The sequence below is a fragment of the Pristiophorus japonicus genome, chromosome 16, assembly GCF_044704955.1.
Source record: "Pristiophorus japonicus isolate sPriJap1 chromosome 16, sPriJap1.hap1, whole genome shotgun sequence".
Lineage (NCBI taxonomy): Eukaryota > Metazoa > Chordata > Chondrichthyes > Pristiophoridae > Pristiophorus > Pristiophorus japonicus.
This window is the reverse complement of record NC_091992.1, coordinates 56,295,548-56,439,726: the sequence shown is the minus strand read 5'-3', so window position 1 is coordinate 56,439,726 and position 144,179 is coordinate 56,295,548. Positions and strand designations below refer to the sequence as shown.

At 46.5% G+C, this 144,179-nt stretch overlaps 1 protein-coding gene across 1 annotated transcript; it reads right to left on the bottom strand.

Moving 5' to 3' along the window:
• Nucleotides 1–55,013: 55,013 nt before the first annotated feature.
• Nucleotides 55,014–123,398, bottom strand: LOC139226517 (14-3-3 protein gamma-B). The gene is made up of 2 exons (XM_070857351.1): nucleotides 123,163–123,398; nucleotides 55,014–57,113 (listed from the first exon to the last, which is right to left on the bottom strand). The coding sequence occupies exons 1-2, from the start codon at nucleotides 123,247–123,249 to the stop codon at nucleotides 56,457–56,459; spliced, it is 744 nt and encodes a 247-aa protein (XP_070713452.1). The 5' UTR covers nucleotides 123,250–123,398; the 3' UTR covers nucleotides 55,014–56,456.
• Nucleotides 123,399–144,179: the final 20,781 nt, after the last annotated feature.

Here is a 144,179-nt window from a genome sequence, read left to right as displayed (position 1 = left end):
TTAAAAATCCTCATCCTTGTTTTCAAATCCCTCCATGGTCTCGCCCCTCCTCCAGCCCTACAAGTGTTTGAGAGCTCTGCACTCCTCCAATTCTGGCATCTTGTACATCTCCGATTTTGTGCAACTGGAAAGCCTTATTCCTACTTTTTCTACAAATTCTACATGGTGCAACCTCTGTGGCTTCAACATGGTTAGAGGCAGGCTGCTCAGATCCCTGCTCTGAGTGATATGGGCATCGCTGACAAGGCCAGCTGTAATGTATTTGCTTCATGGGTTCTTTGTTCAAGAATTCATATCAACACATTGCTATTATGAACTAGTTGGTTTATTAGCAATAGGTTTAACAATCACACTACACATTACCAGTTCATCCACCAGGCTCACAACCACCTGCCTCATCGTGGATCCCCCCGAACCCAACTGGCTGGGGTTTTATTGAGTCTTGTGAACATCACGTGACTGGCTAAGCCACTCACAACTCAACAGCTCAACAAACCTGTGAGTATACTCAGACCAGCATTTATTGGCCATCCTTAATTGCCCTTGAGAAGGTGGTGGTGAGCCACCTTCTGGAACCACTGCAGCCTGTGAGGTGAAGGTACTCCCACAATGCAGTTCAGGAGGGAGTTCCCGGATTTTGATACGGCGACGATGAAGGAACGGCAACATATTTCCAAGTCAGGTTAGTGTGTGCCTTCTGCCCTTCTCCTCCTAGGCGGTAGAGGTCACGGGTTTGGGAGGTGCTGCCAAAGAAGCCTTGGCAAGTTGCTGCAATGCATCTTATAGATAGTACACACTGCAGCCATGGTGCACTGGTGGTGGAGGGAATGAATGTTTAAGATGGTGGATGGGATGTCAATCAAGTAAGCTGCTTTGTCCTGGATGGTGTCTAGCTTTTTGAGTGTTGTTGGAGCTGCACTCATCCAGGCAAGTGGGGAGCATTCCATCACATTCCTGACTTGTGCTTTGTGGAATGTGGGGAGTCAGGTGTTGAGACACTCGCTGCAGAATACCCAGCCTCTGATCTGCTCTTGTAACCACAGTATTTATGTGGCTGGTCCAATTAAATTTTAGGTCAATGTTGATGTTGGGAGATTTGGCGATGGTAAGAACATAAGAACATAAGAAATAGGAGCAGGAGTCGGCCATTTGGCCCCTCGAGCCTGCTTCGCAATTCAATAAGATCATGGCTGATCTAATCTTGGCCTCAACTCCACTTCTCTGCATGCGGAACTTCAATGTCCATCACTAACTGTGGCCCGTTGCACCACTACTGACCGAGCTGGTCAAGTTCTCAAGGATATAGCTGCCAGACTGGGCCTGCAGCAGGTGGTGAGAGAATCAACATGAGGGGAAAACCTGCTTGACATTGTCCTCATCAATCTACCTGTCACAGATGCATCTGTCCATGACAGCATTGGTAGCAGAGTACAGTCTGTGCCCTTGCTACGCTCAGTGCTTCCAAGTTATGTTCAACAGCTGAGGGAGGATGGGAGGAGGTAATCAGCAGGAGATTTCATTGCCTATGTTTGACCTGATGTCATAAGACTTCATGGAGTCTGGAGTCAATGTTGAGGACTCCCAAGGCCACTCCCTCCTGACTCTATACCATTGCTGCCATCTCAGGTAAAGTGAAGAGTCTGGGACATTGGCTTAAAGGTATGAATCTGTGCATATGACTCTGTTGTTTGACTAGTCTGTGGGACAGCTCTCCCAATTTTGGCACAAGTGCCCAGATGTTAGTTCAGGGACTTTGCAGGGTTGACTGAGCTGGGTGTACCATTGTTGTGCCCAGGTGGTCTGTCCGGTTTTATTCTTACTGTTTTTCCTAGCGGTTTGATACAACCGAATGGCTTACTAGGCCATTTCAGAGTCAACCACGTTGAATTGGGTCTGGAGTCACATATAGGCCAGACCGGGTAAAGCCGGCAGATCTCTTTACCTAAAGGACATTAGTGAACTAGTTTGGTCTTTATGACAATCCAGAAGTTTCTTCTGATACTAGCTTTTTTTAAATTCCAGAATTGTTTATTTAAGTGAATTTAAACTCCACAGCTGCTGTGGTGGGATTTGAACATCACCAGATTATTAGTCCAGGCCCCTGGATTACTACTCCAGTACTATATCCTCTGGGCTTTGGAGCCCGTGAGGCCCCCACCAAAGCCCACTCTACCTGCACCTGTGCAGGGACAGACTCGGCCATCGGGAGACGAGGCAGCGTGTGGGCGACTGACTGAGGGCGGGCGAGGGGGGCAACGGATGAGAAGTGGAAGCGCTTTGACTGGAGTCTCCACTTTCGCCATCATCCCTCCCACGGCCTGACCACATTTCACTGCTACCACTCTACTGTAGAGCAGCTTGTTATAGATCAGTGTGGCACTGTAAGGCCCAGACTAAGGTATCTGGTATGCTGTTTAAGGCACCAGACATGATTGCAACCAGAATCTGCTCGATTGAGGTCAAGACCTCCGTCAACTCATTTACTTGGAGCATTTGATGCTCCACAGAGCTGGTCAGTCTATTCATGGAACAACACATCATCCCAATGCCCTGCGACATCAAACCCACTCATGCTTGAGGCGGACTCCTCCATTCTCTCAGCAATCATGGTCAGTGGGCTTGGGAGGCCTGTCAGTGTATCGCACATTCTCTGCTGTTGCTCAATGATTCTCCTCTTTATCACCGGCCCTGGGGTACAGCATCTGTGTACAGCTGAGCAGAGCCCCCGATGCGGATTCTCCATTGCCTGTCCTTGCAACCATCATTCTCTCTTGCTCACTTGTGAAGTGTGAGTCACCAGGTGAACTCCTAACTCTCTGTCTACGAGGTCCCAACGAAGAACGAGTATCTGAGCTGGAGCATGGTGTGCATGAGGCCTATAATGGTGCACCTTCAGAAGGAATCTGCTCCACTGAGAATAAATTGTCCTCGACCTCCAGCGTCTCCTGCTGCACACGCGAAGGCCCTGTAAGAGATAAAAGATGTGAATTAGTACTGGCAAGGTAAGAATTTTGTAAATTATCGTTATGATGATCATATTTCACTCACAGTTGAAATCACGTCAACTTGACTGAGTGTTGTATGACATGTGGGTGGCTGATATTTAATTGTGTCAGTAGGGAGCTGGGAGCTCACCATCTCTGAAGGCCAGGCACGGCAAGACTCACTGATTTCCAGTGACTCCTCCTCTGCACTTGTTAGCTGGGAGATGGCTGGAGGGCCACCTCCGGTTCTCTCCCTCTTCCTGGTGTTCTGTGCTCTCTTCTCCTGCAACGAGGGAAAGAAGAGACCTATGAGTGAGAGTAATGGGATATGTTCACCCCATAGATGGAGTGCCTTTGGTGAGGGTGACTTTGAGGGAGAGGAATGAAATTACACAAGGATGAGGGTGAGTGGAGGATGGATAGATGGGGATGTGAGGAAGTGCAAAGGATGAGAAGGATGGGTGGATGTGCAAGGTAAGTGGGTGTGAGGAATGATGTGATGAAATAGGCTTGAAAATGCAGAATGAGGGGTTGGGGTGATGCACACAGCAGGATGTAGGTGAATGTGCAACTGTTCGCACCTTTCCTGACCTAGTTAGGTCATTAAAGCACTTCCTGCACTGAGTCCTTGCGTGTAGCACTACGCTCCTGCTGTTGACCTCCTGGGCCACCTCCAACCATGCCTTCTTGGTGTCAGCAGCAGGCTTGTTCCTCCTGTTGCTGGGAATAGAACCTCCCTCCGTCTCCTCACTTTCCTCTGCAGCACATCAAGGGCCGTATCATTAAAGCGGGGCTCGGTCCATGATCGTCCCCATTCCATGCTGAGCTTTAGCTTCCAACGCCATGCTCCTCCAAATTGCATCTTTGGATTAACCTTTTAAATACCGGGGCTGAGATTGTGTCATGCGGGTCCGCAAAATGGATGCTGCCGCTGATTGGACGGGAAACTCAGAAGTAAAATGTTAATGAGGTGCCTGGGTTACAAAGGCACAATCAGTCGCGCTGAACTTAAATCCGGGTTTCTCACACGAGAGCCCGCTCCCAACGCATCTCAAAGTTAACATCGTGGCCATTGTGTGTGTGGGTGAGATTGTGTGTGTGGGTGGGATTGTGTGGGACAGATTGTGTGTGTGGGTGAGATTGTGTGTGTGGGTGGGATTGGGTGGGTGAGATTGTGTGTGTGGGTGAGATTGTGTGTGTGGGTGGGATTGTGTGGGTGAGATTGTGTGTGTGGGACAGATTGTGTGTGTGGGTGAGATTTTGTGTGTGTGTGGGATTGTGTGGGTGAGATTGTGTGTGTGGGTGAGATTTTGTGTGTGGGTGGGATTGTGTGTGTGGGACAGATTGTGTGGGGGGGGGTTGGGATTGTGTGTGTGGGACAGATTGTGTGTGTGGGTGAGATTGTGTGTGTGGGACAGATTGTGTGTGTGGGTGAGATTGTGTGTGTAGGACAGATTGTGTGTGTGGGACAGATTGTGTGTGTGGGTGAGATTGTGTGTGTGGGTGGGATTGTGTGTGTAGGACAGAATGTGTGTGTGGGACAGATTGTATGTGTGGGTGAGATTGTGTGTGTGGGATAGATTGTGTATGTGGGACAGATTGTGTGTGTGGGTGAGATTGTATGTGTGGGACAGATTGTGTGTGTGGGTGAGATTGTGTGTGTTGGACAGAATGTGTGTGTGGGACAGATTGTGTGTGTGGGTGAGATTGTGTGTGTGGGACAGATTGTGTGTGTGGGTGAGATTGTGTGTGTGGGACAGATTGTGTGTGTGGGTGAGATTGTGTGTGTGGGACAGATTGTGTGTGTGGGTGAGATTATGTGTGTGGGTGGGATTGTGTGTGTAGGACAGAATGTGTGTGTGGGTGAGATTGTGTGTGTGAGACAGATTGTGTGTGTGGGACAGATTGCGTGTATGGGACAGATTGCGTGTGTGGGACAGATTGTGTGTGTGGGTGAGATTGTGTGTGTGGGTGAGATTGTGTGTGTGGGTGAGATTGTGTGTGTGGGTGAGATTGTGTGTGTGGGACAGATTGTGTGTGTGGGACAGATTGTGTGTGTGGGTGAGATTATGCGAGTCTCTCGCTGAGAGCAAGCTGAAGCCAAGCGTTGACAGTGGAAGGAGCGTGTGGCAACCGAGGCTCCCACCTGCCCGTTCCTTCAACCACTGTCTGTCCCACCTGTGACACAGACGCTAGGTACCGTATCGGGCTCTTCAGTCACCTGAGAATTCATTTTTAGTGTGGAAGCAAGTCATCCCTCGACTCTGAGGGACTGACTATGATGATGGTGGGTGAGATTGTGTGTGTGGGACAGATTGTGTGTGTGGGTCATGTTACGTTTAGAATAACTCCACAAGACTGTATATCTTAAGCTCAAACTGTTGTGACCTTGGTCTCTTTATTGTAACTCCAGAGTGAGGAAGCAGCATGGTAGACTGCCTTTTATACTTGCTTCCCGGGATGTGCAGGTGACCCTTGGGTCTTCCACAGGTGCACCTCCGGTGGCAAGTCTTATGCATTGGTAATGTTTGCATACATAATATCATTCCCCCCCCCCCAAAGTCTTAGATACAAGTTATTTACAAGTTGAGGTGATCTGGGGCTCTGTGTTCCCGGGTTGATCGCCTGAGTTGAAGTCCTGGCATGGGTGAGTCGGTCGGATCATTGCTGCACTGCGGTGTGGCTGGTCTGATCGGACTGTCGGACATGGTGGGTTCATCCTCGTGGTTGACCGCGAGGTCGATTGCTGGTTGGGTCTGTGTGGGTGGATCAACGATGGTAATGTCCTCTTCAAACTGTTCTTGGTTGTCAGTGAACTGCAGTTTGGCCTGATCCAAGTGCTTTCTGCACGTTTGTCCATTCAGAAGTTTGACAACAGTCACTCTATTCCCCTCCTTGGCTAACACAGTGCCAGCAACCCATTTTGGACCATGACCATAATTAAGAACAAACACAGGGTCATTAACCTCAATGTCACGCGATACAGCCGAGCGATCGTGGTACATGTTATGCCAGTGACGCCGGGTTTCTACATGATCATTGAGATCTGGGTGGACAAAGGAGAGCCTGGTTTTGAGTGTTCTCTTCGTTAGCATTTCTGCAGGGTGAACCCCGGTAAGCGAGTGGGGTCACGTGTGGTAGCTGAGCAGAATCAGAGATAGCCGGGTCTGCAGGGAACCGTCCGTCACACATTTCAAGCTCTGCTTGATGGTTTGGACTGTCCGTTCCGCTTGACTATTGGATGCGGGCTTAAATGGCGCAGACCTGACATGCTTGATGCCTTGCGGGTCATGAACTCGTTGAATTCCGAGCTGGTGAAGCATGGTCCATTGTCACTAACAAGGATGTTGGGCAAACCATGGGTGGCGAACATGGCCAGGAGGCTTTCAATGGTGGCAGTGGATGTACATGATAACATTATTGTACATTCAATCCATTTCGAGTAAGTGTCCACGGCTAGGAACATCTTTCCTAGAAAGGGGCCAGCAAAATGTACGTGGACCCTTGACCACGGTTTGGAGGGCCATGACCACAGACTCAGTGGGGCCTCCTTTGGTGCATTGCTCAACTGTGAGCAAGTGCTGCATTGGTGTATGCATGATTCCAATTCCGAGTCAATGCTGGGTCACCAAATGTGCGAACTGGCGATAGCCTTAATCATGACTAGGCCTGGGTGGGTACTGTGAAGGTCATGTATAAACGATTCCCTGCCTTTTTTTGGCAAAATTATACGATTCCCTCATAGGAGGCAGTCCGAATGGATGGACATCCGAATGGCTAGTCCAGGTCCAGATCTGGCGAGCCATGATGGGTGACCCCTCGCTCTCAAAAGCATCCATTACAAGGAGCAAGTCTGCGGGTCGCGCTATTCCCACCCCGGTGGTGGGCAATGGTAGCCGACTGAGGTCATCGCACAGTTCTCAGTGTCTGGTCTGTGGCAGATTACATAATCATACGCAGATAATGTTAGTGCCCATCTTTGGATGCGGGACGAAGCATTGGTGTTAATACCTTTGCTTTCTGAGAACAACGAAATGAGCAGCTTGTGGTCGGTTTCGAGCTCGAACCGGAGCCCAAATAGGTATTGATGCATTTTCTTAACCCTGTATACCCATGCCAATGCTTCGTTTTCAACCATACTGTAGGCCCTTTCAGCCTTAGATAAGCTTCTGGACGCATATGCAACCGGTTGTTTGCCTGACCGATTGGCTTGCTGTAACACACAACCGACCCAGTACGAAGATGCATCACAAGCTAGTACTAAACGTTTACACGCGTCATACAATACAAGTAACTTGTTGGAACATAGCAGGTTTCTAGCCTTGTTAAAGGCTGTCTCTTGAGCTTTACCCCAAACCTTGCGTAACAATAAATGCAATGGTTCCCGGGTAGAACATTACCAAAATAGTTGAGGAGTCGCAGGAACGAACGCAGCTCCGTCACATTCTGTGGTCTGGGTGCATTCTTGATGGCCTCCGTCTTGGAGTGCGTGGGTCTGATGCTGTCCGCCGCAATCTTTCTCCCCAGAAATTCGACCTCTGGCACCAGGAAAACACACTTGGAGCGTTTCAACCTGAGTCCCACTCTGTGCAGTCGTTTGAGAACCTCTTCCAGGTTGTGCAAGTGTTCAGTGGTGTTGCGGCCAGTGATCAAGATGTCATCTTGGAACACCACGGTGCGCGGAACCGATTTCAGCAGACTCTCCATGTTCCTCAGGAAGATGGCCGCAGCCGAGCGAATCCCAAAGGGGCATCTGTGGTATATGAACGGTCCTCTGTGCGTGTTGATGCTCGTCAATTTTTTCGAAGGTTCAGCTAGCTCCTGTGTCATGTAAGCAGAGATTAGATCCAGCTTGGTGAACGACTTCCCCCCTGCTAACATTGCAAACAGGTCATCTGCTTTGGGTAGTGGGTACTGGTCCTGTAACGAGGCTCGGTTGATCGTTACCTTGTAGTCCCCGCAGATTCTGACCGTCCCGTCGCTCTTCAACACCGGAACAATTGGACTGGCCCATTCGCTGAACTCGACTGGCGATATGATCCCCTCTCGTTGAAGTCTGTCCAGCTTGATCTCGGCTTTCTCTCTCATGATGTATGGAATCGCTCGGACCTTGTGATGAATGGGTCATGCCTCAGGGACTAGATGGATCTGCATTTTGGCATCTGTGAAATTGCCGATGCCTGGCTCGAATAACAACGGGAATTTGTTTACACTTGGGCGCAAGAGGCGTCATCCTCCGAAGACAGTGCTTTGATGTCGTCCCAGTTTCATCGGATCTTTCCTAGCCAGCTTCTGCCGAACAGCGTTGGGCCATTGCCTGGTACAATCCATAGTGGTAAATCATGCACAGCTCCATCGTACAATACCTTCATGCTGCACTGCCAATGACTGGTATGAGCTCTTTGGTGTAGTGCGCAGCTTGGTTTGGATCGGACTTAGTTTTGGCCTTTGTACCTTGTTGCCCCACAGTTTCTCAAAAGCCTTCTGGCTCATAATTGATTGACTCGCCCCCATGTCCAATTCCATGGAAACTGGAATGCCGTTTAATTTGACTTTTAACATTATCGGAGGGCTTTTGGTGTTGAAGGTGTGTACCCCATGCACTGCCTCTTTAACCTCGGGTTGAGTTGCCTCTCTTACTCGTTCAGCGTGATCCGTGCCGGATCGGTCATCTTCTGCCGACTCTGCCACGTGGTGAGTCGCAGCACGTTTGCACATTCACTGGAGGTGCCCCATTGTTCTGCAGCCTTTGCACACGTAGTGCTTGAATCGACATTGATGGGCTTGATGAACAGCGCCAACACGGTGCTAATGGATTTGCATTCATGCCTCACGGCGGACTCTGAGTCAGCCTAGGTCTGGTCTCTGTGGGCGTGTAGGCCCTAATATGTACAGTTCTGCCTGCTGAAGGCGTTATTTTTGCACAGTACTTGCCGGTGAGTTCCAATGCTGCAATGAGATCTGTTTATCGTTATCGTTCATGGACATAAAAGCCTGGGCTATCGTGATGGCCTTGCTCAGATCTAGGGATTCGGCAGACAGCAGTTTGCGAAGAATGGCCTCGTGGCCGATTCCAAGCACGAAAAAGTCCCACAACACTTCCCCCAAAAATCCAGCAAATACGCACGGTCCTGCAAGGCGTTTTAGGTCAGCGACATAGCTCACCACGTCCTGGCCCTCGGAGCCGTGATGCGTATAAAAGCGATACCTGGTCATCAAGACGCTCTCCTTTGGCTTGAGGTGTTCCTGAACCAGCGTACACAACTCTTCATATGTCTTGTCCATTGGTTTTGTCGGTGCTGGCAGATTTTTGATGATGCCATATATCGTGGACCCACAAACGGTGAGGAGAATCGCCCTGCGCTTGATTGCGGTTTCTGCCTTTTCCAGCTTGTTGGCCACGAAGTACTGGTCAAGATGCTCAACGAAGGCTTCACAATCATCACCCTCAACAAATCTCTCAAGAATACCAATGGCAGCCATAACTGCGTGAAAGTTTGTGATCTGTTACTCGTCGCCAATTGTTACGTTTAGAATAACTCCACAAGACTGTATATCTTAAGCTCAAACTGTTGTGACCTTGATCTCTTTATTGAAACTCCAGAGTGAGGAGGCAGCATGGTAGACTGCCTTTTACACCTGCTTGCCCAGGGTGTGCAGGTGACCCTTGAGTCTCCCACAGGTGCGCCCCCTCGTGGCAAGTCTTACACATTGGTAATGGTTACATATATAACAGGTCAGATTGTTTGTGTGTGGGTGAGATTGTGTGTGTGGGTGAGATTGTGTGTGTGGGATAGGTCATGCGTATGTGGGATAGATTTTGCGAATTGGGCAGGTTGTGCACTAGATATAGGGAAACGGTAACCATGCTTTCTGAAGACATTAACAATGTTGCTGTTCCTCAGATACTATGCAATCGCTTGTGTTCATATCTATTAAAACATCTCTCTTTATGAATATTTTCTGTTCACTATGAAGAAAGCAAGGAACAATCAAATTCCTTTTTTAAAAAAAGTCAATGTCATGTGAGCATGCATCTTGGTTCCCCACACACAAAAGAATTAAAAATATAATAAACCCGTACAAAACCATTGAAATTGCCCATAGAAGTGCCCATTCCTCCAACCGTTTTCCATTGCCGGGCCTCCCACTTTAGGTGCTTCCAACATGCCTCTAGAAGTATTCCTGGAGCTTGGCTTCTTCAGTTGACCTTGAGGTTTTTTTTGGGCTGCTGCCTTGCGATTAAAATGAAGGGATTCTACTAGTCTGTGTGCTCCAGTTCCTAGAAAGCCCCACTGTCACTCTCTGGAATGCAGTGGATCTCCTGGTACGTTTTTTGTTTAGGATTGCGCCACCAATTCCCACAACCGACAAAGGTTCTTCTCCCGCAATTCTCATCCACTCCCTGTGCTACTTTAGCAGTTGTTCCTGCTCTCTCCCACTCCCCACAGGGTCTTCAGAGGCTCTGCTCACCCCCTCCACTTGCCCCACAGGTAAACTGCTCCCTGCCTGCTTCCCTCTCCCTCTACCGGCCCTGTCCATAACTTCCTTGCTAATTGTACAGAAAACAACAGGGGAAAACGCAAAATATAAAACCAGATAGCAAGAGTTTCTATAGGCGTTTTTCCCCAGTCTGTTTCAGAATGGTGTGGGTACCGGGGAGGGATGGAGGAGCGTAGAAAGAGAGCACTGGGGAGGTGATCGGTGGGAGAGAAACATGGGAAGGTGATCGGTGGGGGAGAAACATGGGAAGGGCTGGAGAAGCATGGGGAGGGATGGAGGAGCGAGGCAAGGGATGGGGGAGCGAGTCAAGGGATGGAGGAGCGTGGCAAGGCATGGAGGAGCGAGGTAAGGGATGGAGGTGTGTGGGTTGAAATGATTGAAGGGCCGGAGGAGAGAGCAGGGGTGCCTCCGTCCAGCCTTCCCACCACCCCCACGTTCAGCCCCCCACACCTCACCCCACGTTCCGCCCCACAGCCCCCCCCCGCGTTCAGCCACACCCCCCCGCCACACCGCCCCCCCCGCACACCGACCCCCCACACACCCACCCCACACACCCCCCAATCTCACACCATCCCCGCCACCAGAGCCCCACCCCCCCCCACACACACACACACTCCCCCCAACACACCCCCACCCCACCCACACACACCCCACCCCCCCCACACACACCCCCCCCCACACACACACAAACACACACCCCCCCCGCACACTCACCACCACCCCACCACCCCACACCACCCCCCCCACACGCACCCTCCCCCCCCCCCCAATGCCCCCACATACCCCCCACCCCTTACTGTCAGATACAGAGAGAGAGAGAGAGACACTGACAGAAACACCTTCCCTTCACATAAAGGTAGGACTTCTATTTTTTTATTTTTAATTGATTGGTTGCTTATTACTTTGGTCTTGGAGCTTTAGGTGCAGGGTTCCTTCTATTTTTTATTAAATAATTGCTTATTACTTTTTGTGCTTCGTAAATGTACTGTTTGTTTTGTGCTTACTGCTTTAAATGTATTTTGCGTCTTTAATGTTGTTACGAAGATGTTTATGGAAAATCCTCTAACTTCCCTCCCCCCCTTGATGTTGATGTGTCCTTTGTGTTTAATGCTTCCAACCCCCTGTCTCTGGCTATGCCTGCACTAAACTTAACTCTAGGTAAGGTTTTTCAGAACTTACAAAAGTGGATACTTATTCCATCCTAAGTTAGTTTGTAGTAAAATTTCACTGCCGAAACTTGCAAAACAGGCCTGAGTGGCTGGACACACCCTCTTTTGAAAAAAAAATACCTCACCTAAAGCCAACCTAAACTAACTCACTAGAACTGGAGCAAACTATTATCCGAGAATTGCAATTTCTAACATACTCCAAACTAAACTAGTTGCTCCAAAAAACTAGGAGCAACTCCACCCGAAACTTGGGCCCATAAAAAGGAAAAGAGTGGCTAGAGTAAATGTTAGTCCCTTAGAGGACGAGACTGGGGAATTCGTGATAGGGAACATGGAGATGGCAGAAACTCTGAACAAATATTTTGTATCAGTCTTTACGGTAGAGGACACTAACAATATTCCCAACAGTGGATAGTCTAGGGCCAATGGAACGGGGGGGGGGGGAAGGGGGGAGGAACTTAATACAATCACAATCACTAAGGTACTCAGTAAGATAATGGGACTAAAGGCAGTTAAATCCCCTGGACCTGATGGCTTGCATCCTAGGGTCTTAAAAGAAGTAGCAGCAGGGATTGTGGATGCATTGGTTGAAATTTACCAAAATTCCCTGGATTCTGGGGAGGTCCCAGCAGATTGGAAAACTGCAAATGTAATGCCCCTATCTAAAAAAGGAGGCAGACAAAAAGCAGGAAACTATAGACCAGTTAGCCTAACATCAGTGGTTGGGAAAATGTTGGAGTCCATTATTAAAGAAGCAGTAGTCGGATATTTGGTAAAGCAAAATTCGGTCAGGCAGAGTCAGCATGGATTTATGAAGGGGAAGTCATGTTTGACAAATTTGTTAGAATTCGTTGAGGATGTAACGAACAGGGTGGATAAAGGGGAACCAGTGGATGTGGTGTATTTGGACTTCCAGAAGGCATTTGACAAGGCGCCACATAAAAGGTTACTGCACAAAATAAAAGTTCACGGGGTTGGTGATAATATAGTAGCATGGATAGAGGATTGGCTAATGAACAGAAAACAGAGAGTCGGGATAAATGGTTCATTCTCGGGTTGGCAATCAGTAACCAGTGGGATGCCACAGGGATCAGTGCTGGGACCCCAACTATTTACAATCTATATTAACGACTTGGAGGATGGGACCGAGTGTAACGTAGCCAAGTTTGCTGACGATACAAAGATGGGAGGAAAAGCAATGTGTGAGACACAAAAAATCTGCAAAAGGACATAGACAGGCTAAGTGAAGTGGGCAAAAATTTGGCAGCTGGAGTATAATACCCTGGAATACAGGGTATTGGTGAGGCCACACCTGGAATACTGTGTGCAGTTTTGGTTTCCATATTTATGAAAGGATATACCGTATATACTCGCGTATCCTGCAATCTCGCGTATCATGCGACCCCTAAATTTTCGTCCCCAAAACATGATTTTACCATATATCTCATGTATCATGCGAGTCACTTTTTTGAGATCGAATACAGACCTTAACATGAAACATCGAGTGGATTCTGCTGTGAAAGCTGTTCGCGAATCGAACACCGATACAGCAATCGTTCCAGCTGGCTTGACTAGCGTCATTCAGCCACAGCCTCTACTGTGTTTGGGAGTTGTGGGTGGCGGAGGTCGGGTCGCCGGGGGGGTGGGGGGGGGGTGAAGAGGAGGTCAGGTTGGGTCACCGGGGGGAAGCGGAGGTCGGGTTGCCGGGTGGGGGGGGAGTTGGGGGCAGCGGAGGTTGGGTCGCCGGGGTAGGGAGAGCGGGGGTCAGGTCGGATCCGGTCCAGTCTCTTTCCTCCCCCCCCCCCCGACCTCCGCGACTCTCTCTCCCCCCCCGACCTCCGCGACTCTCTCATCCCCCCCGATACAGTACAAGCGACAATAGAGGCTGCAATCCAGCCCAGGAGATACCTGCCGAGATTCAGCGTGGATATGGTCTGCTTAACAGACTAACAGCCTAATCTTGGCCAGCACTTCACACCCGCAAATTTTGTATCTCGCGTATCATGCAACCCCCCAAATTTAGGTTACAATTTAGGTCTTCAAAAGTCGCATGATACGCGAGTATATACGGTACTTGCTTTGGAGGCAGTTCAGTGAAGGTTCACAAGGTTGAGTTCAGAGATGAGGGGGTTGACTTATGAGGAAAGGTTGAGTAGGTTGGGCCTCTACTCATTGGAATTCAGAAGAATGAGATGTGATCTTTATCGAAACGTATAAGATTATGAGGGGTCTTGACAAGGTGGATGCAGAGAAGATATTTCCACTGATAGGGGAGACTAGAACTAGGGGGCATAATCTTAGAATAAGGGGTCACCCATTTAAAACTGAGATGAGGAGAAATTTCTTCTCTCAGAGGGTTGTGCATCTGTGGAATTCGCTGCCTCAGAGAGCTGTGGAAGATGGGATATTGATTAAATTTAAGACAGAAATGGACAGTTTCTTAAACGATAAGGGGATAAGGGGTTATGGAGAGTGGGCAGGGAAGTGGAGTTGTGTCCATGATCGGATCAGCCATGATCGTATTAAATGGTGGAGCAGGCTCGAGGGGCCGTATGGCCTACACCTGCTCCGATTTCTTATGTTCTTATGTAAAACATAATATTGGTACATGAGCATGAATGAATTGCTCTGGACTGTCAAGTCTTACTGAACAGATTGAGTCAGCTACTAGATCTGAAATAACCAACTCCTTGCACAGGTTTGGGAGTGGTAAAGATCCCAGAAACAACACATTTAACCCTCACACAACTCTTTTGGGGGGGGGGAACAAAATAGACATTAGATCAAGTGCCCCCCGATCTGGGGGACACTCCAAAAATAGTAATTGCATTCAAATGTCCCATACAGGGATCGAACCAGCGACCTTAGTGTTAGTAACACCATGCTCTAACCAACTAAGCTAACTGACCATTAACCCTCACACACCTTTGAATATAATTCGCCAGCTGTGCTCTATTAAGAAGAATTTGGGCCTAACCTGCTTCACATTTAATTCTCATTGGATCAATGTTGCCACTTGCCATCCTCTTGGTAACGGTAACTGGTTAGCACCTCTGTGGCGATGAGGCTGCAGCTGAGACAATGGTAATGTTGTCAGGGTGGCTTGTTCTGAGGTAGAGTCACTGCTGCTGTCTCCTAAATGCTGTGTGTAAATGCGAGATTGGCTCCTGGAGTACAGATATCAGCATAGGCCCATCAAATCCAATGCACTTAACGGCTCTGTCAGTGATCATTGGGTGTAGTGCCAGGCTGCGATTAGAAACTGCCGTTAAAATAGCGCGCAAATCCTTTTTTTTATTTCTTCAGGCCTCACTAGCAAGGCCAGCATTTATTGCCCATCCCCTAGTTGCCCTTGAGAAAGTGATGGTGGGCCTTTGTCTTGAATCGCTGTAGTCCATGTGGTGAAGGTGCCCCTACAGTGCTGTGAGGGAGGGAGTTCCAGGATTTTGACCCAACAACGATGAAGGAACGGCGATTATATTTCCAAGTCAGGATGGTGTGTGACTTGGAGGGGTACTTGGAGGTGGTGGTGTTCCCATGTGCCCACTGCCCTTGTCCTTCTAGGTGGTAGAGGTTGCGGGGTTGGATTGATCCATTTTGATTCAATGATCTAATTATTGAAAATAAATTGTTGTGGGGTTGGATCAGCTTATTGACCTTTCAGCTCTGTCAATTGTGAAAGGATCAATACATTTTCTCTCCTGAAGACACAAGTCCCAGGCGCTCCGCAGTACCTCACCCAACTGGGCAACCTTCTTGTAAAAGGCTCGTCAGCACAGATTGGCCAATTCTACAACATCGTAGGCATCACAGCCAAGTTCAAACCCAAACCTCACCCAATGTTGGCACATGCCCATTTTTCAGCAGGGACTACTGATGAGCAATAAAAAGTTCTGGCTGATTGTCTCCGCTTTGGCCCAGAAGATAGGACAATGAAAAAAGAAAGAACTCCTATTTATATAGCACCTTTAACAAAGTCACAACAGCTCAACGCACTTTACAGCCAATTAAGTACTTTTGAAGTAGTCACTGTTGTAATGTGGGAAATGTGGCAGCCAATTTGTGCACAGCAAGGTCCCACAAACAGCAAAGTGATGATGACCAGATAATCTGCTTTAGTGATGTGAAAGATCCCACGGCACAACATCAAGCCAGGCGATCAACCCTGATTTAATAAGGAGTGTGGAAGAGCATGCCAGGAGCAGCACCAGGCATACTTAAAAATGAGGTGCCAACCTGGGGAAGCTGCAACACAGGACTACATGCATGCTAAACAATGGAATCAGCATGCTATAGACAGAGCTAAGTGGTCCCACACGAATTAATCAGATCAAAGCTCCACAGTCTTGCCACATCCAGTTATGAATGGTGGTGGGCAATTAAACAACTGACAGGAGGAGGAGGCTCCATGAACATCCCCATCCTCAATGATGGCGGAGCAAAAGACAAGGCTGAAGCATTTGCAACCATCTTCAGTCAGATTGCAGAGTTGATGATCCATCTCAGCCTCCTCCTGAGGTCCTCACCATCACAGAAGCCAGTCTTCAGGCAATTCGATTCACTCCACGTGTTAAGAAGAAACGGCTGAGCGCACTGGATACAGCAAAGGCTATGAGCCCTGACAATATCCCAGCTTTCATGCTGAAGACTTGTGCTCCAGAACTAGCTGTGCCTCTAGCCATATAGTTACAACACTGGCATCTACATAAAAATGTGGAAAAGTGTCCAGGTATGTCCTGTCCATAAAAGGCAGGACAAATAAAATCCAGCCAATTACCACCCCATCAGTCTACTCTCAATCATCAGCAAAGTGATGGAAGGTGTTGTCGACAGTGCTAGCAAGGGACACTTATTCACCAATAACCTGTTCACCGATGCTCAGTTTGGGTTCCGCCAGGACCACTCGGCTCCAGATCTCATTACTGCCTTGGTCCAAACATGGACAAAAGAGCTGAATTCCAGAGGTGAGGTGAAAGTGACTGCCCTTTACATCAAGGCAGCATTTGACCGTGTGTGGCATCAAGGAGCCCGAGTAAAATTGAAGTCAATTGAAATCAGGGGGAAAACTCCACTGGCTGGAGTCATACGTAGCACAAAGGAAGATGGTTGTGGTTGTTGGAGGACAATCATGTCAGCCCCAGGACATCGCTGCAGGAATTCCTCAGGGCAGTGTCCTCAGCCCAACCATCTTCAGCTACTTCATCAATGACCTTCTCGCCATCATAAGTTCAGAAGTGGGGATGTTCGTTGATGATTACACAGTGTTCAGTTCCATTTGCAACTCCTCAGATAATGAAGCAGTTCATGCCCGCATGCAGCAAGACCTGGATGACATTCAGGCTTGGGCTGATAAGTGGCAAGTAACATTTGTGCCACACAAGTGCCAGGCAATGACTATCTCCAACAAGAGAGTGCCTAACCATCGCCCCATGGCATTTAATGGCATTATCATCACTGAATCCTCCAACATCAACATCCTGGGGGTTACTATTGACCAGAAACTTAACTGGGTCAACCACATAAATACCATGGCTACAAGAGCAGGTCAGACGCTGGGTATTCTACGGCGAGTGTCTCACCTCCTGACTCCCCAAAGCCTTTGCACCATCTACAAGGTACATCAGGAGTGTGATGGAATACTCTCCACTTGCCTGGATGTATGCAGCTTCAACAACACTCAAGAAGCTCGACACCATTCAGGACTAAGCAGCCCACTTGATTGACACTCCATCCACCACCTTAAATGTTCACTCCCTCCACCACCGACGTATCGTGGGTGCAGTGTGTACCATCTATAAAATGCACTGCAGCAACTCACCAAGGCTTCTTCGACAGCACCTCCCAAACCCACGACCTCTACTACCTAGAAGGACAAGGGCAGCAGGTGCATGGGAACACCTTGCCTGCAAGTTCCCCTCCAAATCACACAGCATCCTTCATCGTCGCTAGGTCAAAATCCTGGAACTCCCTCCCTAACGGCACTGTGGGAGCACCTTCACCACACGGAGTGGCAGCGTTTCAAGAAGGCAGCTCGTCACCACCTTTCCCACATTACAACAGTGACTACACGCCAGAAGTACTTCAGTGTCAGCTGTGGCTCAGTGGCAGCACACTTACCTCTGAGTCAGAAGGCTGTGGGTTCAAGTCCCACTTGAGCACATAAATCTAAGCTCGTACTGCAGTGCCGAGGGAGTGTTGCACTGTTGGAGGTGTTGCCTTTTGGATGAAATGTTAAACTGAGACTCTGTGTGCTCTCTCAAGATCTCATGGCACTATTTCTGAAGAAGAGCAGAGGAGTTATCCCTGATGTCCTGGCCAATATTTATCCCTCAATCAAATTAACAAAAACAGATTATCTGGTCATTATCATATTGCTATTTGTGGGAGCTTGCTGTGTGCAAATTGGTGTGTTTCCCACATTACAATGGTGATTACACTTCTATGTGCTTTATTGGCTGTAAAGTGCCTTGAGATGTCCGGTGGATGTGAAAGGTGCTATATAAATGCAAGTCTTTCTCACCACCATCTTTTCAAGGGCAATAAATGCTCACATTGTAGGAATGAAGTTAAAAAAAGGGATGTTCTCCTGGTGCCTGGCCACAACTTATCCCTCAAACAAATGATCCAGTCATTTTAATGCATTGCTGTTTGTGGGACTCTGGTGTGCCCCAAAATGTCTGGTGCGTTTCCTGCATTGTGCCAGTGACTACACTTCAAAAAGTGCTTCAGTGGGTGTAAATTGCTTTGGCCGTCCTGACGCAGTGAATACAAGTATTTCTTTGTTCTATTTAGGGAGCTATCCTGCCTTGTGTGCTGTGCCTGTTTTGTATAAGTGCTGAGTGTCTGACCCCATTATGGGACCATGTATTGTTTCAGGGTCTGAATGTGAATGTGGCTACTGCGCAGACTGTCATCAGCACATTTCAAAAGGGCAAGTGTATGAAGTGTTATGGAACCAAGGCGGGTAAATGGAATTTAGATTCAGATCAGCCATCATCATCATCATAGGCAGTCCCTCGGAATCGAGGAAGACTTGCTTCCATTCTTAACATGAAATCAGTTTGTCGCCTGCGGGGACGCAGGTCAGGGATTTTTCGAGGTTGGAGTAAAACCTCTCTTTGGCCTCATCTGTTGCATCGAGTGTTGGGGCGTACACACTGATGACTGTAGTGCACTAGTTCCGGGATAGGGTGAGTCGGCGAGTCATGAGGCATTCGTTAACCCCGTAGGGGGAGTCTTTGAGGTGTCGACCGGCTCGTTTTTGATGGCGAAGCCGACTCTGTGGAGGCGGCGTTCTTCCTCTGGTTTCCCTTTCCAGAAGAAGCTGTAACCTCCACCTTGTTCCTTGAGCTAGCCTTCCCTTGCCTGCCGGGTCTTGCTTAGGGCGGCGATGTCGATATCAAAGCGTCTAAATTCCCGGGCAACTATGGCGGTGCGGCGTTCCGGCCTGATGCTGTTGGGGTTGTCCATGAGGGTCCTGATGTTCCAGGTCCCGAACTTCATGTTAGAGGAGTGGAAGATGCCTGTGCATGAATTCTTTTAACGTGGGCTGGGTCGTTGCACACCGGCAACCACACGGGCTTAGCTGAGCAAGGTCTTGGTCCAGTGGCAACGGGGTCCAAGATAACTGGAGACCAGGCACTGCAGTATGAGCCTAATTGCCTACGGTGAGATGTTGGCCGTAGGCTCGGCGCTGGGTAACGCCCTTGATGGTAGGTGGTCCGAGGCCTGGTTGGGGGCAGGCATTGGGAGGGTCAGTGGCCCACTGGGGTTCAGGGTGGGAGGGCAGGGGGGTCACAGCTGTCATGTATGTAACCTTTATGTAACAACACTGCAATACTGTATATACATAAGAAATGCATACCTTGACCACAGAGGGTGAACTTGTGGGAGACACTCCTCACCTGGTCATCCAGGTATATAAAGGGACGTCCCATGCAGGGTCAGCACTTCTTGGTCCTGTGAATAAAGGTTCAGGTCATGGAGTGACCTTGTCCATAGAATGTGCCTCGTGTGGATTTGTGGGATTGTGTAAGGACTTTGCAACTGCCACTGGTACTCACCATGTGCTGGAGGAGGAGAGGAGGCCAGATTAGATCAGCCATGATCTAATTGAATGGCGGAACAGACTCGAGGAGCTGATTTACCTACTCCTGCTCCTATGTTCCAGAGCTGCTTCGGGATTGCATTTTGAAGTGTGCTGTACAATGGACACTGAGTGGCCCTCAGTACCCGGTAATACAGAACACTGGTCAAGTGGCAGCATTACAGGTGTCCAAACACAGATTATCAGCCCCAGATATTTTGATGCAAATGTTGCATGTTCACTTCAGTTTACCAGCTCACAATTGTTTCCAAGTTGACATTGTGCTCATCACAGTCACGTGGGCAGTGGCCCATTCATCTCTCTGAACATTGCCACAGGAAGTTCGCCTGACCTGAGCAGGTCAAAGATCAGTGAATGTGATGATGCGACAAACAGGGTAGGACTCCGACACCATTACATCACTTCACCTCTGACCTTCAGAGGTCTTTCTACTTCCTGTCAAGATATCTGCCATAAACTCACTTCAATGATCACTTCAGGAAAACCAATGAAAAGAAAGTAGGTGGAGGGGAGAAAGAATGAAGTCACCGCTGACTTGCAATTTTGAGTGGCCACGCATTAAAGAAAGGAAGTTATTGTTTATCCCATGACTATTGAAAGGAGTCAGCCCTTCTCAAAGGTCTCTTGAAGTTAATGGTTTAACGTGACGACAAACTGACATTCTAGCTGCTTCTCGGGGCAACGAGGGTAAATCAGTGTTCTTACCCATCCAGTTCTCAAGTGGACTGTTTGAAAATTTCTGAAATGTAAATCGGACATCTAAGCCCAGATTTGTGGTGGGCTCGAAAAGTCCGCTCTGATCCCACTGAATTTTCTGGGTTAGCTTAATAATGACGGCAGGCAGCAGTATTCTTGCCTCCAACTGGGAACCTGGTATTGGGACAGGGGGAATATGACACGATGCTGCAGGATTTAAATGTCTGCAATAGGTTAATGAGCCAGGAATAGGGTTACCACCTCTTGTTACATATCTTACATAGGAACATAGGAACAGGAGGAGGCCATTCAGTCCCTCGGGCCTGTTCTGCCATTCAATGAGATCATGGCTGATCTGCGACCTAACTCCACATACCTGCCTTTGGCCCATACCCCTTAATACCTCTGGTTAACAGAAATCTCTCAATCTCAGATGTAGCATCAATTGTTGTTTGCAGAAGAGAGTTCCAAACTTCTACCACCCTTTGTGTGTAGCAGTGTTTCCTAATTTCACTCCTGAAAAGTCTGGCTCTAATGTTTAGACTCTGCCCCCCTAGTCCTAGAGCCCCAACCAGCGGGACTAGTTTCTCTCTATCTACCCTATCTGTTCCCCTCAATATCTTGAAAACTTCAATCAAATCACTCCTTAACTGTCTACATTCCAGGGAATATAGCTCTAGTTTGTGTAATCTCCACTCACAATTTAACCCTTGAAGTCCGCGTATCATTCTGGTAAACCTACGCTGCACTCCCTCCAAGGCCAATATAACCTTCCAAAGGTGTGGTGCCCAGAACTGCTCAGAGTGCTCCAGGTGGTGTTTAACCAGGGCTTGGTACAGTTGCAGCATAACTTCTACCCCTTTGTATTCTATTCCTTCTAGGTATAAAGGTCAGCATTCTATTAGCTTTACTGATTATTTTTCTGTATCTGTTCATGGCATTTTAATGATCTATGTACCTGGATCCCCCAAGTCTCTTCCCGGATGTTTCATCACATGACCTCTCACCTCTGCCCACCCTGCTCCCTCCATCATCATCATCATCATAGGTGGTCCCTCGAACGAGGATGGCTTGTTTCCACAAGAATTCACAGATGTTTCAATGAGCATCCGACATTCCAGTCTTGAACTCCAATTGAGGGGGTGGAAGATGCCTGTGCGTGGATTTTTTTAACGTGTGGTGACCGTTGCACATCAGCCACCACACGGGCTCAACAGAGCTAGGCCTTTATCCAGTGGCAAGGGTTAACCAGGATGACTGGAGACCTGTGTGAGAACAGGTTGCCTGCTCCCTCCATTGCTCCCGTCAATCAAACCGCCATTCCACACCAATTGGAAAGTGAAGATACATGGCATTACCCCTGTTATGTATGTATGTAGACCTTACCCAAATGTAAGACTTGCCACTAGGGGGCACACCTGTGGGAGACCGAAGGGTCACCTGTGCACCCTGGGGCAAGCAGGTATAAAAGGTGATTCACCATGCTGTTTCCCCACTCTGGAGTCTGAATAAAGAGACCAAGGTCACAACAGTTTGAGCTTGCGACATAGTCCTGTGAATTTATTCTGAACATAACAACCATCTTGGATAATTCTTGACTGTCAGTCAAACAGCTTTTCCCCCATCACAATACTTCTACAACTAATAACCGAAACTGTTCAAAGAAAATTAAAAAGACACCTTTGTATCATCCCATCATCTTTCTCCTGGCTTTCTCGCAGCAGTATCCAGGACATCAATCCTTAAATCCCGGAGACTCCAGGACAATCTGTGGGAGCGAAAGCCCGTGTTTTCCGAAGACATAATTTTATGGCGCAGTCTGAGATGACACAGACTGGGTTAAAAGTTGAAGCAGCTTTTCTGATGAGCATGGAGCGTATTGAAGTTTGGACCAAAGCAGAGGATGTCGCCACAGAAACAAGATGCTGGATGGTGTGAGAGTCATTCAGCCAGTCAAATGTGTCAATCTGGTCACCTGTGTGTTTACAGTAATTCAGGGCAAGAGTCGATTGTGGCAATAAGACCTGATTTCAGGACAATGGGTAACTGGTCGTTAAGTTTATAGTGTCTGTTAGTTAGTATTTGTATGTTAATGTACCATTGTGACTTACTGTGATTGAAAAGCTGCATTAGAGGGAGCAGCATGGGTGGCCCAGCCCGGAAATCGGCGCAGTCCCGGCCTGTAAGACCATCAGCAGGCCGGGGCCATCAGAGGGAGCAGCATGCGGTGGCATACCACTGCAGGAGGGCGACGGCTGCAAAGTCAGGTCACTCATTACAGTGCAGGCAGGCACAGCAGGAGGTGCGAAGGAGCAAAAGTTTGTAGAAGGAAGTGACCGGGGCCCAGGAGAAGCGTGAGTCTGAGGCCCAGAAGAGGCGAGGGCTCAGGGGCAGCATGGACCAGCCCACACTGCGATATGTGTGTGCACTAGGTCCGTGCAGCAGAGCTGGTCTCCAGTCGTCTTGGTTAACCCTTGCCACTGGACCAAGACCTAACTCTGTCAAGCTCGTGTGGTGTCTGATGTGCAACGGCCACCACATGTTAAAAAAATCCACGCACAGGCATCTTCCACCCTCCAAGATGTAGTTCGGAATCTGGAATATTAGGTCCTTCATTGGAACACCTGTGAACTCATTCCTTTTTGGCGTGGAAACAAGTCATCCTCGTTTCGAGGGACCGTCTATGATGATGATGATGTATGGAATGTGGAGTTCAAAGACCTGATTTTGTATAAGAGTTGTGAGTGAACACTGTTTTAGCAGAGACACTAGAATCGGAGTGTGTGTCTCACAAGCAGGGAGAAGAGCCACAGTTTAAGGCCCTTCGGCCACGGTAAACCCAGGGGATGGAATCAGACCCATCTCGGGCTGTACTTGTTAATCTGCTTGTATACATAGAGCACCGTGTACTGAAAAATACCTGTGTTGTGCCATGTATAATGAAAGTCTCTGCACTGTTTAGTAACTTGTAAAGAAATGTAAATGTATTCTCATCCGTACCGTGTACTGCTTTCATCTGCATAGTGCTACATGTAACGTGATTCATGATCGGTATTGAAATGTATCCTGGAATGTAATATAAACCTGTTCTTATCTGTTCCATGTAATATCCTTATTTGCACAGTACTACATGTAACGTGATTTGTGGATTGTACTAAACTGTACTTTGAAATGAAATGCACGCTCGTGTATTGTATGGAACTGCTGAAACCATCCAAACCAATTGTATGGAATTGCTGACCACAAGGTACTGAACTATTTTCCAATGTATTGTGAAAATTTTACATGAATAAAGTATATTTTTGAAAAAAAAAAGGAGCATGCACTGGTTTTGTGAAATGTATGTCTCAGTAACTTTCATACTAGTTTTTATGTAGTACAGGTGGAGTGTCCGAAATCCAGAAACCTCGGGACCGAGGCCGTTCCGGATTCCGGGTATTTTTGGATTTCGGAACATCTTTCCAACTCCGTTCGGGGTCATGGGGCGTTGCGATCCAATCGCAGCTCCTGATTTGCGCTGTTTCCTTTGGGGGCAGGCAGGGGCCGGCTGGTTTGGGGAGCTGCAGTGTGCATGTCCGGTTTTCGAATGGCCGTTTGGGAAGTGCTGTTTGCAGAGTTTCACCGGGGTCTTGTGCCAACAGTTTTAGGCGGACCGCCGGCGTGTAAGGCTGGGCCTGCCGCGGTCGCCATGCTTTGCAGTTTTGGTGTGCCCGTGTTCTGGCCGAGGGAAGATGCTCTGGGGGGACCTGTGTGGCGGACCCAGGAGCAGCGGTGCCTATGGGTGTGAAGACCTGGAAGAAGAGGTGGGTTGGAGTTTTCATTTTTTCATTCCTGTGAGTGTTCTGTGAGTTTCCGATTTTTGGATTTTCACTGGGCCCGGCTCGCGATGGTTAGCGATTTGGCAGGGTTTCCAGATCCAGAACATTTTCTGGATTCCGGACGACCCTGCCATGGATCATCCTGGTGTTCGGATTCTGGAACATTACGGACTCCGGAACTCCGGATTTTGGACGCTCGACATGTATGAAGGTTTAAATAAAGACCTGATGCTGCCATTACTACGACTGAATGTGTGTGTAATCTGATATTTAGAGCAACGGAACCAAAAAGAGCAAGAAAGTAGTCCAACACAATCCTGCAGGGTTGGCAAGCCTAGCGAAGCCTCGTCAGAAGATAATTGGATTATTGATTGGTAGCTGGCTTGCAGATCAATGGAGGACATGTCAGCGGCAAGTTCTCAGAGGCAGCCCACCTAATTGCCCCGAGCTAAATAAAGCCTTAGTACAGCGAGGAGTAAGCCCTCATGAACTGCTCGTGGTAGAACTCTCTCCTCTGAGTCAGAAGGTTGTGGGTTCCAGTCCCACTCCAGAGACTTGAGCACAAAAATCTAGGCCGACTCTCCAGTGCAGTGCTGGGGGAGTGCTGCACTGTCGGAGGTGCCGTCTTTCAGATGAGACATCAAACCGAGGCCACGCCTGCCCTCTCAGGTGGACGTAAAAGATGCCACAGCATTATTTGAAGAACAGTAGGGGAGTTCTCCTGGTGTCCTGATCAATATTTTTAACTCAGTGCTGTTTATGGAAGCTTGCTGTGCAATTGGCTGCTGCGTTTCCTAAATTGCAGCAGTAACAACACTTCAAAAGTACTTCATTGGCTGTAAAATGCTTTTGGGATGTCCTGAGGACGTGAGAGGCACTATATAAATGCAAGTCCTTTCTTTTCCTTTTGTTGTCCAGTCAATGGAATGAGATGCATCCTGAGAGATCAAGGTTACCCTCGGCATCTATGGCTTTCTCGGAAGACCACCCTAATGTCACTATAACGATGCCCATTCTGCCACCAGAATCGGCGTAGAGAATTTGGAACACAGGCTTGTCGGTCTGCGCTGTAGTCTGGCTGGACTCTCCAGGATTGTGCTGCATGCCTCACAACTTTGCCACCCCAGCGAGCTCCACATGGCAACTTAGTGCCGCAGGAAGTGTAACGACCGCGTCGGGTCAGGCAAGGAACACGGAGACAGCCGCACCTGCCACGAACGCACCAAACTAAGCTTGACTGCCACATACAACCACCTTCCCATCGCTGTGCTGAAGTGCTCCGAGAGTTTGCCCCGAGGTACCACAGGCTGCAGCATACTCTGGGTGCTGCTATTCCTCATCTGTCCGTTCCTCCTCCTGCCCTTTGGAGCCTTCCCCTTCCAGGGCCACCATGATGGATGTCCAACAACACTGAGGAGCTATTGGGCTGTACCAAGTTGCAATGTCACCACCGCCTCATTTAAATACACCCGCCCCTATTTGGGCGGAGCCAATAGAAGTGACGCCAGGAAATAGATGTTAAAATGGGATGGAATCTAGAAAAATGGGATTTACATCCCTGCCTGCCTCAGTACTGCCTGGAAACTGGCTGGTGCAAAGAGGAAATGGACCCTCCCAAATCCTTTTTTTGCATTTATTTCTGGGACCCGTGATATGAAGACATTCGTTATTAAAGCTTGCTAGGAATTTTCATTACAGGTTGAACCATCCTCATCCAGAATTCCCTTATCGAGAACTCCCTTATCCAGAACCATCCCTTGTCCAGAACCATTTGTGGCCACCAGGTGGCGCATGCGCAGAACTCCAACATGAACAAATTGAAGTCCTTCCTCACTACTGACTCCCGCAATCGCTGGCCTGGCCCCGCGATCCATGGCCCCCGCCCCCATGATCACCCTGTCGCACTTCCAGCCCTAAGCCAGCCAGCCCTGATATCCCCTTGCTAAGCATCTATACAATCCAATTTAACGTCACCCCCCCTTGTCCGAAGAAAATCCCTTAATCCAGAATAGGCCAGGTCCCAAGGGTTGCGGATAAGGGAGATTCAACCTGTATAAGCAAAGCAAACATCAGTCCATATAAGGAAGGGAAGATTAAAAGGTTACTCCTCTCCCTCTCATTCTCCTTAACTTATTATACTGGTTTTCCCCTGAATAAATCCCTTAGTCACCATGATTTCTTCTCTCAAAAGATATGGGGCACGATTTTCAAATAAAGAGGTGGCCAAGATGAAACCCCGGTTTAGCCTGCATTCAGTGAAAGACACCATCTTGGTAAAGGAGTTGAAGCCAGTGCTAGGAACAACTGCCCAGAGGCTCGTTAAACAGCTGACTGCCACTTAAAATGCCTGCAAACACTCATTAAAGAGGCTGTATGGCATTTTGGTGGTTAGCGCTTCTACTAACACCTTCTCCTAACAGTGACCAGCTGTTTGGGAGTAAACATGGTGTTGATATCGATTTCAAGCGCTACTTAAAGGGATACTCACCACTTAAAGGGATACACGCTATTTCACAATCATTGCTGCTGGAGCTGTGAAGAGGACCTCTGAAACACATCGGGCGACTTTCTAGGACACTTTGTCAAGACGTCACCAACACTCGGGCAACATTTATTCCAGAAATTCTCTTAGGACTTCGCCTAAAAAGCGTAAGTCCCTTACTGGACACCTTAAAGGAGTCATCAGGAGAAAGGGAGTGCTGGGTCATGGGCATCTTGCTCGGGGACCCCCTTGATCTGCGGGAGAATTGGGAGGAGGACACGAGGCCAGGCAGAGCAGCACCAGCTGCTGCAGGAGCGCGGGACAGGAGGGCGAGGTGGGCTCCTTCTCCCCCCCTGCGGGTACAGGACCTCCCTCCTCCTCTGGACCTCCTCCACCGGGACCTCCAGTGCTGTGCCCGAGAACCTGTGCGGCCTCTCCCTTGGTCCCTAAGCCATCCTGCAATGTCCTGTTGTGTGCCAACCAGTGCCTTCTCCACCTCCAGTGAAAGTAGGTGTGTGGGGCCCACATATACTGTTCCACGGAAATTGCGTCTCATCAGCGCTTGCGTGCTAAACCTGAAGGTGTCTGTTTAGTGCCTGTAGGCACGCTCAACTTATGATAATCAGCAAGTAGAACCAAAATTGTGTGTTAAATCCGGACAGACTAGTCTTATTAGCACTGCATCCATTTAGCGCCTGTTTTCACCCTTTGGCCAAAATAACCCCCTGCATTTTTTAATAAGTTTTCTGGAGAACAGTTAACACTGTAATTATATACTTATAGTTATATACTGTAGCTTATTACAAAGCAGGAACATGGAAAACCCCATAAGCTGTGCAGGCAAAGCACTTTATTAACCTCATGAAAACAGTGAGGTGTGTTACTGCCGTGATGCGTACTCCTGTGTGTATTATTCTGTATCTGTGTAGTGGTGGTTACTGAATCCCAGAATTCATGGGATGATTTTAACCCTACCCGTTCAGTAAAAACCGCTCTGGAGACACTGGGAGCTGACAGTTCCTTATTTTAACCGACTCAACTGAGCAAGCAGCAAGGATTCCCACCCAGTTGCCAGTGGGGTCCTTTTGTTACATATGCATGTCAGATTCCGATGATGCAATTGGGACCCGACTGCAACCTTAATATGGAAAATCCATATTCCAGCTTTTTTGCATTCTCCTTAGCTATCCAATCGATCAGTTCTTTAAAAGCCTTGACAGTTATTAAGGGAGTGCAGCGAAGGTTCACCAGACTGATTCCTGGGATGGCAGGACTGACATATGAAGAAAGACTGGATCGACTAGGCTTATATTCACTGGAATTTAGAAGAATAGAAACATATAAAATTCTGACGGGACTGGACAGGTTAGATGCAGGAAGAATGTTCCCGATGTTGGGGAAGTCCAGAACTAGGGGTCACAGTCTAAGGATAAGGGGTAAGCCATTTAGGACCGAGATGAAGAGGAACTACTTCACTCAGAGAATTTTGAACCTGTGGAATTCTCTACCACAGAAAGTTGTTGAGGCCAGTTCGTTGGATGTATTCAAAAGGAAGTTAGATGTGGCCCTTATGGCTAAAGGGATCAAGGGGTATGGAGAGAAAGCAGGAATGGGGTACTGAAGTTGCATGATCAGCCATGATCTTATTGAATGGTGGTGCAGGCTCAAAGGACCGAATGGCCTACTCCTGCACCTATTTTCTATGTTTCTATGTTTTTATGTCAAGCATGACTTGACTCTAATAAATCCATGCTGGCTGTCCTTGATTTCTAAATGCTAACAAGTTTTATCTGGTTTCAGGAGATTGCTCACAACTGACATTAAACTAACCAGCCGATAGTTTCCCAAATTATCCTTCTCTCCCTTCTGGAACAGAGGTGTCTCATTAGCTACCCTGCAATCTCCCAGCACAATTTACATATCTGAGGAGGATTTACTAAGTTGTGGCCAGAGCCTCTGCTATCTCCCGCCTGCCATTCTTCAGCAGCCTGGGGTGCCTGCCATCAGGCCCTGTGACTTATCCATCTTTAGCTGTGCTCATTTTTTCAGAACCAAATTCTTTTTTGCAGCTATCTCTCTCATTGTTGTTCCATGTGACTCCCGCCAACGCTTCGGTGGTAGCAATCGCATCCATGATAATAAGAACATAAGAAATAAGAACAGGAGTAGGCCATACGGCCCCTCGAATCTGCTCCACCATTTAATAGGTCATGGCTGATCTGATCATGGACTCAGGTCCACTTTCCTGCCCACTCCCCATAACCTCTTATTCCCTTATCATTTAAGAAACTGTCTATCTCTGTCTTAAATGTATTCAATGTCCCAGCTTCCACAGGCAGAGAATTCCACAGATCCACAACCCTCTGAGAGAAGAAATTTCTCCTCATCTCAATTTTAAATGGGCGACCCCTTATTCTAAGATTATGCCCCCTAGTTCTAGTCTCCCCTATCAGTGGAAACATCCTCTCTGCATCCACCTTGTCAAGCCATCTCATAATCTTATACGTTTCAATAAGATCACCTCTCATTCTTCTGAATTCCAAATAGTAGAGGCCCAACCTACTCAACCTTTCCTCATAAGTCAACCCCCTCATCTCTGGAATCAACCGAGTGAACCTTCTCTGAACTGCCTCCAAAGCAAGTATATCCTTTCATAAATATGGAAACCAAAACTGCACGCAGTATTCCAGGTGTGGCCTCGCCAATACCCTGTATAAATGTAGCAAGACTTCCCTCCTTTTATACTCCATCCCCTTTGCAATAAAGGCCAAGATTCCATTGGCCTTCCTGATCACTTGCTGTACCTGCATACTAACCTTTTGGGTTTCATGCACCAGGTCCCGCTGTACTGCAGCATTTTGCAATTTTTCTCCATTTAAATAATAATGTGCTCTTCAATTTTTTTCTGCCAAAGTGCATAACCTCACACTTTCCAACATTATACTCCATCTGCCAAATTTTTGTCCACTCACTTAGCCTGTCTATGTCCTTTTGCAGATTTTTGTGTCCTCCTCACACATTGCTTTTCCTCTCACCTTTGTATCGTCAGCAAACTTGGCTACGTTACATTCACTTTATGATAAAAGCCAGCACAGGCACAATGAGCTGAATGGCCGCATTCTGTGATGTATGATTCCATGATTCTCTATGATTCTACCAAGTGACTCCTGCCAACGAACCAGAAGCTACCGGAAGCTGCGCAGAAGCATTCTGCAAATAATTAATATTGATTGGGACAAATGTAGTGTGACAGGCATAGAGGGTGCGGAATTCTTAAAATGCATTCAAGAGAACTTTTTTTAGTCAGTATGTCGCAAGTCCAACACGAGAGCGGGTGGTTCTGGATTTAGTTTTGGGGAATGAAGCTAGGCAGGTTGAAGGGGTATTCGTGGGAGAACACTTGGGTGCCAGTGACCATAATTCAGTCAGATTCAAGTTAGTTATGGATAAGGACAAGGATAGACCAGGAATAAAAGTCCCAAATTGGGGAAAAGCTAACTTTGCTAAGTTGAGGAGTGATTTGGCCATAGTGGACTGGAAACAGCTACTTGTGGGTAAATCAGTGTCGGAACAGTGGGAGGCATTCAAGGAAGTGATCCGGAAGGCTCAGGCCAAATATGTGCCCTTAAAGAAAAAGGGTCGGAATAATAATTCTAGAGCCCCCTGGATGTCTAGGGACTTACAGGGGAGGATAAAGAAAAAAAGGAACGCTTATCGCTTATGTCCTATACCGACTGCTAAATAATGTAGAATCTCTGGAGGAATATAGAAAGTTCAGAGGTAAAATTAAAAAAGATATTCCAAATGCTAAGAGAGAGCGTGAAAAATTCTTGGCAAGGAAAATTAAGAAAAACCCAAAGATGTTCTATAAATATATTAAGAGTAAGAGGATAACTAAAGAAAGGTTATGACCTATTAGAGACCATGAGGGTAATCTCTGTGTGGAGGCGGAAAATGTTGGTATGGTTCTTAATGAATACTTTGCGTCTGTTTTCAGAAAGGAAAGGGGTAATGCAGATACTGCTATTGAGGAGGAGTGTGAAATTCTGGGTGAAATAAACATAGTGAGAGAGGAGGTATTAAGGGGTTTAGCAGCTTTGAAAGTGGTTAAGTCCCCAGGCCCGGATGAAATGCATCCCAGACTGTTGAGCAAAGCAAAAGAGGAAATAGCAGAGGCCTTGACCATCATTTTCCAGTCCTCTTTGGATTTGGGCATGGTGCCGGAGGACTGGAGGACTGCTAATGTGGTACCCTTGTTTAAGAAGGGAGAAAGGGATAGGTTGAGTAATTTCAGGCCTGTCAGCCTAATCTCAGTGGTGGGAAAATTATTGGAAAAAATCCTGAAGGTCAGGATAAATCTACATTTAGAAAGGCAAGAATTAATGAGGGACAGTCAGCACGGATTTGTTAAGGGAAGATCGTGTTTGACTAACCTGATTGAATTTTTCGAGGAGGTAACCAGGAGGGTTGATGAGGGTAGTGCATACGATGTAGTGTATATGGACTTTAGCAAAGTTTTTGATAAGGTCCCACATGATAGACTGGTCACAAAGGTTAAAGCCCATGGGATCCAGGGCAAAGTGGCAAGTTGGATACAAAATTGGCTTAGAGGTAGGAAGCAAAGGGTAATGGTTGATGGATGTTTTTATGACTGGAAGGATGTTTCCAGTGGGGTTCTGCAGGTCTCAATACTGGGTCCCTTGCTTTTTGTGGTATACATCAATGATCTAGATTTGAATATAGGGAGTATGATTAAGAAGTTTACAGATGACACTAAAATTGGCTGTGTGGTTGATAATGAAGAGGAAAGTCATGGACTGCAGGAGGATATCAATCTACTGGTTAGGTGGGCAGAACAGTGGCAAATGGAATTTACTGTGGAGAAGTGTGAGGTAATGCACTTGGGGAGGGCTAATAAAGAAAGGGTATACACATTAAATGGTAGGCCACTTAGAAGTGTAGATGAACAAAGGGGCCTTGGAGTGCTTGTCCACAGATCCCCAAAAGTAGTAGGCCAGGTGGTTAAGAAGGCATACGGATTGCTTGCCATTATTGGCCGGGGCATAGGATATAAGAGCAGGGAGGTTATGCTTAAATTGTATAATACTCTGGTTAGGCCACAGCTGGAATACTGTATGCAATTCTGGTCGCCATATTATAGGAAGGACGTGATTGCACTGGAGAGGGTGCAGAAGAGATTTGCTGCCTGGAATGGAGAATCTTAGCTATAAGGACAGATTAGATAGGCTGGGTTTGTTCTCATTGGAACAGAGGAGGCTGAGAGGAGACTCATTGAGGTGTATAACATTTTGAGGGACCTGGATATAGTGGATAGCAAGGGTCTATTTCTCTTGGTGGAGAGGTCAATTACGAGGGGGCATAGTTTTAAAGTGGTTGGTGGAAGGTTTTGAGGTGATTTGAGGGATGCTTCTTCACGCAGAGGGTGGTGCGGGTCTGGAACTCACTGCCTGGGAGGATGGTGGATGCAGAAACCCTCACCACATTTAAAAGGTGCTTGGATGGGCACTTGAAGTGCCGTAACCTGCAGGGTTACGTGTTAAGTACTTCAGGGAATCGAATACGGCCAGAGTGATCTCCTGGACTAGTTTTGATCGCCTGGATGGGTTGGAGAGGAATTTTCGTAGATTTTTTCCCCAATTGGCCTGGGTTTTTATCTGGTTTTTTTGCCTCTCCCAGGAGATCGCATGACTCTGGTTGGGGTGATGTGTAAAATGTTGCGATACATGGGGTATCGCAGTTATGTGGGGAGGACTGTTTGGGCCGGATGCTCTTTACCTGTCCGCTACTTTTCATAGGTTTATATGTAATCTTCAGGGCTGCTGACCAAGGGCCGTGCGGCTCTTTGTTGGCCGGCGCGGACACAATGGGCCTAAATGGTCTCCTTCTGCGCAGTAAATTTCTATGTTCTCTGTTTCTAACTGTCAGATCACAAATTTAAAAAAAATAAGTTTCACAACAGATGGAGGTCTGCGTAAAAGACAATTCTAGCTTTTTTTTCCCTTGTTGGAGATAATTTTATTATAAAGAAATGCAAACAAAATCACAAACGTGCATCATTTTCCCATTATCAATTAGATTGATAAACCCGTGATTAAAAACTGAACACTAAGTGATCGGGCGATTGTTTTTTCCCTCCGATTCACCTGGTTTTCTGAGTTCCGAAAGGAGATGCTTGAAACTGTTTCTCTTCCATTGAGTGATCAGCCCAGGTCAGCTGCTGACGGCAGCCTCAGATTTGATCCAGTTACAATGAGCTGTTGGCTCAATTCAGAGTGACATTGAGCGCTGCGCGCCAGCTCCTGGCAACCGGGAACACCTTTATAAGAAATTATGAGGGGGCTTGACAAGGTGGATGCAGAGAGGATGTTTCCACTGATAGGGAAGACTAGAACTAGAGGGTATAGTCTCAGAGTAAGGGGCCGCCCATTTAATACTGAGATGAGGAGGAACTTCTTCTCTCAGAGGGTTGCAAATCTGTGGAATTCGCTGCCTCAGAGAGCTGTGGAAGCTGGGACATTGAATAAATTTCAGACAGAGATAGACAGTTTCTTAACCAATAAGGGGATAAGGCGTTAAGGGGAGCGGGCAGGGAAGGGGACCAGATTCCATGATCAGATCAGCCATGATCGTATTGAATGGTGGAGCAGGCTCAAGGGGCCAAATGGCCTACTCCTGCTCCTATTGCTTATAAGAAATAGTAGTAGGCCATTTGGCCCCTCGAGACTGCTCCGCCATTCAATAAGCTCATGGCTGGTCTGATCTTGGCCTCAACTCCACTTCCCTGCCCGCTCCCCATCATCTTTTTTTATCAGGGCGCACAATGGCAGTCAGGCAATTTATAAAACGGAGTGGAAAAATATCTGTCGCTCATTCTTCTCAAAGATAGACAGTTCTCTAAATCCGTTCCTTTATTCCTCATTTTGGGAGTCTGGTGGCATCAAAGAGAAAAAACACTGGAACGTCGCTTGCGCAACTACTCCCAGTTCGTTGGCACCAGTCGCGTCCATCATCGTATCACAGGGAATCATAACATTGTACATCGCAGAATGTGGCCATTCGGCCCATCGTGCCTGTGCCGGATTTTTGAAAGAGCTCGCCAACTAGTCTCAGTACCCTGCTCTTTCCCCACGGCCTTGAACATTTTTCCTTTGCAAGTATTTATCCAATTCACTTTTGTAAGTTATTATTGAATCTGCTTCCACCACACTTTCCAGCAGTGCACTCCCGATCATAACACCTCGCTGTGTAAAAAAACTCTACTCATCTCCCCATTTGTTCTTTCACCAATGATCTTAAATCTGTGTCCTCTGGTTATTGACCCACACGCCAGTGGAAACAGAGTGTCCTTATTTATTCTGTCAAAACCGCTCATGATTTTGAACACCTCTATTAAATCCCCCCGTAATCTTCTCTGCTTTAAGGAGAACAATCGTTGCTTTTCTCGTCTCTCCATGTAACTGAAGTCCCTCATCGCTGGTATTATTCTGATATCCTGCTCTACTTTACCAACATCTTCACTTCCACCATGATTTGTAAAAACTGAGGCAAAATATCTATGTAATCGTCCTGCTATATGTTTATCCTCCACAGCTTGATTTCCCCTTTTACCCCCTGATCAGTCCTACCATCTTTCAGATGAGACATTAAACCGAGGCCCCGCCCGCCCTCTCAGGTGGATATAAAAGATCCCATGGCACTATTTCGAAGAAGAGCAGGGGCGTTATCCCCGGTGTCCTGGGACCAATATTTATCCCTCAATCAACATAACAAAAAATTACCTGGTCATTATCACATTGCTGTTTGTGGGAGTTTGCTGTGCGCAAGTTGGCTTCCGCATTTCCTACCACCATCATCATCATCATAGCAGTCCCTCGGAATTGAGGAAGACTTGCTTCCACTCCTGAAGTGAGTTCTTTGGTGGCTGAACAGTCCAATATGAGAGCCACAGACTGTGTCACAGGTGGGACAGATAGTCGTTGAGGGAAGGGGTGGATGGGACTGGTTTGCCGCACACTCTTTCCGCTGCCTGCATTTCTACATGCTCTCGGCATTGAGACTCGAGGTGCTCAGCGCCCTCCCGGATGCACTTCCTCCACTTAGGGCGGTCTTGGGCCAGGGACTCCCAGGTGTCGGTGGGGATGTCGCACTTTCAGGGAGGCTTTGAGGGTTTCCTTGTAGCGTTTCTGCTGCCCACCTTTGGCTCGTTTCCTACATTACAACAGTGACTACACTCCAAAAGTACTTCATTGGCTGTAAAGCGCTTTGAGGCATCCGGTGGTCGCAAAAGGCACTATATAAATGCAAGTCTTTCTTTCTCTCTTTTACTTTCTAGCTACTTAAGGCCCTTTCTGCAATTCTAATCCAGGGGCACAGCCAGAACCTTAACCTCTCCCTTTCAGATTCTAATCGACCAGCTACGCCCTAGCAAAATTTTCTGTTTTTATTTGAGATTCTTTTTCTTTGCACCTCTTGGTTTGCAGTCAGGGTTGAGGAAAACTGCAGCCAAAGTACGTCATGGAATGAGTTGAAACACCCAGCTAGTCTGTGGTTAGGCAGCGACTGCGGGCAGGAACCGAGTGCTTGACAATGGGGTGAATTATAATACTTTGGTCAACATTATGGGGGGAGGGGACGAGCAGCTGAGTGTTCAAATATCACGAGAATTTATAGCCTGTTGCAGTCTAACCTTTGACAAGAAGCCTGCCCCAACAAGGACTCATCCAATCGACATACGCCTCAAAATGGGACCTTCGCCAAGGTGAGACTGGAAACTTGTGAGCCATCTCACTTCCACAACACACATGGTTATCATTACAACATTTTGCTGTTGTGCTGTCTAACTATTGGCAAGCTAATAAATTGTGCTTTGTTTGAACAAAATAATAAATCCCGCAATGTCCGTTTTGAGTGGCTGCAATGCTCCCGTGTATTGATTTCGGTGAGTCAACACGTGAAAGCAGACTCCAGCTTCTGTGAACGATTCTGTAAATTGCGACACTGACATCGGTGCGGAGAAGGTGCGGGATATCCGCATAAAAACAGGAATTGCTGCAAATGTGCAGCGGCCCAGTCAGCATCTGCGAGGAAAAGGCAGGTTGCAGATGTGACCCGACATCAGATCTGATCAGAGAGGCAAGTGCAGATGAGGGAGGCTCCCCAGCCATGCAGCTCGGTAAAGTTTGGCTTCACTAACCAGGAAACCAACTGGGACCACAGCATAGATCACCAGGGAACCACACGTCGCACCAGAAACACTAACCTTTTCAATGCTGGTCGGCCTGCTGTGCATCTCCAGCACTTTATGCTTCTATTTCATATGATACAAACATCATCGTCATCATCATAGGCAGTCCCTGAAGCGAGGATGACTTGCTTCTACGCCAAAAAGGGATGAGTTCACAGGTGTTTCAATGTTCCAGATCCTGAACTAATATTCCAGGTCCAGAACTACATCTTGAAGGGTGGACGATGCCTGTGCGTGGATTTTTTTAACGTGTGGTGACCGTTGCACACCAGCCACCACACGGGCTTGACAGAGCTAGGTCTTGGTCCAGTGGCAAGGATTAACCAAGGCGACTGGAGACCAGCTCTGCTGCACGGACTGAGCGCGCACACATATCGCAGTGTGGGCTGGCCCGTGCTGCCCCTGGGCCCTCGGCTCTTCTGTGCCCCAGACTCACACCTCTCCTGGATCCCGGTCACTTCCATCTACAAACTCTTGCCGCTCCTTCGCCCCTCCTGCTGTGCCTGCCCGCACTGCAATCGGCGACCTGGCTTCGCAGCCATCGCCTTCCTGCAGCAGCACGCACTGCTCCCTGCAGATATGACACCGCACGCTGCTTCCTCCAATGGCCCTGGCCTGCTGATGGTCTTGCAGGCCGGGACCGGGCCAATTTCCGGGCCAGGCCGCCACACGCTGCTCCCTTCAATGGGCTCAGCTTGCTGATACACTGTTGGTACACACAGTCACTTAACGTGTCAGCTGTGGCTCAGTGGGTAGCACTCTTGCCTCTGAATCAGGAGGTTGTGGGTTTAAGTCCCACTTCAACACAAAATTCTGGGCTGATGCTCCAGTGCAGTGTTGAGGGAGCGCTGCACTGTCACAGGTGCCATTTTTCGGATGAGACACTAAACCCAGGCCCCATCTGCCCTTTCAGGTGGACATAAAAGATCCCATGGCATTATTTCAAAGTGTTATCCCAAGTGTCCTTGCCATTAATTATCCCTCAAATAACATAACATAAACAGATTATCTGGTCATTATCACACTGATGTTTTGTGGAAGCTTGCTGTATGTATTTGGCTGCCACGTTTCCTACATTACAACAGTGACTACACTTCAAAAGTACTTCATTGGCTGTAAAGCGGTTTGGAATGTTTGAGGTTGTGAAAGGCGCTATAGAAATGCAAGTCTTCCTTTTAACAAAATTCTGAATAATCTGCAAAACGACCACCAACAAATAAAATGCCGGCTTGTGGATCATTCAACTGACCAACTGATTTTGTGGCTACTAGTGAGAGGGAGGGAGGGAGGAAGAGAGAGAGGAAGGAAGGAAGGAAGCAAGAGTGAGAGAAAGAAAGAAAGAAAGAAAGAAAGAAAGAAAGACTTACATTTATATAGCGCCTTTAACGACCACCGGACATTTCAAAGCACTTTGCAGCAAATGAAGTAGTTTTGGAGTGTAGTCACTGTTGTAACGTGGGAAATGCAGCAGCCAATTTGCGCACAGCAAGCTCCCACAAACAGCAACGTGATAATGACCAGATAATCTGTGTTTGTGTTATGTTGATTGAGGGATAATTATTGGCCGGGACACTAGAGATAACTCCCATGCTCTTCTTCAAAATAGAGCCATGGGATCTTTTACATCCACCCGAGAAGGCAGACGGGGCCTCGGTTTAACGTCTCATCCGAAAGTCAAAGGACAGGACCAGCAGAGTAATTAGTTCAGATCCTGAGTTTCAGGAATAAGTTATGCTGTTCGGTTAGAAGGTGTCTAAGTGTTTGCACCAGGAAATTCAGCGCTTCTTGAGCTGGCCAGTTATACTGTCAGTAACAACACAATCTCCCCCTTTATTTGACAGCACTACCACTGAAATGGAACCATAGGCCACGGCATCAAACTGTGTAGACCTGTGTTCAAATATCATCTCTTCGGCAATAGAATACGTAGTCTCATTGGCCGCCTGTGATGCATAGTAACCCATAGATACTGTCTCAATACCTACCTGCCTGTTCAAAATACCTACTTCTATGGTTTCAGTCAAGGTGGTTGGAATGAATTGTATTTTTGTTAAAACCGGGAATAGGGAGAAAGAGATTGACTATCTACAGAATTAAAAGTTTTGCACCAATTACACATGCTTTGGGGCAACATTATGGTGAAGGCAGTAACTATCCACAGGACATGGGAGTGAAATATGCTGATTGATTTCCAAAACAGCCGCAACAAAAGAGAAATTTGTATTTATATAGCGTCTCTAATGTGGGAAGCATCCCAAAGTGCTTTCCAGAGGTGTAAAGAAAATAAATGGACACCAAGTCCCCTTAAAAAAAGGGTATTTGGAGGGGTGACCACCACAAACTTAGTAAAAGCGATGGATTTTAAGGAGTGTTTTAAAGGAGAGGTAGCTGGAGAGGTGGCGGGGTTTTGGAGAGGGAATTCCAGAGCATGGGGCCTAGGTGGCTGAAAGCATGGACATCACGGCCATCTTTATAAGGGGCGGAGCCTCTGACTGCCCATAAAAAGGTCAGTCAGGACAGAGGGAGTGGGGCTGGGGGTTGGAGGCAGGGATTCCCTACACTTGGGTTCCCACTTCTCTGGCCTTTTAGGGACCTGGCGTAAGTAGGTGCACCCAGTGAGATGAAGGATGGAGCTGAAGCTCACCGGGATTGGTGTGGGGTGGGGTGGGGTGGGGTGGGGGGGGAGGCAGGCTGAGGAAGCAACATGAAGATAGCAGAATTTTTAAAAAGTATCAATTTTCTTGTTGAGAGGCAGTTATTCTATTTGGTGTCAGCAGCAACTCTGATTCAGAAGTTTGTGGGTTCAACCTCTAGGGATCTGAGGTCATAATCTAGGCTGACACTCCAGTGCCATACTGAGGGATTGCTGCACTGTCACGAGGTGCCCTCTTTCAGATGAAGCTCCGTCTGCCCTCTCAGGTAGAGGTGAATGATCCCACGGCATTATTCGAAGAAGAGCAGGGGAGTTCTTCCAGTGTTCCAGTTCTTCTGACGACGGGTCACCGACCCGAAACGTTAACTCTGTTTTTCTCTCCACAGATGCTGCCTGATCCACAGAGATTTCATAGAAACATAGAAACATAGAAAATAGGTGCAGGAGTAGGCCATTCGGCCCTTTGAACCTGCACCACCATTCAATATGATCATGGCTGATCATGCAACTTTAGTACCCCATTCCTGCTTTCTCTCCATACCCCTTGATCCCTTTAGTCATAAGGGCCATATCTAACTCCCTTTTGAATATATCTAACGAACTGGCCTCAACAACTTTCTGCGGCAGAGAATTCCACAGGTTCACAATTCTCTGAGTGAAGAAGTTTTTCCTCATCTCGGCCCTAAATCGCTTACCCCTTATCCTTAGAGTGTGACCCCTGGTTCTGGACTAAGCAAAAGAGATGGGTTTTAAGGAGTGTTTTATCCACAGTATCCACAGTATTTTGCTTTTGTGTTGTTGAGTTCTTCCGGTGTCCTGGACAATATTTATCCCTCGACCAACATCACTGAAACAGATTGGGGGCTCAATTTTCCCCAGTTATTTGCACCGCTTTTTTTGGCGTGTGCCGCCTTTTTTGGCGTAAATTAAAATATCCAAGTTTCGCCAAAGTTTCTGCGCCAGCGTAACTCAGTTAGTTATGATTTCTTTTAGGTTAGTATTTTTTTGCGTCATAACTTGATGTCTGCGCCAGTTTTTCACATTTAAGCAAGTTTGGCCAACTTACATTTTTCTTGGACGGCGTATGTGACCACTCCCAAAAATCCTTCTGAGCACTTAAGAAAAACCAGCGCACATTAAAAAATTGGTGCAGAAAGAGACCATTGTTTTCAGGTATAGTTTTGGAGGGAGTCAAGAATATGCATCATGAAGCTTAATTTTTTCAAAGTCAAAAGGGAGAAAATGGAAGTCAAATGCAATTCTTTCATTTTTGATTTATTTCAAAGTACCACCCCACCATCAACCGAACGTCTCCTCACCGGGCTCAAGGGTCGGAGCGTCGGCCGACAGAATCGCTCCCTCGCCCAGACACAGGGGCTCGGGGCTTGGCTTCAGAAAAAGCCCGGGGGTGGGGGATGGACGCCGAGCCCCTGTGTCCAGGTGAGGGAGTGATTCTGCCGGCCGACCCTCGAGCCCGGTGAGGAGACGTTTGGTCGCTGGTGGGGTGGTACTTTGAAATAAATCAAAAATTAAAGAATTGTATCAGACTTCGTTGCCCCAAATGTTTTCATTAAATGCCTAGCTTCCTGTTCTAAGCAAGCCTATTGCGCATGCGCAGACCTAGGTGTGGTCCATACTAGGGCGTCGACATTGGGGAGAGAGAAAGGAAAAAAGGTTTAAGTGTTTTGTCCTGCTGCTTTGAGCTTCTTGAAAAACTACAATTTAATTATGGGGGTAATATTGACAATGCCATACCTCGTGCAAGACTTCTGCATCATGGTGCTGCGCCGGAGACAATTGATTCAACGTCATCTCATGAGGAACCTCAGAGCACGTAGGATGATGGGCAGGAGGCCCTACCCATCGGATATATTGAGACAGGCATTCATACCTGCACCTGAGTGATGCAGACTGTGTGAGAAGGCTGCGTTTCCACAAAGAAGTTGTAACCAAGATCTGTGAGTTAGTAAAAGCAGACCTGCAACCTAGAAGTGTCAGGAGGACTGCTTTGTCAGTTGAAGTGAAGGTTACAGCTGCACTTTCATTCTATGCATCTGGATCATTCCAGGCCACAACTGGGGATGCGTGCGCCATTTCTCAACATGCAACACATATCTGCATTCACCAGGTGATTGCTGCACTATATGCCCAGAGGAATGACTAAGTAAAGTTCCTCATCACTGCCTGGACAATGCGTGACAGGGCTGCTGGCTTCTCCAGGATTGCTGGCTTCCCAAAGGTACGGGCTTCATTGATTATACCCACATCGCCTTGTGAGCACCTTGGGAGGATTATGAGATGTACAGGAACAGAAAAGGCTTCCACTCCATTAATGTGCAGCTCATCAGTGATGACATGCATCACATCATGTCCGTTGATGCGAGATACCCTGGGAGCAGCCATGATGCGTTCATCCTACACGATAGCGTTATATCTGCCATGTTTCAGCAGCTGCCAGAAGGGCAGAGCTAGCTACTGGGAGACAAAGGGTACGACCTTGCCACCTGACTCATGACACCCCTACACGTAACCCGGACAGTAGCTGACCAGGAATACAACATGTCGCACATTGCGATGCGTAGAATAATAGAGAGGAACATTGGCATCTTGGAAGCAGTGTATCTGATGCCTGGACTATTCCGGAGGCTACTTGTAATACTCCCCTGAGATTGTTGGTCAGTTCACTGTTGTGTGCTGCATGCTGCATAACTTAGCCATCATGAGACAGCAGCAGCTGGTAGTAGAAGACCCACCTGAGGTGAGAGTGGCTGATGATGAGGAGGAAGATGCAAGTGACGAGGAGGAGGAGGACGAGGAAGCCATGCAACTACCTGAACCCGGAACACGATGGCAGAGGAGGGCGGGCCGTCATGCCCCTTTAACAATTGCTCGAGCCTTACGCCAGCAGCTCAGCTCATCCGTGAATGCTTTGCTGCCTGAACGCTCAGCGGCAACTATTCCAAATGGACCATATTTACTGGTTAGACCTGTTCCGTAATGTTGTGTTGTGTTAATGGAACAAATAATGTAAATGATTCAGTTATAATTTAAAATATATTTTACTCAAAAGTTTAACAAATATTTGTTTGTACTTAACTGTAATTAACATATTCTTGTATCAAACTTTAAAGTTTCCACAAGATCATTTACAAACTTTAAGATCACTTACAAACTCTAAGATCACTTAAAAACTTTAAGATCACTTACTAACTTTTAAACTTGTAAATTTACAGAACTTACAAAAAACTTTTACTTTGAGAACAGTTTTAACAATAACAACAACAACAGCAAAGAAAGGCTGTACCCATTTCTCCTCCACCTTATTCTAAGAACGCACGTTGCACTTGGTCTTGGTGACTTCACCCCTGCCTGCAGATGGTGGTGCAGCGTTTCTCGGGTTGGTACCAAGCTTATTCTTTCAAACATCTCAGGTAATGCGCACTTCTTGATGGGAGCGGTGGGCACGCAGTAATGTGGAAGGCCCGGCTTGGACCTCTTCAGAGGCTGGTCTGGGGATTGGAGTGGGAGTGGGAGTTGATTCTATCAATGGGTGAGTCTGGGCGTGTTCCCTTATTGCAACAGCTTACTCTGACATTCTGTCCCATCATGTACCTTGGCAGTGTCTCAACTACCTCCAACATGCCCTCCCTCAAGTTCACCAAAAATGTGTCAACTACCTGCAACATTCCCTCCCTCATTTTCACCAACAGTTTATCAACTACCTGCGACATTCCCTCCCTCGTGCCCGTAGTGATCCCATTTCTCGTGAGAGTGTTGTTACTTCTCCCGACAGTCCTGATACCTCATCACCCACCCCACTGATGGTGTCCAGGAGTGCTCGTGTAAGGTCAATGCTCTCCGCGCTCATTGCCATCATCTGAACCACATCTCTTCGATCCTGCACCTCGGGAGGGCGCTGTCGAGCTCTCTTTCCCCTCCTCACCCTGGGTGTGGCTTGCTGCATCGGGACTGTGAGAAATCTTGGAATGTCCCAACACTCGTACCACTCAGGAAAGGGGCTGGCAGGCACCTCAATGGGCGGCACCTGCACCTCTTCCAGAGTGAGTACAAGAGTGGGGGCTTCATCCATCACCACCCCCTGCCCCTCCCCCTCTCCCTCACCCCTATGCTCTTGGTCTGGAAGGTGGGATTGGAAGATGTTCTCCTCTTCAGGCTCGTCCGCATCTGAATCTTCTGCATTGGATTCAGCCTCGTCAGGGTTGGCCTCAAGTTCTGCAAAATATAACAGAACAGACAAATGATTAGCAGCAGTGGAGGGGGCAGGGTGGGTGGTATGAGTAGGCTCACACAGCGCAGGCAGCAGGCTCATTTGAAGGATCACGATGATAGCACGTTGCATCAACCGAAGCGTTGCTGATGGAGACATCCCCATGAACCATGGCTAGCCCGCGCAGTACTTAACATTTAGCAAAGCCAGACTGTGGAATTTGCAGGACTTACCCTCTCCCTCGAGTGTGGGCCCAGCTTGTGCAGTGGTGGTTGCTTTTCTCCAGGCAGGACCCATCAAAGCAGCGACCCTGTCTTCCAAGGGTGTCAGTGGCTGCAGATTTGCCAGGTCTCCTCCTGTTCGAGTTCTTTCCCTTTTGTTGTGTGCCACTTTCCTCTGCAAAGATGAAAATATAACTTTTTAGAGAGGGTGTCTTTCTGCTGGGTGGGACATATACAGATGGTCACATTTACAATTGCAATTCCAGTGGATAAATGAAAATATTACTTACACTAACTACTTGACCAAGGTTCTGCCACTTCCTTTTGCACTGGCCTCCAGACCTCAGGGTGGTCACCATTGCACAGTAAACTTCTGCAAGTTGGTTCCAGCGTTTCTTCATTTCTTTTGGTGAAACTTTTACGTGACCTCTGCTGGTGTCCAGCTCATGCCATCTGGCCTCAATTACAGTAACCAGTTCCTCCACTTCATCCTGTAAGAAATTCTTGGTCCTTGAGCCGCATTGCATATTGATTTGCAGCTCCCATTTTTCCACTGAGAATTAAAGTTCTCACATACAACTGGCTCTTTAAAAATGGCCGAATGCAGACCGGGAGGTGTACTGGGCATGCTCGCCCATAGCAGTCACAGAAAAAACTTTTTTTTTTCGTGCATGCGCAGAAGGGAGGGACATCATTTTGTCGTTGCTGACATTAGGCTCCACCCCCCGAAGCTAAAGGACAGGCTGCACGGCGCCAAATTCAAAAATTAGAACGGGGAAACTTGCAAGTTATTTTTTTGGCGTAGTCGGGGCCACAAAAAAATGGGTGTAACTCTTGTAATATGCCAAAAAACGGCATTGGGTAAAATTGAGCCTTAAGATCTGGTCATTTGTCACATTGCTGTTTGTGGGACCTTGCTGTGCACAAATTTGCTGCTGTGTTTCCTACATTACAACAGTGACTACACTTCAATAGTACTTCATTGTTTGTAAAGTGCTTTGGGGCGTCCTGATGTTGTGAAAGGTTCTATAAAAATGGAAGTCTCTCTTTTGCTGGTAAAACAGAGTTATTTACCTCTACTAAAGGTGGAATCATATCAAATAATTCCTACACAAGATACCACAGCAACGTAACTTCAAAAACGGACATAATTTCCCAGCCTGCATCCCTGTGATCAGCAGATTTCAGATTGTCACTGTTGTCACTGACTGGTACCGGCATTGGTGCATCACGTGACCAATGAGTGTACAGTTTGGTGCAAAGGTCTATCAGCTGCAGATAAGAACAAGTGCAAGTCCATTTCTTTCTAACTCCGATGGAGTGATTTGTGAGGGTTGGTAGACCAAAGGAGAATTTGCTAAATGTTCTGACTTTTAGTGTAATTGAAATGATACATAAAACAAAAGATGATAGGCTGGCTAAAGGCCAGAAACTGACTCGAGCTTCCAGTAAAATGTCACATTAAAAAAAACACCTCACTGTAACATTTACTGATCTATGGAAGGATAGTCCCACTTGCTGATCTTAAAAAATAACAGATTGTTGTTTAAGAAAGTAAAAACAGATGAGTGATGCTAATTGAAACAGCTAATATTTATTTTGTGGAATCTGCATCTGTGATGATAGAGGGATCTCCTGGGTTTGCAATCCATTTGTTCCCATTTATTACAAGATTAAGGAGACATCTGTAGAGCAAGTGGGTGATGAAGAAATGATCAGCAAATATATAAATAATAATGATACATTGGCAATCCCGGCCTCCCTGAGTCCATACGGAGTGTCTACGGAGCCAGGAAGGCATTGGAAAAGCCGGTTTTCAGTGCACAATGCGCATGCGCTGAAAAAGGGCTTTTCCGCTCTGTCGAGCTGGAGCTTGACAGATCCTCCGCATCTCGGGAGCGAGAACACTTGCCAGGGCAAGATTGCGGGATTTACCCATATCTTGCCCAGCAAATGTCCTCAAAAATTGTTGCGCCTGATAAAAGCAGGCGCATGGCCTACTTTTACAAACTTAAGAGTTTAAAAACATACAAAAATATAATTAAATTAAATTTAAAAAACAGATTTTTAAAAACCCTGCCCACTACGTTACATTTATTTTTAACCATAATTAAAAAAACTTTTAAAAAACTCAGAAAAAATATTTTTCTCTCAGATTAACTTTAATTTCAATTAATTTTAATTATGTAGGTGTGTTTTTTATTTTTTATTACATGTGTCTAGTGTCTTTGTTTTTTTTCATTAATAGCAATGAGAACTGGTAGATACGGAGTTTCCATTGCTATTAATGGGAAAGCTGTGGAATACTGCACCTGATTGGCTGAGCAGTCACACGTGACTGCACCTTCTGTGTGGGAACCTGGAGGACGGGAGCGCGCTTCGCAGTGCGGGAAGAGAAGACCTCCACACCGGAATCCCACGCTCCTCCCGGACCACCAGGTAAATTTGTAGACTTTTTTCAGATCGGAGGCATCTGCCCGTGGGAAGCCTCTGACTGCAATTTCTGGGCCACAATGTCCCATGATGAGTCATGGGAATTGCAGCACAGAGGGAGGACATTCGGTCCAGTTAAACTGTGCCAGCATCAATCCTTCAACTGGCACTACCTCCCACTGTCTGCCTAACCGTTTTACATTCTTCCTTCTCCAATACGTATCCACTTCTATTTTGAATGATGTTACAGGCTCTGCCTCAATAGTCCCTTGTAGTAAAGCATTACGGGCTAGAAGTTCGGTTGGTTATCACCTCCTGTTACGGGGCGTTAAAGCAACCCCCACCCGAGCGCCACGCTGTAAGCGCCTATCACCAACTCCAGCGAAGGTTTAGCGGCGGCGCTGACAGTTTGCGCTGTGCTCGCTAGCCCCGCCCACTCAGTGACGTCACCGAGTCTGCAACGCCCCTGTAGCGCCGTGTTTGCAAAATTCAGTCTTTCGCCTGCCATAGCGCCGATATCGTCTGGACTGCAAGCTAAGTGCTGAAATTTCACCTTTTCAACTTTAATGTGTTTGTTGCAGTGGTGGTGAAGTGTGGGTGAGGTTTATTGAATTTTCCAACAGGATTTTTAAAAAAAACTTTAGGCGCTATATTGCCGGCATCTTAACGCCAAGATACTGAGTTGGCCTCCTGCGCTTTTGCTCCGTTAGTGCCCAAAGAGGAGTCTGGAACGCTTCTCTTAGTGCTGCACTCTCCTCTTGGGGAGATACAACTGAATATCCCTCTCTGAGGCGGTAGACATCACCCGGCGCTAAAGGTAGCTCGGCCAGCGGCATCACCACCGCAAAGCGGTCAGCACCGAGTTTCTAACCCTCAATATCCTAATAATCCTCTGTGTCGGAAAGCTTTGTTGAGCACCTCCCTTTGTTTTTCTAGAGGTATTCCTCATGGAATCTTACAGCACAGAATGAGGCTATTCAGCCCATCATTCCTGTGCCAGCTCTTATCCCTGAATGTATCAAGGGATAGGGGGATAGGGCAGGCAAGTGGAGTTGAGATAGATCCTATTGAATGGCGGAGCAGGCTCGAGAGGCCGAATGACCCACTCCTGCTCCTAGTTCTTATGTTCTTATCCAAGTAGACCCACTCCTCTGCTATTTCCCCACAGTTCTGCCCATTTGCCGCAGGAATTTCCTCAGGGATTCAACTGACCAGACGCTGTAACTTCGACGTAAGATCAGCGGGGACCATGGAAATGCCACACAAACGGGATATCCACCAATCATCTTCTGCAGTCATCGCAGCCAATCGGGAGAATCCTCACGGAAATTCTTTGTTATTGATTCCTGAATCAACCCTTCACCATTACACCCTCTCAAAACCTTTCAGCATGTCCGGAACCTTCTCTGCCATGGTGAAAAAAGTCCCATTCCCCCCCCCCCCCCCGCCCCTTTTTGTTTTTTTCCCCTGTCCCTTGCCTTGGCTCTGTACTTGCTTAAAAGCTGATCATTTCTAACATCTTGCAGCTCTGACGCAGGGTCACCGACCTGAAACATTAACTCTCTTTCTCTCGCCACAGATGCTGACTGACCTGCCGAGTGTTTCCGGCATTTTCTGTTTAAGTTCCCAACTTATTGAGTCTGTTTTCAAAATTATAACCTCTCGAAATCGGGATGACTCTGGGTGAATCTTCACTGTAACCTTTTTTTTACATCTATTTTTAATTTAATCTGTGAGCACCAGCATGAAAGATGGTATTAAAATGTTAAAAGCTGAAAAAAATGTGAACGCTTCTCGAGCAAGTCCTCTTATCTTTTTGAGAGTGTTAACGGTTGTATAATTGCCTCCCTACATGCTGAACTCTTCAACCTCGTGTCAGGGACACTGACAATATCACACTGCTGAACAGCGGCAAATTCCCTCAAAGACTAATTAGCCGGTGCTGGTGACAGCCAGGTATCCCAGAACTTAAATGCTTTTGATGATCAAGAAGCAAAAATCAAACAGGGGTGAACTAATTTTCACAGAAGACTCCATCCAGTGCGGCGCAGGCAATGCAGGGCAGGCACTTCACAGCTGCCGAACTTCTTTGAAGTAGAGAATGTGTTTGACAAATTAGCCAACACCCAGGTCTCAAATTCCCATTTTCCCAATCCCTCCGGTGAATGGAGTTGAAGCTGGATGGAAATGCTGAACGTCGCTGGAAGTGGACCAGGATTTTTCCCCAGACAGATGACGCAAGACTTAAATTTATAATGCTGCTAAAAATATCGCAGCTTTGAAATATTCATTTATTTAGCTGCACCTTTCCAGCCGTGGCTCAGCGGGTAGCACTCCCACCACTGAGTCAGAAAGTCAAGTCCCACTCCAGAGACCAGGCACGAGGCTGGCATTAGACAGAAACCATTTTACAAATTGATTGAGATCGTGTCGTAGCATTCATTCAAATGCCTCTCTACTGGCACCGATTCCTCTCCTGTTCAGACTAGGACCACGAATCTTTAATATTGCCTGTGCACTCAGAGGCATGGCTCAGTTGGTAGTACCTGTGCTCTTGCCTGAGTCAAAAGGTCATAGGTTCAAGTCCCACTCCGAGACTTGAGGAAAAAATCTAGGCTGAGGGAGTGCTGCACTGTCGGAGATGCCGTCTATTGGATGAGTCGTTAAACCGAGGCCCCATCTGCTCTCTCGGGTGGACGTACAGGATGCCATGGGTTAATTCCAAAGTGCAGCACTCTGTCTTTCTTCTTAACTTCATTCCCAGAGATGCAATTCTTTAGCCGAGTCCCCCCTCCCGCCGAAGGACTAGAGTGAACCAATTGGATTTCTACAACAACCTGACAGGCATGGTCATTTCTTCATGCGCCAGTGCAGAATATCACCAGATTTGATTGAATTCATAATCTAATTTATTATAGAGGGGGAGTGGGGGGGGTTAGTTGGTCTTCAGCGAAAATGCAAAACGGTGATAGTGAATTGACGTTTGATCATTAGTTTATTGGATTGGCACTGCCTAGCATAAATCTGGAAAAACATATCTGATACAAGCCCAGAATGTCACAGGACCAAACCACAGCCCAGAAATTAATTTGTACTTATCCGTTTATTGGACGATAAATGGCCTCCTAAGCCTCCAATATGGCAAGCTGAAAGTGCGCAGCCTGCCATATTGGAAAAGGCCAAAAAATTGGCGTGCAGTGTCCACATCCTTTGCATATGCAAATAAGGGGACTAATGTCTGCTCGAGTCCCCCATTATAAGATTGGTTTCCCCAGAGGCAGCTGGCTGCAATCAGGAAAACCAGACCTATATACAGACTAAGAGGTGGCGCTTAAAGGGATTTTGGAAGGCCGCAACCAACAAGGCAAGTGTTTAAAATATACTTACTTGAATGTCGAGCCGGGAGGAGTAGGAATTCTTCTCCTGTCCCCCACATTCAGAGAACGTGGGCCTCTGCAGGCACCACCCCCACTCCCCCCGGCCCAAGCACCGGCACTACCCCCATCACTAGGCACCGCTACCTCACCCCTGCCCACTGCTATCTCCTGATTTGATCATTCCCTTTCCCGACCCGGTTGACCCCCAGTCCCCTTTAATCACTTATCCTACAGCTGACGCTGGTGTTGCAATGTCCGGATCTCGATGGTAATGAAGCCCGGGGCCCAATATCGAGGGCGCCTCTGGCCACCCCGTCAGGGGCAGGGATTGTTTCCCTGCACCACCGCCCCCCCCCCCTCCGGCCCAGCACCTGCATTCCCAGACCCATTTCCCAATGCCCAGAATTCCAAAGGACCAAGCTACTTCCCATTGGACAAAATGGCAATAAACTAAGCATTCCCCATTGGGAATGTTGTGTTCTTAGATGTTCTAACAATGACTCCACGAGGCAGTGTGTTGTACTTGAACTGTAGTGACCTTACTCCTTTATTAGTTAACTTCAGAGTGTGGATCATACCTGGTGGCCTGCCTTTTATACTAGGCCAGGCACACCTGTACAGTTAACCTACGAGTCTCCCACTGCTGTGCCCTCTGGTGGCACACCTTAAGATAGTACCAACAGTAGCCATGTAGGATACATGACGGGAGAACTCCAGTGGGTCAAAGCACGTCTTGTTCATTCCCGTGGTGTGGAATGCCACTGGTCCAGTCACTTCCCACACATTCATTCCCGTTATACAGAACCTGTGATCCAAGTACCCTTCTTAAACCTGAGTGCAGAATCCAATTACCCATTTGTGAGCACTCATTGTGCTAAATGCAGTGTATTCAATGTGCCACACTTTTTGGGGCTGTGTAACATTGTACGCAAAATGTAGCATTTTGTGGAGCGTTTTTAATTCAGGTCAATGTGCTCAAATTGTCTTCACATATCTAAAACTGGCAGAGATCTCCATTCAGGCACAGAATTTCTTTACAAGTGAGCTCAGCCAAGATTCCCTTGTACTCTCTGGTAGCTCAAAGGACTGGTTTGTTTAATTTCTTGCAGTGAACAACAGAACTCTTGAACAACAGGCTAAGTGAGGGAAAACACCCAGATAAGGCCCCACCACCACCCTTTTGGTGACTGCGCTAGTTGTAACCTTGGATTTAAAAAAATCGCAGATTTTCTTTTGGGTGGTCCCATTCATGGCCCACGGCTGGAGCTCAGAATACCTCCAGAACCCGAGTCGATTCAGGCACCTCCAGCTGCTTTCAGACAGTGCTGGAAAACCAACTCAAACTTTAACCCACACAGCTGGCAAGCAAAACCTCAGTTGCACAAAAAGAATCATTTGCAAATTGATTGAGATCATCTCGCAGCGTTTATTCGGACACCAATACTGGCACTGATTCCTCTCCGGTTCACACCGGGGGGCCCGAGCCATTAATATTGGCTGAGCACGATCAGCAATGGCTCAGTGAGTAGCACTCTTGCCTCAGTCAGAAGGTTGCGGGTGTCACTCCAGGGACTTGAGAACAACATCGAGGCTGAGGGAGCGCTGCACTGTCGGAGGTGCCGTCTTGCGGGTGAATCTTTAACCCGAGGCCCCGTCTGCCCTCTCGGGTGGATGGGAAAGATCTCATGGCATTATTCAAAAAAAGAGCAACGAAGCCCTCCCTAGTGTCCTGGCCAATATTTATCCCGCAACCAACAGATTATCTGGCCATTATCACATTGCTGTTTGTGGGAGCTTGCTGTGCACAAATTAGCTGCCGCGTTTCCCACATTACAACAGTGACCACACTTCAAAAGTGCTTCATTGTCTGTAAAGCACTTGATCATGAAAGGCACTATATAAATGCAAGTCTTTCCTTCGCTGATACGCCTTTTTTAGGTTGGGGTTACACTGGAATCGATGCTAAGTTGCACAAGTATAAAATCTCACGGGTAAACCAGAGATCGCTACAACTGGCTACTGCCATTAGGCACGGTGTGCTTGACTTTTAAGGAGCGGCAGACACCAGATGTGACTCGGAGCTGCAGAGTGATTGGGTTAGTGAACTCCCTTTGGCACCGTGACACAGGCCTGGTTCCCTCAGGTGCTCACCGCCTATGCTACTGCACCGAAGGGGTGTGTTGTGACAGCCGCCAAATGCACCACATTGCGCATCCTGCTAATTCCCCCTGCTAATTCCCCCTTTCGGCCCCGATGGATAGTTTTCCCCAAATAAATAGTCTGCAATGAAGGAAACGCATACGTTTTATGTTAAAATCCATAAAAGCCTCGCTTTTCGCAGGGGGCGGGGGGGTTGTGGAAGGGGCAAGCAGAGAGAAACAGCGCTCATCGCTCAGCGAGGCATTAGGACAATCTTCCGTATAGGCAGTCCCTCAGAATTGAGGAAGACTTGCTTCCACTCTTTAAAAAAAAAAAAAAAAAAAAAAGTCCAATACGAGAACCACAGTCCATGTCACAGGTGGGACAGATAGTCGCTGAGGGAAGGGGTGGGTGGGACAGGTTTGTCGCACGTGCCTTCTGCTGCCTGCGTTTGATTTTTGCACGTTCTCATCGATGAGACTCATTGGGACGATACAGCACGAGTGTGTGCGTGTTTTGGGTTGGGGATTATTGGGGGGTGGGGGGGGGGGAAAAGAAAAAGGGAAATACAACTTGCATTTATATAGCGCTTTTAACATTGTAAAACATCCCAAGGTGCTTAAAGACATCTCACTCACCATCAGCTCAGTCACGATTAAGAACTCCGTGTGGCCCCAAACCTATCTTGTTACTCTGTGGCAGAAATTGAAACGCCTTCTATATCAGTGGGTATTATGTGCCAGCATCGCTCTGGTGTTGAATGTCAACCCACTATCCGTATTCCTGGCCACATCCCACCGCTACGAGGTACAAAGCATTGAGAGGTCCTCAATGCAGTACAGTTTTCCCCAATTTCTGAGAATGATTACATGAGATTGCATGTGTGCAACACTCTCACACATACTCAATGATCAGAATGCCTCTGGCTGAATGGCACTGTACACAATACCACGATCACAGCTAGAGGTCAGAACTTGATTATAGAACTGCCTCACATTGAAAACTGCAGCGTGAAGCTGGACACGAGGTGGTCGAGTTTGCCTGGGCCTCCCTGCTGAATGGAGCTTGCTGGAACAATCTCAAGTAATAGGGAGCAGATTTTTTTAATAAAAATAAAAATGGAGCCACATAAGAAAGGAAGTTGCTTTGTGTAAATATTAACTAAAGCTGGACTGTAACTGAATGACCCAGAATGGCCGGATAGCCTCAGCAGCTGCCAGCAACTGGATTATGGGATGGAACGGTCCTTGTGCTACTGCTGGGAATAGTGGATTGTATATAAAGTGTTCAAACCCTATTCTATGGTTATCTAAATAAAGAGCTGAGTTCTTCATTGGAGGAATAACTACATCAAATCACCATTACTTGGAGACAAAGTTGGAGGATGTTAAAGTTCAGAACTCCATGTTGCTGGTTATAGCTGTGTCCAGTTTGGTCACAAACCCTCATCCTCATGTGACTCAACAAGAACAGTTACTGACAAAACCAAGCTGCTTGCTATATAGGACAAGCACTTGTATCTGCATACCAACTTTTTCTGTTTCATGCACAAGGACCCCCCAGGTTCCTCTGTACTGCAACATTTTGTAATCTCTCTCCATTTATAATTTGCTTTTTTTAAAATTTTTCCTGTCGAGGTGGATAACCTCTCACTTTCCCACATTTTACTCCATCTGCCAAATGTTTGCTCACTCAGCCGGTTTATGTCCCTTTGCAAATTCTGTATGTCCTCACAACTTGTTTTCCCACCCATCTTTGTATCAGCAAACTTGGCTACATTACACAGTCCCTTCATCCAAGTCAATATAGGATTGTAAATAGTTAAGGCCCCAGTACAGATCTCTGTGGCACCCCACTACTTAGTTTGCCAACTGGAAAATGACCCATTTATCCCAACTGTTTTGTTAGCCAATCCTCTATCTGTGCAAATATATTATCCCCAACCACATGAACTTATCTTGTGCAGTAACCTTTTATATGGCACCTTATCGATTGCCTTCTGGAAATCCAAATACACCACAACCACTGGTTCCCCTTTATCCACTCTGCTCATTACATCCTGAAAGAACTCCAGCAAATGTCAACAATTTCCCTTTCATAAACCATGCTGACTCAGCTTGACTATTATGCTTTTCCAAATGTCCTGCTTCCTTAATAATGGACTCCAGAATTTTCCCAGCAACAGATGTTAGGCTAACTCATCTATAGTTTCCTGCTTTCTGTCTGCCTCCTTTTTAAAATAGGGGAATTACATTTGCAGTTTTCAAATCTGCTGGGACCTCATCAGAATCCAGGGAATTTTGGTAGGTTATAACCAATGCATACACTATCTCTGCAGCCACTTTTAAGACCCTAGGATGCAGACCATCAGGTCCAGGGGACTTGTCCACCTTTAGTCCCATTATTTTACTGAGTACTTTTTCTTTAGTGATAGTTTTAAGCACCCCCCTCCCTACAGCCCCTTGATAATCTATCGGGGTGTTTAGTGTCTTCTACAGTGAAGACCGATTGAACAAATATTTGTTCAAAGTCTCTGCCATTTCTCTGTTCCCCATTATTAACTGCCCAGTCTCATCCTCTGAGGGACCAACGTTTACTTTAGCTACTCTTCCTTTTTATATAGCTGTAGAAAGTCTTACTGTTTTTATATTTCTTGCTAGTTTACTCAATCCATATTTGAGTCATCCTTTGCTGGTTTTAAAAAAAAAGCACAAAGGATGACCGAGTGAAAGAATGCACTACTTTTCCCATTGTCAGGGCATCCCGAAGTACTTTAACCACTGGATTACTTTTAAAGTGTTGTTTTGCAGGCAAATGTAGCAGTTATTTTGTGCACAGCATGGCCCTACAAACAGCAGTAAGAAACTCAGGTAATTTGTTTTGATGGTGTTGATTGAGATAAACATTGACCAGACCATGGGATCTTTTATGTCCACCAGAGCAGAGAGACTTGGTTTAAGGTCTCATCCAATAGAAGACATCTCTCGTCAATGCAATAGTCACGCAGTGTAGTCGTGCACAGAAGTATCAATTCCGTTAATGTGCCCAAGACCTGGAGTGGAGTTTGACCCACAACCATCGGAGTTAGAACTTCCAACAATCACTTCATCCGCCTGTGCACCCCCTACCCCACGGTCATTCTTGGGGCTCATATCCATTGGGATCTTCGGCTCCCCCAGACATCCCTCAAGTCATGCCGCTCAATACACCGTGACCTTCCCCCCACCACACGCTTGTAGGAAGCAAATGTTCATGCTGCATGGCACCTTCTGTGAGTCCCACAATGCCATTTACCCCCTATCTAGACTTATCTTGTGTTTCCTAACTCGTGCCATGTTCTGACGAAGGGTCATCGACCTGAAATGTTAACTCTTTCTCTCTCTCCACACATGCTGCCTGACCCACTGAGACTACCAGCATTTTCTATTTTTATTTCAAGATTCCAGCCCCTGCAGTATTTTGCTTTTATATTCAAAAAGCAATCCATCGCTAAGGAAGTGCTGCCACAACATTGTTGAGTCGCTCCAATCCCCAGACGGGGTCGTGACCCTCACAGGGTCAAGTGACACCCCAACGTCCCGCCAGGTCTGCAGGTTGAGTACCGCACACAAATATGCAACAATATGCAAATAGCCAATATGCAAATAGCCCTTAAACTTGGGTTGGGGTCATGGCTGTTTTCATTAGTTGGCGAGGTTACGACAGTAGATTGGGAGGGATATCCCACTAATTCCCCCCTCGTAGGTTTTCATTATAACTTCCAAGGTATTATCTGGCATCAGAGGTATACTCTGCAAAGCCTCCCCGACTGCAGTACAACACTTGCTACCCCTTTCCCTCCCCAGCATAATCTCCACAGTCCCGACCCCACCCTTGTGTCAGAGATCCTTAGCACACCTCGACGCAGACAAAGAATGAAAGTGACTGAAGAGGCACTCTGCGGAAGCAGTAGAACTGATTTGCAATTTTATTAGCCTGTGTGCAACTGCTACATAATGACTCACATTCAAGATATTCCATTACCGATAAAACTGCTAAGGAATGGTCCATTGTGAGAAAGAGTTTCCCCACAGATACAGAGCTGGAGATAAAATAATTAAGTCACTTGGCTCAAACTGAGAGTTCACCGCATAACATGACAAAGCACAAACTGAAGCCTCATACTAACTGGTCAAAGCTCGGACACGGTAATAATTTCACGATAACAAAACACCAGACATTAAGATTACAACACTGGTGCTTTCAACAAATCAATTACATAATCGCATGTCACTATAGTAATGTCCATAACAGACCAATTAACTGTTACGACCATTTGGGTAGAGCGTACTCCAGCAAATCAGTTACATTGAAGACTAGTATTTTTGCCATAAGAATACATCACACCTATAAGTTAATAAATCTGAGCTACGGTTTAAATACGTCACCAGCATGCACAATATTGGAGCATAATAATCATATTACACTTGATAAGACAGCATAATAGGCAAGTGCGTTTCTTTTTTTAAAAAAAAAACACAAATAAGCTGCTTGAAGATCAATCCCCATTACTTGTCTTATGAAATCTGCCTTCGATTCAGCCTGACCCAAAAAATATATGATCCCTGCATTTCAGTAACACATGGAGGAGGACTAAATGGTAACTAGACTAATCGGTGGTCAAAAACGTCACTGGTTAAAAATGACAGGTCCTCGACATATAATTGGCCTACAAGGGTTGTAAAAAAAAAAATGTCAATGCTTCCAAAAGCATTACATCTGCCAGCGGATTTAAACTAAACCTGGTCGCTGGTAGATCGGAAAATTCAGTTTTTAGATCCAGTTATCTTTTCTTTGAAATATCGAAACATTCAGTACTTCACAATTTATTTCAGGACCTGAGCTCCAATCAGTTTCTAATTAGGGGGTTTGGGAGTACATTTATGGCTTTATAAATTAGCTTTTTTGTTTTGTTTTTAAATAAAGCGGAAATAAATAAAAATATTTAATACTGTATTTTACTAATACTTTGATTTTTCAACAAAACAAACAATGGAGGTTACTGAAACCACAAGAGTATTATTTTTTTGTTTACGTGCAGACCTCATCATTCAAGTTTAACTTCAGTCTAGCTTTACGTTAAATGAAACAACTCCACTTATTTAACTACAGAACAGTCCAAATGCCAGTGTGTGTGGCTCCCATTCCGTACCAGCACAGCCAAGTCTGACTTTCCGCTAGTGGTGTTTTGGCAAATGTCGAAGAGGCGTCAACAGGGCGGAGAGTGAGGGGAGGGGGTCACCGGAAGCTCTCCCCCTGCGCCCCCCCTCCCCAACCCAAGTGGAAAATAAAAGACTGCGGTCGCAGCTGCAGCAGCCAGTTTCCCCCTCCCTCCCCGGGACTTAATTGTTCCCTTCCCCGCCTTCGTCATCCTGCTGGTCGCTTGTCCAGAGCGTCAGGTTGTCGCGGAGGAGCTGCATGATCAGGGTCGAGTCCTTGTAGGAGTCCTCGTTGAGGGTGTCCAGCTCGGCGATGGCGTCATCGAAGGCGGTCTTGGCCAGGTGGCAGGCCTGCTCGGGGGCGTTCTGGATCTCGTAGTAGAAGACCGAGTAGTTAAGGGCCAGGCCCAGCCTGATGGGGTGCGTCGGCTGCATGTGCTCCTTGCTGATCTCGTGGGCCTCACCGTAGGCCTTCTCCGAGGACTCCACCACCGTGGCACGCTTCTCGCCGGACGCCACCTCGGCGAGATAGCGGTAATAGTCCCCCTTCATCTTCAGATAGAAGACCTTGCTCTCGTACTGTGTGTCGCTGCAGTTCTTGATCAGGTAATTGTCCAGGAGGTTGAGCACGTCTTGGCACACAGACTCCAGTTCCTTCTCGATCTTCTCCCTGTAGGCCCGCACCATCTCGATCTTCTTCTCGTTGCCATCTGCAGAGGTCTTCTGCTCGATGCTGCTGATCACTCTCCAAGATGAGCGTCTGGCCCCGACCACGTTTTTGTAAGCGACAGAGAGAAGATTCCTTTCCTCATTGGAAAGGGCCTCGTTCAGTTCCGTTACCTGTTGGGAAGATGCAAAGAAACTTACTTTTGGAGGAAGAAAAAGCACGCACAATACATAATATCTAACCATAACAAGACGACATAAGATAATTGAAAAATAACCAGAGGGAGTGGAGGACAATTGTTTTTAAAAAGCAGGGAGTTGTGATCTGGAATGCACTGTCTAAAAGGGCGGTGGAAACAGGTTCAACAATAATTTTCAAAAGGGAACTGGATGCTTGAAAAGGAAAAATTTGCAGGACTGTGGGACTAACTGGATAGCTCTTTCAAAGAGTGGTCACAGGCAAAATGGGCCTATTTGGCCACCTTCTGTACTGTGCGATTCTCACAAATCGAGCCTTTTCCGATCCATTGAGCTGTTCACATGCACACAGTTAGAAAACACACCAACAGAAGAGGACGGAGGGGAAGGGTCCCCCACATCTCCCTGGAGCAACCAATTGTAACTGCGGAGTACAAGTTATACATGATTTGAGTTCCTGTTAAATTGCATCACTGTTGTATCGGGTTGGAAACAAAAATGTAAACTTTGTTTCACAGAACAATAAATGAACAAAAATTATGTGGGATTTTTTTTTTTTTTTTTTTTTAAGGCGGCCATTCCTCATTGAATCTCAGACCTTCAACATAAATTACATAGAAACAGGCTGTGCGGCCCAACCAGTCTTTGCTAGTGTCTTTCCTCCATGTGAGCAGTAGTCCCAATCCCATATTCATATATTCCTTTATCCCCTTTTCTTTTCAACCCCCATCTAAACTTATTCTCAAATGCTGACATGGGTCTCTACTTGTGCATTCCATGGTGTCTCAGGCCTCTGCACAAGGTGGTTTCGCCTGCTCGTCCTTAATCTTTTACATTTAATCTTATATTGATATCCCTTGGAAGAGTTCATCTTCCTGGGCATATTTTGAAAGGAGTCTCAAATTGCTACTTCATTCTAAGTGTTAACATTTTATTTTCACCCCTTCCCATGACCTAAAGAGTGGTGAGGATCATCTGATCTCCCTCAGCCACCCCTTCCTCCTGAAATCTACAGGTTTTTAAATCTAATCTTGTCACCTAGAGAATGGACATGAATCGGAGTTTCCCAATTAAAATGGAGACATGTGCTTACTGGCCCCCCAGTCAGCATGCTCCAGTTGGTCGGACGTATACCGATATTTGATGGAAGGCGTCCCCTTCAGTGACAGAATTATACAGCCATTACGTCCATTATGCCCCTGCCAGCTCTTTGAAAAAGCTGCCCAATTACTCCCACTCCTGTTCTTTCCACATATCCCTGAAAACATTCTCTTTTCAAACATATATCCAAATCCCTTTTGAAATTCTCATCTCCCTTCTAGTTCTTTTGCCAATCTTAAAAAATCGCTGTCCTTCGGTTACTAACCCTCTTGCCAGTGGAAACAACTTCTCATTTTTTATGTCATCACCTTTCATAATTTCGAACACCTCTTAAATCTCCCTTTACCCTTCTCTGCCCCAAGGAGAATAATCCCAGCTTCTGTAGTCGCTGCACTTAACCGAAATCCCTCAACCCTTAGGAGACACTGGGCTGTTGATTATGAGCAGTACTTCTCAAGGGTCAGCTGTGGCTCAGTGGGTAGCACACTCGCTCCAGAGTCAGAAGATTGTGGGTTCAAGTCCCTCTCCAGGGAATCAAGCACATAAAACAATCTAGGCTGACACTGTAGTGCAGTGCTGAGGGAGCGCTGCACTGTCAGAGGTGCTGTTAAACCGAGGCCCTATCTGCTCCCTCAAGTGGAGGTAAAAGATCCCATGGCACTATTTCGAAGAACAGGGGAGTTATCCCCAGTGTCCTGGCCAATATTTATCCCTCAAACATAACAGAAAAAACAGATTATCTGGTCATTATCACATTGCTGTTTGTGGGAGCTTGCTGTGCGCAAACTAGCTGCTGCGTTTCCCACATTACAACAGTGACTTCACTCCAAAAGTACTTCATTGGCTGTAAAGCACTTTGAGACATCTGATGGACATGAAAGGCGCTATATAAATCCAAGTCTTTCTTTGAGCTTACCAGCTAATGGGTCTTGGTAAATGGTGAAGTGACTGGGGGCAGGGAGGAAAGCATAGCATTGACTGCTATTTAAATCAAACATTGGACGGAAATCTGAATGACAAGAAGCCTTTCTGGCCGTAGTCAAATACTTAACTATTGTCTTTCATCATCCGATAACAGTCAGTTTCCACATACACACTGATAACACTAAGCTCTATCTCAACACCTCAAATTGTCAGATTGCTTGTCTGACATCCAGTTCTGGATGAGCAGAAAAGTTCGCTAGTTAAATGTTGGGGAGACCGAAGCCATTGTTTTTGGCCCCGCCACAAACTCAGTTCTCTAGCCCTTGACTATCTCTCCCCAACTTCTGTGAGGCTGAACCACACAGTTCACAACCTTGGTGTCATATTTGACCCCGAAAGGAGTTTCCGACCACATATCCGCAGCATAACCAAGACCGCCTATTTCCACCTCCCACAACAGTGCACCTTCTCATCCGCTGCTGAAATCTTCATTCATGCCTTTTTTACTTCTAGAAATGTTCCAATGCACTCCTGGCTGGCCTCCCATGTTCTACTCTCCATAAACTTGCTCACCCAAAACTCAGCTGCCCGTGTCTTAACTTGCACCAAGTCCCACTCACCCATTACCCCCGTGCTCACTGACCTACATTGGCTTCCGGTTAAGCAATACCTCGATTTCAACATTCTCATGCCCCTCCCCATCTCCAATCTCCTCCACCTCCCCCCCCCCCCCCCCCCACCGAGATGTCTGCACGCCTCTAATTCTGCCCTCTTGAGCATCCCTGATTTTAAATTGCTCAACCATTGGTGGTCATGCCTTCAGCTGCCTAAGCCCTAAACTCAAACTCACTGCCTAAACCTCAGTCTCTCTACCTTCCTTTCCTCCTTCAAGACACTCCTTAAAATCTACCTCTTTGACCAAATTACCTGCTAATTTCTCCTTATGTGGCTCGGTGTCAAATTTTTTCATCTCGTAATATTCCTGTGCAGTGCCTTGGGACGTTTTACGTTAAAGGCGCTATATAAATACAAGTTGCTATTTCCATTAAGAAAACTGAACAGGATTGTCATTTCAGTCTGCTCTCACTTGTAGGATTGCAACTGGATACTACCCGTGATGTTCCAATTAGAGCCTATAGTGTCTGTGGATTGATCAGTAAAGTTCATTGCTCAGATTTCAATAGGTATATAAAAAAAAACACTTTAAACGCTCAACAAATCAGCTCAAAATGCCAATTTGACATTGAATGGAGTGAGCAGATGAGTCATTGTGGCTTTGACATTTGTACATTGACAGCACCTGTGTGCAGGAAAACATCTTAAAGCACTTTTTGCAATGAAGTAGAAAAATTACATGGGAGGTCGAGCAGGATTGAAATGGGAAAATGGAGAAGGTTGGACGGAGTTGAAAGCAACAATGAGGAGGAATTTCTTTTCTCAGAGGGGCGTGAATCTGTGGTATTCTCTACCCCAGAGCTGTGGAGGTTGGGTCATTGAATATATTTAAGGTGGAGATAGACAGATATTTGAGCGATAAAGGGAGTCGAGGGTTATAGGGAGCGGGCGGGGAAGTGAAGCTGAGCCCAGGATCAGATCAGCCATGATCTATCTTATTGAATGGCGGAGCAGGCTCAAGGGGTCGAATGGCCTACTCCTGCTCCTATTTCTTGTGTACAAGGGTTTTGAGGAAGTTCTTGAAAGCAAGGACGGAAGGGACAAGATGCAGAGGCCTGAGGGGAGCGAGATCCAGAAAATAACAGTGGACCAAAGGTTGGGGCAGGAAGTTTCAGTGCCAGAGGAATGGAGGGTGCGCATGGGAATGTATAGCTGGAGGAGATTGTTAAGGTGAAGAGGAGCAATACCAAGAGCCTTGAAATAAAATTGGAGCTTGGAAAGAATGCGGGTGAGGACCCAGGCCATGGATTCGTTCCATTTGACACAGGGTGGCTGGGAGATCAAAGACGTCACATCCTCATGTGATTAAATGCACAAACTGGCACTTCCCGATGGCAGGAGACACACATGGGCAGAGTCAAGCAGAGTACAAGAAAGTGGTATTGTTAATGGGGTGGATAGGGGGAGCTCAGGTTGGGGACTACAACAATGTGTACCTCCTCACTTACCTAGAGGTGGCATCAAGGAGGTCAATGGAGATACAAAAAAGGTACTGGCGATAGCTGAAGAGTTTAGCTTCAGCTTTTCCAATATTAAGCTGGGAAACTCTTGATCTGAAAGGTGTCCTTTTAATATTCAGCCAAACTATACAACATCTCTGTCCAAATTCTCATGCAAGTCTGCATTACATTTAAACCCTGCACGATCCAAGGTTAGACAGCCACTCAGACCAACACACTCTGCCACGAACATTTTAAATGTTGTTCAATACCCAACGGGCTACCTAGTGTTTAAGCATGTGACAACAGTGTCCTTCCAATGATAACAACAAAGGGAGAAAACCAGGGCTTGAAATGCACTTTAAAGTGCAAGCTAGCTGCTGATTTGCCTGCAGGACCCAACCCCACAATAGAACGTTGCCAGAGATGAGGAACCATCATTACTAGTTATACAAAAAAAGAGAATATAGGCTATTATAATGTGTGTGCTGTCACTCTTAATGTTCTAGGCAGATGAACTAATGATATTATTGCAGGTTGATTTAAACCAGTGTTGTCCGATACATTAGCCACTAGCCACAACTCTTGGGAGAAAAACTAAACATTAAATCGTGCCCCCCCCCCCCCGATCTGGGGGACACACCAAACATTTTCAAGGCCCTTTTTTTGTGTTTTTTTTGTTTATTTTGTATTTTTTTTGGGGCACTAAAATCAAAATTTTTTTTCCCCCCAAGTGCCCCCTATAAAAGGGGAGGGGAACACTAAAAACACCGGCTATTAAAACAAATTAAATTTTAAAACATAAAATCAAATTAAAATTTGGTTGCCGGGGGTGATGATGCACTCCAGTCCCTCCGGTGCCCACTTAGCCACAACTCTTTTAGGGAGTACAAAACAAACATTAGATGGAGTGCACCCCGATCTGGGGGACACTCCAGACACTTATACCTGCCCTCTTTTTTTTTGTTTTTTTTTGTATTTTTGTAGGTTTTTGTGTGTGTTTTTTTAGGGCATTAAAATTCAATATTTTATAAGTGCCCCCTATAAAAGTGGAGGGGGACACTAAAACCCCGGCAATTAAAACAAATTAAACTTTAAAACATATAAAATCAAATTAAAATTTGGTTGCCGGGGGTGACAATGCACTCCAGTCCCTCCGGTGCCCACCTCTCACGGAAGGCCGCGAGCGTACCGTTGGACACCGCGTGCTCCATCTCCAAGGACACCTTGGCTCGGATGTACGCGCGGAAGAGTGGCCACTAGCTACATGCAGCTAATTAGGAATCCAGATGAGGATAATTGCATTCCTGATTAGTAAATAGAAAATGAGTAACTGACACTGTTGGGCTGGTTATCTCAATCCTCCTGTTCGCACAGCATGTGCACGTGAACTTTAACCTTTTGTGCGCATGTTGGAGATGGAAAACATTGTGCAATGGTTTTTGAAAGTTCATTACTTCCTTGGTTACTAAATGGTGGTAGGTGTTTAAGAAAATATACATCTGCAAAGTACATTTGTGCACATGTAATACATACTCTAGATATATTAAAAATGTGTTTTCTACTAAAGATTGCACAAGTGGCTAACAGTGTTGCCATAGCAACACCTGCAGCTCGTCAGCAAAGTCTATTGGACATCACTGCCTTACTTGGTTCTGTTTCTACACTGCCATTTCACAAATGTGGCACGTAAACATTTTTATATTTAAACTTCAATCACTTCATAAAGAATATGCATTCCTATAAGTGCTACATAACTAGGCCAATGTAGAGTTTTTCCCTGTGTCTATTTGCATGTGCATTTTGGCTGCTACTTCTGACCCAAGCCAGTCACTGCCATTTTCTCCATTTTTTCTTATCTCTCTTTGACCAGTCTCTCCTGTACACCTGGGTCCTAAGCTCTAGAACTCCCTCCCTAAACTTCTTCCCCCTTTAAGATGCTCCTTAAAACCTACCTCTGACCAAGCTTTTGGTCACTTGCTGTAATTTATGTGGCTCAGTCAAATTTATTGTTTTATAATGCTCCTGTGAAATGCCATGGGACGTTTCACTACGTTAAAGGCACTATATAAATACAAGTTGTTGTTGTTGCTGCTGAAGTACTCAATACAACTCACATTTTATACAACACCTTTAACGTAGTGAAACGTACCAAGGCGCTTCATCGGAACCTTCAGACAAAATTTGATACTGAGCCACACAAGGATATATCAGGACCAATGACGTAGGTAGGTTTTAAGGAGCGTCTTAAAAAAGCAGGGAGTAAGAGAACCGGAAAGGTTTAGGGAGGGAATTCCAGAGCTTAGGGGCCCAAGCATGGCCACCAATAATTGAACATTAAAAAGCAGGGGTGCGCAAAAGGGTAGAATTTTGGGGTGTGGGGGGGGGGGGGGGGAGAGGTGGTGGGAGTTGTGGGGCTGGAGGAGATGAAGATAGGGAGGGATTTGAAAATAAGGTTGAGAATTTTAAAATTGAGGTATTGCTGGACTGGGAGCCAATGTAGGTCAGCGAGCACAGGGGTGGTGGGTGAACGGGACTTGGTGCCAGTTAGGATATTGGCGGTAGAGTTTTGGATGACCTCATTACAGCAGCTCAGTTGATCATGTGACAGAACTCTGGGCTCCCATTTTGAAGGTGATGTCTCTCGAGCAGGGCCCTGTACAGCCTTGGCTTCATTCCGCAACTGTTTAATGCAGATCAACGAATCACAGAACATTGGCAGCCAAGCAAGTCTTTCTACAGGGACACTCCCAGAAACCTGGCACCTTTTCCTCCTGCATTAAACAAGGAATAAAAAAAAACAAACGTCTACTATACAGGACTTTCATTTATATAAATAAAATCAACAGTTATGAAGGGAGGGGGTGAATACTGTGGCTTCAAGACAAGGCCACAAGAGACTTGAACCAAACACCTGACCACACTGTACATTAGCTGCACCTTTCTGGCTTGCTTCAAACCGCACTGAAGCTTCAACACACTGGCTGTTGCTTCTGGTTTTTATGTTGTTGTGGAGCAGGTTTTTTTTTTTTTAAAATGGCACAGCTGCACTATAGGAAGGCTTGAAAATCAGACCAAGACTGTTTAAAAAAAATGCTATATAAATTTTTTATGATCTTAGGACATCCCAAAGCACGTTACAGTCAATGAAGTGGTCTTAAAGTGTAGTCACTGTTGTAATGTGGGAAACGCGGCAGCCAATTTGCACACAGCAAACTCCCACAAACAGCAATGTGATAATGACCAGATAATCTATTTTAGTGGTGCTGGTTGAGGCATAAATATTGGCTAGGGCAGGCGCAGGGGATAAGATCTCCCCGCTCTTCTTCCAATAGTATCATGGGTTCTTTTAAATCCACCCGAGAGGGAAGACGGGGCCTTGGTTTAACGCATCAGCTGAAAGATGGCACCTCTGACAGTGCAGCACTGGTGTGTCAGACTAGATTTTGTGCTCAAGACTCTGGAGTGGGGCTTGAACCCGCAATCTTCGGACTCAGGAGGACACAACCAACTGAGCCACAGCGGACACCTATTGCATTTAGAGACCAGTGATGAGTGGGTGATTGTGCCAAAGAACAACCCAACTGTTCCAAGAACATTGGCAGATTGTCTCACCATAGTCATCATAGCCAAGCTCAGTCCTGATCCCGCTACAAAAGTACTGCAGTATCCTGGTCACTCTCCTGGGCTTTGCACATAGGGAATGAAGACCAAAAGTCTTGTGGTGATGCAGGGTTAGAGGGAGGGGGATAATTGACCAGGTGTGATTCAATCTCCTTTTTAAAGTTGTACATTCTGTCCTTATTTGTGTATTAAGTTTTGATATTTAACTTTAAATAGTATTTCATTTGACATTCTTTAGTCAAATAGAAAATTGGGAAGCAGAGAAAGAGTTGGTTGATCATAGGTGTTTCTCTGCAGTTCACACCGAGGAGCTGGGAGACAAAACTGTGGAGCTACAGCACCTCCACTGGTGGGAGGGTGCAATTTTAATGAGATATTTACATAGGCAGCTTCTATGATAAGTGTGGGCATATAAATTTATAAAGTAAAAAACGGACAGGAAAGTGAGAAAAAATGTGGCAACAGGAAGTAAAAGTTTGTAGACAGGAAGTGCACGAAGGCACAAGATTTTTAACGAGATATTCCACCAGATATACTAAATTGTAATGCCTAAAGTATGATGGCTAAAATGCAATAAGAAGCAAGTGTAACATGTAGTGGACACTATACTCAACTTTTATACCTTATTAAAAATAGTGTAGAATATCTATTTCCTGTCCATGAACATTACTTCCTGTTGTCACAATATTTGGTCACACTTTCAATATTTCCCATTGTAAATTGTTATGTCAACATTTCTCATTCAAATTTGTTGTGTTGGCTGCAACAACATAGTTGCAAACACTGGCTGTTAGGTGGCTCTTTGGAGCAAGTTTCTGAAGTCTATTTTCCAACTCAGATCACTGCCACAACTCAAAAACACACATTCATGCTACAATCGTATGCTGAAATATCTAAATATTTCAACAGTTCAAACACTCGGCAAAAAAAAAAAAATGAACATTTTTCCTTTACCACTACAAGAATCCCAGCTTCTCTAGTCTCTCCACATAACTGAAGTCCCGCATCCCTGGTATCATTCTGGTAAATCTCTCCTTGCACCGTCTCCAAGGCCTTCATATCCTTCCTAAAGTGAATCTGGCATATTATAGGAAAATAACCTGTCTGGACAGTAGCACACAAGGTACAAGACTGCACAGATCCCATACAGCAGATGGCAGTGGAACTTGTACATTATTGGGTGTATAGATTGGCAATGGGGGTCAACAGCCTACAATTCCATTATGGATCTCAGTAGAATTTTTCACCAAAGCTAAGGAGCCTTCAAGGAGAGTCAGCGCAATCTTGCTCTCATTAAATGGAAAGTCAACATAATGAGGCTCTTTTAGGAAAAGAAAAGTGTTGTTGTTTATCACCAAGAGGTCCAATGAATTACAATTTAAAAAGAAATCTCAAAAAAAATGTAGAAAAGTTAGTGCCCTATGAGGGTCACCCCTGAAATTCAAAATTCACAAGCATTTTCTGGGTCAAAAGTCAGATAGTTTTGCCCAAGTGGGACTAATTGGATAGCACTTTCAAAGAGGAATTATCTGCCCCAGAGCGTTGTGGAGGCTGGGTCACTGAATATATTCAAGGTGGAGATACAGACTTTTGAATGAAAATAGAGTGAAGGGTTATGGGGAGCAGGCAGGGAAGTGGAGCTGAGCCCAATATCAGATCAGCCATGATCTTACTGAATGGCAGAGCAGACTCGAGGGGCCAAATGGCCTACTCCTGCTTCTATTTCTTATGTTCTTATGAGGCAGAGTCAACAGGGTTTTATGAAAGAGAAAAGGGAAATAGTGTTGACAAATTTAGAGTTTTGAGGATGTAAACAACAGGGTAGATAAAGGGGAACCAGTGGACATAGTATATTTGGATTGGGTGAGGATGTGGTGGTCCACTGGTTCCCAGCAACCACATCATCCTCACTTTGGGGTTGGCAGCAAAATGTCACACACTGCCGCAGTCTTATTCAGTGTCGGTGCCCAACCACAAGTCCCAGTATGGTGCCATCCTTTTCTGCTCCAGTGCCAATTAAACCATTTGAGAAAAAGTAAACATGGGCAGAATCAATGAGACAATTGGAAGGTCAAACAGAGAAAGTGAGGGGCAAGTTGAGAAGCTGGCACTTGTCGCTATCTCCTCCCTCTTTCCTCACACCTCCTCCGAACTTTAATTGTAAATTATGTTTTTCCGCATTGAGTTTTTTTTTCCTGTTAATTATCCACATTGAAAAACTCTCAATTGTGATGATTATTAAAATGAACAACCTCAATTGCAAAACATCAAACTCTCCTAAACAAATACAGGTGGTAAAAATGACAACAGCAAAGGTTACAGAGTGGAGTCAAAGAGTGTGCAGGACCAAGACATGGGGGTGGGGCCTCCAACAGGGCAATTGGTACACGGGGGATTTCCTCTCGCCTTCTCATTCCAAGGAGACAGCAGCTCCTCAGTGTTGAAAAGGACCATTGTTTCCTCCACTTTACTGCCTGAGGGGAGGATGGAGGGTTTGAAAAAAGAAAGAGACTTGCATTTATATAGCATGATTTAACTAGAAAGGATGCAGAGGAGATTTACAAGGATGTTGCCAGGACTGGAAAACGGTGAGGAAAGATTGGATAGTCTGGGCAAAAGCTAAATACGGAGGATGCTGGAATCTGAAATAAAAAACAAAATGCTGGAAATCTCAGCGGCTCAGGCAGTATCTGTGCAGAGAGAAACAGAGTTAATGTTTCACGTCGATGACCCTTTGTCAGAACTGGCAAATGTTCGAAATGAACAGATTCTTAAGGAGCACTGAAAGGGGGGGGGGGGGGGGGGAAGGGGAGGAAAGAACAAAAAGGGAAGGTCAGTGATAGGCAGGAGAGATGAGACAAAAGGGATGATGGGCTGACTTGAGATGGTAATGACAGATGTTAGAAAAAGGAGAGTCTAGATAGGGTGTGAATGGCAGGATAATGACCAGCTGCCATGGGAAACAGAGGGAAATACATAAGATATAAGATTTGGGGGGGGTGGGGGGGTAAAGAAAGGAGGAAAGGGAGGGAAATAGGGGCAGAGGTTACGGTCTGAAATTGTTGAACTCGATGTTGAGTCCAGAAGGCTGTAAAGTGCCTAAACAAAAGATGAGGTGCTGTTCCTCGAGCTTGCATTGTGCTTCATTGGAATAGTGCAGGAGACAGACGGCGATGAGGTCAGTGTGAGTGGTGCAGATAATTAAAGTGACAGGCGACCAGAAGCTTGGGGTCACTCTTACGGACTGAACGGAGGTGTTCCGCAAAGTGCTCACCCAATCTACGCTTGGTCTCCAGTGTAGAGACCACCACATCATGAGCAGCAAACACAGTATACTAACTTGAAAGTACAAGTAAACTGCCTGACCCACAGATTTCCAGCATTTTCTGTTTTTATATTGGATAGGCTGGGGTTGTTTTCCTTGGAACAGAGGAGCCTGAGGGGAGATTTAATGGAGGTGTATAAAATTGTGAGGGGCCTAGAGTGGACAGGAAGGACCCATTTCCCTCAGCAGAGGAGTCAATAACTAGGGGGCATAGAGTTAAATTAGTTGGTGGAAGGATTCGAGGATAGAGAGATGATAAGAAATATCTTCACCCAGAGGGCGGTGGGGGTCTGGAACTCACTGCCTGAAAGGGGGTTGAAGCAGAAACCCTCATTTAAAAAGTACTTGGATGTGCACTTAAAGAGCTGTAATCTACAAGGTTACGGACCTAGAGCTGAAGGTGGGATTAGGCTGGGTAACTCTGACTGGCACAGACACGATGGGCCAAATGGCCTCCATGTGCCGTAATGTTTCTGAGTCTACCTTTCACGACCACCAGATGTCCCAAAGCACTTTACAGCCAATGAAGTACCTTTGAATTGTAGTCACTTGTAAATGTAGGAAACCCGCCAGCCAATTTCCGCACAGCAAGCTTTCACAAACAGCAATCTGATAACGATCAGATAATCTGTTTAAGTGATGTCAGTTGAGGGATAAATATTGGGCAGGACACCAGGGAGAACGCCTTCAAATTGTGGTATGGGACCTTTTGCATTCACCCGAGGGGGTAGACAGGGCCTCGGTTTAACGTCTCATCCAAAAGACGGCACCTCAGACAGCACTGCACTGGAGTGTCAGCCATGATTTTTGTGCTCAAGTCTCTGGAGTGGGACTTGAAGCCACAACCTTCTGACTCGGAAGCAAGTGTGCTACCCACTGAGCCACAGCTGGCAGAGTTTGGTGCAAGGTGGTCAACAGATACAGCTTGTGGTGGAGGAAATGAATCTGGACTTGTGCCTGCAGCCCAGTGTGATTTGGTAGCAGTTGGCAGATTTAGCAGAGAGGGAGCAACAGCGATATTTTTAATTCAGTGTTCTAACATCTGCACTAGATCATGCCTCCTCGAATAAACATGACAGAATTCAGCCCTCGGAGGATATGTGCTTCCAATGTGAAAACTGAGCGGCTTGGAGCCTCTTGGGAAGCTTTGGCTGGGGCTGACCAATCTATTCACTGAGTGGTTGTGTTGGAGTGGATCACACTGCCTCACAGCCAACAGTCCTTGGAATTGGCATAAAACTCGGGATTCTAACAGCTCATGGTGCTCGCATTGACAATTCATCACCAAGCACAAAGATCTGGGAGGAGCGGGGGGGGGGGGGGGGGGGGGAAGAAAGAGGAGGAGGGAAAGGGAGAGAAGAGGAGAAGCACTTTACAGCCAATGAAATACTTGAGGATTGTAGTCACTGCTGTAAAGTGGGAAAATGCCTCAGCGATAGGACGGAGTTGTCTGAGCTCCGTGGGTCAGATTGCCAGGGCTTCTGCACAGCTTGTGTTCCGAGGGGCACAGGCTGATCAGCCTGGCCTCTATATTCAATTATGGCCAAAAGTGCTGGCCAACAGCCAATCAATAATACTTTTGGTAACTGTAGTTAAATAAATCTCCACCCTTTGAGGTTGTAAATGGAGTTGAAATGAAATGACGGAGGAGACAGGGTTGATGGTCCTGTTGCAAGGACTGAAGCTTCAGTTACTGGACCCCCCCACCCCCCCACCCCACAGCAACCCACCGCCCAGTGAGGACATCTATTGTTCAGAGTCTCATCCCCACAGTCCTGCCATATGCGGTTAATATTTCAGGCCTATTGCAGACGTGCACACACTCAGAAACCTAAAGCCTCAAGCGCAACATCTGAGCAGCTGCACGACCTTGCCCAGTTACAATTGTTCCAAGTCCTGCTGGCCATCCCACCTCACGTCCACAAGGCAAACAGGGACCATCCCAAGCATCGCCACATTACAGAACCACTTCTGCAATTCTAAATGTGCCAGTCACTGTTCAAAGCTCAGGTGCCTGCAAACCCCACCCCCACCAAAAAAACAATCTTGAAAAGAACTTAAAAAGGAAGCAAACTCTAAAAAAAGACAGCATCCAGTGGTCTTTAAGTATGGAGCTGTTGTACACAAATGTAGTATTTGTTGTTTATATTTAGCGGGCCCAGTCGATGGCATGGGTGTAACCAAGGACCACAGGCCCCGGTCTGGCAGCCCAAGTCAATGCCACATGATTGTTTACCTTTTTGGCTCCCGGCCAAATAAAAGACTCTCATTTCTATAGCGCCTTTCACAACCTCAGGACATCCCAAAGCGATTTACAGCCAATTAAATAGTTTTGAAATGCAGTCATTGCTGCAATATAGGTAACATGGCAGCCAGTTTGCACAAAGCAAGGTCCCACAAACAGCAATGTACTGCACTGGCATGTCAGGCTAGATTTTATGCTCAAGTTTCTGAAGTGGGAGCCACAACCTTCTAACAGAGTGGAGAGCTACCAACTGAGCCAAGGGCAACAGCCTCAAGCTTCATGCAAGTGCAAGCTGATTTTTATTCAATTTTGCTTTGCCAAATGCATTCAGCTTCATGAGAAATATGTTGTTTAAAAATGACCAGATTTCTCAGAGCAGAAGCCAGTAACACTCAATTATAATGATCACACATGACATCATAAAGTCAGCCAGCAGGACACCTGGTAACATGGACCAAGACCTTGTGGTCAAAGAAACAGGTCGCACTGACTGCTTTTCAAGTGTGTTCCATCCACCCCAAAGCATGGGGCAGACAATCCAGAGAAATTCAGCTTTTTGGTTGATGTTCCCAGTCGGAGCGGTGTTGGTGTGGGGAGACCTGGGGGAGAAGTGCAGGCGGGTCGGAGTGGCCGACGCTCCAAGTCATCGCGCTGGCACGTCACAACGCCCCTCATCAGTTAAAGGGGAGGGCCACTGCGAACTCAGCAGCCACTTTAGTGGCAAACACTGGGCCAACAGGGAGGGTTTGGCTGTGCGGCCTGGCAACCAAGAGGGGGTGCCAGGCTGCCTGTTGGCGGCCCCGCCAAACCTGCAGCCATAATGGTCAGCCTGGCCTGGCAGTCAGCCGACAATTAAAAATAAAATGGAGTCACCGGCAGCACCACCTCCCCTATAAGGGCAGCTGTGCCACCCAATCACAGAAAGGGTACTGACATAAAAAGCGGTCAGGGCACCGATTGGTGGCAGTGCCACTCCTGCGGGCAATTTTGGTAAGGGGTTGGCGCATGCACAACGTGGTAGCAAAACGGACAGGGCGGTCCCCTACACCGCTCCAAACCTAAAGGAGGGCAACATCCAAACTTGCAGCCCCTCCGCACTGACACGTGGCTGCCGCTTTCGGGCCTTAGAGAAAGGAGCAATTTCGGCCCCTTGACTTCTGTCTCTTGCTGACAATCAAAAATGATAGTCAATGCCTCAAGCTTTTTTCTCTGTTACACTGCCTTCCACCAAAAATACAATCTTCAAACAGGTTTTTAAGCTGCCCCCTTCCTGGTAAATGGGATGTGACCTGCTGTGGCTGCCTCGGTCAAGTCTTTGATACCAGTACCACGGCTGGTTTCATCAACCAGCTTGCTAGCCAGAATCAGGTCATCAACACAGCCTTAGATCTCAAAGTTAAAGACCTGTTTCAAAAGTTTTAGAACACAAGAGTATTAGAATTAGGAACAGGAGTACAGCCACCTATTTAAAAGAGGGATGAAGAGGAATTTCTTAGAGGGTTGTAAAGCTATGGAATTCTCTGCCCCAGAGAGCTGTGGACGCTGGGTCATTGAATATATTTAACGTGGAGATACAGATTTTTGAGCAATAAGGGAGGAAAGGGTTATGGAGAGGGGGCATGGAAGTGGAGCCGAGTCCATGATCAGATCAACCATGATCTTATTGAATGGTGGAGCAGGCTTGAGGGGCCAAATGGCCGACTCCTGCTCCCATTTCTTATGTTCTCATGAGTAGGTCATTTGGCCCCTTGAGCCTGCTCCGCCATTCAATAAGATCATGGCTGATCTACCTCAACTCCACTTTCCTGCACTGTCCCCATATCCCTTGATTCTCTTAATATCCAAAAATCTAATCGTTCTCTGTCTTGAATATACTCAATGACTGAGCCTCCACAGCCCGCTGGGGTAGAGAATTCCAAAAATTCACCACCCTCAGCCTGAGGAAACATCCTCCCTGCCAAGCCCTGTAAGAATTTTGTATGTTTTAATGAAATCACCTCCCATTCTTTTAAACTCTAGGGAATATAGGCCTAGTCTACTCAATCTCTCCTCATAGGACAAGCCCCTCCCATCCCAGGAATCAGTCAGGCGAACCTTTATTGCACTACTTGAATTCATTTGGATTCAAATCCTTGAAAATCTAACCATCTAAATCAGAATAGTATAATGCATTTATGACTTTAAAAAACACGCACAACCTTTATAAAAAAAATTGATCGAGCGGTCTACCAGGATGGTAGAAAGCAAACTAGATGGACCTTGGTCTTTTTTCAGCTAGCAATTCCTCTGTCCCTTATTCAATACAATGATCCCAAGCCTCCTGGGGTCAAGAGAATCACAAGGCACGACATCACAACTGTCTGCAAGAAGTTGTCTGCAGTTCATGTAGTCGCTCACTGCACTCAGAGTCCAATAGGGCAAGACTTTATAAAAATCAATCGTTTAAGCACTTAACCAAATTGCACGGAATGTGCCAAAGTTCTAATCAGCTTCATTTAAGTGCTGTGGCCTAGTCAATTTTTCAATGTGCAACAGTGAGGGGAAACAATGGATGAAATCTGTAGAGCTAATTCAAATTTCAGCTGGAGGGGGGGGCACGATATCAGATAGAAATCCAGACTACGCATTGGAGGTCAGCTCAATAGTGAAATTAACAGAGACCCAGGAGCAGTTGCGCACCATGCTCAAGGTATGTGGCTTTCAGGGCCCAGAAACAAGACCCCCTTAGGAAACAACTGTAGATTGAACATATTGTACAATCCCGAGGAAGGAGACTTGCGTTTATATAGCACTCTTCACGGCCACCCGACGTCTCAAAGCAAATGAAGCACTTTTTGGAGCGTAGTCACTGTTGTAATGTGGGAAACAGCAGCCAACTTGCGCACAGCAAGCTTCCACAAACAGCAATGTAATTATGACCAGATAATCTGTTTTTGTTATATTGATGGAGGGATAAATATTGGCCAGGACACCAGGGACAACTCCCCTGCTCTTCTTTGAAACAGTGCCATGGGATCTTATTTGTCCACCCGAGAGCAGACAGGGTCTCGGTTTAACGTCTCATCCGAAAGACAGTCATCTGTACAAAAAACCCAGTACAAAATAAGGCTCATCACATAAAAGTACAATTGTTGTCATGATAGTGATGCAACCAAAATCATTTGAGCCAGATCAGTGGATTGAAGTGCGTGTGGGTCATAAACTGGTCACTAACACACCAACAGGTTTGAGATAGCTAAAGACAGACTTAGATTCATATAGCAACTTTCATGTTGGTCCAAAGTGCTTTACAACCAATGAAGTACTTCTGAAGTGTCACTGTTGTAATGTAGGAAACAGCGGCCACAAACCACACACAAGATAATCACCAGATAATCGGTTAGTAATATTGGCGGAGGGATAAATATTGGCCTGGACAGTAGAGAACTCCACCCTGCTCCTCTTCAAAATAGTCCCAAGGCATCTTTAACCTCCGACTGAGGGGGAAGACAGGGCCTCGGTTTAATATCTCATCGGAAAGATGGCACCTCCAATAGTGCAGCACTCCCTCAGTACTACACTGGAGTGTCAGCCGAGATTGTGTGCTGATGTCTCTGGAGTAGGGGCTTGAACCCACAACCCGTCTGAGGCAAGGGTGCTACCAACTGAGCCACACGTGAGACCCGATAGTCCTCACTGCAACAAGTTTTTTTTCCCCCTCAAAAGTTCTGTAGGTTGTTGGATTTGAACAGTGTGGAGTTATTTTCTTTTACATTATGTGCACTAAATCAGTGTTGACTATCCCTTGACTGGATTATGGTTTTGAATAGCAGGTGGCGTGCAATTCTCTGACCTCACCATACGGTCATTATACATGAAAAGCCATCGACAAGAAAGGACCCTGCAGCTGGTCAAAGCCCACCTCTAAGTACCCTACCTCTCATTACTGTGACCAGATACATTTTGAACTTCTTTCCTGGTTTACTTGCCCGACCCAACCCAGCAGTTTATCCCAAAACCTTCAGCACCCTTTGGGCCTAGGATTGTCGAATATCAGTTTTACATGTTCATTGGCCCTTTGGTATAGAATTGTAGAAATGTCCAGTCCGGAAGGAGGCCAGTTGGTCAATGACCAGTGTGGCATCTACTCTAACCACAGCCATGATCGTATTAAATGGTGGAGCAGGTTCAAGGGGCCGTATGGCCTGCTCCTATTTATGTAATACCTCCTTTAAAATACAGAACAGAGGAATGTACTAGGGACATGTTAAGCACTGATCTGCTAATGTAGTCAACAGTGATATATATTCCTTTCGTTGTTCCTTCAATAAATTCAGTACCATGGCTTCAGCCACTCTTCCCGACAATCCATCCCAGCTATTGATCAACCTCCATGCACAACACTATCTGGGTCTGTCCTAAATGTTCCCCTCAACCCAGAACCTGTGCCTTCCTTAGCCAGCCTATCTGAAAGTATTCATTCTGGTTCAATTTGTTAAGTGTCCAACATATAACAATTACTTCCCTTCTGAAATGTCTGAAGCATTAGAGTCGTTGCTCATTGTTGCACTCTACACTGTGGCTGGGTCCTGGACGCTCATCTCCACATCACTGCACAAAGTACGCAGATAGTCAGCAAGGCTTCCGGAGCTCGGAGCCGATTCTCAATTTAACTCCATATCCCATTGACTGTTTATTGCTGTCTCACCCATCATGAGACAAGGAGAATTTAAGCAGCAAATTATGATCATGGAATGCACTGTCTGAAAGGTCACTTCACATTCACCAACTTTCAAAGGGAATGGGATATATACTTGAAAAGGAAACATTTGCAGGACTCTTGAAAGAGCAGAGGAGCAGGACTAATTGTGCTTTCAAAGAGCTGGCACAGGCACGATGGACCATTGGCCTCCTTCTGTGGTGCAAGATCCTGCTATTGCTACTGCTCTCCCTATTGGTGTAATCAGCAAATTGGACAAGCTAATCTTTGGCTTCAATATCCAAGCCACTCATGTAGATTACGAAATAGGGTCCAAGTGTTGACCGACCCATGAGTATTTCCACTCATCACCTTCCAGTCTGCAGTGATCGATGCAATTCTCCAATTATGCTCATGAGTGGTCAGTTCCTCTTTATTAAAATTAAAATCAACTTATTCAGTACAGGATTCCTATGGTTTTTAGTAATGCAGCATCAAAATCTTTAAGTACAAATAAAATGTATCAGGATATTGCACTGTATTGTATTTGTAAACACTCAGATGTCAAGGAGCTGTGTCAGGCAAGAGGCTCCCCTTCTAAATCTCAGCACTTCCTGAAACTCGTTTGGAATATGTAATTTTGTGATATACCAAAATTAAAATAGGCACCAAGTTGCATCACGTCTTACACAGGACATTCAGCCTACAATAAGGCCATGTATTGCTAACTCACTGGAAGAGTGACTCACGGGTGATTGGCCCAATTTTCCTGCTGCCATTCAAAGCCCTCAAATCCCCCCCCTCCCCACTCCCATTAATGGGAGAGGCTGGCGATGTACTTGCTAAAATCTAATAAGTATCTTTCGAGCTAGTTCAGCTTTGCCAAATTGTAAATAGCTCTTCAATAGGATTCTATATAGCTGCTTTAAAGTGAGTTAATCTGTCCTTTTATAACCAAACATTTGCTCTGTAAAGAATGGTTTTTAAGCTCTACAAGGTATAGCAACAGCATAAACAGGTGCTGGCAAACTGATGTACAGCAGTCCCTCACTACACTGATATGGAGAGGATTGAAAGCTGATCAATAAACAGCAACAGATCGGGTGGGGAGGAACTGAACCCACTCCCCCCCCACTATATCCCAGTGTAGAATTCGCAACTTACCAGTTAAAAACAAACCTGAACCTTTACCAAGATACAGCAAACCGTAAAAAGGGGGAATTCACTGAGGTACAGTGGCTCATACCATTTTACACAGATACTGTGGAATGGCATCTGTTCAGCTATGCAACACTTCAGTACTGGTCTATTTATTTGCTGAACATATTGGGGTAGAAATTCTTGCCTCCTCGGGTCTGTACAGTGTCTCTACGGAGTCGGGAAAGCATCACAAGCGCCGGTTTTCAGCGCACAATGCACATGCGCTGAAAACCAGCTTTTCCCGATCGGTCAAGCTGGATCCTCCTGCCAGTAGAAATAGTTTCTCCCTATCTGCAGAGTGCAGATTAAATGTATAGCCCTATCAAAGAACCAGCACAGGCACGTTGGGCCGAATGATCTCCTGTGCTGTATTATTCTATGATTCCAGCATCCGTGGATGCTGCCCTCTGCAGGTGCCTAGCAAACCATCCCGTTGTATCAAACCACACAGCAGCGGTTCAAGGCAACAACCCACTACCACGTTCTCAGTGACCAGAGATGGGCAATAACTGCTGGCCTTCCCAGGAACACCCACATCAAGACAAACAACAACTGTAGGTAACAGGAGGTTATATGGGCACCACCACCTGGCCATAAGCAAAGAACATGAAATCAGTCTGTATGATTCATTTAATTACATGCTGTGAGGGAGGAGGCTAGAAAAACATGTCTGAATAAAAGAGCAAGACAAAGGGTCAGAAGGCAAGGAATACTCAGATGACCAAGCTTGGTAGAAGAGCGGTTTTATTGGTAAAGGCCACATAACAGCTACCAAAAGACAGGAAGTTAGTAATGAGGCCAAGAAAGAAGTGACAACACATTAATTGACAATTGTGGGTGATGAGGCAGGTAAGGAAGCTGTTGACAAGCCGCCGCAGGGACTTGCAATGGTCCTGGGAATTGCAATATTTGAGATCAGCAGTTCAGGGACAACCACAAGAGAGGGAGGAAAGTATCAAGGTGTTCAGCACCACAGGCCTCTGTGCAAGTGAGCAGCAGCTTTACCCGAGAAAACATCCAAGGAAAGACTCAAACTTATAACAGGCATGTTAACGTAATACATATAGTGGATGCTATATTGCATTTAGTGATTAGTTGTGTAGTAACCTGGAAATGTATGTGCATAGCTTTAGAAGAGCAAACTCTGGGACTATGAGAAGCAAGTGGAACACAAGATCTGAAAATCAGTGAAAAAAAAGGGCAATTTAACATCAAGGCTTAATATTGAACAGTCAAAGCTGGTAATACTCTTGGATAAACCAAGTGCACACTCAAATGTGTTTGTACTTGCAATATTCCCAAGCACCAAGCCTGAGAAAAAGAGAAAAAGTGTTGAAATTATTCCCTTTAAAAAGAGGAATTGCATTTCTTGCTTTGATGGACAATGAAGCAGACGTATAGGAACAAGGATTTCCTAGTGTCTCCCCACAGGAATGTCAACTCTCAAATACAACATGGTTGAACTACTTACAGAAATTGTGAAGAACCCACACCCACCCCCAGAAATGCAATTAAGGGGAAAATGTAATATCCTTCAAGTTTTACATGTATTAATTTAGCACCCTTGAGGTTAACTATGTTAAGGGCAGTCGGTGACTTGTAAAGGTGGTACACAGCTTCGATGAACCAAAGGGTCCATGGTCCAATGAAATATCAGAATCACTGCCACAGGCCATCAGTTTTTGACAATTTCCTCACACAGGATTGGGCAGTTTCTTTTAAAAAGCCAACAATTAAAAGCAAGTATATCCACACAGTTAAAGACAAAGCTTGGAGAAAGTGGTTAAATTGCAAGAGCTAAATGTTGAAGTTGTTTCGCCAAAGACAAACAGTAATCAGTTTGTTAACTGGTCTCTGTAACCAACAAGCACCTCACACCTTGTTTTGAAGCTCCCTGGTCACTTGGCAGGAGACGTATACCACAGGCTGTCTTCACATTGTGACTGGAGGGAGATGACAATTGGGTTTTAAACAAAGATGCCTGGGCAATATTTCATCAGGGTCAAATGATTAGAAGCCAGGAGGACAATTAGAAATTATTTTAGGTTGAACAAGACAACCCACTGCTGAGGAAGCAGTGTAATTAATTTTATTATGCAAACACAAGATGTACTGATCGGACTCATTGAATTCAATCATAGCAGATGTCCTACAAGTACAGTGCTGTCTCATCTCGGCCCACCTTGGAAAAGATTGCAGATGTGCATATGGGGACAATATCCAGTTCAGATCACAAGGGGGCCCTGGGATATACAGCTGGATATGGGCAGTGCAGGCACACCCCTAAATGTAAAGTGCTCAGGCTCTATGCAAGTGAGCAATACTGCTTTATCCAGGAGAACATCAAAGGCAAGACCCAAACTTATAACAGGCATGTCAACATAAATACATATTCAAACATTAAGGGCTGGATTTTCCGGTCCTTTGCGCTCTGGGTTTCACCCTGGTGCAGTGTAAAGGCGCGTTGGTCTCCTGCGGCCTGTCGTGATCCTCCGGTCCGGTTTTGCAATGGTGCTCAGCAGCACCACCGGGAAGAGCCGCGCTGGGTGTGAAACGCCTCTGGTTGTGACACCGGCAGGAGTTTGGCCTTTTGCCCGATCCATCCGCCCATAATGACCTCCAGGGAAATCAGTGCGGGCCGGCACAGCCGACGGCAGTGACGAAGGTAAAGTACTCCAAAAAGGTAAATGTGAGGATTTGTTCTTTTAATTTTGTCACCGGTGTGTTGTGCTGGCGTGGGCAACGTGTGTGTTTTTTTGTCCCCCCTCCTGCCCCCATCATCATCATAGGCAGTCCCTCAGAATCGAGGAAGACTTGCTTCCACTCTAAAAATGAGTCCTTTGGTGGTTGAACAGTCCAATACAAGAACCACAGTCCCTGTCACAGGTGACAGATAGAGGGAAAGGGAGGGTGGGGCTGGTTTGCCCCCAAGCCCCTCTGAGCACACACGGCCCGGCACTTGTTTGTGAGTTTCCCGTCCTTGCACCACAAAGTGTACAGTGCCTCCCTTCACGCTGTGCCCACTGACTCAGAGCCCAGATGCCCAAACTTCCTTACCAAAGCGCAAACTATTCCCAGCCGGTAAATTACCCGCCCTGCCTCAGTTTTCGCCCCGAAAACTGAAAAGCCTAAAATCCAACCCTTAAGGTTGTGGAAGGAAATTGATCAGGGAAACAATGAGAAACGAGACAAAAGGTTGCACACCCCTCTGTCCCATGAGATACTTCCATGTATGGCATCCTTTCTCAGTCACCATGCACCATCTCTGGGTTCTTGCATTCCATCTAATGAAGAATAGTTTAGTAACTATTCTGCATAGTTTTCAGATGACTACTTATTGCTATTGCACACTTGAAACACAAACCAACAGCTAGCTGAATGATGCAATGTAGCAGTTACAATATCAGCAGGGCAACGAGTGATTTATTTATTTTTTTCTTAAATGAAAGGGATTTCAAAAGGGAAAAGTATTAAGCCATACTGGAAACGATAGACAGATTAACTGCGAATGGCTTGGCATTCCACACTACAACACGCATGTGTGCAGAGTACTGAAAACAAGGACAAAGTCCTACGTAGAGGAAGATTGGAATGCTCTTCAGAAAAACAAATTCTTTCTAACTGGTGATGCGGAGAAACAAAACAGGCTTCAAGAAACAGCCATGTGTCTCACCCTTCACCCCAAGTCCTCAACACCCCCTCCCTCCCCCTGGTGCATCAGAGTCACCCCCCCCCCATGGTGTAGCTCATCCTTCAGGACCTCATACAGCTTCTTCCTACTCCACCAGTCACTTCTGGTAAATTCAGTTCCACTTCAGGATGAATTTCCTAACTAAAATATGTTGGCAAGGTGAAGCGAAACGAAAGCAAGTTGGATGAGCCCACCCGCCCCCAGCTGCAGGATAACCATGACCAACTCCTCCAGCTTGGAGCCAAGCCAGTGACATCACTCCATGAAGCCAAGGTAGTGTCGAGGTTATGGTATGAAACTTGCAGCTTTATGTTCAAACCCTATACAAGTTTTTAAATTGAAATCTGGTCATATGTGGTCTGGTACCATGAGAACTGGCAGATTGGCCTGAAAACCCAATTGCTTTTAGTCACCTGAGCTAGCATCTCCTTATGAGGTTCAGTGTCAAATTTTGTTTTATGATGCTCCTGTGAAGCACCTTGGGATATTTTACTACGTTAAAGGCACTATATAAATGTAAACTGCTCTTGTAATGTCCTTCAGGAACCTGCCACCCCTTTACAGCCAATGAAGTACTTTTAAAGTGTTGCCACAATTTGCTCACAGCAAAGATCCCTCAAACAACAATGTGAAAATGGCCAGATTTATTTTATTTTATTTTTTTTTAAGTGATGTTAGTTAAGGGATAAATATTGGCCAGGACACCAGGGAGAACTTTTCTTGGAATAGTGCCGTGAGATCTTTTACATTAATCTGAGAGAGCAGACGGAGCCTCGGTTTAATGTCTCATCTGAAAGACACACAAATAGATGATAAATGCATGAGGTGCTCAATGTTTGCTCCCTGTACAATTCCAAGAGGATGAGGTGGAGGGGGGTTAGATTTCCTGGCAAAGCTTTGTGAAACAGGCCAAGCAGGGTTAGAGTTTTGTTACAGGTAACAAATTTTTTCCCCCTTTATGTGACACAAAGACATGTCTGCTGGGCTATTATGGCCATCTGAAAGCAGTGAGGGCGAGGGGGGGGGGGGGAATAATGTTTGCGATTTTCCCCTCAACCTGCAGGCTTCCAAGATAAGCCCATTCGGCTGAGAGACTGAGAAGGGGGAAGGCACAAAGATGGAGGGAGGGCAACAGTTGCTTCTCCTCAACCTTGGAATTAATGAGAAGGATTAACTACATGGGCAGCGTCCACATCTGCTGAAACTGGTCCATTCTACAGGGCTTAACCCCAAGTGCAGCAGGGAAAACGCACAACTCAATTTCCACATATCCCAGCTCAGTGTTGGTAAATTTGTTCTCGAGCACAGAATCTGGGCTGGCATTCCCAGTGCCATACTGAGGGAGTGCTGCACCCTCAAACGGTTGTGTCTTTCAGGCGAGGCGTTAAACAGAGCCCCTTTGCCAGTGCATGTAAAAGATCCTATGGCTCGTTACATTTAGAATAACTCCACAAGACTGTATATCTTTAGCTCAAACTGTTGTGACGTTGGTCTCTTTATTGTAACTCGAGTGAGGAGGCAGCATGGTAGACTGCATTTTATACCTGCTTGCCCAGGTGACCCTTGGGTCTCCCACAGGTGCGCCCCCTGGTGGCAAGTCTTACACCTAAGTAAGTAAACATTACCAAACAGCTCTATTTCAAAGATAAGCAGGGGAGTTCTCCCCGGTTTCCTGGCCAATAATTATCCCTCAACCAACATCACTAACAGATTATCTGGTCATTTCTCTCAAATGCTGCTTGTAGGAGCTTGCTGGGCACAAACTGGCTGCCACTTTTCATAAGAATTAGGAGCAGGAGTAGGCCACCTGGTCCCTCAAGCCTGTTCCAGCATTTAATAAGATCATGGCTGATCTGATCTTGGCCTCAACTCTACTTCCCTGCCTGCTCCCCATAACCCTTGACTCCCTTATTCAAAAATGTATCATATTCAAATGACCCAGCCTCCACAGCTCTCTGGGGTAGAGAATTCCAAAGACTCACGACCATCAGAAGAAATTCATCATTTCTGTTTTAAATTAGCAACCCCTTATTCTGAAACTATGCCCCTAGTTCTAGATTCCCCCACAAGGGGAAACCTTGTGCATCTATCCAGTTAAACCCCTCCCTCAAAATCTTATATGCTTCCTACATTACAACAGTGACTACACTTGAAAAGTATTTTATTGGGTGTAAGCACTCTGGGACATCTGGAGGTCAAAAGGCACTATATAAATCCTTTTCTTTTATTCTGCCCAATCTGCCTCAAGTGTTTCACACTTGCTTTTGTATTCACGACAGTATTCTCTGCAGACTACTGACACCCCCCCGAGCCTCCCTTACAATGTCAAACCGCCACATTTCCTGTTGAGACTCGAGTGGTTTCATATTGTTAAAAGCTTCCAAGTGCACTCCACTCCTGCCGCAAGAACGAACACAGCGGCGTGCGAACAGTAATGAAAACAGATCAGCTGACAGCCAGCCAGGGATTAGGTATCAAGCGGTGTTGCATAACCCTCGATAGATGCAACTTCCAAGGTGTAATTATCTGGGATCAGTTGCTTCCCAGCGAGGGGACCTGGTGACCAGTGAAAAGGTAAAGGTGAAGCTGAAAGAGCGAGCAGCAATGGAAAATATCAGAAGGAAAAACAGCAAGTATGAGAGAGAAGCAATAGGAGAGTAGGGAAAAAATCCCAATTGTTCAAAAAATCCCTCGGGCACATAAAACAAGCCAAAGTATGGTACCTGTCTAATTATTCTTGCACATCTTCCCCCTCTTGCAATGATGCATTCACATGCATTTCCTTACATACATCAGGAAGATGGAAAGTGGACGGTACGATTGGCATAAAGGAGCACTGCTAATATAGGAAACCGTGCATTGGCCAGGGAAATGTTTATAAGCTAGAGCTGCTTGCACTGAACTGACACCACAATGTGTTGGGTCGGACACTGCTCTGGACTCCAGCCCATGTCATAACTTGTATTTATATAGCACCTTTAACATAGTGAAATGACCCAAGGTGTTTCACAGGAGTGTCACGAGTAAAAATTGGACAGCGAGCCACAAAAGGAGAAATTAGTGCAGATGACCAAAAGCTTGTTCGAAGAAGTAGGTTTTAAGAAGCATCTTGAAAGAGGAAAGAGAGGCAGAGGGGTTTAGGCAGGGAATTCCAGAGCTTAGGGCCAAGGCAGCTGAAAGCACGGCCACCAATGGTTGAACGATTATAATCAGGGATGGTCGAGGGCAGAATTAGAGCGCAGCAGATATCTCAGGCAGTTGTGGGACTGGAGTAGGTTAGAGGTCGGGTGGGGCGAGGCCATGGAGGGATTTTAAAACAAGGATGAGAATTTTGAAAAATTGGTGCGTGGATAGGGCGCAGATAGCAACGGAAATAATGATCTCAAGTACCTGAATGCAGTCAGGTCCGACCACCAATGTGATTAAGTTTCTGGTTGAGGACACTGCGTGATCAGCAGGTCATCAGAACTGGGCAACATTGTAAAAAAATGTTGCTGCTCCTTTGGGTAATGATCAATCATACATCAACCGTTCTAGTCTTCCCACAGGTACAAAGTTGCACACATCATTTCAAACAAGCAGAACTAACTTGATCCGATTAGTTTCTGAGCAGACAGCTCCAAAAAGGTAGGCTATGCCTTCTTGGACCCAAGAGCGGTTACCAGAAAGTATGTGCTGTTTTTCCTTCTCCGACACAAAGGATGGAGCGAGGCCCTACACCAGCAACACATGCCATCTCCAGACTCAGCAATTCCTCCCAAATCTTTCAACATATCCTCCATGTTACTGGAGTGGGAGTAATACTGGCCTGATGCTCCAGACACCAGGTACTCCCATCTATAATGTTTAAGCTCCCTCCCAACGCTCTTTGCAGCAAAGAAAAAGCAAGCAGGTTCCCGAAGCAGATCGGCATCTCCTACAGTCGGAAATGGACAACTGCCTGCATGTTTTGAATGGGATGGCCTGCCACAGGACTAAATTACCCTCTCACCGCAGTGGGATGCCCACCATACATTGCTGTCCAGTCTGGAAAGCAGAAAACACATGGTCAGATCATCAGGTTTAGACTAAACCATTGAATTTATTTACAAAGAATGATTACACAGAAGCAAATCAAGTTACCAGCAGTACAATATTTGACTGATAGTGACTTTAAACACCTCCAAAACAAAAAAGTTAAGTGTCCAGAATCTCTTCCTAGTCTTCAATAAATGCAAGCCGGCTGCTTTGGCTCCATGTAGCCCTTCCCATTGCCACCACATAGAAACCAGGTGGTGAACAGGATATGATCATCCTAGGATACCATAATGTACTTGGATATGCACCAAGTGAAAGCAGGTGTTTGAAGGACCAGATTCTTTCACAACAGTTCAGTAATCAAAACATTAATTATTTTTCAGTGGCTAGGATATGGCTCTCTGTTAAGCGGTTTACTTGGACAGGGCATGAACAGGACTATTGGAATTTCAGCTGGTGTGATGCTCCTTTGGGTTTATAGCGATCACAGATCAACAGTTGCAAACTGACACGCATCATTTCAAAACAAAAAAAAAAGCCCAACAAAACTGATATGATTAGTTGCTGAACAGAAAGTCCCAAAGGCAAGCTACCCCCTTCTTGGGGCTAATAGCGATCACCAGACAGTAGTCATGTACTGTCTTTCTCCCCTCACACAAAGGAGACAGCTAGCCAAAGTCAAATTAAGTTAATATTTCAGTCCATCCAAACTTCAGATGATGCAGCTCCCTCTTGTCACATTGTCAATCCAGTTTTGGGGTTTATCAGAAGGATAATGACTATGGTAATTCAGAGCTTCTCTGTTAAATCTTAACTACCTGAAGAAAGTCAATTTCAAATTATTGCTTACAAGAATGGCAGATCTGCACACCAAGCTCCCTGGCACTTTACAGCAAAAAAGACCAAATATGAAGACAACTTTCAGGTGCTAACCATAAGAATGCAATGAAGATTTGATAAGTGGGACATCACTATTGAAATGTGCAAAAGATGGGTCAAAGAAAAACGAAAGATTTGCATTAATCACCTCAGAACGTCACAAGGTGCTTTACAGCCAATGAAGTACTTTTGAAGTGTAGTCACTGTTGTAATGTAGAAAATGCAAGTGTAGTCAATTTGCACAGCGAGCTCCCATAAAGCAATGTGATAAAAAGAAAAGACTTGCATTTATCTAGCGCCTTTTACAACCACTGGCCGTCCCAAAATGCTTTAGACAACGAAGTAGGAGATCAATAGTGACTAGATAATCTGTTTGTGATGTTGGTTGATAAATATTTCCCAGGACACTGGGGAGAACTCCCCTGCTCCTCTTCAAAATAGTACCACAGGATCTTTACGTACACTTGGGGGCAGCAGGGTGTTGGTTTAACATCTCATCCGATAAACGGCACCTGACAGTGAAGCATTCCCTCAGCACATCAGTGGGAATGTCAGCCTAGATTGTGTGCTGAAGTCGAGAGTGGGTCTTTAACCCACGATCTAAGAATACATCTGTTGCAGGAATATATATTTGTTTTACTATATGCCAGACATTGAATTGAATCTTTCTTTACAATCACTATCTGTATTATTCAGGTGAAATTATCGGTGGAATCTAAACCAGGATAAGGGACATTGTGGTTGTATTGGACAGATTTGGAAAATTATGCTTGTTCATAATTGTCCCCACAGCAGAGTACAGAAAGACTGTGTACTACAGGTAAGGGATTCAAAGAATGGATTCAATTCAGTATTTGCTATATAATAAAAGCAAATCACGACTCTGTCCCTGTGACCCACTGAATTTTGTAAATTACTATAGCTGCAAGTGATGTCAATTTATACAGACTTGAAATGAATGTAGGCACTGACTAATCGCGACAAGAGCCCTCAAAGATCCTGCACAATGAATAATGACAGTCTTCACCGTCCATTAATATGGCGCAGCCCAATACACAGCTTAACAACAGTCAAGAGGTGGGAATAGTGCAGCACTCTTGAACATTACTCAGCACAACTCCCAGCCTTCAGGGAGAAAATAGGAGGATTGAAAACTGGTTTGTGCAAAGTGCTGGAATGCATTGTAGCATTGATTTAGTGTGTGGATTCAGGCTAGCTGAGGGGGAAAAGAGACCAGTGAGAAAGATAAAACGAGACCAAAGCACCCCAGGACATTCATATAAGGGAGAGGGGGGGGGGGGGGGGGGAGAAAGGAGAGCGGGGGGAGAGAAAGGAGAGGGGGGGGGAGAAAGGAGAGGGGGGGGGAGAAAGGAGAGGGGGGGGGAGAAAGGAGAGGGGGGGGGAGAAAGGAGAGGGGGGGGAGAAAGGAGAGGGGGGGGGAGAAAGGAGAGGGGGGGGAGAAAGGAGAGGGGGGGGAGAAAGGAGAGGGGGGGGAGAAAGGAGAGGGGGGGGAGAAAGGAGAGGGGGGGGAGAAAGGAGAGGGGGGGGAGAAAGGAGAGGGGGGGAGAAAGGAGAGGGGGGGGAGAAAGGAGAGGGGGGGGAGAAAGGAGAGGGGGGGGAGAAAGGAGAGGGGGGGGAGAAAGGAGAGGGGGGGGAGAAAGGAGAGGGGGGGGAGAAAGGAGAGGGGGGGGAGAAAGGAGAGGGGGGGGAGAAAGGAGAGGGGGGGGAGAAAGGAGAGGGGGGGGAGAAAGGAGAGGGGGGGAGAAAGGAGAGGGGGGGGAGAAAGGAGAGGGGGGGGAGAAAGGAGAGGGGGGGGAGAAAGGAGAGGGGGGGGAGAAAGGAGAGGGGGGGGAGAAAGGAGAGGGGGGGGAGAAAGGAGAGGGGGGGGAGAAAGGAGAGGGGGGGGAGAAAGGAGAGGGGGGGGAGAAAGGAGAGGGGGGGGGAGAAAGGAGAGGGGGGGGGAGAAAGGAGAGGGGGGGGGAGAAAGGAGAGGGGGGGGGAGAAAGGAGAGGGGGGGGGAGAAAGGAGAGGGGGGGGGAGAAAGGAGAGGGGGGGGAGAAAGGAGAGGGGGGGGAGAAAGGAGAGGGGGGGGAGAAAGGAGAGGGGGGGGAGAAAAAGGAGAGGGGGGGAGAAAGGAGAGGGGGGGGAGAAAGGGAGAAGAGGGGGGGGAGAAAGGAGAGGGGGGGGAGAAAGGAGAGGGGGGGAGAAAGGAGAGGGGGGGAGAAAGGAGAGGGGGGGGAGAAAGGAGAGGGGGGGGGAGAAAGGAGAGGGGGGGGAGAAAGGAGAGGGGGGGAGAAAGGAGAGGGGGGGGAGAAAGGAGAGGGGGGGGAGAAAGGAGAGGGGGGGGGAGAAAGGAGGGGGGGGAGAAAGGAGAGGGGGGGGAGAAAGGAGAGGGGGGGAGAAAGGAGAGGGGGGGGAGAAAGGAGAGGGGGGGGAGAAAGGAGAGGGGGGGGAGAAAGGAGAGGGGGGGGAGAAAGGGGAGGGGGGGGAGAAAGGAGAGGGGGGGGAGAAAAGGAGAGGGGGGGGAGAGGAAAGGAGAGGGGGGGGAGAAAGGAGAGGGGGGGGAGAAAGGAGAGGGGGGGAGAAAGGAGAGGGGGGGGAGAAAGGAGAGGGGGGGTGAAAGGAGGGAGAGGGGGGGGAGGGGGAGAAAGGAGAGGGGGGGGGAAGGAGAGGGGGAGAAAGAGGGGGGGGGGGGGGGGGGGGGGGGGGGGGATAGTGCAGAGAGTGAGTGAGAGAGAGGGTGAAAGAAGAAGAACGGGGAGGGGGGGAGGGGGGGAGAAAGGAGAGGGGGGGGAGAAAGGAGAGGGGGGGGAGAAAGGAGAGGGGGGGGAGAAAGGAGAGGGGGGGAGAAAGGAGAGGGGGGGAGAGAAAGGAGAGGGGGGGGAGAAAGGGAGAGGGGGGGGAGAAAGGAGAGGGGGGGAGAAAGGAGAGGGGGGGGAGAAAGGAGAGGGGGGGGAGAAAGGAGAGGGGGGGGAGAAAGGAGAGGGGGGGGAGAAAGGAGAGGGGGGGGAGAAAGGAGAGGGGGGGAGAAAGGAGAGGGGGGAGAAAGGAGAGGGGGGAGAAAGGAGAGGGGGGGGAGAAAGGAGAGGGGGGGGAGAAAGGAGAGGGGGGGAGAAAGGAGAGGGGGGGAGAAAGAGAGGGGGGGGGAGAAAGGAGAGGGGGGGAGAAAGGAGAGGGGGGGGAGGAAAGGAGAGGGGGGGGGAGAAAGGAGAGGGGGGGGAGAAAGAGAGGGGGGGAGAAAGGAGAGGGGGGGAGAAAGGAGAGGGGGGGGAGAAAGGAGAGGGGGGGGAGAAAGGAGAGGGGGGGAGAAAGGAGAGGGGGGGGAGAAAGGAGAGGGGGGGGAGAAAGGAGAGGGGGGGGAGAAAGGAGAGGGGGGGAGAAAGGAGAGGGGGGGGAGAAAGGAGAGGGGGGGAGAAAGGAGAGGGGGGGGAGAAAGGAGAGGGGGGGGGAGAAAGGAGAGGGGTGGGAGAAAGGAGAGGGGGGGGAGAAAGGAGAGGGGGGGGAGAAAGGAGAGGGGGGGGAGAAAGGAGAGGGGGGGGAGAAAGGAGAGGGGGGGAGAAAGGAGAGGGGGGGAGAAAGGAGAGGGGGGGGAGAAAGGAGAGGGGGGGGGAGAAAGGAGAGGGGGGGAGAAAGGAGAGGGGGGGAGAAAGGAGAGGGGGGGGAGAAAGGAGGGGGGGGAGAGAGGAGGGGGGGGGGAGAAGGAGGGGAGGGGGAGAAAGGAGAGGGGGGGGGAGAAAGGAGAGGGGGGGAGAAAGGAGAGGGGGGGAGAAAAGGAGAGGGGGGGGAGAAAGGAGAGGGGGGGAGAAAGGAGAGGGGGGGAGAAAGGAGAGGGGGGGGAGAAAGGAGAGGGGGGGAGAAAGGAGAGGGGGGGGAGAAAGGAGAGGGGGGGGAGAAAGGAGAGGGGGGGAGAAAGGGAGAGGGGGGGGAGAAAGGAGAGGGGGGGGAGAAAGGAGAGGGGGGGGAGAAAGGAGAGGGGGGGGAGAAAGGAGAGGGGGGGGAGAAAGGAGAGGGGGGGGGAGAAAGGAGAGGGGGGGGAGAAAGGAGAGGGGGGGAGAAAGGAGAGGGGGGGGAGGAAAGGAGAGGGGGGGGAGAAAGGAGAGGGGGGGGAGAAGGAGAGGGGGGGAGAAAGGAGAGGGGGGGGAGAAGAGAAGGAGAGGGGGGGAGAAAGGAGAGGGGGGGGAGAAAGGAGAGGGGGGGAGAAAGGAGGGGGGGGGAGGAAAGGAGGGGGGGGGAGAAAGGAGAGGGGGGGAGAAAGGAGGAGGGGGGGAGAAAGGAGAGGGGGGGGAGAAAGGAGAGGGGGGGGAGAAAGGAGAGGGGGGGAGAAAGGGAGAGGGGGGGGAGAAGGAGAGGGGGGAGGAAAGGAGAGGGGGGGGGAGAAAGGAGAGGGGGGGGAGAAGGAGAGGGGGGGGGAGAAAGGAGAGGGGGGGAGAAAGGAGAGGGGGGGGAGAAAGGAGAGGGGGGGGAGAAAGGAGAGGGGGGGGAGAAAGGAGAGGGGGGGGGAGAAAGGAGAGGGGGGGAGAAAGGAGGAGAGAGAGAGAGAGAGGAGAAAGGAGAGGAGAGAGAGAGAGAGAGAGAGAGAGAGAGAGAGAGAGAGAGAGAGAGAAAGGAGAGAGAAAAGAAAGAGAAAAAAAAATCAGCGGAATGACGATGAGCAAAAAATAAACCAGCACAGGACCATCCAAACTGCACCCTACACGCTGTGGTAATGAACTCCTGAAAACGCAGAAAACTCAATCCCGTGAGGAGGATGCTAAGAGACTGCAAGGTGACTTGGACAGGTTAGGTGAGTGGGTAAATGCATGGCAGATGCAGGATAATGTGGATAAATGGGAGGTTAACCACTTTGGGAGCAAAAACAGGAAGGCAGAATATTATCTGATTGACAGATTAGGAAAAGGGGAGGTGCAACAAGACCTGGCTGTCATGGTACATCAGTCATTGAAAGTTGGCATGCTGGTACAGCAGGCAGTGAAGGCGGCAAATGGTATGTTGGCCTTCATAGCTAGGGGATTTGAGTACAGGGGCAGGGAGGTCTTACTGCAGTTGTACAGGGCCTTGGTGAGACCTCACCTTGAATATTGTGTGCAGTTTTGGTCTCCTGATCTGAGGAAGGACATTCTTGCTATTGAGTGCAGCAAAGCTTCACCAGACTGATTCCTGGGATGGCAGGACTTGCATAAGACTAGATCGACTCGGCTTATATTTACTGGAATTTAGATGAATGAGAGGGGACCTCATAGAAACATAAAATTCTGACAGGATTGGACAGGTTAGATGCAGGAAGAATGTTCCCGATACTGGGGAAGTCCAGAACCAGGGGTCTAAGGATAAGGGGTAAGCCATTTAGGACTGAGATGAGGAGAAACTTCTTCAGAGTTGTGAACCTGTGGAATTCTCTACCAAAGTTGTTGAGGCCAGTTCGTTAGATATATCCAAAAGGGAGTTTGATATGACCCTTACGGCTAAAGGGATCAAGGAGTATGGAGAGAAAACAGGAATAGGGTACTGAAGTTGCATGATCAGCCATGATCATATTGAATGGCAGTGCAGGCTCAAAGGGCCGAATGGTCTGCTCCTGCACCTATTTTCTATGTTTCTATGATCCTACTCATCTGCTGATTTATTCCGTTTGAACTCGGAGTCTGGAGGTTTGGAAAAGGCTTTTATTTAAATATAGTAAGTATTGTTGCCTTATTGGAGGCTAAATCCAAGACTGTTACACACCAAGTACCAGCAACTTGAGAGCCATGCAAAATGGTTGGGGTTTTAAACTATAAACTCCAGAATTAGGAGAACCTGGTTGTGGTAACAGTCTCTGCGACGGGAGCACATCGGGGGATCGGGTCTGCAGGTCGGATCAGATCAGATTTGTGCCACTCCCAATTTGCCAATCATTGAGGCGAACACCGTCCGTTTCTGAACCACTCTGTTCACTGGTGGCTACACTCTGGCCAACACATCAATGCAGCCAAAGTGTTCAGCCACCCATGGACTCATTTTTAGAGAGTGGAAGCAAGTCTTCCTCAATTCCAAGGGATGGCCTATGATGATGATGCAGTCAGATTAGCACACTCTGGGTCTGGCTGGTTTATTGTATGGAGGAATGATTCACTGTGGTATTACAATACCAGCTGCGGGCCAATGTACAGCAATACTTGGGCAAACTTGACACCTACTGGCAATACAACAGCAGCACTGGGAAGCCAAGAGGGTCAGAAGAGTGTAAGTTGGTCAATACTACAGATTCTTTTTTGCTTTTTTTTTATATAAACGTGCGTTGGCAGTGCTGGACAGAAAGTCATCACAGCTCCACCACAGCAGAAAGAGTCAAGTCGCTGGGCAGACAACATGATGAGAAGAGAATTCCAGTCATGCCTGGCTTCTCCTCCAAACATCTTGAAACAATTGGCTTTTTACAGGTGCATGACTATGCACTGCGCACCTCATCTCCCAGCTGATGTCAAAGTGAATAGCCACTGACTGCAACAGAGGCAGCTCCATGCAACACCACAACATTGGAAGCTTCCCCACCGTGACCCAAATTGGTGGTGTTCTGGGTTGACACGGTTCTCTTTCCAAGTGCTGACCCAGGGTAAGGCACCCAGACATCCAGTTGTTGGAATCAGGAACACTTTACCTGAAAAGGTGGTGGAAGCAGGTTCCAGAAATGATTTTAGAAAGCGAGCTGGACAGTTACTGGACGATGAGGAACTTGCAGGGTTACAGACAAAATGTGGGACTGAGCACGACTGCTCCTTCAACGGATACGACAGGCCGAACGGCCGACATAAGAAATAGGAGCAGGAGTTGGCCATTTGGCCCATCGAGCCTGCTCCGCCATTCAATAAGATCATGGCTGATCTGATCCTGGACTCAGGTCCACTTCCCCGCCCCCTCCCCATAACCCTTATTGCTCAAAAATCTGTCTATCTCCACCTTAAGTTATTCAGTGACCCAGCCTCCACAGCTCTGGGGCAGTGAATTCCATAGATTTACAACCCTCAGAAGAAATTCTTCCTCATCTCAGTTTTAAATGGGTGGCCCCTTATTCTGAGACTATGTGCCCTAGTTTTAGTTTCCCAGAGTGGAAATATCCTCTCTGTAGCCACCCTGTCGAGCCTCCTCATTACCTTATAAGTTTCGATAAGATCACCTCTCATTCTTCAGAATTCCAATGTGTATAGGCCCAAACTACTTAACCTTTCTTCATAAATCAACCCCCTCATCTGTGCAGTCAGTTTCTATGATTGAGACATACTAAGGCCAGAGAAGGTCCAGATTGACACCGATGTCTCAATTTTGAGATGAAGTATAACACAAGGAAGTGTCTGTAACACGTGATATAAACCGGCTAAAATATGTCGCCTATGTTGTGAGTGATCCAAATGCAGTTGACCCTGGCCGGCCGGGTTTCCCAGGCTTCAGGAAATTGTGACGCTCAAGGGAAGAGAGGTCAGCTTTGGGGAGAAGGGAAGTGCCTTTACAGTGCTGCTTGTGGGCCAGGAAGAGCAGGAGTGCTTTCCACCAGCCCTCCTGAAGTTTACCTCTTTCCCTGGGATCGGATCCCCACCGAACCCCGGATTGGGGATTGGAGGGCTTTATATTGCAGGCAGTTTCCACAGCAGCTGGCACTGGACAACTTGAGGTGCTTCTGCTTTTAAGGGCACACCATCACATTCTTTTGTTTCTGCTGGCTGCACAGCCCTCCCCTCCCCCCCAGTGATTGGTCATCTGGTCAGCAGTCAGCGACCATGACTGTTTCCTGTCCCAGCAAGACCATTGGTGGTCTCAGCACAGGACCCTCAACCAGCAACCTCCCACCACATGTATCTCACGGCCAACGTCAAGGCTGTAGTGAATTAAAAAGGGACTATTAACTGTGCAAGCAAAAATCAAAAGCAGGCCACTTACTGCCTTCATAGCTTGGAGAGTGTAGAACTAGAGAGATGCCTAAAAAGAGGAGAGAGAGAGAGAGAGAGAGAGAGAGAGAGAGAGAGAGAGAGAGAGAGAGAGAGTTTTGGAGGGAGGTGGGGGGTCAGCTTTCTACTCAAGGTGAAGGCTATCGTTGCTGGGAGAGGCAATTGTGCCACCCAATACCAGCATCAAGGAGTCCAGGGTTATGGGGAGCACGCAGGTAAGTGGAGTTGAGGCCAAGATCAGATCAGTCATGATCTCATTGAATGGCGGAGCAGGCTCGAGGGGGCAAACAGCCTACTCCTGATGCATCAAGCATTGCAGGTTACCTACAGAATGGCCTCATGCAAGGGTTGCCAATTCTCCAGGAATTAAACATTAATCTCCAGGACACTGCTAGCAGCAAACAGAGAAAAATACCAGGGACAATAAAAAGTTTTTCCATTTGAACATTATTTATAAAAAATATTGGAGACAGCCTAGCTTCAACCAATCAAGTAATTACAAGTGTTTGCTTTCCATTTGCTGTTGGAAGGCAGGGCGCTGCAAGGATGGACGTGTCAGGCAACCAATGCAGAAGTGTGGGGTGGGGGTGGGGCTGTTGGAAGCAGGTGGTCATGTGATGAAACCTCCAGTAATACATCCAACTCGAGTCCAATGCAATAAGGCCTCTTCTCTGCCCCAACTTTAGCCAATGTTCTTATCTTCTTTTCCCATAACTGCCTCCCTTCCAACACTGCAGTAAGATTGCAAGTTCCACGCTAAATGTGTTCAAATCACTGTACTTTTACATGAGCAGCAGGAACTGAGAACTGCTTTGAATAATCCACTCATTTCATGAAGACCCCTCAGAGCTAGCAGCAAGAGAACACAGGCCCAGGGCCCAGAGGTGAATCATAGAAATTTACAGTAGGGAAGGAGGCCATTTCGGCCTATTGTGTCCACGCCAGCTGACCAAGAGCTATCCAGCCTAATCCCACTTTCCAGCGTGCCAGTGAAGGGACAACATTGTGAAGATCACTGCAGCACTCAGATTTAGTCATCCCAAACCAAGTTTTAGTCTTCCGAAACCAAGTTTCTTGCAAATTAAAATGAGAAAAATCAGCATTTTACACACTCAATATTAACAAACTATTGCAGATGAGAAGCATTGCCCAATCTTTGAAGTGTTCTTCAAATGAATATATGTAAATGTATTTCATCACCCCTTTGGGGAGAAGATCTTTTTAAATTCGCTAACAGAAGCAAAGCTCAACCATGCTTCAAGTAGTAAAATTTCAGCAATACATGCTTTCATTAATGTGACTCAAAAGACAGACTAATCTAATTTTAAATTACTTCAGATTGCTGTATATTTTCTTAAAAAAATGTTTTGTTTCACTATTGGGGCAAAGAATATACTATCATTTGTGGCTCAGTTGGCAGCACATTCGCCCAAGTCAGAAGTTTGAGTGTTCAAATTCCACTGCAGGACTTGGGCACAAAAAAAAAATCTAGGCCGACACTCCAGTGCAGTGCCGAGGGAGTGCTGCACTGTTGGAGGTGCCGTCTTTCGGATGAGATGTTAAACCGAGGCCCCGTCTGCTCTCTAAGGTGGGCGTAAAAGATCCCATGGCACTATTTCGAAGAACAGGGGAGTTATCCCTGGTGTCCTGGCCAATATTCATCCCTCAATCAACATTAAAAAAATTATTTGCACATCACATTGCTGTTTGAGAGAGTTTGCTTGTGTGCAAAATTGGCTGCCAAGTTTCCTACATTACAACAGTGACTACACACAAAGTATTTCATTGGTTGTAAAGTGCTTTGAGACATCCAATGGTCGTGAAAGGCACTATATAAATGCAAGTCTTTCTTTCACTGAGCAAGGTGAAAAGGCCTCCAGTCTAACTGGTTTTCTTCAGTGACTTTATTCCTAGGGCTCAGAAGTTAAATGCATTAGAAACGTGATCATTTCTTTGAGGCATATAACAGTTTTCTTGGAAGTGAAGCCTAAACTCATGTCTGAATCACCAAGCGAGTTTTAGGTCCATCTACATTCTAATGTGTATTGTATTAGGCCCAAACGACTGGTTCAACAGACAATCTGCCAATTGTTGTTCATATTCTGACCTACACAAGTCATAGATGATTGATATTTGAATTGCCAGACTATTAAGAATCTGTTAATTCTCAAAAAAAGATTGCCTCCACGTAAAAAAGAGAGGCGACTATGTCGCGGCAGCAGTACTAGGACTGGTGCTGCTTGTTAGCAATTTCCATATTGAGACAATGAGAAAGTGTTTCCATAGAAAGCCTTTGCTACATATCAGGCTCAGCAGAAATATTCTAGAATTAACCTCAAGATTTTGAACGAGGTAAAATATACTGTTGATAACTGGCTGTGTTAGTTTGCTTCTGTGTAATTACCTTTCTTCTAGATAAATTCTAATAATTTCAGCCTGAATGCAACAAACATAGAAAATAGGTGCAGGAGTAGGCTATTCGGTCCTTCGAGCCTGCACTACCATTCAATAAGATCATGGCTGATCATTCCCTCAGTACCCCTTTCCTGCTTTCTCTCCATACCCCTTGATCCCTTTAGCCATAAGGGCCATATCTAACTCCCTCTTGAATATATCTAAAACTGGCAACAACTCTGCGGTAGAGAATTCCACAGGTTCACAATTCGCTGAGTGAAGAAGTTTCTCCTCATCTCGGTGCTAAACAGCTTACCCTTTATCCTTAGACTGTGACCCCTGGTTCTGGACTTCCCCAACATCAGGAACATTCTTCCTGCATCTAACTTGACCAGTCCCATCAAAATTTTGTATGTTTCTATGAGATCCCCTCCTCATTCTTCTAAACTCCAGTGAATACAGGCCCAGTCGATTCAGTCTCTCCTCACGTCAGTCCTGCCATCCCAGGAATCAGTCTGGTGAATCTTCACTGCACTCCCTCAATAGCAAGAAAGTCCTTCCTCAGATTAGGAGACCAAAACGGAACACAATATTCCAGGTGAGGACTCACCAAGACCCTGTACAACTGCAGTAAGACCTCCCCTGCTCCTACACTCAAATCCCCTAGCTATGAAGGCCAACATACCATTTGCCTTCACCGCCTACTGTACCTGCATGCCAACTTTCAATGACTGATGTACCATGACACCCCAGGTCTCGTTGCACCTCCCCTTTTCCTAATCTGCTGCCATTCAGATAATATTCTGTCCATGTTTTTGCCCCCAAAGTGGGTAACATCACATTTATCCACATTATACTGCATCTGCCATGCATTTGCCCACTCACCTAACCTGTCCAAGTCATCCTGCAGCCTCTTAGCATCCCTCCTCATAGCTCACACTGCCACCCAGTTTAGCATCATCTGCAAACTTGGAGATATTACACTCAATTCCTTCATCCAAGTCATTGATGTATATTGTAAATAGCTGGGGTCCCAGCACAGCCCTGCGGCACCCCACTAGTCTCTGCCTGCCATTCTGAAAAGGACCCTTTTATCCCGACTCTCTGCTTCTTGTCTGACAACCAGTTCTCTATCCACATCACTACATGCTTTAATTTTGCACACCAATCTCTTGTGTGGAACATTGTCAAAAGCTTTTTGAAAGTCCAAATACACCACATCCAGTGGTTCTCCCTTGTCCACTACTAGTTATATCCTCAAAAATTCTAGAAGATTTGTCAAGCATGATTTCCCTTTCATAAATCCATGCTGACTTGGACCGATCCGGTCATTGCTTTCCCATCTTTAATCATTGATTCCAACATTTTCCCCACTACCAATGTCAGGCTAACCGACCGGCCTATAATTCCTCATTTTCTCTCTCCCTCTTTTTTAAAAAAAAAATGTTACATTAGCTACCCTCCAGTCCATAGGAACTGATTCAGTGTCTATAGACTGTTGGAAAAATGATCACCAATGCATCCACTATTTCTAGGGCCACTTCCTCAAGTACTCTGGCATGTAGACTATCAGGCCCTGGGGATTTATTGGCCTTCAATCCCATGACCAATAAGGATTTCCTTCAGTTCCTCCTCCTCACTAGATCCTTGGTCCCCTAGTATTTCTAGGTGGTTATTTGTGTCTTCCTTCGTGAAGACAGAACCAAAGTATTTGTTCAATTGGTCTGCCATTTCTCTGTTCCCCATTATAAATTCACCTGATTCTGACTGCAAGGGACCTACATTTGTCTTGACTAATCTTTTTCTCTTCACATATCTATAGAAGCTTTTGCAGTCAGTTTTTATGTTCCCAGCAAGCTTCCTCTCACTAGTTTCCCCCTCTTAATTAAAACACTTTGTCCACCTCTGCTGGAATCTAAATTTCTCCCAGTCCTCAGGCTTGCTGCTTTTTCTGGCCAATTTATGTGCCTCTTTCTTGGATTTAACACTCTCTCTAATTTGGATAGAGAATTGGCTGGCGAACAGAAAGCAGAGAGTCGGGATAAATGGGTCCTTTTCGGGTTAGAAATCGGTGGTTAGTAGTGTGCCACAGGGATCGGTGCTGGGACCACAACTGTTTACAATATACATAGATGACCTGGAAGAGGGGACAGAGTGTAGTGCAACAAAATTTGCAGATGACACAAAGATTAGTGGGAAAGCGGGTTGTGTAGAGGACACAGAGAGGCTGCAAAGAGATTTGGATAGGTTAAGCGAATGGGCTAAGGTTTGGCAGATGGAATACAATGTCGGAAAGTGTGAGGTCATCCACCTTGGGAAAAAAAAAAACAGTAAAAGGGAATATATTTGAATGGGGAGAAATTACAACATGCTGAGGTGCAGAGGGACCTGGGGGTCCTTGTGCATGAATCCCAAAAAGTTAGTTTGCAGGTGCAGCTGTAATCAGGAAGGCAAATGGAATGTTGGCCTTCAATGCGAGAGGGGTGGAGTACAAAAGCAGGGAGGTCCTGCTGCAACTGTACAGGGTATTGGTAAGGCCTCACCTGGAGTACTGCGTGCAGTTTTGGTCACCTTATTTAAGGAAGGATATCCTGTCTTTGGAGTGGGTAGAGACGATTCACTAGGCTGATTCTGGAGATGAGGGGGTTACCTTATGATAGATTGAGTAGGAGTTCAGAAGGCTGAGGGGTGATCTTATAGAAACATTTAAAATAATGAAAGGGATAGACAAGATAGAGGCAGAGAGGTTGTTTCTCTCTGGTAGGGGAGACGAACTAGGGGGCACAGCCTCAAAATACGGGGGAGCCAATTTATAACCGAGTTGAGAAGGAATTTCTTCTCCCAGAGAGTTGTGAATCTGTGGAATTCTCTGCCCAAGGAAGCAGTTGAGGCTAGCTCATTGAATGTATTCAAGTCACAGATAGATTTTTAACCAATAAGGGAATTAAGGGTTACGGGGAGCAGGCGGGTAAGTGGAACGGAGTCCACGGCCAGATCAGCCATGATCTTATTGAATGGCGGAGCAGGCTCAAGGGGCTAGATGGCCTACTCCTGTTCCTAATTCTTATGTTCTTATGTTCCCTCGTTATCCACGGTTGAGTCACCTTCCCAGTTTTATTTTTACTCCAGACGGATGTACAATTGTTGAAGTTCATCCATGTGATATTTAAATGTTTGCCATTGCCTATCCACCATCAACCCTTGAAGTATCATTTGCCAATCTATTCAGCCAATTCACATCTCTTACCATCAAAGTTACCTTTCCTTAAGTTCAGGACCCTAGTCTCTGAATTAACTGTGTCACTCTCCATCTTAATAAAGAATTCTACCATATTATGGTCACTGTTCCCCAAGGGGCCATGCACAAGATTGCTAATTAGTCCTCTCTCATTAGAAACCACACAGTCTAGGATGGCCAGCCTCTAGTTGGTTTCTCAACATATTGGTCTAGAAAACCATCCCTGATACACTCCGGGATATCCTCCTCCACTGTATCGCTACAGTTTGTGGTTAGCCCAATCTACATGTAGATTAGTTGCCCATGATAACTGCTGTACCTTTATTGCACGCATCCCTAATTTCTTGTTTGATACTGTCCCCAACCTCACTACTACTGTTTGCTGGTCTGTAGACAACTCCCACTATCGTTTTCTGCCCTTTGGTATTCCATAGCTCTACCCATACAGATTCCACATCATCCAAGCTAATGTCCTTCCTTACTATTGTGTTAATTTCCTCTTTAACCAGCAATGCCACCCCACCTCCTTTTCCTTTCAGTCTATCCTTCCTGAATGTTGAATACCCCTGGATGTTCCCAGCCTTGGTCACCCTGGAGCCATGTCTCCATAATCCCAATTATATTCGTTAATAGCTTCCTGTGCAGTTAATTCGTCCATTTTATTACGAATACTCCTCGCATTGAGGCACAGAGCCTTCAGGCTTGTCTTTTTAACACACACTGTCCCTTTAGAATTTTGCTGTAATGTGGCCCTTTGATTTTTGCCTTGGGTTTCTCTGCCTCCATTTTTACTTTTCTTCTTTCTATCTTATGCTTCTGCCCCCATTTTACTTCCCCGTCTCCCTGCATAGGTTCCCATCCCCCTGCCATATTAGTTTAACCCCTCCCTAACAGCACTAGCAGGGTCTAATGTTTATTTCAGATGATTACATTTTGTTCAGTAATATTTATTTTGATGAAAAAAATTAAATCAAAAGACCAAGTTAAGCACAAACGCAGTAAAAACGAGGTTGATCTAATCATACATTAGAGGAACAACATGCTTGCTCTTATGTCCAACAGGGTGCTGTCTCTCTGCTTTTTGAAATGAACAAAATCTGCCAGTGCAAAATACCCAAGGGAATACATAAATGTTTGTTGCAATTATGCTATTAGTGTCAGGAAAGAGCCCAAATCCCAACATCCTCTGCCCATTACACAAAGCAGCAACAGAATACCAAGTGATAATCCGAGCAAGGGAGTCACAAAATATCGAGCACATTAACCTTAATCCTTTGAAAATTATATTCAAGAATTGCTAATGTTGAAATCCTTCAGAATCATTCATAGTACTGTAGATTGTAGAATTTATTTTAGAAGTGTGAAAAACAGATTTACATTAATCTGCAGCTAATAATATTGTCAGTGTCAACTATACAACTGCACTCAATAGGGAATTATGTAAATAATTAGTATGCAAAGTATGCATATGAATTTCAAAACATTCAATAAGGAGCATACCAGACCTTAATTCTGATTCTCTAATTGGTTTAACGGCAGACAGTTTACATGAGCACTGCAGGAGAACAGCTCCATTTTAATGGGTGGGATGATCAATGAGATTTAAAGCTGATTACCTTGCTCCCTTGTTTGGTTAACTGAGCACCACAACTGACAATGCAGGATTACAGCTGACAAGTGAAGATCAGCACAGCAATGGGTGCCTTTTTACCCAGGCTTTTGGTGATGTGGTGGTGTGGGGCCTAGGTGGAAGGGGGCAAGAGACAGGACAGAGGGAGACCATCGGGTAGTCAGAGCAGAGATCAGAGCTCTGGCTCTCAATTCTGGGTTGATATCCAGCTGGATACTCACAACCGGTGGGTGTGGCCCTGTCATCATATGGTTTGGGGCCCCCATAACATCCTCACATAAAAGACTAACCACCCGGTCAGCTGGTGTAACGATGGTACGGCCATGGAAGGAACATTCATGTTGTGGCCTGTCATGTTAGTCGCCTACAAGACTATCAATACTTTACACTTTTATTGGAGAATGGTGCGAAGATGCAAAAAAATAAATGAAAAGGTTGAGATTATGGGAGGGTGGTATTAAGTAGAAATAAAAGAATTAACATGAAACCAGCTGGCCATACTGTACTGATGAACAATCAAGTGCAGGGGTTATAAAAGGACCACCTTCTTCCTGCTCATTTAGAGACACTTGGAGAAATCCGATGTACATTGGCTTGCAACGTGCTGGCAATGTAACTGTATTGCCTGGTGCCTTACTGAGCTATACTGGGTGTCCACCACTGGTGTCTGTGTTTCTGGGCTAGGGACAGGGGGAACACAAACCAATGGCTCAGATTTGCGACAGTTGCCTTCACACAACAAACCGTGTCCCATCAATGAAGCAATGTCTTCGGAAAAAGGAAGGAGGAAGAAATGGAAGATTTTTTTCCCCCCCCTTCAGAAGTTGTAGAACATTTGTTAAAACATCAAATCTAACTTGTCCAGAAAAATAGATTAGAACATCTCCGAATAAATTTTGCAATGCCTCACGTCTCATGGGAAGTGTGCCACTTTAATCAAAAGTCATAAAAATATATATACACATATTCCTCTAAACTGTACCTACAACAGTTCATCCAGGTCAGGTGATAGTCCCAGATCTTCCCCAAAATACACATCTTTGGGTGGTTACAATGCCCAAGACTACTACAACTCAAAAAAGGTTCATATACCAGTACTTAATATTTGATGGCAGAAGCAATAAGACAGTGTTGTCATAACGTTAGTAAAATGGATGAGACGTTAAACTGAGACCCCATCTGCTCTCAGACAGATGTAAAAGATCCCACGGCACTATTTCAAGGAGAAGCAGGGGAGTTATCCCCGGTGTCCTGGCCAATATTCATCCCTCAATCAACACAACAGAAACAGATTATCTGGTCATCACATTGCTGTTTGTGGGAGCTTGCTGTGCGCAGTTTGGCTGCCGCCTTTCCTACATTACAACAGTGACTATGCTCCAAAAGTGCTGTAAAGCGCTTTGAGACATCCTGTGGTTGTAAAAGGCACTACAGAAATGTTTCTTTTCTCAAAGCACAATACACCTGTAGTGCGATCAGCTGTGTGAAACCATGTCCACTTGTACTGTGAAAGACACCCAGGCATTTCCAATCTTGAATGGAGTCTGAAACAATATTTTGAATTGTATAACAGAAGTGTGATGTATTTGTGGTTGGAAAGCAGTCACTGGTGGTTGTAGTTAGAATCATAGACTCTTACAGCACAGGAGGCCATTCGGCCCATCGTGCCTGTGCCGGCTCTTTAGTAGAGATATTTGATTAGTCCCACTCCCCTGCTCTTTCCTCACAACCCTTCAAATTTTCCTTTTCAACTATGTATCCAATTCCCTTTTGAAAGTTACGTAGGCTCGAGGGGCCAAATGGCCTACTCCTGCTCTTATTTCTTAGGTTATGTTCTTATGAATCTGCTCCCACCACTCTTTCAGACAGCGCACTCCAGATCATAACTCGCTGCACAAAAATATTCTCCTCCTCCCCCTCCAGCTCTTACCAATGATCTTAAATCTAGGTCTTCTGATTACCTACCAACTATCCGGCCAGTGGAAACAATTTCTCCTTATTTACTGTCAGAACCCTTCATTATTGTGGAAGAATTGGAGGTGATGGATCAAAAATAACAATTATTATTCAATATTGTCAGCATGCTTTCCTATTGGTGATGGATAAGTATTGCCAGATATTAGTTTGTTAGATGCAAAGTAATCTTAAAATGCTTGATATTTGAGCTGCAGCCTGGAACTGGTAATCAAGTTCCAATCTGCAAAGTTCCCTGATCAAACAATTAAACGCTGAACAAACTGTGCCTATTTACTTAACAGTTTGACTTTGTTATCTTAATGTGTCAAAGCTCCATCTTAGCAGAATACATTGTGCACAACAGGAGATAACCAGCCTGCCCTTATCAAACGTTGCTATGAATGATGTTATGGGAGACCGGCACGTATTCTAAATAAGCCAAGTGGCAATATTGATAAACAACTGCCATGATACTTAACATTGGAATAATGTTCCATAGCTCAGCTAACTCTAATGGGTCAATTTTAACACTGAGCCTCGACTTGTGTATTTCAACGCACTCCTGGCTGGTCTCCCACATTCTAACAGACATAAACTTGGTGATCCAAAACTCGGCAGCCCGTATCCTAACTCACACCAAGGCCCGCTCACCCATCACCTCTGTGCTCGTCGACCTACACTGGCTCCCAGTTAAGCAACAGATTTCAAAATTCTCATCATTGTTTACAAATCCCTCCATGGCCTTACCCCTCCCTCCTCCCCTTGAGCATCCCTAATTATAACTGCTCAACCATCAGTGGCCGTGCCTTCAGCTGCCTGGGCCCCAAGCTCTAGAACTCCCTCCCTAAGCCTCTCCACCTCTGTCCTCCTTAAAACCTACCACTTTGACCAAGCTTTTGCTCATCTGCGCTAATTATTTGTGGCTTGGTGTCAAATTTAATTGCTTTGTCTTAAAACACTCCTGTGAAGCACCTTGGGACATTTTACTATGTTAAAAGTGCTATATAAATACAAGTTACTATTGTTGTTGAGCAGTGTTCAGTTGGGTGGGGCATGGGGCAAGTGAGAAACACACTCACTGGCCTGTGTTTCAGGCCTGGGATAAATCCTGGGGCTTATCTGCATAGAAACAGAAAATAGGAGTAGGCCATTCGGCCCTTCGAGCCTGCACCACTATTCAATATGATCATGGCTGATCATGCAACTTCAGTATCCTATTCCTGCTTTCTGTCCATACCCCTTGATCCCTTTAGCCACAAGGGCCACATCCAACTCCCTGTTGAATATATCTAACGAACGAGCCTCAACAACTTTGTGGTCGAGAATTCCACAGGTTCACAATTCTCTGAGTGAAGTTTCTCATCAGTCCTAAATGACTTGCCCCTTATCCTTAGACTGTGACCCCTGGTTCTGGACTTCCCCACCAATCGGGAACATTCTTCCTGCATCTAACCTGTCCAATCCCATCAGAATTGTGTGTGTTTGAGGTCCACTGATTCTTCTAAATTCCTGTGAATATAAGCCTAGTCAATCCAGTCTTTCCTCATATGTCAGTCCTGCCATCCCAGGAATCAGTCTGGTGAACCTTCGCTGCACTCCCTCAATAGCAAACATGTTCTTCCTCAGATTAGGAAACCAAAACTGAACACAATATTCAAGGTGTGGCCTCACCAAGGCTCTGTACAACTGCAGTAAAACCTCCCTGCTCCTATACTCAAATCCTCTCACTATGAAGGCCAACATATTATTTGCCTTCACTGCCTGCTGTACCTGAATGCCAACTTTCAATGACTGACACCCAGGTCTCATTGCACCTCCCCTTTTCCTAATCTGTCACCATTCAGATAATATTCCGCCTTCCTGTTTTTGCCACCAAAGTGGATAACTTCACATTTATCTACATTATACTGCATCTGCCATGCATTTGCCCACTCACCTAACCTGTCCAAGTCACCCTGCAGCCTCTTAGCATCCTCCTCACAGCTCACACCGCCACCCAGCTTAGTGTCATCTGCAAACTTGGAGATATTATATTCAATTCCTTCATCCAAATGTATGTTGTAAATAGCAGGGGTCCCAGCACTGAACCTCGCGTTACCCCACTAGTCACTGCCTGCCATTCTGAAAGGGACCCGTTTATTTCTACTCTGCTTGTCTGACAACCAGTTCTCGATCCACTTCAATACATTAGTCCCAATACCATGTGCTTTAATTTTGCACACTAATCTTGTGTGGAACCTTGTCAAAAGCCTTTTGAAAGTTCAAATATACCACATCCACTGATTCTCCCTTGAGCACTCTACTAGTTACATCCTCAAAAAATTCTAGAAGATTTGACAAACATGATTTCCCTTTCATAAATCCATGCTGACTTGGACCGATCCTGTCACTGCTTTCCAAATGCACTATTATTTAATAATTGATTCCAACATTTTCCCCACTACCGATGTCAGGCTAACTGGTCTATAATTCCCTGTTTTCTTTCTCCCTCCCTCCTTTTTTTTAAAAAACTGGGGTTACATTAGCTACTCTCCAGTCCATAGGAACTGATCCAGAGTCTATAGAATGTTGGAAAATGACCACCAATGCATCCACTATTTCTAGGGCACATGGTATTGGGGATAATATATTGAAGTGGATAGAGAACTGGTTGGCAGACAGGAAACAAAGTAGGAATAAACAGGTCCTTTTCAGAATGGCAGTATGGATTTATGAAAGGGAAATCATGCTTGACAAATCTTCTAGAATTTTTTTTGAGGATGTAACTAGTAGAGTGCACAAGGGAGAATCAGTGGATGTGGTGTATTTGGACTTAAGTACTCAGGGATGCAGACTATCAGGCCCTGGGGATTTATCAGCCTTCAAGCCCATCAATTTCCCCAACACAATTTCCTGACTAAAGGATTTCCTTCAGTTCCTCCTTCGCGCTAGACACTTGGTCCCCTATTATTTTCGGAAGGTTATTCGTGTCTTCCTTAGTGAAGACAGAACAAAAAGTATTTGTTCAATTGGTCTGCCATTTCCTTGTTCCACATTATGAATTCACCTGATTCTGATTGCGAGGGACCTACATTTGTCTTCACATATCTATAGAAGCTTTTGCAGTCAGTTTTTATGTTCCCTGCAAGCTTCTCCTCATACTCTTTCTCCCCCTCCTAATTAAACCCTTTGTCCTCCTCTGCTGAATTCTAAATTTCTCCCATTCTCAGGTTTGCTGCTTTTTCTGGCCAATTTATATGCCTCTTCCTTGGATTTAACACTATTCCTAATTTCCTTTGTTAGCCACGGTTGAGCATGCTGTGCGTCAGCTGCCCACTCAAAATGGGCAGAAAGTGGCAGCTGGCCGACAGGCAGAAGGAGGAGGAGGTGGTCTGGGCCAGTGCTAAGGGAAGGCTCGCTAGGAGTGAAGTCACTAGAGGCTGTCCACCAGGGTGGAATGGGGGAAGAGAAAGAGTCCAGGGTAGGAGAGGATAGATAGTGAATAGGAGGGACCTATTTCCCTTAGCAGAGGAGTCAACAACCAGGGGGCAGATTTAAAATAATTGGTAGGAGGTTTAGAGGGGATTTGAGGGGGAAATGTTTTCACCCGGAGTGTTGTGGGACTCTGGAACTCACGGCCTGAAAGGGTGGTAGAGGCAGAAACCCCCACCACATTTAAAAAGTACTTGGATGTACACTTGAAGTGCCATAACCTGCAGGGTTACGGACCAAGAGCTGGAAAGTGGAATTAGGCTGGATAGCTCTATCGGCTGGCGCGGACACGATGGGCCGAAATGGCCACTTTCCGTGCTGTAAATTTCTATGATTCTATGATACAACTTTCCTTGTGGAGGCCGAGAGTTCACACCAGCACCCCCCGGCCCCATTAGGGGAAAGTTTTACAATGACCTCGTGTGGCCTGTTCTGCCTGGAGACCAGGACGTTCCTGCTCAGGACCCAGGTAAAATGCAATTGGGTCCCATTGGTCCAACAGGAGCCCAATCTGCATGAACTTATGAGGACCCCACCTGCATTAGGCAAGCACCTCATCTGCCTGAAGAATCCTGCGCATTAAAGTGAGAGAGTCGGGATCGGAGTGGGCACCATCCTTGTGCATGAAACTTAAGAGGATAGCATGCAGGTATATTGATTGGGCTAACCAAACTGGTAGCAATGCAGTGGAGGAGGATTTCCTGGCGTGTATAAGGAATGGTTTTGTAGACCAATATATCGAGGAACCAACTAGAGAGCTGGCCATCCTAGACTGGGTGATGTGCAATGAGAAGGGACTAATTAGCAATCTTGTTGTGCGAGGCCCCTTGGGGGAAGAGTGACCATAATATGGTAGAATTCTTTATTAAGATGGAGAGTGACAGTTAATTCAGAGACTAGGGTCCTGAACTTAAGGAAAGGTAACTTCGACGGTATGAGGCGCGAATTGGCTAGAATAGACTGGCAAATGATACTTAAAGGGTTGATGGTGGATAAACAATGGCAAACATTTAAAGATCACATGGATGAACTTCAGCAATTATACATCCCTGTCTGGAGTAAAAAAAAAACAGAGAAGGTGGCTCAACCATGGCTAACAAGGGAAATTAAGGATGGTGTTAAAGCCAAGGAATAGGCATATAATTTGGCTAGAAAAAGCAGCAAACCTGAGGACTGGGAGAAATTTAGAATTCAACAGAGGAAGACCAAGGGTTTAATTAAGAGGGGGAAAAGAGAGAGTACGAGAGGAAGCTTGCAGGGAACATTAAAAACTGACTGCAAAAGCTTCTATAAATGTGGAGAAAAAGATTAGTGAAGACAAACGTAGGTCCCTTGCAGTCAGATTCAGGTGAACTTATAATGGGGAACAAAGAAATGGCAGACCAATTGAACAAATACTTCGGTTCTGTCTTCACGAAGGAAGACACAAAACCTTCTGATTGTACTAGGGGACAGTAGGTCTAGTGAGAAGGAGGAAATGAAGGATATCCTTATTAGGCAGGAAATTGTATTTGGGAAATTGATGGGATTGAAGGCCGATAAATTCCCAGGGCCTGATAGTCTGCATCCCAAAGTATTTAAGAAAGTGGCCCAAGAAATAGTGGATGCATTGGTGATCATTTTCCAACAGGACTTGGGATCAGTTCCTATGGACTAGAGGGTAGCTAATGTAACACCACTTACTAAAAAATGAGGGAGAGAAAACGGGTAATTATAGACCGGTTAGCCTGACCAGTTAGTGGAGAAAATGTTGGAATCAATCATTAAGGATGAAATAGCAGCGCATTTGGAAAGCAGCGACAGGATCGGACCCAGTCAGCATGGATTTATGAAAGGGAAATCATGCTTGACGAATCTTCTGGAATTTTTTTTTTTTTAAGGATGTAACTAGCAGAGTGGACAAGGGAGAACCAGTGGATGTGGTGTATTTGGACTTTCAAAAGGCTTTTGACAAGGTCCCGCACATGAGATTGGTGTGCAAAATCAAAGCACATGTTATTGGGGGTAATATACTGATGTGGATAGAGAACTGGTTGGCAGACAGGAAGCAGAGAGTCGGGATAAATGGGTCCTTTTCAGAATGGCAGGCAGTGACGAGTGGAGTGCCGCAGGGCTCAGTGCTGGGACCCCAGCTCTTTACAATATACATCAATGATTTGGATGAAGGAATTGTGTAATATCTCCAAGTTTGCAGATGACACTAAACTGGGTGGTGGTGTGAGCTGTGAGGACGCTAAGCGGCTGCAGGGTGACTTGGACAGGTTAGGTGAGTGGGCAAATGCATGGCAGATGCAGTACAATGTGGATAAATGTGAGGTTATCCATTTTGGGGACAAAAATACAAAGGCAGAATATTATCTGAATGGCAGCAGATTAGGAAAAGGGGAGGTGCAACAAGACCTGGGTGTCATGGTTCATCAGTCACTGAAAGTGGGCATGCAGGTACAGCAGGCAGTGACGGCAGCAAATGGTATGTTGGCCTTCATAGCTAGGGGATTTGAGTATAGGAGCAGGGAGGTCTTACTGCAGTTGTACAGGGCCTTAGGAGAGGCCTCACCTGGAATATTGTGTACAGTTTTGATCTCCTAATCTGAGGAAGGACGTTCTTGCTATTGAGGGAGTGCAGCGAAAGTTCACCAGACTGATTCCAGGGATGGCTGGACTGTCATGAGGCGGGACTGGATCAACTGGGCCTTTATTCACTGGAGTTTAGAAGGACGAGAAGGGATCTCAGAAATGTATAAGATTCTGACGGGACTGGACAAGTTAGATGCGGGAAGAATGTTCCCGATGTTGGGAAAGTCCAGAACCAAGGGACATAGTCTTAGGATAAGGGGTAGACCATTTAGGACTGAAATGAGGAGAAACTTCTTCACTCAGAGTTGTTAACCTATGGAATTCCCTAATGCAGAGAGTTGTTGATGCCAGTTCATTGGATATATTCAAGAGGGAGTTAGATATGGCCCTTACGGCTAAGGGGGATGGAAAGAAAGCAGGAAAGGGGTACTGAGGGAATGATCAGCCATGATCTTATTGAATGGTGGTGCAGGCTCAAAGGGCCTACTCCTGCACCTATTTTCCATGTTTCTATGTTTCTACAGCAAGTGATCAGGAAGGCCAATGGAATATTGGCCTTTATGGCAAAGGGGATGGAGGAGGGAAGCATAAGAGCAAGGAAGTCTTGCTACAGTTATACAGGGTATCAGTGAGGCCACATCTGGAATATTGCATGCAATTTAGGTTTCCATATTTAAGGATATACTTGCTTTGGAGGCAGTTCAGAGAAAGTTCACAAGTTAGATTCTGGAGATGAGGAGGTTGAGTAGATTGAGCCTCTACTCATTGGAATTCAGAAGAATGAGAGGTGATCTTATCGAAAAGTATTAAGATTGAGGGGGCTTGACAAGGTGGATGCAGAGAGGATGTTTCCACTGATGGGAGAGACAAGAACTAGAGGGCATAATCTTAGAATAAGGGGCCGCCCATTTAAAACTGAGATGAGGAGAAATTTCTTAGGGTTGTAAATCTGTAGAATCCACTGCCTCAGAGAGCTGTGGAAGCTGGATCATTGAGTAGATTTAAGATGGAGATAGACAGTTTCTTAGCCGATAAGGGAAAAACGGGTTATGGGGAGCGGGCAGGGAAGTGGACCCGAGTTCACGATCAGATGAGTCCATGATCAGATCAGTTATGATCGTATTAAATGGCAGAGCTGGCTCAAGGGGTTGTATGGCCTACTCCTGCTCCTATTTCTTATGTTCTGATGTTAACCACCCACCCATCCAGTTTCCTTTCAGCATACAAGGTTAATATCCACCCCTGCAAGTCAGAGCATCAAGGCGACCCCATGTGTACAAGTAGATACTGCAAAATAGAACCTGTGATATCCTCTATTAAAAAGATAGAAAAGTGCTAAATGAAACTGCACAGATTGTTTTGGTCCATCTGAATGGGTCACTGATGGTTACAAAGGTAGTTTGTATTCCTAAACGAACACGGAAGTGACTACATACAAGTTAAGTGCACTGGATTAAATGTGACAAGCAGACTCGCAATACAACACATTCATTTCAACGGTAGCTTTCCGCAGTTAGAGTATTGTATCAACTGACTCCTCGCACGTGACTCCAATTGTAATTGGATGTCGACTAGTGCCACTTTTAATCTGGTTTGTCACAACCCCTGAGCATCAAACTAATTCACAATCGACTGCAGTGATTGCCTGACATCTGTTACTCTGTGGGATGGAGAGAAACGGTGATCCATCATTAGATCTTCAGGGAATAACTGAGCAAACCCAAAATAAATCCACTTTGCGACTCCTCCAGGGGTTGGAGAAGCAGACGGCTTTGCTTGAAGGCTGATCTTTAAGATAAGCCCCTTACCATTTCAAAAACAAATCTCACTCCTCAAAATGATAGCTACAATTCCACTTAAATCTGGGAGTAGGACAAGAGGAATAACTCCTCTGGAGACTGTTCCATGCAAAGAATCTTTTTTGTCCATTTAATACTCAATTAGACCTCTGAACACTTCAACCAAGCAGTGTGCAGGTTTCACACAATGTAGGTCCCTCTATACAGGCAATGCAATCTTGCAAAGAAAAATTCCCATTGCAACAATTGCCAAACTAATAGCCAATTTGGTCAGGTTGTATTCCGCATATTTGTACCTATGTTAGGTTGGATAACTCCATCACATTGTTCTTTGCTGGGTCCACACTCAGGACTTGGTGGGGATAGAAGAAAGCACAACCAAGGTCATTCAAGACTGCACTGATCAGCAATTTAGAACAAAATTGAAGTCGATTTTGATTCATTTGGAAGCCAAGCACTCCTTCAAACTGTGCACGGCACATGTAAAACACTACCACTTAACACCCAAAGAGGTTATGGAAAACCAGATTAAAGGGCAGAGGTTAAGGTGTCCTTACAGACTTAAATGCTGATATTAGCCAATTTGAAAAGTTTTGTAGCTTGGCTATTTTCTCAGGTAACAAGGGTGTGCCTCTCTCAATGCCTCAAACTTCTTTATTCTAATCCAATCCAAGCAACAGATTTAAAAGAGTTTGGATGGTACAAGGGGCCAATGATTGTATTACAATGTGCATTAGAATGAACAAGTCCTATTCACAACACATCCAAATCAGGATCAGCTCTGTGTTGTAGTGTCAGCCTCAGTCAGAAGGTTGTGGGTTCGAGTCCCACTCCAGGGACTGGAGCACAAAAGTCCAGGCTCACACTCCAGTGCAGTGCTGAGGGAGAGCTGCACTGTCGGAGGTGCCATCTTTCAGATGAGACATTAAAGCGAGGACCCCTCTGCTTTCAGGTGGATGTAAAAGATATTTCAAAGAAGAGCAGGGGAGTTCTCCCCAATGTCCTGGCCAATATTTATCCCTCAATCAACATCACAAACAGGTTATCTGGTCATTAACACATTGCTGCTTCTGGGAGCTTGCTGTGCACAAATTGGCTGGTGTGTTTCCTACATTAGAGCAGTGACTACACTTCATTGGCTGTAAAGTGCTTTATGTCTAGTGGTCAAGAAAGGTGCTATATAATTGCAAGTCTTTCTTTTTCCCTTTGGCCTTGCTAGACCTGTTCCAGAATGAGGAAGAAAACCATCTGAGGTGAAGACAAGTTGAATTAAGAAATAAAATTCAAACATTCATGACTGAAGGTTGATGGGATTGAAGGGATAATTTAAACTTGTAATTCCTTGTGTATAGAAGATTGAGAGGTGGTCTGATGGAGTGTCTAAAATATTAAAAAGGATTTGATAGGGTTGATACAGGGAAACTATTTCCTCTGATGGGGGAAATCAAGAACCAGGGGACAGAATCTTAAATTAGAGATAGGCCATTCTGGAGGGAAATCAGGGAGTAGTTTTCCCATACAAAGGGTAGTAGAAATCTGGAACACTGATGTTTGGTCAATTGGAGCTTTCAAGGCTAATAAATAGATTGTTAGGTAAGGTTATCGAGGGTCTATGGCGCAAAGGCAGGTAAATGGAGTGAAGTGCAAATCAGCCATGGCCTAACTGAATGGTGGAGCAGGTTTGAGGGGATGAGTGGCTGACTCCTGTTCCTATGTCCATTAGCCATAAGGAGAAAAATGAAACAATTGCTTTACATCATTCTCTATTACTCTTTTACAAAACAAGGTGATCAATGGTCTATACTAATTGTGTCGTTTACTGTTTTACCCAATCGCTAATTGTTGGACCAGAGACAGTTTTTCACCTTAGTGAATTCCTTCTGCTACAATCAACACCAATTGGTAAGGCTCTCTCATAGGCTTCCTCTCCAAACTAGCTGATAAAAAGGAATCCTTACTGTAGTGCTCTCCCCAACAAAAGGTCAGGCCCAGTGATCCACCAAGCCATGGGTGTTTGAAACCAAAATGTCAGTGTGCCTTTTAAATCATCGCCACGTGACATTTTAAATGCCAAGGACCTTCTCCTTTTAAAAATTGCATTGGGCCTTTTCCATGGAGCTGGACAACTGGAGACCTTGACGGCCATAAGATTTCCAAATGACATGACCATCAGAGCAAGTGAGTGCAATAAGAGCAGCATCCTTCCACTGGGGGAGGAAGAAAACATATATCCTTTCAGAACTGTCTCCAATGATTTGTATAGTTCATGTGATATGTAGGTTGAATCCAAGCAATGGCATCTGTAGCCTGATGCAATGAATAAATATTACATAATTCTCCAACTATTAATTTGGAGACGGACTTTCAGGATTAAATGTCGCGGATGATTTGCATCAACGGCTGCATTTATTCACATTCACATGAATGAAAGCTCAAACTAACCGGTTATTTAAACGAAAAATTGCAACCTTCAAAAAGGGCATGTAGTCTCTCACATTTCTGTTCTTTGGTGAACAGCAAATGAATCATTTGTAAAGGAAAAGTACACGGAATGTCACAAAATTGAAATAGAAACAGGAATTGGGTTCTGCTGAAACTTCCCACCCAAAATTTTAATCTATTTGTTTTCTGTCAGATGTTGGCTGACTTGCCTTGCATTTCCAGAAATAAATCATGATAATTGAAGATCATCTTCCAAGTTATTTCTACCCAGAGACAAAGCGTGCATGTTTTTTTTTTTTTTAAATGGTGAAGCCACAAGTGAATAAGAAAGAACACTGCCAGGGTTAAACTTGCAAACAACAAGTTTGTGCAGAGGGAAGATTTGAAACTTCACAGTTGCCAACTGGGAATCCTAAATAGGCAGGTGTTTCACTCAATATTCAGCGTCTCCTGACATCTTTCCCCATCTCATTAGTCCCGAGTGACACCCAGCTCCCAACGGTCTCAGCCATTTTATGGAAATTGGGCTGGTTCACTAGTAATTGCCACCTGCTCCCAATTTCCTCCAGCGATGTTACGAGGGAATCCAAACAGCCCTTAAAACCACTTAAAAATAAATATAAAAAATACATGGCTGAGATCCCTACCATTAAGCTTTTCCTACAGTTTAGGCTTTTATACTACTTGTATACAAGTTATTCAGACTATTTTCCCTGCACTGGGATGTCAAGAGCTCCCAAGAGCAGATAATTTAAATGCATCTCCATCTGGTAAGAAATAACGTGGGAAAATACCCAGACTGTTTATCACTGGAGGGAAGGTATCAGAAAACCACTCCATAGGTAACTGCTGCCTCTAGTCACTTCCCTGTTCCATAATCATAAACATAGGAAATAGGTGCAGGAGGCGGCCATTCGGCCCTTTGAGCCTGCACTATCATTCAATATCATGGTTGATCATTCACCTCAGTACCCCTTGATCCCTTTAGCCATAAGGGCCGTATCTAACTCCCTCTTGAATATATCCAATGAACTGGCATCAACAACACTCTGCAGTAGGGAATTCCACAGGTCAACAACTGAGTGAAGAAATTTCTCATCAGTCCTAAATGGCTTACCCCTTATCTTTAGACTATGTCCCCTGGTTCTGGACTTCCCCATCATCGGGAACATTCTTCCTGCATCTAACCTGTCCAGTCCCATCAGAATTTTATATGTTTCTATGAGATCCCCTCTCATCCTTCTAAACTCCAGTGAATACAGGCACAGTAGATCCAGTCTCTCTTCATATGTCAGTCCTGCCATCCCAGGAATCAATCTGGTGAACCTTCGCTGCACTTCCTCAATAGCAAGAACGTCCTTCCTCAGATTAGGAGACCAAAACTGAACACAATATTCCAGGTGAGGCCTGTACAACTGCAGTAAGCCCTCCCTGTTTCTATACTCAAATCCCCTAGCTATGAAGGCCAACATACCATTTGCCTTCACCACCTGCTGTACCTGCATGCCAACTTTCAATGACTGATGTACCATGACACCCAGGTCTCGTTGCACCTCCCCGTTTCCTAATCGGTCACCATTCAGATAATATTCTACCTTCGTGTTTTTGCCACCAAAGTGGACAACCTCACATTTATCCACATTATACTGTATCTGCCATGCATTTGCCCACTCACCTAACCTGTCCAAGTCACCTTGCAGCCTCTTAGCATCCTCCTCACAGCTCACACCGCCACCCAGCTTAGTGTCACATGATAGCAATTAAAAAAAGGACAAGGAAATTGGTTGCAGTTGGTGTTCCTTTTAAAAACCAATCTGGTCACAATTATTTTCCTTACTCTCCCTTATTATAATAAGGCAAGAACACTTGCATTTATATAGCACCTTTTTGCTCAAACCTCAAATAGCTTCACATACAATAAATGGGTTTAAGAACATAACATAACAGGAGTAGGCCATACGGCCCCTCAAGCCTGCTCCGCCATTTCATATGGTCATGGCTGATCTGATCATGGACTCAGCTCCACTTCCCCGCTTGCTCCCCATAACCCCTTATCGTTTAACAGTCTATTTCTGTCTTAATGTCTTCAATGTCCCAGCTTACACAGCTCTCGGGCAGCAAATTCCACAGATTTACAACCCTCAGAATAAATTTCTCATCTCTGTTTTAAATGGGCAGCCCCTTATTCTAAGATTATGCCCTCTAGTTCTAGTCTCTCCCATCAGTGGAAACATCCTCTCTGCATCCACCTTGACAAGCCCCCTCAATCTTATACATTTCGATAAGATCACACCTCATTCTTCTGAATCCCAATGAGTAGAGGCACAACCTACTCAACCTTTCCTCATAAGTCAACCCCCTCATCCCCAGAATCAACCTAGTGAACCTTCTCTGAACTGCCTCCAAAGTATATCCTTTTCCTAAATATGGAAAGCAAAACTGCACGCAGTATTCCAGGTGTGGCCCCACCAATACCTTTTATAGCTGTAACAAGACTTACCTGCTTTTATACTCCATCCCCTTTGTAATAAAGGCCAGGATACCATTGGCCTTCCTGATCACTTTCTGTACCTGCATACTATCCTTTTGAGTTTAATGCACAAGTACCCCCAGGTCCCGCTGTTCTGCAGCACTTTGCAATCTTTCTCCATTTAAATAATAACTTGCTCTTTGATTTTTTTCTGCCAAAGTGCATGACCTCACACTTTCTAACATTATACTCCATCTGCCAAATGTTTTCCCACTCACTTAGCCTGTCTATGTCCTTTTGCAGATTTTGTGTGTCCTCCTCACACATTGCTGACTCTACAAAGATGGGAGAAAAAGCAAACTTGGTTACAATTACATTCAGTCCCTTCTAAGTCATTCCAAGTTTGAAGTACAGTTCCTCATTAGGCAGAAGAACACAGCAGCAATATAAGAACATAGCATAAGAATTAGGAGCAGGAGTCAGCCACTCGGCCCCTTGAGCCTGCTCTGCCATTTTCTAACAACTCCACTTTCCTGCATGGTCCCCATATCACTAGATTCCCTTAATATCCCAAAATCTATTGATCTCTGTCTTGAATATACTCAAAGACTGAGCCTCCACAGCCCTCTTGGGTAGAGAATTCCAATGATTCACCACCCTCAAGTGAAGAAGTTTCTCCTTAGCTCAGTCCTAAATGGCCAACCCCCTTATTCTGAGACTGTGACCCCCTGGTTCTAGACTCTCACAGCCAGAGGAACCATCCTCCGTGTCTACCCTGCCAAGCCATGTAAGAATTTTGTATGCATCAATGAGATCACCTCATTCTTCTAAACTCAAGAATATAGGCCTAGTCTACTCAATCTCTCCTCAGAACAATTCCCCCATCCCAGGAATCAGTCTGGTGAACCTTCATTGCACTCCCTCTATGGCAAGTATATCCTTCCTTAGGTAAGGAGGCCAAAACTGTACACAATACTCCAGGTGTGGTCTCACCAGGGCCCTATATAATTACAGTAAGACATCTTTATTCTTATACTCAAATACTCTTGTAATAAAGGCCAACATACAATTTGCTTTCTTAATTGCTTGCTGTAACTGCATGTTAGCTTTCAATGATTCGTGTACAAGGACACACAAGTCCCTCTTCTACCCAACAAGATTTCACAGCAGCATTGAGAAAATGAGTGACCAGTTAACCCTTCTATGGCAATTGAACACCAAGGTGAACTTTTCGCTCTTCTTCCAATACAGTCATGGGATCCACCAGTCATCCTCAACTCTGAGGGACTGCCTAAGGGATCCACCAGAACCAGCAGGAATCAGATTAAGCACATGTACCTCTAATGGCTCATCCAAAGGATGGAACTTTCCAATTAATGCAGCACCTCCTGGGTACTGCACTGGAATGTCAGCTTAGCAAGTCCTGAAGTAGGATTGAACCCACTGATACAAAAGGCAGGAAGGCTACCATCTGAAAATAGAAGCAGCCTGGTCCCATGCTTCCATTAATGGTGATGCTGAACAGTTACAAGGTGTGGCCTGAGGTAACTCCTGCCCCATCCTTTCCTCGTTGCCTCTGGGAGAGGCCCAGCCTTCAAAGTTAGACATATACCATGTAGTTAATCAAGCCTTGTTAACCCACTTTCAACAACCCTGGAACAGCAACTTACAATACCAGCACAAGGCATCTACAGGAGAGCATGAAGAGGGGCAGCAACAGTTCAAACAATCTGGGCGGTAATTACTGTAACAGCACGAGAAACATTCAAAAGACCAGCAATCTTCAGCTGGAGGCATGGACTATGGAATGTAGAAGTGCCACCATGATGGAGATCCCTGCAAGCTTGCCATCTGGCACTACAATCAATAACATGGAGACAATCCTTTGTTTTTCGTTACTTTTTTAAAAAAAAAGACAAATTGAGTGGCAGTGCCACTGCCTTATTACTCAAGTAGAACAAGCTGGATGAGCACCAAGTAACAGCAAGACACAAGGAAGGGAGTTGCTCTGCTGTATCATGCAAAGTAATGTCAGCTACTTGTCTCTTTTAAAAAAAAAACCCTCAAATAATCAACCCCAAGATCAGTAATAGACTTCACTACACATGATCACATGCTGATTTCCTTCCTTCAGTTTTCATGGCATGTTTGTACCCTACACAGTTCTGTCTCCACTCCCTCCCTATTTTACAATGTCTGCTCCAGGCTAAACGCCAATGGGTGTGGCAAGCTTGACTAGTGGGCAGAAGGCACATGAGCACGAGTAGCGGAGACTCTTCGTCTGTTTCCCTTCAGGGAGAAGCCGGGACTTTGCTGCCACCTGTCTCCCAGCAGACAAATTTCAACAATCGACCAGGCTTTCCTTAGCTCCTGGACACCGCCCGCAGTATTTTGCTTTTGTTTTACAGAAGCATTTTAGTAGGAAGCCCTTTCATCCTTAAACTACAAAACAATACATGTTGCCCCGATTGACAATAGCTGTACAGTCCATTCCCAGATGTAATGTAGGGCACCATTTGCAAACGCCCTAAAATTAACCTTCCTCTGTCCTCGCATTTCTTCCAAAATGATTCATTAGGGTGTGGCTGCACTGTGATTCATCCAAATGATCACTGTGCCTGTGTCACTGAGCCCAGTCCACACTTTGTCTTGTGGTTTTACTACTCATTTGCTAAACTAATGAAAATCCAACACTGGTGACAGTAGGTGGAGTCCTGAGCTATTGTATCTTGAACCACATTAACATGTTCATATCAAGTGGGATGAAGACTACAAAAACCCAAGGATATATACATTTTGTCAATAGGCTGATATTAAATGGGGCAGTTAATTAATAAACTGATTCCTGGAATGGCAGGGGGAGGGGAAATTGTCCTCTGAGGAGAGAAGTCCTAAATTCTGTAGAGTTTAGATGAATGAGAGGTGATCTCATTGAAACAGAGTTCTTACAGGGCTCAACAGGGTAGATGCTGGAAGGATGCTTCCTCCTGGCTGGGGAGTCTAGAACCAGGGGTCACAGTCTCAGAATAAGGGGTCAGTCATTTAGGACTGAGATGAGGAGAAATCTCTTCACTCAGAGGGTGATGAATCTTTGGCATTCTCTACCCCAGAGGGCTGTGGAGGCTCAGTCTTTGCGTATATTCAGGACGGAGATCGATAGATTTTGGGATATTAAGGGAATCAAGGGAAAAAGGGATAGTGCGGGAAGGTGGAGTTGAGGTAGATCAGCCAAGATCTTACTGAATGGCACAGCAGACTCGAAGGGCCTAATGGCCTAATCTTGATGTTATTTCTGACTGACTCAACTGGTGACTTTGCCAAGCAATTAATTTTGAACTAACTACTTTACATGTATTTTTATAGTCAAGACAATTGATTATTTTCAAAGTCATCAATTTAATCGCTGGTGGCAGTAACCTAGAGCTATTCAATGCAAATATGGTAACTTCCAGAGAGCTTGGGCTGTCCAACAGACTAAACATCTATCGGTTCCCATGCGCATAGCAACAAAAGATAGACAGTCAGCTGAATAGGCAGCCTGTGCCATAATGTAATCATTCTAACAAAAGTGCCACTATAGCAAAATTACCATCACATGTACTTGTCCCCATTCCTCCTTAGTACCTTTTAAACCAGCATTGTCCAATTTGTTAACCACATGTGGCAAATGGGGAATCCAGATGTGGCTAACTGCATTTCTGAATGCTAAATAAAAATGACAGATACTGTCGTTGAGCATGTGATCTCAATACTCATTTGTATAGTGCATGCATGTGCACTTTAAACTTTGTGCATATGTTGGTAAAATAGTAAGATGAAAAGCAGAGTTTGCAAGTGTTTTTTGATCATTGAGTGCTTTACTTCATTGATGTTAGAAGTTTAAGAAAATCTACACATGCAAAGTACAACTATTTTGGTAGAACATTAATTCAAGTTCCCCCTTTTGTAAGGGCACAAACCCACAAATTAACAATTAAACATTAAAGGGAACCTTGTCAAATCAAAATTAAGATGTTGTTCCCTGTTGAAATGATGCACTCCAGTCCCTCCAGTGCCCACCCCTCAACATGCAAAGTGCATTTACTTGTACTGTGTGCAAGCTGTTTTCTATTAAAGTTAGTGCATGTGGCTAAAACAGTTTAACCAGAGCCACACGTGATCTGCAAAGGGATATAGATAGGCTAAATGAGTTGCCAAAAATTTGGCAGATGGAGTATAATGTGGGAAAATGGGAGGTTATCCACTTTGGTTGGAAAAATAAAAAAGCAAATTTAAATGGGGAGAGATTACAAAATGCAGTGGTAGGAGGATGATCTTGGGGTCCTTGAACATGAAACAAAAAGTTAGCATGTAGGTACAGCAAGTAATTAGGAAGGAAAATTGAGTGTTGGCCTTTATTGCAAGGGAGATAGAGTATAAAAGTAGGGAAGTCCTGTTACAACTGTACAGGGTATTGGTGAGACCACACCTAGATTACGGTGTACAGTTTTGGTCTCCTTATTTAAGAAAGGATATACTTGCGTGGAGGTAGTTCACAGAAGGTTCACGAGGTTGATTCTGGAGATGAAGGGGTCATCTTAAGAAAGGTTGAGCCAGTTGGGCCTATACTCATTGAAGTTTAGAAGACTGAGAAGTGATCTTATGGAAACATACAAAATTCTGGGGGGGTTTGACCGGGTAGATGCAGAGAGGATGTTTCCCCTTGTGGGGGAATCTAGAACTAGGGGGCACAGTTTCAGAATAAGGAGTTGCCCATTTAAAATCGAAAAGGGGAGGAATTTCTTCTCAGAGGATCTTTGGAATTCTCTGTCTGAGAGTGGAGGAGGCTAGGTCATTGAATATATTTAAGGTTTTTGATTTTTGAACGATAAGGGAATCAAGTTTATGGGGAGGGGGCAGGGAAGTGGCGTTGAAGCCAAGATCAGATTAGCCATGATCTTATTGAATGGCAGAGCAGGTTCCAGGGGCCAAATGGCCTACTCCTGCTCCTATTTCTTATGTTTTTATTTCTATTGGACAACACAATTTTAAATTCCCAAGGAATCCATTCGTCATATGTATAGGGCCATTCTTTGTGCACTTACAAGTTAGGATGAGTGCAAAAGACAAGATATTTTCTGTAATGTTCTTATATCCAGGACATTCAAACTATTAGCAAATCTTAAACCTGAAGTGAAAGTTAATTTAAAAAGGAATTGTGAAGCTGTTGTTCAAAATTGCATCTTGGGGTCCAATCTGGACATCTTAAAATATTACCCCAGTTGCTGCCAAATTCTACTGAACCTCATTTGCCATTCTTTCAAGTCTATTTTCATCACCTGGGGTTAAGTGTCAATTTAAAAGGTGAGGCTTATTAGACAACCTAGAGTCAGTTACTCCTTGCTCAAACTCCAGACCATAGTTAATAATGACACAATAAATGGTAGGACAAAGTGTAGAGGAACAGAGGAACCTTGGAGTGCATGTCCACAGATCCCTAAAAGGTAGGAGGCCGGTAGACAAGGTGGTTGAGGTGGCATACGGAATACTTGCCTTTATATGCTTGAACTGTATAAAACACTAGTTTAAAACACAGTTAGAGTACTGCGGCAGTTCTGGTCACCACATTACAGGAAAAATGTGATTGCACTAGAGGGTACAGGAGATTTACGAGGATGTTACCTAGACTGGAGAATTTTAGCTATGTAGAAAGATTGGATAGGCTGGGTTTGTTTTCTTTGGAACAGAGGAGGCTGAGGGGAGACCTTATTGAGATGTATAAAATTTATGAAGGGTCTAGATAGTGGATAGGAAGGACCTATTTCCTTTAGCATCAGGGTCAACAATCAAGGGGCATAGATAAAAGTAATGGGTAGCTGGTTTAGGAGGGATTGGAGGGGAATTTTGTTTCCACCCAGAGGGTGGTGGGGGTCTGGAACTCACTGCCTGAAAGGGTGGTAGAGGTAGAAACCCTCACCACATTTAAAAAGTACTTGGATATGTACTTGAAGTGCCATAACCTACAAGGCTACAGACCAAGTGCTGGAAAGTGGGATTAGGCTGGATTTTTGTTTTTAGGCTCTGTCAGCATAGATACCATGGACCAACTGGCCTCCTTCTATGCCATAAATTTCTATTATTCTATGAACAACTTGAATTTATATAGCGCATTAACATAGTAAAACGTCCCAAGATGCTTCACAGGAGCAAACAATTTGACAGGGAACTAGATATTAGGGCAGATGAGAGATAGGTTTAATAGAAGCATCTTAAAAGGAGGAGAGAGAGAGACAGGTTTAGGGAGGGAATTCCAGAGCTTAGGGCCTTGGCAGCTGAAGTTACAGCCACCAATAGTTGAGCAGTTATAATCAGGGATGCTCAAGAGGCCAGAATTAGAGGAGCGCAGATACCTCGGACACTAGGAAAAGACAATAGCAGCTACTCGGACACACAGCCATAGCAGAAAAACATGGGGTTTCTTTATATTGGTAGACAGCAACAAAAATCTGCATGCAAGTCAATAAATGCAGATATCTGATGCCCTCCAGTAATGTCTAGACCCCACCCCCCCACCCTGAAGTCCTGGGTCCGCTGGTTTCAAACCTCTGGATTGATGGCCATACTCAGGCAAGTTTTGCCAGTCTGGGATGGCTGGTCTGGTAGAGTGAAGTTAAAAACTGGGCTGTTATCTCGGTCCACACCCACCCACGTGTTGAACAGGGTATGCCTTGGGCTGGACCACACAACCCTCTTGTCTGAACTTGATGCCAAGCATTCGGGTGGGTGGGGGTAGAAAGACAAATAAATTACAAAAAGTGCCGATACAATTGTAAAGACTGACATTTAATCTAACGATATTGTAGAATGGTAAAGGGCGTTGGTATTTTTTTGGCAATTCTGGGGCGGATATATAATGCAGGCGGTCTGACCATGTCTAGGTGCAAGACGATATACAACACTCATTTCTTTCCGAATAAACGCACACTATTACAATAAAATCATCCACTCTAGCAAATAGTAATATATTCGGCCAATTGCTATTTCTAATTTGAAGCATGAATCCGTTCTGGGTGTTTTTAAAAAAAAATATATATCTTTGCCAGTGACAGTACAGAAGGCGCTGAGTATGCGGCTGGGAGAGTTTAATGGGCGGACCACAGGCAAAGGGAACAAATGGTGCAATAAAGGCATTGGCATGCGGAGCAAAGACTGCGCCACTCCTCACGCCAAAAAAAATGGACACGCATCTCTAGTCCTCTACATTTTTTATTACAAAAATGGTAACCGGCCCATCACAGTCTAAAAAGGAAACAAAACCAAGGGGAATATGTGTCAGTCTGGGTAGAGTGATTCAGGAATTAGAATGCCTGCAGTGTGACACCGGCAGAATCTTCTCGAATTGCTGCCTCCCAGATTTTGCTTTGTTCACTGTTTGAATGAGCTCCCGGGGACAGAGCGTTACATTGCAGAGGTTTGGGGAGGTGGAAGGAAAGCTTAGTTGGTCAGACACAGGCTTGTGGTGGCGGGGAGGAGGGAGGAAGGGGCTCCGGACAGATTACTCGGATGTGTCAATTTCAGCCTCAGCATGTCTATTTCCACATCATACATCACAGGCGGGGGAGAGGGAGGGGTTGCGGATATTCCTTTAAGAAAACGGGAGGGAAGGAGAGGGGGGGCAGCTCATGGTTTTTACGGTAAGTGGAGATGCTTCAAGCCATTCCATGATGATTTGAAATATACATTTCAGCTGACACCGCGGGGAGTAGAAGACGCGATCGATGATGCACAGTTGCAGAAAGCGCCGAGTTGGGCGAGAAATTACTCGCAAGGCACCGCCCCAGCATCCAACTCGGGATTATCCGCAGTTATTTCCTTTCTTGCCAGATTAGAAATATATATATATTCCACCTGTTTAATCTCAAATGCAGGACGGTTTGACCCACTCACTTTTCACCTTATTGCAGTACCAGATAAATCACGAAATACACATTAATCCACCGAGTTATGAATTCAGATGTGGAACCAGATGTTCCTATCAAATTAAATTTTTTGACTCTCTCTCTCTCTCTCTCTCTCTCTCCCGCAACCCACCAAAAAAAAAGCCTCCTCCCACCGCGGGGCCTAAAAATTAAACGCCCAACAATGCGCTAGACTTCATCCATTCATTGCAAACAGGTCATCGCTTTGGGCCATCGCCCAGTTAATCCACTCTTGACATAGAAAAGGCAGAGAAGGTTGGGAATCGGGAAAGAGGTGTGCATGTGCGTGTGTAGGGGGAAGAGGAAACAAAACGTAGGAGGAGAAATAAATAAATGAATGGGGAGGAGGGGAAAATAAGCCACAAAGACATACCGATTTCATTGCTGCTGCCATATCATCGTACCGTTCGGCTTGTTCAGCCAGCCTGGCTTTCTGCACTAGCTGCTCGCGATCTACCATTTTTGCAGGATATGTATATATTATATACGTGTGCAAGCTGCAATGTATACAAGTGTTTTTTATATACAGTCTGTATTTCTAGTTGCTATATTCCTGCAGCAGCCTGTCCCTCTGTCGCCCAGTTGCCGCAGCCAGTGTCTCGCGCCGACAGGACACCCCCAGCATTCCGCGCCTACGTCACTGCCCATATATAGGCGGCGCCGCCGACGTCACTGCCCATATTAGGACCGCCCCGGATTTCCTCCTATGGATACAAAGTGGCGAGCGCGCGCGCGCTGCCCGCCGTTCCCATTGGTCAGCTGCAGTAAGCTGCACGGCCCTCGCAGCCGCCAGCGAACTACACTTCCCAGGGACCCCGCCCGTCGGCCCGCACATCCTTTCCCCACTCGGAGCCTGGCTGGGTGGTTGTGTGCCTTCTGGGCTTTTGCTGCAGCCCCCCTGTTGGGTTTCTATTGTCTGAACCCAGGTTTCAGGGTCCAAATTTAACACAACCAGTGTTGCAAAAAGCGAAATACTGTATATGCTGCAATCTGGAATAAATGCTGGAAACTCTTTTGAGTTTACCTGCGAAAACATAAAACATTAAACGGTGCCACCCGACCTGGGTGACACTCCAGACATTTACAAGGCCCCCTTTTTTTTTCCCCCCTTTTTTTGTTTTTTTTTGTGTTTTTCTTTTTTTGGTTTTTTTTGGGCACTAAAATCACAATTTTCCCCAGTGCCCCCTATAAAAGGGAAGGGGGACACTAAAAGCACCGGCAATTAAAACAAATTAAACTTAAAAAACGTAAAATCAAATTAAAATTTGGTTGCCGGGCGTGATGATGCACTCCAGTCCCTCCGGTGCCCACCTCTCGCGGAAGGCCGCGAGCGTACCGGTGGACACCGCGTGCTCCATCTCCAAGGACACCCTGGACCGGATGTAAGAGCGGAAGAGAGGCAGGCAGTCAGGTTGAACGACCCCCTCGACCGCCCGCTGCCTGGACCGGCTGATGGCACCCTTGGCTGTGCCCAGGAGCAGTCCTACGAGGAGGCCTTCGGACCTACCCGCTCCCCTCCGCACAGGGTGCCCAAAGATCAGGAGAGTGGGACTGAAGTGCAGCCAGAATTTCAGGAGCAGCCCCTTCAAATAATGGAACAGGGGCTGCAACCTCGTGCACTCAATAAAAACATGGAACACGGACTCCTCCAGACTGCAGAAATTGCAGGCGGCCTGGGAGTCCGTGAACCGGCTTAAAAATTTGTTGCACGGCACTGCTCCGTGCACCACCCTCCAGGCCAAGTCCCCGATGAATAGTGGGAGGACCCCTGCGTAGAGTGCCCTCCATCAATGCTGGAAATCTCAGCCGGTCAGGCAGCATCTGTGCAGAGGAAGCAGAATTAATGTTTGGTGTCGGTGACATAAGAACATAAGAAATAGGAGCAGGAGTAGGTCATTTGGCCCCTTGAGCCTGCTCCGCCATTCAGTAAGATCATGGCTGATCTGATCATGGACTCAGCTCCACTTCACTGCCCAATCCACATAACCCTTTACTTCCTTATCACTCAACAATCTGACCATCTCCGCCTTAAATATATTCAATGTCCCAGCCTCCACAGATCTCTGGGACAGAGAATTCCATGGATTTACAACCCTCTGAGAGAAGAAATTTCTCCTCATCTCAGTTTTAAATGGGGGTACTGAGACAATTCACTAAGTTGATTCCGGAGATGAGGGGGTTACCTTATGATGATAGATTGAGTAGACTGGGTCTTTACTCGTTGGAGTTCAGAAGGATGAGGGGTGATCTTATAGAAACATTTAAAATAATGAAAGGAATAGACAAGATAGAGGCAGAGAGGTTGTTTCCACTGGTCGGGGAGACTAGAACTAGGGGACACAGCCTCAAAATACGGGGGAGCCAATTTAAAACTGAGTTGAGAAGGAATTTCTTCTCCCAGAGGGTTGTGAATCTGTGGAATTCTCTGCCCAAGGAAGCAGTTGAGGCTAGCTCAACTGTATTCAAGTCACAGATAGATAGATTTTTAACCAATAAGGGAATTAAGGGTTACGGGGAGCGGGCGGGTAAGTGGAGCTGAGTCCACGGCCAGATCAGCCATGATCTTGTTGAATGGCGGAGCAGGCTCGAGGGGCTAGATGGCCTATTCCTGTTCCTAATTCTTATGTTCTTATGTTCTTATGTTCTCATCTCCGGAAACAACCTAGTGAACCTTCTCTGAACAGCCTCCAATGCAAGTATATTCTTCCTTAAATACGGAGACCAAAACTGTATGCAGTACTCCAGGTGTGGCCTCACCAACACCCTATACAGTTGTAGCAGGACTTCTCTGCTTTTATACTCCATCCCCCTTTGCAACAAAGGCCAACATCCCATTTGCCTTCCTAATTACTTGCTGTACCTGCATACTAACTTTTTGTGTTTCATGCACAAGGAACCCCAGGTCCCTCTATACTGCAGCACTTTGCAATTTTTCTCCATTTAAATTATAATGTGCTTTTCTATTTTTTTCTGCCAAAGTGAATAACCTCACATTTTCCCACATTATACTCCATCTGCTAAATTTTTGCTCACTCACTTAGCCTGTCTATATCCCTTTGCAGATTTTTTTGTGTCCTCCTCACAATTTGCTTTCCCACCCATCTTTATCATCAGCAAACTTGGCTACATTACACTCGGTCCCTTCATCCAAGTCATTAATATAGATTGTAAATAGTTGAGGACCCAGCACCGATCCCTGCGGCACCCCACTAGTCACTGTTTGCCAACCGGAAAATGACCCATTTATCCCGATTCTGTTTTCTGTGACCCTTCGTCAGAACGAGTGTTAATCAGGGTGTCAGCCGTGGTTCAGTGGGTAGCATGCTGGTCTGAGTCAGAAGGTTCAAATCCCATTCCAGGAACTTGAGCACATAAATCTAGGCTGACACTCCAGTGCAGTGCTGAGGGAGTGCTGCACTGTTGGAGATGCCGTCTTTTGGATGAGACGTTAACCCAAGGCCCCGTCTGCTCTCTCAGGTGGACCTAAAAGATCCCATGGCACTATTTCAAAGATGAGCAGGGGAGTTATCCCCAGTATCCCGGCCAATATTTATCCCTCAATCAGCAAAGCAGAAAAAAACAGATTATCTGGTCATTAACACATTGCTGTTTGTGAGAGTTTGCTGCGTTTCCCACATTACAACAGGCACTCCAAAAGTACGTCATTGGCTGTTCAGTGCATTGAGACATCTGGTGTTCATGCATCCTTGCTACTGGACCAAGACCTAGCTCTGTCAAGCCCGTGTGGTGGCTAGTGTGCAACGTCCACCACACATTAAAAAAATTAATGCACAGGCATCTTCCACCCTTCAGGATGTAGTTCAGGACCTGGAATATTAGGTCTTTCATTGAAACACCTAATCCTTTTTTGGTGTGGAAGTAAGTCATCCTTGTTTCGAGGGACTGCCTATGATATGATATAAATGCAATTCTTTCTTTCAGTCTGACTCAGCAAGGCCTCAGTGAGAATTGTCACAGTGACACAGTAAGAATGAAAGAAAGGAAAGCTTGGATTTATATAGTGCCGTTCACGACCAACGGACGTCTCAAAGCATTTTACAGTCAATGAAGTACTTTTGGAGTGCAGTCACTGTTGTAATGTGGGAAAAGTCGGCAGCCAATTTGCACACAGCAAGCTCCCACAACAGCAATGTGATAATGACCAGATAATCTATTTTTGTTAAGTTGATTGTGCTGTTAAAAGAAAGACTTGCATTTATATAGCACCTTTCATGACCTCTGGACGTCCCAAAGCACTTTACAGCCAATGAAGTGCTTTTTGAAATGTAGTCACTGTTGTGATGTAAGAAACGTGGCAGTCAGTTTCACAGCAAGCTCCCACAATAGCAATGAAACAAATGACCAAGTAATCTGTTTTAATTATGTTGGTTGAGGGATAAATATTGGTCAGGACAACTCCCCTCCTCTTCTTCAAAATACTGCCACAAAATCTTTTATGTCCACCTGAAAGGTTTGGCAGGGCCTCAGTTTAACATCTCATCCGAAAGACCTCCAACAGTGCAGCACTCTCTCTGTACTGCACTAAAGTGTCAGCCGAGATTATGTGCTTAAGTCTCTGAGTGGGACTTGAACCCACAACCTCCTGACACACTGGCAAAGGAGCTACCACTGAGCCAAGGCTGACAGTGTTCAGAGGTGTACAGGGTGAAAGACTGCTGAATTAGTATTAAGTGAGTTTTATTTGGGGGAGCGATGATGTTCACCCTCTATTGAACAGGATGATCACTTAGAAATAATTGTGACTTTTTTTGGTGGCAAAGTGTGGAGTTGATCACACATTAATCGTGCAAAGTGCACTCACTGACAAAAAAAGACTGATTCGAAATCCAATCAAAGGGAGGTGCAAAATCCAATGCCAAACACTTTATCATGAAGACAATGACTGTTTAAATCAATCCATGGACACCACAGATTTCATAATAAAAAGCAATAGAGGCTACTATAACTGAAAGCTGTAATCTCACCTTGGGGTACAGGTGCTGGTTATAACTCTGTGATTTGGAGTGGTTGACTATGTCACTGGAGAATCCCCATCTATTTATTCTGTAGTGTGTATTTTTTTCCCCTATGGGATTTAATTTGCTCTTAACAGATTGATTGTGTGAAGTCAGACTTCCTTTTTTTCTCATTTATCTTTTTAATGCACTTGCAGGAACACACGAGTTTAATTGTCGAGTCATAAAATTGCAACACAGGAGGAAGCAGTTTAGTCCATTGTCCCAGCTCTTCAACAGGAGCAGTCTAATTTCCCCGCCATACTCATCAGGGTGGGTTGCTGGAAGTTAAATACATATCCGCTAATTGGAAAGGGTGCAGAGGACATTTACACAAATCTAGAGGTGGGTCTTCAGTTATGTGAAGAGACTGGAGAAGCTGGGATTGTTCTCCTTACAGCAGAGAAGGTTAAGTGGAGATGTAATTGAGGTGTTCAAAATTATGAGGAGTTTTGATAGAGTAAATAAAGAGATAGTGTTTCCACTGACAGGAAGGTCAGTAACCAGACGGCACAGATTTAAGGTAATTGGTAAAAGAGCCGGAGGGGAGATGAGGAGAAAACATTTACACAGCGAGTTGTTATGTTCTGGAATGCACTACTGAAAGGGCGGTGGAAGCAGATTCAATACTTGTAGTAGCTTTCTGAAAGGAATTGGAATTGAAAATTAAAAATATTACAGGGGCTCTGCGGAAAGAGCAGGGAAGAGGGACTAATTTCAAAGAGCCGGCACAGGCACGATGAGCTGAGTGGCCTCCTATATGATTCTAAACAATGGATCTGAATGCAGCTGAATCACCCATTAACCCTTTCAATTGGCAAGCAAACCATTTAACAAAATCGTGGGCCAATCCAGCTGGGAAGTGCATAAAGTGGGCAAAGAGATGCTGAAAAGCACGCCACAAATAAAACCCTGCAGATCATTGTAGACAGTTCAAATATCCCCTGTGGGGAAAAGGACAACCCACTACTATACAGAAGGTATGGGAAGCTATCGGGTAACTGCAGTATCTATAACCTGATACATTTGGAAGGCTGTGCAGAAGAACTGATGAGATGGTAGACTGGGGCAGCGAACAGGCAGAGAGCCGACAGCAACTCAATACAGGGGTGATGTCAGAAACGAAAAGCTTCGTTGGCACAAGGGAGCTGATGGGGAGCAGTTGGTCAGTATTTTTTGTTAAGTTTTAAGTTTATTTCTGCCAAGTTAGGTCATAGTATATTAAATAGAGGCATGGCAGGGCAGCTCAGTCGCGTGGAGAGCACATCCTGTGCCACGTGGGAAGTCCTGGACGCTTCTTGTGGCCTGGACTGTCATGTATGCAAACCCTTTGTATTCACTATGTAACTATGTACGATGTACCACCTGAGGGCGCTGTGGTTGGAGGCCCAGGGGTTTCCTGCCCTGGTGTGCAGGGGCATATAAAAGGCAACCAGCCATGCTGCCCTTCACTTTGCAGTCATATTAAATGGACTGAAGTCACACAGCTCTTACAGTACAAGGCCTCGTGAAGTTATTCGATGGATCTGCACAGACATAATAATTGGCGACGAGAATACGGACTTTCACGCGATTATGGCTACCTTTGGCACACTAAAAGACTTTGCAGCGGGTGATGATTGGGATGCCTTCATGGAAAGGCTCGAGCAATATTTTGTGGCAAACGACCTGGCAGGGGAGACGGACACATTGGCGGAGAAGCGCAAGGCTATACTGCTGACCAGTTGTAAGCCCGAGGCCTACCGCCTCATCAGGGACTTGTTGGCACCCACGAAGGCCAAGGATAAGATATACGATGAGCTGACTGAATTAATTTGCGATACCATACAGATGACTTCCTACCAGAATCGGAGCTCACTGGCAAGTACTGTACGCAAAATAACGCCGATTGCAGGCAGAACTGTTGAACTAATAAGAACTGTACAGAGCAGAGCCTACATGCCTGCTGCTGCTAGGCCGCCAAGGGGTGTAAATGCAAAATCATTAACACAATGATGGTGTTGCGGGGGTAATCATGGGGCCCATCAATGTTGATTTAAAGACTATACGTGCAAAAGCTGCAGAACAAGGGGCCACCTCCAGCGAACGTGCAAACGTACTGCGACTCACCACGTGGCAGTGGAGTCGGCAGAAGTGTCCCGATCCAGCATGGATCACAAAGAGCAAGCTAGAGAGGCAACTCAGCCCAAGGGAGCAGAGTGCGGGATGCACACCCTCTCCACAAAAAGTCCTCCCATGATGATAAAAGTCAAATTAAATGGCGTTCCTGTATCCATGGAGCTGGACATGGGAGCGAGTCAGTCAATTATGAGCCAGAAGGCATTTGAAAGGCTGTGGGGCAACAACAAAGCACAAAGACCCAAGCTGAGCCCGATTCAGATAAAGCTGCGCACTTACACCAAGGAACTGATATCGGTTATTGGCAGTGTGAACGTAAAAGTATTCTATGATGGAGAGGCACACAAGCTGCCACTGTGGATTGCACCAGGCGATAGGCCAACACTGTTTGGCAGAAGCTGGATGGGGAAGATTCTGTGGAACTGGGAAGACGTCAAAGTATTATCGTCAGTGGACAATGCTTCCTGTGCTCAAGTGCTGAGCAAGTTCCCATCTTTATTTGAACCAGACATCGGCAACTTCACAGGCGCCAAAGTACAGATCCACTTGGTTCCCGAGGCATGGCCCATTCATCACAAGGCTTGAGTGGTCCCCTACATGATGAGGGAGAAAGTGGAGATCGAATTGGACAGACTTCAACGCGAGGGAGTAATGGCGCCCATCGAATTCAACGAGTGAGCCAGCCCGATTGTTCCGGTACTAAAGAGCGATGGCATGGTCAGAATCTGCAGCGACCGCAAAGTAACGATCAATCGAGTCTCATTACAGGACCAGTACCCACTACCCAAAGCCGATGCCCTTTTCGCGACATTAGCAGGCGGAAAGGCTTTCACCAAGCTGGATCTAACCTCCGCTTACATGGCCCAAGAGCTGGTTGAGTCTTCGAAAAAATTAACATGTATTAACATGCACAAAGGACTGTTCGTGTACCACAGGTGCCCGTTCGGGATTCGATCGGCTGCAGCCATATTCCAAAGAAACATGGAGAGCCTGTTCCATGCACCGTCGTATTTCAGGACGACATCCTCATCACTGGCTGCGACACCTCCGAACACCTGCACAACCTGGAAGAAGTTTTAAGTCGACTAAACTGAGTTGGACTCCAGTTGAAACGATCCAAATGTGTCTTCCTGGCGCCAGAGGTAGAATTCCTGGGGAGTAAGATTGTGGCAGATGGCATCAGACCTACAGAGTCGAAGACAGAGGCCATCAAGAATGCACCCACACATCGAAATGTAGTGGAGCTGCGCTCGTTCCTGGGACTCCTCAACTATTTCGGTAACTTTCTTCCAGGGTTGAGCACCTTGCTGGAACCGTTGCACAAGCTGTTACACAAGGGAGATGACTGGGCTTGGGGTAAAAATCTAGAGGCCGCCTTTGAGAAGGCAAGAAACCTGCTGTGTTCGAATAAGTTGCTGGTATTATATGAAAGCATGGGTCTTACGCTAAACATTAGTAAGACAAAGGTCCTCCACCAGCTTGTCCTCACTGCACAGCACTGCCCCCCAGACATCAAGATCCACGGCGCGGCCCTGGACAATGTGGACCACTTCCCCTATCTCGGGAGCCTCCTATCAACAAGAGCAGGCATTGACGACGAGATCCAACACCGCCTCCAGTGCACCAGTGCAGCCTTCGGCCGCTTGAGGAAAAGAGTGTTTAAAGTCCAGTGCCTCAAAACTGTCACCAAGCTCATGGTCTACAGGGCCATAGTAATACCCGCCCTCCTGAATGGCTCAGAGACGTGGACCATGTACAGTAGACACCTCAAGTCGCTGGAGAAATACCACCAGCGATGTCTCCGCAAGATCCTGCAAATCCCCTGGGAGGACAGACACAAAAATGTTAGCTTTCTCGTCCAGACCAACATCCCCAGCATTGAAGCACTGACCACACTTGATCAGCTCCGCTGGGCAGGCCACGTAGTTCGTATGCCAGACACGAGACTCCCAAAGTAAGCGCTCTACTCGGAACTCGTCCACGGTAAACGAGCGAAAGGCGGGCAGAGAAAACGTTACAAGGACACCCTCAAAGCATCCCTGGTAAAATGCGACGTCCCCACTGACACCTGGGAGTCCCTGGCCATAGACCGCCCTAAGTAGGGGAAGTGCATTCGGGAGGCTTTGAGCTCCTCGAGTATCGTCGCCGAGAGCATGCAGAAATCAAACCCAGGCAGCGGAAGGAGCATGCGGCAAACCAGGCTCCCTGCCCACCCTTTCCCTCAACAACTACCTGTCCCACCTGTGACAGAGACTGCAGTTCTCGTATTGGACTGTACAGCCACCTAAGAACTCATGCTAAGAGTGGAAGTGAGTCTTCCTCCCTCTGTCATGTATGTAACCACAATGTAACACCACTGTATTACTGTATACACTCAACCTAGATGCACACCTTGACCACAAGGGGTGAACTTGTGGGAGATACTCCTTACCTGATCACACAGGTATAAAAAGGGAGGTCCCACACAGGGTCATCGTCTTTGGAGTCCTGTAAATAAAGAGAGCAGATCACAGAGTGACCTTGTCCCCAGAATGTGGCTCGTCTGGTTTCAAGCTGTAGAGTAAGGACTTTACATTTTTTGGGGGCAAATCGATGGACACCGAGGTTCAGTGGGTCCATGTGGCGAATATTCACAGTTCATACACCAGAACGCCACCAATGATGATGCGGGTTTTATTAAATGCTATCCCTGTAGGCATGGAGCTGGACACTGGGGCCAGCCAGTCACTCATGGGAGTTCAGCAATTTGAGAAGCTATGGCCACTTAAAGCCAGTAGACCCAAATTAGTATGTATCGAGACACAATTACGGACTTACACCAAAGAAATCATTCCGGTGCTTGGTAGTGTAATGTTGGCTGTCACACACAACGGGTTAGTGAATCGGCTGCCGCTCTGGATTGTCCCGGGCAATAGTCCCGCACTGTTGGGGAGGAGCTGGTTAGCCGAGATGAACTGGAAATGGGAGGATGTTCACGCAATGTCATCTGTGGAGTGAAGTTCGTGCTCACAAGTCCTACAACAATTAGATTAATTATTCCAACCGGGTGTCAGGACTTTCAAAGGCACTAAGGTAGTGATACACATTACCCCGGACGCCAGGCCAGTGCACCACAAAGCCAGAGCGGTGCCATATGTGATGTGGGAAAAGATCGAGAGCGAATTGGACCAGCTGTTGCGAGAGGGCATCATCCCGCCTATTGAATTCAGCGACTGGGCGAGCCCCATCGTTCCCGTCCTAAAAGAGGATGGCTCTGTCAGGATCTGTGGCGACTACAAGGCCACCATCAATCGGGTGTCCCTACAAGATCAATACACGCTCCCGAGAGCAGAGGACCTCTTCGCCACGTTGGCAGGCAGAAAACTGTTTACCAAGTTGGACCTCACTTCAGCCTGTATGACCCAGGAACTGGCCGACGAATCTAAACTACTGAACACCATCACCATGCACAAAGGACTGTTCGTTTATAACAGGTGCCCGTTTGGCATTCGATCAGCGGCCGCAATTTTTCAACGAAACATGGAAAGCCTGTTTAAATCCATTCCTGGAATGATCGTATTCCAGGACGACATCCTCATCACGGGTCGAGACACCGAGGAACACCTCCACAACCTAGAGGAGGTGCTACACCAACTGAACCAGGTAGGCCTGCGACTCAAGTAGTCTAAATGTGTGTTCTTAGCTCCTGAGGTTGAGTGTATACAGTAATACAGTGGTGTTACATTGTGGTTACATACATGACATCCTCGATTCCGAGGGACAGCCTATGATATGATATCATATGACCCATGTAAACGTCTAGTTTTAGCATGTGATGTGTCGTCGTATGGTACGGGTGTGTTTTGCAGCAAGTCAATGCAGTGGTCAAGCTCCAACCGGTTGCATAAACGTCCAGAAGCCTATCAAAGGCCGAAAGAGACGACAGCATGGTTGAAAAGGAGGCTTTAGCATGCGTTTATGGTGTAAAAAAAGATGCACCAATATATGTTTGGACTCAGGCTCGAGTTAGAGACAGACCACAAGCCCCTAATCTCACTGTTTTCGGAAAGCAAAGGCATAAACACCAATGCTTCGCCTCGAATCCAAAGATGGGCACTAACACTGTCGGCCTACAACTATGTGATCCGCCACAGGCCAGGCACTGAAAACCGCGCCGATGCTCTCAGCCGATTACCGTTGCCCACCACCGGGGTGAAAACGGCACAGCCCGCAGACCTGCTACTGGCCACGGATACCTTTGATAGCGAAAGGTCACTCGTAACAGCCCGCCAAATTAAGACCTGGACCAACCAGGATCCTCTGCTATCCCTTGTAAAAAGTTGCGTCCTCAATGGGAGCTGGTCAGCGGTCCCTAGAGACATGCAAGACCAGATCAAGCCGTTTCACCGTCGTAAAGACGAAATGTCGATCCATTCAGATCGCCTCTTATGGGGCAACCGTGTTATCTTGCCAAAGAAAAGCAGGGAAACCTTCATACATGACCTACACAGCACCCACCCAGGCATAGTCATGATGAAGGCTATCGCCAGGTCCCACGTCTGGTGGCCCGGCATTGACTCGGACCTGGAGTCGTGCGTGCACCAGTGTAACACATGATCACAACTGAGCAATACTCCCAGAGAGGCTCCACTTAGTCTCTGGTCCTGGCACTCAAAACCATGGTCCAGGATCCATGTGGATTATGTGGGCCCCTTTATGGGAAAGATGTTTCTGGTTGTTGTGGACGCCTACTCCAAATGGATTGAATGTGCACTAATGGCATCCAGCACGTCCGCAGCCACCATTGAAAGTCTCAGGGCCATGTTTGCCACCCATGGCTTACCCGACATTCTTGTCAGCACCAATAGTCCGTGCTTCACCAGCTCGGAATTCAATGAATTCATGGCCCGTAATGGCATCAAGCATGTCAGATCTGCCCCGTTCAAGCCCGCATCCAACGGCCAAGCGGAGCAGGCAGTCCAAACCATAAAGCAGAGCTTGAAACGTGTCACAAAGACTCTTTACAAACCCACCTGCCCCGGGTACTGCTCAGCTACAGGACACGACCCCACTCACTTACCGGCGTTCCCCCTACAGAATTACTAATGAAACAAGCACTCAAAACCACCGTCTCCTTAGTACACGCTGACCTCAGTGATCAAGTGGAAACCAGGCGTTATCAGCCAAACACGTACCATGATCGCGCGGCTGTATCACGCAACATCAGTGTAAATCCTGTGTTTGTGCTGAATTACGGTCAGGGCCCCAAATGGGTCGCCGGCACTGTATTAGCCAAGGAGGGGAATAGAGTATTTGTTGGCAAACTGCTTAACGGTCAAATGTGCAGAAAACATTTGGACCGAACCAAATTACGATTCACAGATAACCAGGAACCACCGGAAGAGGGCCTCATCTTCAGCGACCCACCGACACATGCCCAATCGATAACAGACCTCGCTGCCAACCACAAAGATGATCCCACCATCCCCAACAGTCAAGCCCAACCAGTCGCGCTGCAAGACAATAGTGGCCCAACCAACTCACCCAGGCCAGAAGCGACACTCAGACGGTCAACCAGGGAGCACAGGGCTCCGGGTCGCCTTAACCTGTAATCAACGCACATCAAAGACTTTGGAGGGGGGGGTATGATGTCATGTATGCAAACCCTTTGTATTCACTATGTAACTATGTACAATGTACCACCTGAGGGCGCTGCGGTTGGAGGCCCAGGGGTTTCCTGCCCTGGTGTGCAGGGGCATATGAAAGGCAGCCAGCCATGCTGCCCTTCACTTTGCAGTCATATTAAATGGACTGAAGTCACACAGCTCTTACTCACAGTACAAGGCCTCGTGGAGTTATTCAATTGTAATTGCAGACACAATATGGATGACCATGTGTGCAGGAAGTGTCTCCAGCTACAGCAGCTTGAGATCCGTGTTTCGGAACTTGAGCAGAAGCTGGAGTTACTGCAGTGTAGCCGTGAGGCTGAGAACTTTGTGGATAGCACGTTTCTATAGGGGTTACCCCGTAACTTAAGAGTGTGCAGGCAGAGAGGAAATGAGTGACTGCCAGACAGAAGAGGAGGACCAGGCAGGTAGTGCAGGAATCCCCTGAGTGCATCTGGCTCTGTATTTTGTTCTGAGTACTGGTGGTGGCAATGGTTCCTCTGGGGAGTACAGCCAGTGCCAAGTCTGTGACACCACAGGTGGCTCCGGGAGGGAGGAAGAAGAGTGAAAGAACAATAGTGATCGGGGATTCTATAATCAGGGGAGCAGACAGGCGTTTCTGCGGCCACAAATGTGACGCCAGGATGTTGCCTCCCTGGTGCCAGGATCAAGGATGTCACTGAGCGGCTGCAGGACATTCTGAGGAGGGAGGGTAAACAGCCAGAGGTCGTGGTCCATATCGACACCAATGATCTAGGAAGAAAGATGGATGAGGTCCTGCAGGTAGATTTTAGGGAGCTAGGAGAGGGATTAAAAAGCAGGAACCAAAAGGTAGTAATCTCCAGATTAATCCCAGTGCCATGTGCTAGAGAGTAAAGAAATAGGAGGATAGAGCAGATGAATACACGGCTGGAGAGATGGTGCAGGAGGGAGGGCTTTGGATTCCTGAGGCATTGGGACCGTTTCTGGGGGAGCTGGGACCTGTACAAGCCGGAAAGGTTACGCCTCAAAAGAGCCGGGATCAATATCCTTGCAGGAGGGTTTGCTCGAGTTGTTGGGGAGGGTTTAAACTAGTTTGGCAGGGCAATGGGAACCTGAGAGCATTGTCAGAAGGGAGAGAAGCCAAGCTGGAAATGGAAGGCAGAAAATTAGTAAGCCAGTTTGGAAGGCAGAGGAAACAAAGGCTGGAAAATGGACAACAAGGCAGTTTGGCAATGCTAAATGGTATATACTTCAGTGCAAGGAGTCTAGGAAATAAGGCAGAGATAGACACATGAGATTATAACGTTTGTTAGATCTCTTAATTTCCAATGAAATACGAACTCTGATTGTAGTTTTAATGTAACTTTATTCTGGCAGCAGCAACAAGCTTCTGGCTTTAAGCCAGGCTTTTGTCCTTCTGAGACCACATGGCCAAAATGGCTGTACTTATACCTGGTTCAATTTACAGAAAAGAACTCGCCTTCTTTGACCTTATTGGCTCAATTGATAGTCTTTTAACCTTTAATTGGCTCGCTACCCAAGGTCCTAAAATGTCAAGTTGATTGATGACTTAATGTAATGTGGTCTGTGTTTTTTTCAAAACTGCAGCCGGGCTGCAGAGCTTGAATTCTCCATCAATGTTATAGCCATTACTGAGACATGGCTGAAAGAAGGGCAGGAATGGCAGCTCAAATTTCCTGCTGACAGGATTTTCAGGCGAGATAGAGAGGGCGGTGGGGAAATCACAGTGGTGTATTGATTAAAGAAACAATTACAGCAGTAAGGAGGGGTGATATGTTAGAAGGATCATCAAATGAGGCCATACGGGTTGAACTAAAAAACAAAAAAGGGGCGATCACACTGTTGGGAGCGTACTATAGTCCCGAACACGGGACCTGGAATATTAGGTCCATCATTGAAACACCTGTGAACGCATCCCTTTTTGGCGTGGAAGCAAGTCATCCTCGATACGAGGGACTGCCTATGATGATGATAGACCCCCAAATAGTCCGAGGGAGATAGAAGAACAAATTTGCAGGCAAAGTTCCGACAGGTGCAAAAACAATAGGGCAATAATAGTGGGGGAGTTCAATTAGCCTAATATTAACTGGGATAAAATCAGTGTAAAATATACAGAGGGCACAGAATTCCTAAATTGCATTCCGGAGAACTTTTTTTAGCCAATACGTAGAGAATGAAGCTGGGCAGGTGGAAGGAGTATCAGTAGGAGAGCATTTTTGTGGTTGTGATCATAATTCATTAGTTTTAGCATAATTATGGATAAGGACAAAGAAAAAACAGGAGTAAGGATTCTAAATTGGGGGAAGGCTAATTTTACTAGGCTGAGAAGTGCTTTAGCAAAAGTGGACTGCAAACAGCTACTTAAAGGTCATCATCATTATCATCATCATAGACAGTCCTTCGGAATCAAGGAAGACTTGCTTCCACTGTAAAAATGAGTCCTTAGGTGGCTGTACAGCCCAATACAAGAACCACAGTCCCTGTCACAGGTGGGACACATAGTTGTTGAGGGAAGGGGTGGGTGGGACTGGTTTGCCGCATGCTCTTTGCGCTGCCTGCGCTTGGTTTCTGCATGCTCTCGACGATGAGATGCTCAGTGACCTCCCGGATGCACTTCCTCCACTTAGGGCGGTCTTTGGCCAGGGACTCCCAGGTGTCGGTGGGGATGTTGCACTTTATCAGGGAAGCGTTGAGGGTGTACTTGTAACATTTCCTCTGCCCACCTTTGCCGTGAACGAGTTCTGAGTAGAGCGCTTGCTTTGGGAGCCTCGTATCTGGCATGTGGACGATGTGACCCGCCCAACAGAGCTGGGCAAGTGTGGTCACTGCTTCAATGCTGGGGATGTTGCCCTGGTTGAAGACGCTAACGTTGATGCGTCTGTCCTCCCAGTGGATATGCAGAATCTTGCGGAGGCAGCGTTGGTAGTACTTCTCCAGCGCTTTGAGGTGTCTACTGTATATGCTTGCATCTGCACACATTCAGAGGCCGAACACCAAGCCATCGTCAACATCTTCACGGAGGCGTACGAAAGCATAGGCCTTATACTAAACATCCGCAAGGCAAAGGTCCTCCACCAACTTGACCCCGCCACACAGCACCGCCCCCCGGTCATCAAAATCTACGGAGCGGCCTTGGACAACATGGATCATTTTCCATACATTGGGAGCCTACTATCAGCAAGGGCAGACATTGATGACAAGGTCCAACAACGACTCCAGTGTGCCAGTGCAGCCTTTGGTCGCCTGAGGAAGAGAGTGTTTGAAGACCAAGCCCTCAAATCTGGCACCCAGCTCATGGTCTACAGGGCAGTAGTGATACCACTCTCTTATATGGCAAGGGAATACACAATAAATGGGAGGATACTGAGAGGTGTGGAGAAAAAGAGGGACCTTGGAGTGTATGTCCACAGATCTTTAAAGGTAGCAGGACAGGTCGATAAGGTAGTTAAGAAGGCATACGGAATGCTTTCCTTTATTAGCTGAGACATAGAAAACAAGAGCAGGAAAGTCATGCTAGAACTGTATACAACAGTAGTTAGGCCACAACTAGAGTACTGTGTTCAGTTCTGGTCACATTACAGGAAAAATGTGATTGCACTAGAAAGGCTGCAGAGGAGATTTATGAGGATGTTGCCAGGATTGGAAAACTTTAGCTATGAGGAAAGTTTGGATAGGCTGGGGTTGTTTTCCTTGGAACAGGGGAGGCTGATGGGAGATTTAATTATGAGGTGCCTCGATGGAGTGGATAGGAAGGACCTATTTCCCGTAGCAAAGGGGTCAATAACCAGGGGGCATAGATTTAAAGTAGTTGGTGGAAGGATTCGAGGGGAGATGAGGAAACATTTCTTCCCCCAGAGGGTGGTGGGGATCTGGAACTCACTGTCTGAAAGGGTGGTAGAGGCAGAAACCCTCATCTCATTTAAAAGGTACTTGGATATGCACTTAAAGAGCTGTGACCTACAGGGCTACGGACCTTGTGATGTCCCTGCACCTTACTACAAAATCACACGAGGCATGTACTGCAGACACAGTCACTATGTGACCTTAACCTTTATTCCCAGGACCAAGGAGTACTGACCCTGGGTGGGACCTCCCCTTTTATACCTGGAAACCCAGGTGAGGAGTGTCTCCCACAAGTTCACCCCCTGTGGTCAGGGTGTGCATTTCTAGGGTATGGGTACAGTGTACAGGAGTTGCATGAAGGTTACAGTTACATGAAGGTTACTGTTGCATGATGGTTACATACATGACATCACCTCCCCCCTTACGTCTTTGTGTCAAAGGTTAAGTCTTTCAGGTGGTCGACGCTCTCTCGTGAAGCGGCGCAGTTGGAGCTCTGGTGCGCTGAGCCTTGGCATGCGTCTCTGTCACTTGAGGTGATTGCGGCCTGTCCAGGCTGGCCGCAGGGACTGTGCATGCTGTGGACTGTCCTGTTGCTCGTCCACTGGCAGTGGTGTGGGTGACATCTCATGCTGTTCTTCAGGTTCCTCCATGTCTATGCTGAACCTTTTCTTTACTTGGTCCAAGTGTTTGCGGCATATCTGCCCATTGTTTAGTCTGACCACTGTGACCCTATTCCCTTCTTTGCCAATTACTGTGCCCTCAAGCCACTTGGGTCCCAAAGCATGGTTAAGAACAAATACCGGGTCATCCATTTCTATACACCTCCAATTTGAGTTTCGATCATGGAACTCGGTTTGGGACTGGCGCTTGCCCTCAACAATGTCTGCCAGGGCTGGGTGAATGAGGGACAGCCGCGTTTTAAGCGTGCGTTTCATGAGGAGTTCCGCTGGCGGGACTCCCGTGAACGAGTGCGGGCGGGACCTGTAGGCCATCAGGAGGCGCGATAGGCGGTACTGAAGGGAGGGTCCTTGGATACGGAGCATGCCCTGTTTTATGAGTTGGACCGCATGTTCCGCCTGGCCATTGGAAGCCGGCTTGAACGGCTCTGTCCGGACGTATTTGATGTCATTGCCCGACATAAACTCCTGGAATTCATGGCTGGTGAAACACAGGCCATTGTCGCTGACCAGGATGTCCGGCAAGCTGTGGGCCACGAAAACCGTACGCAGACTCTCCACGGTGATGGATGTCGTACACGAGTTTAATATGGTGCACTCGATCCATTTCGGGTATGCATCGACAACAATCAGGAACATTTTCCCCATGAACGGGCCCGCATAGTCTACGTGAATACGTGACCATGGCTTGGTGGGCCAGGGCCACGGGCTGAGTGGGGCCTCCCTGGGGGTATTGCCCAGTTGGGCACACGTCGTGCACCTGCGAACCCAGTGTTCCAGGTCTGAGTCAATCCCCGGCCACCATACATGTGACCGGCAATGGCCTTCATTAACACGATGCCAGGGTGTTCACTGTGGAGTTCCCTGATGAACGCTTCCCTTCCTTTCTGGGGCATGACTACCCGGCTGCTCCATAGCAGGAAGTCGGCTTGAATGGAGAGCTCATCCATCCGTCTCTGAAACGGTCTGACCTCCTCGGGACACGCCCCATGTGCGGGCGCCCAATCCCCAGTCAGAACACATTTCTTTATCATGGATAGGAGGGGGTCTCTGTTGGTCCACAGTTTGATCTGGTGGGCTGTGATGGGGGAGCCTGTGGTGTCAAAAGCCTCAACGGCCATGACCATCTCAGCGCTTTGCTCCGACGCCCCCTCAGTGGTGGCCAGTGGGAGCCTGCTGAATGCGTCAGTGCAATTTTCGGTGCCTGGCCGGTGCCGTATGGTGTAGTCATACACAGCCAGCGTGAGAGCCCATCGCAGTATGCGAGCTGACGCATTGGCATTGACAGCCTTGCTGTCAGACAACAGGGATGTTAACGGCTTGTGGTCCGTTTCTAGCTCGAACCGTCGACCGAAAAGGTACTGATGCATCTTTTTCACACCATAAACACAAGCGAGTGCTTCCTTTTCGACCATGCTGTATCCACGCTCTGCCTGGGAGAGCAACCTGGAGGCATAAGCCACCGGTTGGAGTCGACCGTCATCATTACCCTGCTGCAACACACACCCAACCCCGTAGGACGATGCATCGCTCGTTAAAACCAGTTTTTTACAGGGGTCATACAAAGTCAACAGTTTGTTAGGACATAGCAGGTTCCTTGCCCGATTGAAAGCCCGTTCTTGACGGTCCCCCCAAAGTCATTCACAACCTTTACGCAGGAGCATGTGTAACGGCTCCAACAATGTGCTTAAGTTTGGCAGAAAGTTCCCGAAATAGTTCAAAAGTCCCAAGAAAGATCGCAACTCCAACGTGTTGCCGGGCCTGGGCGCCCGGCGGATCGTTTCCGTTTTTGATTCAGTTGGTCCGGATCCCGTCTGCGGCAACCCTCCTGCCCAAAAACTCGACCTCTGGGGCCAAAAACACACACTTGGCCTTTTTCAGCCGCATGCCTACCCGGTCCAGTCGGCGTAGCACCTCCTCCAGGTTGTGGAGGTGTTCGTTGGTGTCTCAACACATTATAAGGATGTCGTCTTAGAATACGATTGTTCCGGGGATTGATTTAAGCAAGCTTTTCATGTTTCTCTGAAAGATAGCTGCCGCCGAACGAATGCCAAATGGATACCTGTTGTAGATAAATAATCCCTTGTGTGTCGTGATGGTGGTCAGAAGCTTGGATTCTTCAGCCAGTTCCTGAGTCATGTAGGCCGAAGTGAGGTCCAACTTCGTGAACAGCTTGCCACCTGCCAGCGTGGCAAAAAGGTCCTCCACTCTCGGGAGCGGGTACTGGTCTTGCAGCGACATTTGGTTGATGGTGGCTTTGCAGTCGCCACAAATCCTGACCAAGCCATTTCCTTTAAGGACAGGAACGATGGGACTTGCCCAGTCGCTGAATTCAACGGCTGAAATTATGCCCTCTCTGAGCAGCCTGTCCAATTCACTTTCAATTTTCTCACGCATCACATATGGCACCGCTCTGGCTTTGTGGTGCACTGGTCTGGTGTCCGGAGTGATGCGTATCACTACTTTGGAGCCCTTGAACGTTCCGACACCAGGTTGAAACAGTGACCTGAATTTTTGTAGGACCCGTGAAAATGAACTTTGCTCCATAGATGAAATGGCATGCACATCCCCCTATTTCCAATTCATCTCAGCGTCAACTCCTCCCCAAAAGCGCGGGGCCATTTCCCGGGACGATCCAGAGTGGCAGCCGGTTCTGAGATCCATTGGAGCGTCGAGAGAGGCGGGAGTCGGCGAGAGGCAGCGGCCTATAAAGGCTCAGCAGTCGGGCAGTCCGGGGAGAGAGGCGGAGCTTGTACAGCTCCAGCTGAGAGAGAAGGCAAAAAAGAAGTAGAAAGAAATCAAAAGGTGACGTCACAGCCAAGGGAGTAAGTGATTGGCTGGCGATTGGTGAGGTAGCTTTTCTTTTTCTTTCTTTTTTATATCAGTCAATAACTTTTAACATTGTTGTTGCCAATTTAAGTGTATCTAAGGGTTAAGTCATGGCAGGGGAGCTCGGTCACGTGATATGCTCCTCCTGCACCATATGCTCCTCCTGCACCGGTGTCCCTGACGACGACATCTGCAGGAAGTGTATCCGCCTCCAGCTCCTGACGGACCGCGTTGTGTAATTGGAGCTGAGGGTGGATTCACTCTGGAGCATCCACGATGCTGAGAATGACGTGAGTAGCACGTGTAGTGAGTTGGTCTTACCGCAGGTGAAGGGTCCACAGCCAGCTAGGGAATGGAAGACCAGCAGGAAGAGTAGTGCAAGGAAGGTAGTGCAGGGGTCCCCTGTGATCATCCCCCTGCAAAATAGATACACTGCTTTGAGTACTGTTGAGGGGGATGACTCATCAGGGGAGGGCAGCAGCAGCCAAGTTCATGGCGCATGGCTGGCTCTGTTGCACAGGAGGGCAGGAAAAAGAGTGGGAGAGCGATGGTGATAGGGGAATAGATAGGCGTTTCTGCGGCCGCAACCGAGACTCCAGGATGGTATGTTGCCTCCCTGGTGCAAGGGTCAAGGATGTCTCGGAGTGGGTGCAGGACATTTTAAAAAGGGAGGGAGAACAGACATTTATCGTGGTGCACATTGGTACCAACGACATAGGTAAAAAATGGGATGAGGTCCTACGAAACGAATTTAAGGAGCTAGGAGCTAAATTTAAAAAGTAGGACCTCAAAAGTAGTAATCTCGGGATTGCTACCAGTGCCACATGCTAGTCAGAGTAGGAATCGCAGGATAGCACAGATGAATACGTGGCTTGAGCAGTGGTGCAGCAGGGAGGGATTCAAATTTCTGGGGCATTGGAACCGGTTCTGGGGGAGGTGGGACCAGTACAAACCGGACAGTCTGCATCTGGGCAGGACCGGAACCAATGTCCTAGGGGGAGTATTTTCTAGTTGCTGTTGGGGAGGAGTTAAACTAATATGGCAGGGGGATGGGAACCAATGCAGGGAGACAGAGGGAAACAAAAAGGAGACAAAAGCAAAAGACAGAAAGGAGATGAGGAAAAGTGGAGGGCAGAGAAACCCAAGGCAAAGAACAACAAGATCCACTGTACAGCAAAATTCTAAAAGGACAAAGGGTGTTAAAAAACAAGCCTGAGGCTTTGTGTCTTAATGCAAGGAGTATCCGTAATAAGGTGGATG

Coding starts and splice junctions, on each gene's coding strand:
- LOC139226517 (XM_070857351.1), bottom strand. CDS start 123,249: ATGGTAGATCGCGAGCAGCTAGTGCAGAAAGCCAGGCTGGCTGAACAA. Junction 57,114..123,162: donor TGGCAGCAGCAATGAAATCG/GTATGTCTTTGT, acceptor TCTTCCCAACAG/GTAACGGAACTGAACGAGGC.